The sequence below is a fragment of the Puccinia triticina genome, chromosome 1A (assembly GCF_026914185.1).
Source record: "Puccinia triticina chromosome 1A, complete sequence".
NCBI lineage: Eukaryota > Fungi > Basidiomycota > Pucciniomycetes > Pucciniales > Pucciniaceae > Puccinia > Puccinia triticina.
Window position 1 is genome coordinate 1,761,303 of NC_070558.1, and position 117,856 is coordinate 1,879,158.

At 47.3% G+C, this 117,856-nt stretch overlaps 17 protein-coding genes across 17 annotated transcripts; 7 read left to right on the forward strand and 10 right to left on the reverse strand.

The window, feature by feature from the left end:
• Positions 1 to 4,013: 4,013 nt before the first annotated feature.
• On the forward strand, positions 4,014 to 5,330 carry PtA15_1A233 (uncharacterized protein; the record flags this gene model as incomplete). Its single annotated transcript, XM_053165239.1, has 3 exons — positions 4,014 to 4,761; positions 4,846 to 4,987; positions 5,075 to 5,330. The coding sequence occupies 3 exons, from the start codon at positions 4,014 to 4,016 to the stop codon at positions 5,328 to 5,330; spliced, it is 1,146 nt and encodes a 381-aa protein (XP_053016450.1).
• A 2,133-nt stretch (positions 5,331 to 7,463) lies between these two features.
• On the reverse strand, positions 7,464 to 13,029 carry PtA15_1A234 (uncharacterized protein; the record flags this gene model as incomplete). Its single annotated transcript, XM_053165240.1, has 9 exons — positions 7,464 to 7,502; positions 7,613 to 7,920; positions 8,006 to 8,059; positions 8,131 to 8,407; positions 8,542 to 8,714; positions 8,783 to 9,550; positions 12,149 to 12,475; positions 12,534 to 12,676; positions 12,755 to 13,029. The coding sequence occupies 9 exons, from the start codon at positions 13,027 to 13,029 to the stop codon at positions 7,464 to 7,466; spliced, it is 2,364 nt and encodes a 787-aa protein (XP_053016451.1).
• A 1,493-nt stretch (positions 13,030 to 14,522) lies between these two features.
• On the reverse strand, positions 14,523 to 15,269 carry PtA15_1A235 (uncharacterized protein; the record flags this gene model as incomplete). Its single annotated transcript, XM_053165241.1, has 1 exon — positions 14,523 to 15,269. One exon carries the CDS (start codon positions 15,267 to 15,269, stop codon positions 14,523 to 14,525), a length of 747 nt encoding a protein of 248 aa, XP_053016452.1.
• Positions 15,270 to 23,214: 7,945 nt separating this feature from the next.
• On the reverse strand, positions 23,215 to 24,583 carry PtA15_1A236 (uncharacterized protein; the record flags this gene model as incomplete). The annotated part of the gene is made up of 4 exons (XM_053165242.1): positions 23,215 to 23,859; positions 23,950 to 24,081; positions 24,166 to 24,346; positions 24,420 to 24,583. 4 exons carry the CDS (start codon positions 24,581 to 24,583, stop codon positions 23,215 to 23,217), a joined length of 1,122 nt encoding a protein of 373 aa, XP_053016453.1.
• Positions 24,584 to 24,671: 88 nt separating this feature from the next.
• On the forward strand, positions 24,672 to 25,030 carry PtA15_1A237 (uncharacterized protein; the record flags this gene model as incomplete). Its single annotated transcript, XM_053165243.1, has 2 exons — positions 24,672 to 24,868; positions 24,973 to 25,030. The coding sequence occupies 2 exons, from the start codon at positions 24,672 to 24,674 to the stop codon at positions 25,028 to 25,030; spliced, it is 255 nt and encodes an 84-aa protein (XP_053016454.1).
• Positions 25,031 to 25,716: 686 nt separating this feature from the next.
• Positions 25,717 to 27,325, reverse strand: PtA15_1A238 (uncharacterized protein; the record flags this gene model as incomplete). The annotated part of the gene is made up of 6 exons (XM_053165244.1): positions 25,717 to 25,975; positions 26,046 to 26,406; positions 26,506 to 26,728; positions 26,806 to 26,909; positions 26,974 to 27,026; positions 27,099 to 27,325. The coding sequence occupies 6 exons, from the start codon at positions 27,323 to 27,325 to the stop codon at positions 25,717 to 25,719; spliced, it is 1,227 nt and encodes a 408-aa protein (XP_053016455.1).
• Positions 27,326 to 48,741: 21,416 nt separating this feature from the next.
• Positions 48,742 to 52,253, reverse strand: PtA15_1A239 (uncharacterized protein; the record flags this gene model as incomplete). Its single annotated transcript, XM_053165245.1, has 13 exons — positions 48,742 to 48,806; positions 48,907 to 49,071; positions 49,192 to 49,319; positions 49,412 to 49,630; positions 49,728 to 49,864; positions 49,949 to 50,144; positions 50,255 to 50,543; positions 50,615 to 50,823; positions 50,896 to 50,942; positions 51,017 to 51,070; positions 51,189 to 51,268; positions 51,372 to 51,885; positions 51,948 to 52,253. The coding sequence occupies 13 exons, from the start codon at positions 52,251 to 52,253 to the stop codon at positions 48,742 to 48,744; spliced, it is 2,409 nt and encodes an 802-aa protein (XP_053016456.1).
• A 2,652-nt stretch (positions 52,254 to 54,905) lies between these two features.
• PtA15_1A240 (uncharacterized protein) lies at positions 54,906 to 55,186 on the forward strand (the record flags this gene model as incomplete). Its single annotated transcript, XM_053165247.1, has 2 exons — positions 54,906 to 55,010; positions 55,085 to 55,186. The coding sequence occupies 2 exons, from the start codon at positions 54,906 to 54,908 to the stop codon at positions 55,184 to 55,186; spliced, it is 207 nt and encodes a 68-aa protein (XP_053016457.1).
• A 19,760-nt stretch (positions 55,187 to 74,946) lies between these two features.
• On the forward strand, positions 74,947 to 77,540 carry PtA15_1A241 (uncharacterized protein; the record flags this gene model as incomplete). Its single annotated transcript, XM_053165248.1, has 5 exons — positions 74,947 to 75,097; positions 75,441 to 76,459; positions 76,754 to 77,020; positions 77,145 to 77,259; positions 77,392 to 77,540. 5 exons carry the CDS (start codon positions 74,947 to 74,949, stop codon positions 77,538 to 77,540), a joined length of 1,701 nt encoding a protein of 566 aa, XP_053016458.1.
• A 1,021-nt stretch (positions 77,541 to 78,561) lies between these two features.
• PtA15_1A242 (uncharacterized protein) lies at positions 78,562 to 79,212 on the forward strand (the record flags this gene model as incomplete). The annotated part of the gene is made up of 1 exon (XM_053165249.1): positions 78,562 to 79,212. The coding sequence occupies one exon, from the start codon at positions 78,562 to 78,564 to the stop codon at positions 79,210 to 79,212; it is 651 nt and encodes a 216-aa protein (XP_053016459.1).
• Positions 79,213 to 79,660: 448 nt separating this feature from the next.
• PtA15_1A243 (uncharacterized protein) lies at positions 79,661 to 81,991 on the forward strand (the record flags this gene model as incomplete). Its single annotated transcript, XM_053165250.1, has 8 exons — positions 79,661 to 79,849; positions 79,922 to 79,991; positions 80,074 to 80,253; positions 80,348 to 80,433; positions 80,510 to 80,980; positions 81,096 to 81,203; positions 81,357 to 81,509; positions 81,674 to 81,991. 8 exons carry the CDS (start codon positions 79,661 to 79,663, stop codon positions 81,989 to 81,991), a joined length of 1,575 nt encoding a protein of 524 aa, XP_053016460.1.
• A 1,428-nt stretch (positions 81,992 to 83,419) lies between these two features.
• Positions 83,420 to 84,430, reverse strand: PtA15_1A244 (uncharacterized protein; the record flags this gene model as incomplete). Its single annotated transcript, XM_053165251.1, has 5 exons — positions 83,420 to 83,484; positions 83,642 to 83,681; positions 83,770 to 83,801; positions 83,881 to 83,971; positions 84,059 to 84,430. The coding sequence occupies 5 exons, from the start codon at positions 84,428 to 84,430 to the stop codon at positions 83,420 to 83,422; spliced, it is 600 nt and encodes a 199-aa protein (XP_053016461.1).
• Positions 84,431 to 85,095: 665 nt separating this feature from the next.
• PtA15_1A245 (uncharacterized protein) lies at positions 85,096 to 86,084 on the forward strand (the record flags this gene model as incomplete). The annotated part of the gene is made up of 6 exons (XM_053165252.1): positions 85,096 to 85,362; positions 85,465 to 85,530; positions 85,649 to 85,739; positions 85,834 to 85,865; positions 85,931 to 85,970; positions 86,053 to 86,084. The coding sequence occupies 6 exons, from the start codon at positions 85,096 to 85,098 to the stop codon at positions 86,082 to 86,084; spliced, it is 528 nt and encodes a 175-aa protein (XP_053016462.1).
• Positions 86,085 to 89,029: 2,945 nt separating this feature from the next.
• PtA15_1A246 (uncharacterized protein) lies at positions 89,030 to 91,420 on the reverse strand (the record flags this gene model as incomplete). Its single annotated transcript, XM_053165253.1, has 10 exons — positions 89,030 to 89,065; positions 89,162 to 89,904; positions 89,969 to 90,350; positions 90,414 to 90,516; positions 90,588 to 90,803; positions 90,883 to 90,912; positions 91,001 to 91,120; positions 91,194 to 91,229; positions 91,291 to 91,344; positions 91,413 to 91,420. 10 exons carry the CDS (start codon positions 91,418 to 91,420, stop codon positions 89,030 to 89,032), a joined length of 1,728 nt encoding a protein of 575 aa, XP_053016463.1.
• A 3,117-nt stretch (positions 91,421 to 94,537) lies between these two features.
• Positions 94,538 to 97,969, reverse strand: PtA15_1A247 (uncharacterized protein; the record flags this gene model as incomplete). The annotated part of the gene is made up of 3 exons (XM_053165254.1): positions 94,538 to 96,947; positions 97,040 to 97,725; positions 97,811 to 97,969. 3 exons carry the CDS (start codon positions 97,967 to 97,969, stop codon positions 94,538 to 94,540), a joined length of 3,255 nt encoding a protein of 1,084 aa, XP_053016464.1.
• Positions 97,970 to 98,896: 927 nt separating this feature from the next.
• PtA15_1A248 (uncharacterized protein) lies at positions 98,897 to 99,910 on the reverse strand (the record flags this gene model as incomplete). The annotated part of the gene is made up of 1 exon (XM_053165255.1): positions 98,897 to 99,910. One exon carries the CDS (start codon positions 99,908 to 99,910, stop codon positions 98,897 to 98,899), a length of 1,014 nt encoding a protein of 337 aa, XP_053016465.1.
• Positions 99,911 to 100,500: 590 nt separating this feature from the next.
• On the reverse strand, positions 100,501 to 101,217 carry PtA15_1A249 (uncharacterized protein; the record flags this gene model as incomplete). The annotated part of the gene is made up of 3 exons (XM_053165256.1): positions 100,501 to 100,654; positions 100,775 to 100,858; positions 101,021 to 101,217. The coding sequence occupies 3 exons, from the start codon at positions 101,215 to 101,217 to the stop codon at positions 100,501 to 100,503; spliced, it is 435 nt and encodes a 144-aa protein (XP_053016466.1).
• Positions 101,218 to 117,856: the final 16,639 nt, after the last annotated feature.

Here is a 117,856-nt window from a genome sequence, read left to right on the forward strand (position 1 = left end):
CATGAACTGACAGGCGGAAAGGACCACACAACCTGTATGCTTCTCATGACCCCAATTTGCCCAGGGTGAGTGGTGTTCCCGCTGCGCTATTGCTTTTTGGTCTGGCCATTTAGCAGTCAACCACTGCACTACATCAAAAGGCCTCTTTTTTTAGTGTAGCACAGTGGATACAGTGTTGCAAAATCTAACAAATGTGGGAGCAGAACATCCATCCATTCTGCCAATCATCCTCAGCCTTCAAAGAGGCAAAATACCGGGCTTGGTCCCCTTGGACTTCTAGTTAGCATGTTCACTCCTCCTTTTTCCATGCCCCAATTTCTCTCCATGTGTCACATCCTGTTGAAATACCAACCAGTCCAGGACATGATCTCAAACCACAATATCTTTCATTGGATGGCATTTGAAGGTAAAACCAACAGGAGTCTAGTGTGCTAGACTTGAGTGTCTTGAGCTTCACAAATGTCAGAGGCTATCTTTACACCTCTCAAGATTGCCTGCGCTGCACCCCACTTCAAGTCAAGCTTGCACAGCTCCCTGTTTATTGTACCTTTAAATGCCTTCCAATGTCTAGTGAAAGATAGTGTGTTTTGAGATCATTTCCTGGACTGGTATTCCAACAGGATTTGACATATGGAGAGAAATTGGGGCATGGAGAAAGGAGGAGTGAACATGCTAAATAGAAGTCCAATGGGGGGAGTTTGCCTCTTTGGAGGCAGAGGATGATTGGTAGGCTGGTTGAGTGTTGCGCTTGCAGGTTTTTTAGATTAAAGTTGAATGAGAGTGCGGCGCTGCCAGCAGGCTCGCGGTGTGGTGAGCAAAAGAGGTCACTGTGTAGAAATGTCAGGACCTCCGCTGCTCCAAGATGATTCCCCGGTAAAGTCGGGTAATCTGGGGAAACTCTGCTCCGCTCTGCAAGTAAGTGTATGGGTATAATAATCAAAGAAGCATGTAAAATAACATATAAATAACCACAAAACACATAGAAAAGCCACAGTAAACACTGTGAAATCTGTTGTAAAGTACACACAAGACAACTCTGCACGTCAAAACAACTCCGCCACAAGTAGTAACATCTCTGCCGTAAGGAATCCGTACCAGAGTAACAAGAATGAAGTAAAATCCGTAAAGAAAAACCATGATGAGATGATGGATGGGGGGGAGGAAAACCCCCATTCCCTTTGTACAAAAAGGAAAACACAATCCTGAGAGAAAGAAACCATCCTCCTCTGCATGCCTCTCACGCACACCATCCACCAAGCCACGCTCCCACAACCACACACATCATCCGCCCATACCACTCTCACACGGATCTTCTGTAAACATCGCCGCCCATCATCGCCCGCCGTTGGACTCCTCTTGCCTCAGCTTCCTCGCCCCTGTCTAGCCTAGCCTTCAATGCCGGGATCCCACACGCCGCCTCAGCCCCAGCTACGCCTGCTGGTGTAGCCCGCTTTGGCTGCCTGGCTTCCCCCAGTCACAGCCTATACTATCCAGTCGGCGCCAGCCTGCTTAAGTCAAGTCCAGCTTTTCCAATGAGCTCCGCCACCGCTGCGCTGTGTACAGAAGCCCGCGCACCGCCTCATAGACATATTCTGCACTGTGCCACTCCGTGCCAGTCTTGCGGAATCCGCAGCCTGCAACCTCCGCGAACCTGTGCGGACATTTTGGGTCTCCCACCCATATTTACCATCACAGTGGGGTGAATCCTCTGCGGAAAATACACAGAAGTATGTACACAATCAGCAGACACAACATGGCAAAACTAATGGGTATCTGACGTACACTAACTTCCACAGTCCCAAGGGCAAGATTGTCCTTTGCCAGCATCTCAAGATGACTTGTGCACAGCATCAACAAACCAATAAAACAAGCCATTGTTGTCTGCCAAGGTAGATGTGCCCTGTGCGAACCCGTCAAGCTCTAGTATTGCGTAAGCCCACTCGAGCGCAGATGTGAAGTCCGCTTGTGCAGCAACTATCCAAATTGGATAAATGGGTGACTTAACGTCTCCCAGGTGCTGGATTGATATCTTTCCATTGGCCAATCTGGCCGGAGCAATGGTGGTGATGGTGCCCGGGTCTGCAGGCTGGCTCATGATAGGTGAGTTAGAGAATGGCAACTGATGTGTTGGACTTAAGAGGGACTCAGAACAAACGTGACGGTGTGTGTTCCCATTGGCTCCACCAGCAACGGCCGTGGATTCCTTGTCTGTGGGAACCACAAGGACTCTTTGTGGAACACAGTTGTTGGCTCCCCTGTGAGTCTATCACAAGTTGACCCCAGGAGGGTGGAGACGACTTGAACTTAGCACAAGTTGCTCGCCTGCCGGGGGGCGCGGCGCGTTGAAGCGCCTTGCACAGAGTGCAACCTCCGGGAGGTTGCGAGAAAGAGGAGACCCTGGGGGCTCCCTCATTGGGAGGCTTTGTTAAGCTCGGAGACGACTGGGTATGCCATTGTCTCCCCGGATCTTCGACGGGGTGGTGATACAGGGTGATACCGACGGGGGCACAGTGAATTCCACATGGGTTTCAGTGTCACCCGCCGCATCCACAATGTTGCTTGCCAGGAAGTACCTGACTTATCACAAGTCCCTTGCTTCAGAGGGCCCTGGTACAGCCTGGGCTGGCGCGAAGCGCCCTCCAAAGGAGGGACTTGCAGGTAAAGCCAAGAATTTGGCTTGAGAGCTTTCAGTGTTTTGGTGGGAGTTTTTTCCTGCTCCCCTTTCAGGGGTCTTCTTCTTGTGTATTTCTATTGCCTGTGGTGCCAGATTAAAGGCCTGATTTTTCTCTTTCTTTTGGTGTCAATCACCACTTTTTCCCCCTTCACAAACTCCTTCCATCCCCCTTTGAAGTTTGTGATTTTTTTGTGTTTGGCCAGAAGTGTGTATGCAAATTCTGAGAAGATCCATTTGGACTCAATTTAAGGCCCTGTTTGGCTGCCGCGTTATACAACATAAATGGTCAAATTTATGACGCGCTACCCCCGGGGGTCTCAAAGTTTTGGTGGAAAGGGGGGCAAACTTTGGGTCGCGGCGTCATAAATTTGACCATTTATGTCGTATAACGCGGCAGCCAAACAGGGCCTTGAATTGAGTCCAAATGGATCTTCTCAGAATTTGCATACACACTTCTGGCCGAACACAAAAATCACAAACTTTAAAGGGGGATGGAAGGAGTTTGTGAAGGGGGAAAAAGTGGTGATTGACACCAAAAGAAAGAGAAAAATCAGGCCTTTAATCTGGCACCACAGGCAATAGGAAATACAGAACTCCATCATCCATCCAGCTTGACTGCTGAGCAAGGGCAACACTCTCCTTCAAGTGTAGATATCACAAAAGTGACACTACATTGAAGCTGAGATGCTCAGCTATCCCACGAACTTCAGCTTGCTGACTCACAATGAGTGTGCACTGTGTAATGTCAATTTGATTCAAAAAGTTGGCCAAAAGCCACAAATTTCCTGAAGCTCTCACGCGGAAAAAAGCCAATAACTCATAAGCCTCCCATTGGGAAATATGGGAGATGCTTCGCATCGGGGTGCTCCGCACCCCCAGTCCCGGGAGGCTAAGTTAAGTCAGGGAAGTACCCCCGGCGTAGCTGTTTGACATGATGAAGTGGCATGAAATGTCCACAAACGCCGACGCCGTCGGGGAGCAGCTGAAGTTGATGAAGATTGGGAGTTGGATGTATATCCTGCCATCTGTTTTGAACGGCTCGGAAATGAAATCAATAATAACATGAAAAAATGACGAATATTACCTTCACTTGACCATAACCTTTTCGGGGTCGAGTGATGAGCGACATCTCCCACTGCAAAGAAGCAAGAGGAGATGCAGCTGATGCGATTTAGCTGTGAGGTGATATAAGCCTTCAAAGAGTGCCGCGGAGTGGCCGATTGAACCCTCGCAGTCTGAAATCTGCGATTCAGCACTCATCTTATCCACACATCCACACATCCACACACACGCACACATCTTTTTCAAATCTCACAGTACTCGGCCGCAAGGAGATAGGATGATTCAGCTGCCAAAAACACAGAAATCTGTCCAAATTATACAGCAATCATCTGTCGCTGAGAGTACTGCCGGCAAAGGTTCGGCGGTCTGGCACGAAATACAGATCAAAGAAAGCCCGTTCGAGATTCCAGAACGAAATATCGAAAACGAGAAGAACCAGCAATCAGACGACCCGATCCTAACGATCAAGATCAAGTCTTTTGCTTTTAACCATCGGGACGTGTGGATCCGCAAAGGTCTCTATCGGAAGATCAAGTTCGGTTCGACTCTGGGCTCGGATTGTTTCGGCACAGTGATTTCTCCAAGCGATCATCACCTGTCGGGGAAAGATGTGTTAGTCTACCCGGCCGTAAATTGGTTAAACGATCCTCGCGGCGGTCCGGATGTGCCCGGAAAGGAATTTGGAATCCTCGGGGGGACCCACGAAACCGATGGCCTTGGCACGTTCACCGATCACATCAACATCCCCGCGAGCCATTGTGTGACGGCCCCCAGCCATTTGGATCTCATGTCCGCCTCGGCTGTCCCTCTGGCCGGCCTCACCGCCTTCAGAGCGGTGTTCAATAAGGGACAGGTCAAGCCGTCCTCAAATATCTTGATCACTGGCATCGGCGGCGGCGTCGCAATCTGGGCTTTGCAGTTCTGCGTTGCTATCGGCGCAAACGTTTGGGTCACGAGTAGCAGCGAGCAAAAAATAGAGCAGGCTTGTCGATTGGGTGCCAAGGCTGGTGTAAACTACACCGAAGGTTTGTGAACGTTTTATTTTCTTGTTGTCCCGATCAATACCCAGACTGGAGGGCTAATCTATTGATTGTATATTACTTCGTCAGATTCCTGGCCTCAGCGTTTGGCGTCTTTACTTCCATCCGAAACCCAATACCTTGACGTGGTGATAGACTCAGGGGGAGGCGATATCGCTCAGAAATGCAGCAAAATCTTACGTCCCGGTGGAATTATTGTGAACTTTGGCTGGTATGTCTCAAGCTTACTTGAATAGATGGCTCGCAAGTTGATCAACCACTCACTCTGGATGCTCTCAACAACCTCTCAATGGCCTAGCACCTCTGGCCGTCCCCTTTCGTTTACAATGGCAGAAGTGTTGAAGAACTTGGAACTGCGAGGATGCACGATGGGGTCATTGAAAGAGTTCAAAGAGATGGTCGCATTCGTCGATAAGCACACTATCCAGCCTGTCGTCTACAAGACTCTACGCGGCTTTGAGCAGGTCGAAGACGGCTTTCAAATCGTGAAGGCCGGTCAACAGTTTGGAAAAGTCGTGGTAGTCATAGACCCGGAAAACTACCATAAACTTTGAAACTTTGCTCTTGTTCAAATGGCTGATTAACATTGGCAAAAAAGGATGCTACAATGCATCCAAATCCAACCCAACAATTTTCCCAGTAATATTAAATGGCATGCCAAGTGGATTGTCCAGATAATTATGGTGTTCAGAGTTGGTTTGCATAATTTTATGCATGCATAAATCATAAAATCATAAAAATATTTTGATGAGGAAATTTTGTATCACATAATCAGACAGTTATATCCCCTACAAAAAAGATTTTATGATTTTATGATTTATGCATGCATAAAATTATGCAAACCAACTTTGAACACCATAAATATAGATTATTGTTTGTAAATCATACACCTGTGTCACCCTGCATACCCCATACTATAGACATGCATACAAGGAGCCACGAGCACCCCCATACCAACCCTACCCCGCCAAAAATAAAATTCTTGGAATTCTCATGATTCCTAGAAACCAATGACTTGATTTGGCTGCAAAGCGGCCAAAAATTTTTTCAAGTCATTCCTCAGGAGTACCCCCCTTTAGTTCCCCCCGGAAGCCCCTGTAAAACTGAATACGCCGCGACATCACTACTTCACTCGGAGCCATATCACCCAGCTCTCCCTCCCGTCATAACAATCATCACCCGATCCAACCATTGGTAGCATCACAACATCCTGAATCATCACCACTGGCACTTGGTTATCCACTGTAAGTTCAATTTGAGCCAATTGATCCACTCCACTTTCATTGCACTCTTGCTCTGACAACTAACTCACCATCACTCACCAACCTCTTCTTGTTCCTGCACCTCTCCAAATCAACCTTTCTCCCCCGGCGTACACACACCCCAGCCTATCCTTCCTGCTCAGTCTGAATAGTGAGTAGCAATATCCACATTTTCTGCCTCATAACCCCCCCGCCCCCCCCAAACCCCCCCCCCCCCCCCTCCTGCTAGGTGTACGGCCCTGCTCAGACCACCCCTCCTGCTAGGCGTACGGCCCTGCTCAGACCACCCCTCCTGCTAGGCGTACGGCCCTGCTCAGACCACCCCTCCTGCTAGGCGTACGGCCCTGCCCCATGCCCCTTACCAACACTTCAACTAACACTGCCTGCAAGACTTGCTGAATGATCACTGATCAAGATTCTCTTTTTTGATTTGTATTTGCTGAACCCTGCACTAGATCCCTCCCCCCACAACCAACCCCAAGTGCACCTCCTCTCTCGGTGCAATTTCTTGTTTCAAATTCCTTTGTCTTGTGTGGCATGTTGTAGTCAGCAGGGCTCATTTCTAAAATCTTGTAACATATAAATTTAGTACGCATTGGGCCCCTTGAAGTTTGAAGAGCATCACTAACACCCAGTCTCCAAAACAACTCTCTCAAAGTCTGACAAACAAAGGTTGGCTCAATTGACTTTTTTTAGATTCTTAAATAGCAAAGGCTTGAAGATAGAATCCGTGTAAGTGACACATTTCATTTTTCTACTGGTTGATTGGACAACATGTACTCAAAGGAGGCTGGAGCAACGGTGGGCCGCTACGCTACGCCAAAAAATGAGCTAACAGCGAATTACGCGGGCCTTTCCGCAGCATTGAACCACTTAAACTGGTGAGAATATTCTAGGAGCCTCCCTGATCAAAATGGTCCAGCAGGACCGTTGCATCAGGGAGTCAGGACATCCTGGTTACCAGATGCAGAGCCAAAATTCCATTTTGAGAACAGTTCAGCTAACATGTTCTGTTTTGCAGCATTCAACTGCTTGCCTTGCGTGGATTGAACTATAAGTCTCCAAGAGGGATCAGTCAATTAGGACTGCCCAATTCAGGGATTTTGGAAAATCCTGATGCCAGCTGCGCCACTGTAATTGTCAGTTAGCTGATTTCTAGCGCAGCGTAGCGGCCCACCGTTAGCTGGAGGGACGCAATTTTGTGCAAAAACACGGGTAATATCCAAGTAGAAATTAAATAATTAAGTAGGAGTCATCACCTTAAAAGAATGACAGATTAAAGTTCAAATAAGAGCAGCTACATCAGACTCGGGTGAAGAAAGCCTGCTAGTGCTAGATGACAGAGAAGCCCTGCAAGTGGATTTTGAACAGAAACGACCAGACTCCAAAGAATTTGAAGAGGAACGGCGAGTGGATTGTGAAGTATCAGAGTCTGAGGACGAGTGCTCTATGGTGACACGCCTCCTAGTAGCAGAGCGTTTTTTCTTTGTCACCTCTTCTTCTGACGAGTTACCAAAGCATAGGTTTGCACGCCTCTTGAAACGCACACGACGAGGTTTTCTGATCACACCTACCTTTGGGTAAATGGCCTTCTTGGGCGGAGGGGCAAGGTTATCATCACTGTTCTCTGCGTTCGGACAAAGGCCAATTGGACCTGGATTGGGAGCAGGTGGACCGGTGATCTTAACCCAACCCTTTGCAAACACCGTGAGAATTCGCCGTGTTGTGCCGATGCGCATCTTTGTTGGTGCCTTGCAAAATTCAGCTGGTGCAATAAGCAGATTGTTTGGTTGCACAAATAATGTGACACCCAATTCTTGCAAAGTTGCGGCAGTATTCTCACCCGGCCAACCTGTCACGCAAACACCATGAGTGGCCTTGGCTGCCATAGGAAAATGATAAATGAATACTAATCCGTAACCGGTGGGATGAGGGGGGGAAGGGAGATCTGTCTGACTGCTACGTACTCAAAGCCTCTTGGAGCAACCTTTGAACCTCATCAGAGTTAGCAACCTTGCTTCCTGCAATTGGAAAATAGAAATTTGAATTTTTGTGAGGCAAGTTTGGTAGATGCAGGAGAATTGGGAGCTACCTAAATCGTATGGACAGTCCGGATCATCGCTTTCAATAGCACGTCTTCTCTTCCTTGGATTAATCGGAGGAGGTAAGCGGCCGGAGACATCTTTAATTGCCTGTTTTCCACTAACAAACTTGAAGAAGGAATTGCATTGATTTTTTTCGGGCTCCAAGATGTCGAGGAACTCTTCTGCCATATGACTTCCGCTGGTGAGAAGAACTGGTCGAACGGGGTCGCGCAAGGCAAGCACAACATATCCCTCCACCTGGTGAGCAGTGCTGAGGTTTTGGAGCTGTTGATTATGGAAGGACCAGTCAGCTTTGAAAGATGCAGATCTGTCAGAAGAATGCCTACATCGCGTGTGACCTTGTGCGTCCATGATTTAAGGCTAAATCAATTGCTTCTAAGGGTCCTTGTTGGAGGGACAGATGTCTCATCTTCGGGGAGATGGTCCGTTTTGGCGGGGATGCTGGTCACAGAATTTACACGAGCAAGTGAATCAATGTAGTCTTGATCCTTCCACTGCTCCCGAGCTTCCTGGGTAAGCCCACGCCAAAGGGCCCCACATTTGATAGCCCGCTCGTTGGAGGTGATGGTTTCTGGAAACAAGGAGCGTAATGGTATGAGCCTTTGAGCAATTGAAGCGGTTTCAAGAGACCAGGCTTACCATTGTGTTTAATGGCAACAGCCTCCGGATCATATTTGCAAAAGTCATTGTAGCAATTTCCACCGCGGATGCGCACTTTGTTTCCGAGATAGTGCAACACCGGTTTGATTTCAAGCTTATTCTTAATAGCAATGAGATGGACAGCGGACTGGTAATCAAGGTATGCCTGATCCAGTTCTAGCTTATCGGCGATGGTGAGGCGCTTATACTCCGGGTCTTTAACAACGATACAGCGGAGTGTATCAAGTGGCTGATGCCGGATCTTCTCCATCGTTTCGGCTGATAGCTTGGATCTCTTGTTGCGACCTTGAAACTGACTAAGGTCAGGCTTGGGGGTAGGGTCGCGCGGAGGGGGGTGGGACACCTGTGACGTCGATGGAGACACAGGAATTGTAGTGTTTCTGGCTCGAGGGGCACGTTTTTTGCGGGCCGGCTTAGTATTTGGAGCGGGGGTATTAGGGGGATTAACGTCTAGTTGGAGTGGGGGTGGAAGAGCAGGAGGTGACAAATCATTGTTGTTGGCCAAACTGTTGGAGGGGGATCGATCTAAGACTCGGCGAAAGAATCCGCCACCGCTTTGGCCGGATAGGGTGGGAGTGAAGTTGGGGCCCTGAGGCAATATCTCAGTGGAGAGGGACGAGGGAGGGGCACTCCGGCAAGCCAAAAATTCAGAACCAGAGCCAGGTGTAGAATAATTCGGAGGTGCTCCTGGGTTGGGATTGTCTCGAGGGCCAACACGTTGATTTTCAAACAAGTCCATACTCAGAACTAAAACAAGGATTGGAAGTCAGAAATAGAAGATTTAACGCGCTTAACTGAGCTTTACACTCACAGGTACAGAAGGTGCCAGACTACCGCGCCAAATTGCAATATAGCTGAAAATCAGACTTGGAATTTGATTGATCTGGCACAAGTGGCAGAGAAAAGATCAAACTACAGAAGATAAAAAACTTGAGCAACAGTTTAGTATCTTGGTTGAGGGAAGTGCTGCTTACAGGTGTGAGAGGTGTGGCAAGAAGACCTGATCCAATAAGGAGCTGAAGTGTGAATATGAGGATTGTTTTCAAGAGAGACGTGCACGCAGTTGGATAGCAATTGTTCAAGCTAGCATAGGTGCCGGTTTGTGAGCGCGGGCGGGTCTTGATGAGGTGGTTGATTAAAGGTGGAGCGGCCGATTCACGTCTAGTAAGTTCTTGTAGATAGTGTGGGAAGGTGAGTTGGACAGAACGAGTTTACATAAATAGAAGTTTCAATGACGAGGTTGAGACAGTGGTGGCCGTGGATGCTCTAAATGTGGGTGGAAGGTTGCGGAATTACCTGCTGCGGTTGACCGGTTGTTGGTTGCTTGTGTAAGCTTGTGGCACCTGCACAGAGGGTTTACTTGTGTTTACCGGTGATGGGTGACCTTATTGAAACTTGGGGAATGTAGCTGCAACCAAAATAGGCAATGTGCCAGCATGTACCCCAGTGGTAGCCATTCATTGAAAAGTGTGGAGCATGTCCACAGCTAATTTTGAGTCAGGAAATATAGGTTAGGTGGGGGATGCTTATTCCATGGATGCTTCTGGGTTGAGACAATCAAGATATCATAAATAGATGATCCCAGTCAAGGTAGTACTGGAATGATGCTGCTTTTAAAATTTTTGGGTCTGTAATAGCTATTCTGCAACACCTCTTTATATATATGTTGCTTTTACAAATTTGGTTGGGGCTTTGCTATTTTCCATTTTCCAACTCCTCTTCATATATATGAGATTGGTTGCACAATGCAGACTCATTGAGGTTATGACTGGAAAACCTTTGGCAGAGTGAAAAACATAATTTAGACACATTTGCAGGTGCTTAGAATTCATTTTGAAGTAAAAGGCAGACTATTGCACTACACTTTACTTATGATGTGTTTTGATTTTTAATTTCAGCTTGTCAGACCTCAAATTTATGTTCATTAAATTCAACCTCTTCAGTTGATAAAAGATCTGAATAAGTGTATGAACACCAGAAATTGAATGCTTGGATAATGTTAATTTCATATGAAAGCATCAATTTTTGTCATTCACATATGTATAGCAAAGGTTGATGTGGGTTTTTATGGAAGTTGATTCAAGTTTGTTGACAAGAGATCAGAATTCAGGTTTTCTTTTTGCATCAACAATAGTACTTCTTTCTAAAATTAATTCTTGAAACTTCCAGGATAATTGGCTTGGTTGAGGGCATCACAATTCTGGGATCAACTCATCCAATTTAACATTACTTGATCTCTTGACCAAATTTACCTTGGAGTTATTTTTCCTCAATTAATATCAACCAACGCTGAATTTTTTGAGTCAGTTGGATCTATCTTTCCTTATTTGAGATGAACAAATATTGATAAATCTATTGAGATGCTCAAACCTTACAACTGTAAAATGTAATATAAGAAAATCTGTCCACAATTCTATACTTGGAGAAGTATGCCCCATAAGAACAAATACCTTGGTGACTCAAGTTTTCTCAACGCACCTGCACTGTTACTACAACACTCAGCCTTCAGCAATTCTCAATCGGTGTCGAATGGTCTATTTGTGAAATTCTCAAACCAACGTAATAAAATTTGCGCACTTTAAATGTAGTTGAGAAAAACAATGAAGCCAATCAAAATAAATCAATTATCCAAAATGCAGAATAAATGAACAAAAATTTCTGGACTAATACTGAAGGAGCAGTGAATTTCTTTGGCAAGTTTGCTACACATCTGTCATCAACTCTTCCTGAACATCTTCTCCATCATCTTGAAGAACATCTAATACAGCCTCTTCAAGATCATCGTCCACATCATTTGAAGCCAGATCATTTGATAAGATATTGGGAAAAAAAGTGTGCCGGTCTCGTTTAACCTGATCAATTAATCTAGTCCACTCTTGAAATTGAGAATTGTTAGAATCAGGTTGGCATCGCTGCCACAGCCATGAAATGTCATTGGACCACAATTTGATCAACTCGCCATGATCAATTAAGTTCAACTTCAACTCTTCCCGGATCAATTCCAATTTTCCCAGTCTTGTTAACAATCCTAATGATAATTCATCGAATTGATCGGGAGCCACATTTGGATTGCTTTTCATGACTTCAATTCCTGTAGCTGAAATGTATTCAGTATCCAATATTAAGGAGCAATGAATTGAAAAACAAGGAGCTTACGTCTGGTTATGTAATCTATGGTTTCTTTGATTTTTGAGTACTTCCGCCTTGCCCAACCAATTGTCCGAGAAAGCTCTTGCGCAAGCATTTCAAACTCCTCTTGAATACGTCCAAGTACTAGAATACAGTTGATCCCTTCACAAACATCTGTGTCAATTGACCAAGGGGCATTAGTATGATAGTACAGACCATCATTCCAGAAAGCGTGGTCCATTTCCCATTGGATGAAGACCTTGTACGTCAGAGGATGATTGTGTACATCTGGTTGTTGGTGATTGGGGTATTTCTCGCGGAATTCTTGATAAAGCTCGTTGAATGAATCAATGATTTTTTTGACAGCTGGGCGTCGGTTCTGAAGCGCTTTGACTATAGTTTCTTTTCCATGTGTTCCAAGATGAGATCCCATGATGTGTGAATCTAGTAGTGGTCGACGCTCGGCATGTATTTGGACCACTTGAGCAAAGAGATCTGATTTCGCATCCCAGAGAAGGAGTCGTAGTTTCTCCTCTTCGTAATCTGTTGGATGTGTATTTTTAGTGTGCATTCATGTGATTCATCAGAATGGGCTACTTGCCTCGGTCTGCGGCTGCCCCACTCCGGCCGGTAAGTTGCGCAATCTGGATACTCAAAGAATCTGATTCGGTAACAATTGAGTCCATAAGGGCCCGAACCTCGGCAACAGTGACTAAGAAGATCTCAGGGCTCTGTAAACCTTGCCTAACAAGTCGTAAAAAATAAACAAATCAAGTTTATTTGAAAGGAATTAAAATTCATCTGGAATGCTTAAAAGCATACCTCATGTGCTCGACTGTTGCCTTGCGTTTGTAAAGTGCAACTAGCTTTTTTCGGCGATCTGTCTCGGTTTCACTATGACTAACGTGAAATTCTCGTTGCGCCCTCCACTGCCTCTTGAAGAACACAACTGTAAAATTTTGCCCACCTGGTTGATGAGGATTTGGCTTGCCCAGGAGGTTCCTCAGGATTCCTTGGGTTTCGTAACGGCGTTGAGTGGCCTTTTGGAACTTTTTGCGGAGCCAGAATGCTACATTGAAAATAATATTTTCAATCATGTCATTTTTGGTTAATCTTTTCAATATTTTGACATCTTTAGGAGACTTACAGAGCTGTTTGATCCCCCGGGTGTTGTGGTGTTTTGTTTTATGTGAGAGAGAACCAAAACGGCAATTGCGGGTGGCATACCTCAAGGGACTGACCAGACCATAACCGTTCAAGCCCTTCCCCGTCCGAGAAACCCCATCCTTTGTTAAAACGAGGATGGAACTCCAACTGACAAAGCCAGTTATGTGCGTAGGCATGAAAGACTGAGGTGCCAAAACGTAGCTGGCTTCGATACTGAGGTATGAGTTGTCTCTGTGAATACAACAAAGTGAATTCAAAGTCATTCAACAGTTTCATACAACATAGCAGAGAGGAAGAAGCAACAAACACAATCAATGTACTTATCCATTGTACATCCAATGTTGTACAAAACACCAACTTGACGGCCAGGCTCAATTTCCGATAGAACTTTTTTGATGATTGTCATGGGATAGTGCCGCTGCTCGCCTGATTTGTAGATGTTTGCAAGGTAGACGGCTGCATTGTGTCGACAGCAGCATCCCATCAGGCCGGTGTCGTCGCAGCCCTTCCAAGTTGATTTGTTTTGTTTGTCATCAGCTGCCTTGTGGGATTCGGCACAACGGTCGGCCTGTGAATTGAATTCTTCTCAGTAAATTTGGTAAAATTCACAAATCTTACAACAAATTAGAAGAATCAGATTGGACTAAGACCTGTGCAGGAGCCATTCCTTGCGCTTCGTGATCACGGATTTCTTGTGATACTGCATCAACCTTGGCTTGTTTGATAAATATTGGAGGTGTTTGCAGTGGTACATGATCTTGGCTAGCCTTAATTTGATGACGGTGCTGGAAGTTGCCATCAAGGCAGACTATGAGGCAATTGCGTGTGTCTACCGAATAATCCAAGGAGTTGGGTGGCTGCGGCCCAAAGCAGGCTGGGCATGACTGTGAAGCTAGAAATTCCTGGCTAGAAAGCTTCAGAGAAGAAACAACAATTTTGTTTTGTCTTTCTTCTAATTGACAAAACAAGTCAACGGCTGCTGAGAAAGGTTTTCGAAGATCCCTGGCCTGAAAATTGGAGCAAAATAAAAATAAAATTGATATTATTATTTAATCGTAATCTTGAAGACACGATTGACAAACTAGGTAAAATAGACTTACATGTTTACCTTTGCGGACACATAATCGCTGTGATCGAGGCTCAAGCCATTCGTTGAGGGCTAGTGTGAATGGCTGTGCACCTGTATGACAGTGGTTCCAGAGGCTGTTGTAGAAAATGAGAAGCGGAACAGAAAACGCTGTCTGAGGCTTGACTGGTGAACCGGCAAGGTATCCTCGCTGGAGAAGGCAAACACCATCCAGAGTGCATTCACAAAAGTTGACTTGTTCGCGCCGCTGACCTAGAGCAAAAAATTAAGTTAGTTCATGTATGTAACTTTTGCTGAATATGATGACCTGCCCTGGATATCAACCAAGTCCACCTTTCAATTATATTTCTTGACGCAACTTGATGGGCACTGAGAGAAGTTGTTGTAAGAGTTGGTTGAGGCCCAGTTCTTGGTGAGGATTCTCAACCTCAGGTATTCAGCAACAAGGTGGTTGAGAAGTACGTCCCAATTGAAGTCACGCGCTTGTTGCCGGTGCTTCTCCTTATCTGCGGCAATAAGAAGATCAATCTCATCGGGTTCCTCTTCAGACAAGCCAGCCCACCCAGGAAGATTTTCATCATGATCACCGCCAAGACCATCTTCGGTGTTCTGTTCTCCATGTTCTTCATCATCATGAAAGCTAGCATATGTGAATGTGTTGTTGTCCATTAAATTCTGAATTGGCGGGTTTGGGTTGGCGGGATTTCTTGCATGGTGTTGATCAAGATTTTCTACGTGACGCAATCTTGCCAAGGTTGCAGCATTATGGTTGGAATGTACACGGCGTCGGGTTGCTTGCATGCGGTTTGCGCCGGGAACGTTGAGGCGGTAGATGGCCATGGTGGGCTGGGTGAAAAGACGAAGAGCTGATTTGTTGTGGGTGTACTGTGAACGCGCTGATTTGTTGTGGGTGTACTGTGAACGCGCTGATTTGTTGTGGGTGTACTGTGAACGCGCTGATTTGTTGTGGGTGTACTGTAAAAGCTTGAGATGAGGAAGTTGTGTACGCCGGTGATAGGTTGTATTAAAACTGCCGGGCGGGAAAATCAGAGCTAAGCACCCGGGCGGGGTGATGTTGGGCATGCCGCCGGTGGGTTGGTGTGATATGTACACCCGGGAAGTCCATCCACGGGGAAATCACGCGGATTCCACGAGGACTCCACGTGGTAGCCGCGCGCAAGGTCGGACCAGCGGCTGTTGGTCCACACGTTCACGGAGTCACCACTGGGAGGATCACCCGTGGATTCCACGGCAGCTTTTGGCTCCGTGTGGAATCCCCATGGATTCCCTGTGATCCCAACGTGAAGGTCGGGCCCACGGGTGGATCATGGGTCCTTCAACCGTGGACTCCCCGTGGATTCGCCGTGATACCCACGGGCGGGTCGAGCCCCTCAGCTTTCCGTGGGGACCACCAAGGGTGGTCCTGTAGTTTGGTTAGCCAGCCCCGGAGTGGATCAAATCCGCAGGTAATGCTGTAGCAGAATGTGGTACCGCCAGGGTACCACACACTACATTGCAACTGCAATGGCCGTTGTAAAAGCATTGAAAAATTACATTGCAAAAGAGATACAAAATCACAGATAAAAAAAATATCTTGTTGATATCTGACCTGATCACTTTGGCAGATTGTCTTGGATCTTTGAATAGATATTCAAGAGGATTCAAGAATATAAGAAATCCTATCCAAATCAGATCAATCTGTTTCTGTATTTAAGTCTCAAAGATCCCCAAGGAAACTTAAACCAACCGTTGACTGATAATCGTTTCAAGGCTCAGATCAATCGGATTTCTTCTCTGGTTCGTGAGATCAGAAAATTGAGGAAGGGGATCTTTGCTAGCGGGAGGAGAGATTCATTTGCGATCGTAGGTAAGCTTACTGGACATCACCTGTCTCCTATTTGACGCGTACTATTATTTGCCAACATTGCGAACGTGTGTTTCTGTCTCACAATTTACAAATTGAGCGCACAATTAGCTCTGGAATTGTTGGATTTGGAACAGTTGAATACATTGCTGAATCACTTGATCATGGATCTATACCAAAACGTGCCGATTTCTGAACATTGGGTTCGGGCTGAATCAATAACGATTGCGAACGAAGTCGAAGAACATGATTTTGGGAAGATTATAAACCATCAGAGACAAACGGAAGAAGAAGTTCTGGACAGACGATTTGGATAGCGGAGTTGGGTTGCTTGGCTTCAACACCAACCTGATGATTGGCAAAGTGATCATGTTGGTTTGGGTGGTATCCTATAAAAAGATAGGAGCAACTGAAAGATATGATTCCTTGTCAGATGCGCTAAATACATGATTTGTAATCAACAAAACATTCTAATTAAGTGAGCTCGCAATACCTGAAAGCAGACAGAGATCTGCCTAAGTTGTTTTAGAGAGAAGAGGGATCGAGTGAGACTAAAGATGTCGGTCTAGGGTTTGGATTGATAATGTCAGAATCTGCAGCGACATCTACATCAGTGTCTGTCTCGTTTCTTTTCTCTTCTTTTTCTGTTGCGGCTCACCGAGATAAAGCACGGCTATTGTAGTAGCTTTGTTTTATCTTGCCTAAATGGGCCTGCGGTTTCCTGTGCTACAGTTCAACCGGGTCTCTTAGCTTATCTGTCGCATGGCCTTGTCTGGCCTAATTGCGTGGCTTTGGTGCTTACAGGTTGCGTTGGCTTCCGTGATTCTGGCGAGCAGTTCGTCTCGGGACTTTAGTCCTAGTCTTTCTGCGAGAGTCCTGTGGTTAAACACATCTAGGTCAGCCTTGGTTACAAGCCTTCCATTGTCTGATCTCTTGTACTCACAAGTTTCTTGGAGCTGCTGCTTTAAGTTCTACCGATGGCGTTGCGGCTGATCGTCTGGCTTCTGCAATCGTGGTGATACATTTTAGCTCTGCGTCTGGGTTAGGTCTGGACTGCGAAAGGGGCTTACCTTTCTTTGCAGCTGGGTCTGGGTCTAACCTCGCGAGCTTCCTCGGGGGTTGCTGCGGGTCTGGGTCTGAGTTTGGCTCTGGGCCTGATCCTGAATTCCTACAGCCTCGCATGCTTCGAGTTGCAAGATTCGAAGTAACATCGGAGATTTGGAGCACGCCTATTTGAGTGAGGGAGCGGCGAATGACCGAGCGACCAAGGGCTTTAGTGAGAAAATCAGCCGCGTTAGCGCTGGTCTTGACGTATTGGAGTTGAATCAGGCAAAGTAGAATGAGCTCCCAGACAAAATGGAGTCGAATATCCATGTGCTTGGTCCAGAAGCCATTTTGAGATGTTTCACTGTTAGCGAGGTCGATTGTTCCCTTGTTGTCCACTGCGACCTCAATGGGCTCAACCGTGTCTAGAATTCCGGTTTCCTTGATGAGGCTCGCAAGCCAAGCCAGGTCGCGCCCAAGGTCAGACAGCGCCTTGTATTCCGCCTCGGCGGTTGAGAGAGAAACGGTTGGCTGTTTACTGGATTTCCAGTTGATAAGATGGGTGCCTACGGTGATGACGAAACCGGTGGTTGACCGCCTGGTGTCCAGGCAATTGCCCCAGTCGGCGTCCGAGTAAGCTTTTAGCTTGCAGTTGTTTGAGAGCTTGAAAGTGAGCCCAACATTCTGGGTCCCCGAAAGATACCGGAAAACTTGAACGGCAGCTTGGTACTGCCTGATTCCTGGGTTGTCCAAGTACTGCAAGAGTTGACTCACTGCAAAGGAGATATCCGGTCTCGTGAGAATGCTCAGGTAGTTGAGTGATCCTACTAAGCCGCGGTAGTTGACCCCAAGTTTGTTGAAGGCGTCAATTTCCTGGCCCGTTGCCTTAGACAGGCGTTCTCAAGGGTTAAGAGGACAGGAGGCTGGGTGTTCGTCCGCTAGACCAAATTCGGAGAGTTTTTGCTCCACGTATTGAGTCTGATTTATTTGAAGGCCGTCTTTGAAGCGGTCGATGTTCATTCCTAGGAGGAATTCCGCTTCTCCTGGGTACTTGATCTCAAACTCTTTCTCCATCTCTCGCCTGAAAATTTTGGGTTGCTTGCTGATGATGACGATATCATCGAAATGTGCAAATAGCCAAGTTGCTGGTCGGCCGGTCTCTTCGCGTCTCCAGAAGACGCAGGGATCAGAAGTCGAGATCTGAAAGCCGAGAGTTTTGAGATAGGCCGTAAGTCGTTTATACCAGACCAAAGGTGCTTGGCAAAGGCCATAAATGGCCTTATTGAGGTGGAGAACCAATTTGGGAGGGCAATCGTATCCTTGAGGTGGCAGAAGAGTTACCGTATCCTCGAGGGGGCAAGTCAGGAATGCACTCCTGACGTCCAACTGGTGAATCTCAAGTCCATTATTGACTGCAAACAAGATGAGTAGGCGGAGTGACGCGGCCTTGCCCGTTGGGGCGTAGATGATGTTGAAGTGCCTGCCGTGGATTCGCCGGAAACCCTGCGCGCAGATGCGGGCCTTGAACTCGATGACTTCGTTCGATGGTCCTAGCTTTCTTCTGTATGCCCAAGTGGAGGGGATAGGCTCATCGGAGGAGAGTCTCTGGCGGATAGTCCAGACTTGATGCTTCAGCATGTTAGCAATTTCGTTCTCCTCCGCCTGGCTCCAGCTGAGTCGATCCTTCCCACTCATGGCTTGATTGTGGTTCTTCGGGTCGACCTCGATCTCAATCAGAAACGCTTGCCGAGTTCTCTTTCCGGAGACAATGTTGCGCTGGTCTATCCCGCTTGAGATTTCCTTAGGCGGAGGGGCGGTTGTCCATTCAAACCGTTGCCCTGCAGTAGCGTTTGACGTCTTGGCGGCCGGAGGGTGACCGGTGGCCTCAGGTGCAGGGGCTGTGGAGTCCTGCGGGCTGGCGGACCGGAGGTTGCGGATAATTCGGGACATGTCGTTAGCTTCTTCCTCAAGCTGAGCGGTGGATTCATTTTCAGGTTGATCTTCGAGGAGAGGAATTGTCTCCTCCTCGTCGAATGGTAGTGGGCTGTCTGATTTGAAGTTCGGCATGCACTCTTGGTCGACATGAGAGTGACTCCTGTGTAACGCTGGGCATTCCGGAAAGGTTGTCTCATCGAAGTGGACGTGTTTTACTGTGATGATTGCTTTGTCTTCCGTCCGATAGACTTTATACGACGAGTAGTCCTTCTCATATCCCAACAGGATCCCTTCCCAGGATATAGAACCAAATTTAGAATCGCGCTTTTGCTTCGGCTTGATGATCCACACGCGACAGCCGAAGGGACGGAGGAAGTTGATGTTAGGCTTTAGTTTGAACATCAATTCCAGCGGGCTGGTTTTTGTCTTCCCGAGATATGGCAGACAGTTGGTAGTGGCCGTCGCTGTTTGCACCGCCTCGGCCCACCATTCCGTAACAGGCATCGTGCCATGTCAATGATGGTGCGGTTTGCTCGCTCGGCCATCCCGTTGTTTTGAGGGGTGTATGCTGGAGCCACGTTGTGTTGAATGCCATCGGCCTTCAAGTATTTGCTCAATGTGCCATTGATGAATTCCCTGCCGCCGTCGGAGATTAGTTTCTTTAAGGTGGAACCAGTTTGTTTTTCGAAGAACGTCCGGAAGTCAATGATGGCTTGAGTGGCTTGGCTCTTCTCTTTTAATATGGCCGTGTGTATGTAACCAGAGAACTGATTGACTAGGGTAATGAAGTACCTGGCTCCGCCGTTTGTTGGCGGAGAGATTGGACCAACAAGATCAGCGTGTACGACACTCAGAGGTGCATCAGCGGCCTTGAATGAGCCTTTACATGGGAGGCGTGTCAATTTGCCTTGCATGCAGGCCTGGCAGGCGTGCGTCTTCTCCAGATTTATTTTGTCAGGAATCGCTTGCGCTATACGGCCGGAGCTAGCGTGGCCGAGCCGATTGTGCCACATTTGGAAAGCGGAGAGGTTGGCCGCGGGCGTGGTGGTAAGGCCTGTGGCTTGCTCTGAGGCGGAGGTAACCTCTGGAATTTCCAGAAGATCGTTTGCAACGTTAACTCTGAAGGGCTTTGCGTTGTCAATTTTCACCTCAAAGACTCCGTTCGCTTCATGTATTGATGCTTTATGATGGAGGAGCTGCATCATGGATACTAGGTTCCTCGTTAGCTTTGGGACGTATAGAGCTTCGGTGAGGGTGAGGACTTGTCCTGAGGGAAGATGAAGCTTTGCGGTACCACGAGCGACTGCTGTTAGTTCGGACTTGCCGCTCCCCGTGACAATGGCAATATGTACCGGGGTGGTTGCAACGAAGTAGCTGAGAGAGTTGAGCATGTGGTTGCTCGCTCCGGAATCTAAGATTGTCGTTAATGGCGTACCGGGAGTCGTGGCGTTGTATGTAAACGAGGGCTTGGCTATGTGGGTGTGGTAGGTTTCCTCTTCATCAGCCGTTGTGTGATATGACTCGCGCGGCTTCCTCCGGGGTCTTTCCTGTTCTACGAGGGGCTTGCCTGGTGGCCGAGAGGTTGGATGAATTGTCCAGCAGTCAGCCTCGACATGGGTGGTCGCTTTTGGATTATGCTTTCCGCCGAAGCAGCGAATCTTGGGCGGGTAGGTCTTTTTGGGTCGGTGGTTTGGTCCTGTGGCTAGAGCAGTGGATGATGGCTAAGGATCCTCTACAAACTTGCGCTTCGTTGCGGTTTTGTGACGACCGATATCGCGGAGTTTAGCTATGATTTCTTTGGGCTTGGCCAGTGCTTTCAAGTCGGCGAAGAGCGCTTGCATGAGCATCGGTCGTCGTTTGGTGATCTTGCCGATGATACCGCAACCAACTAGTACATCGGGAACTTTTAGGCCTAGTGAGCTGAATTCAGCCAAACTTTCCTCCATTTCGATTATATAGGAGTTCATGTCTTTGTTGTACTAGATGTCCAGCCACTTGTTCCAGACTTGGAACACGGACAATAAGGAATCTGATGCGTATATCGTTTTGATATCGGTCCAGATGGCGTGAGGGTCCTTTTCATTATCGTCGTTGATGACGCTAGTGAAGATTGCATTCGAGATTGCTTCACTTAAGATGCTACAGGTCCTTAGCGCCCCTTGAAGTTCGATTTTGTCTGGCTCTTTTGACATCGGCTCGTCAAGGTAGGATTCGAGACGTCTAGGGCGGAGATGCATCTTGATTTTCCTTTCCCATAATGGAAAGTTGGAGCCGTCAAACTTCGGAACATTCACATGATCTTTATCGGGACTGTATGCGTCGTTCACTTGGGCTGAGGAAGTTTTGTCTGCGTTATTGCTGGGACCTTGGTTCCTCGTGTTGGCCATCTCTGAATGCTTTCAGTTGCAAAGGTGGAATCGAGTGAATCCAAGACTGTAAATCTAAAAAGATAGGAGCAACTGAAAGATATGATTCCTTGTCAGATGCGCTAAATACATGATTTGTAATCAACAAAACATTCTAATTAAGTGAGCTCGCAATACCTGAAAGCAGACAGAGATCTGCCTAAGTTGTTTTAGAGAGAAGAGGGATTGAGTGAGACTAAAGATGTTGGTCTAGGGTTTGGATTGATAATGTCAGAATCTGCAGCGACATCTACATCAGTGTCTGTCTTGTTTCTTTTCTCTTCTTCGTCTGTTGCGGCTCACCGAGATAAAGCACGGCTATCGTAGTAGCTTCGTTTTATCTTGCCTCAATGGGCCTGCGGTTTCCTGTGCTACAGTTCAACCGGGTCTCTTAGCTTATCTGTCGCATGGCCTTGTCTGGCCTAATTGCGTGGCTTTGGTGCTTACAGGTTGTGTTGTCTTCCGTGATTCTGGCGAGCAGTTCGTCTCGGGACTTTAGTCCTAGTCTTTCTGCGAGAGTCCTGTGGTTAAACACATCTAGGTCAGTCTTGGTTACAAGCCTTCCATTGTCTGATCTCTTGTACTCACAAGTTTCTTGGAGCTGCTGCTTTAAGTTCTACCAATGGCATTGCGGCTGATCGTCTGGCTTCTGCAATCGTGGTGATACATTTTAGCTCTGCGTCTGGGTTAGGTCTGGACTGCGAAAGGGGCTTACCTTTCTTTGCAGCTGGGTCTGGGTCTAACCTCGCGAGCTTCCTCGGGGGTTGCTGCGGGTCTGGGTCTGAGTTTGGCTCTGGGCCTGATCCTGAATTCCTACATCCTAGTGCGCCGACGAACTCGAGCAGGTCACCGGCAATGATCGGACAGGAGTGGATGGGCCGGATGGAGAGTGTGTCTTAGCTTGGCTCGGCGGATGCTGTATGTGTTTAGGGTGTCAGTGTAGTGCGTGTGTGTTGTATCTTTTGTTGCTGACCTCGCTGGAATCCGATCTCGGCCGAGTGGAATGCTGCAAATGAGTCGGTCAAAATCTTTTGAGTGGCATCTCAGAGCTGAAGTCCCTTGTTGCCCTGGGTCATCAGCATCAACAAGGCAGGCCGGAGTTTTGAGCCGCAGCGGCTGTCACCAAAATAGCCCTAATGCTCACCATTCGCTTCGTCATGCCCACCCAAACGTGGATTCCTCGTTAAAGGAAGCGACAAGGAATTCCCGTCAATTTTCTCGTGGGCTCCACCGCGATCCCAAAGGCGGCCATGGAATCCTCGTCATTCTTGACGTGGAAATCCCAGGCGGGTGGAGACGACGGGAAAGCCCGTCGTCTCCACGCATTTTCCACGGGAGGGTGGAGACGACGGGGGGAGCAGTGAAATCCATGTGGATTTCACAGAGCCGGTGATCCCGTCGTCTCCACAAACGCGCGGGCCAGGAAGCACCCCCGCCGTGTAAACTAACAGGTGTCAGGTGTCATGTGAGGCCGGTTAGAGCGTGATGTTACTTTATCAGAGGTAGGGGCGTCCGGGGGGGACTAGGGGGGTACTCCTGAGGAATGACTTGAAAAAATTTCGGCCGCTTCGCGGCCAAATCAAGTCATTGGTTTCTAGGAATCATGAGAATTCCAAGAATTTTATTTTTGGCGGGGTAGGGTCGGTATGGGGGTGCTTGTGGCTCCTTGTATGCATGTCTATAGTATGGGGTATGCAGGGTGACACAGGTGAAATCATACTGTAGATTATCAATGTCCAAGTCTGAATTATGAAGTACATTATAAAGTACAGAATGGCAATCAATGTTCATGTGATATCAATCTTTTGACCTGATGGACAAAGTTATTAAACCCGGGATCCATTACAATTTCGCGGATATACTCCATCAAAGTTTCATCTGATAAGTTATTCAATTCCTCAGGAATTAAGGGATGATGGCTTTCTAATGCAGGTATCGCAGGTGAGCTTGTCGTCTGATTATCTGGATGCAAGGCTTGTGATGGGGCGGGGTGTGATTCAGCTCTGGCTGTCGATTCCAAGAGCTCTGCCTGGCTTCCCAAGCCTTGTAGATTCGTGGTGTTTGGAGCGGCTTCGATTGATTGCTGAGAAGAATGGCCAAGAGCTGGGGGATTTGTGCTGATCGGAAGTTGGTGGACGTTTTTCTTAGAGATCTGCGAGGATTCTGAGAGCTGAGTTTGATTGCAGAAGTCTTGTGAACCGATGTTGTTTGTATTAATCTCGAGTAGTGACGGCTGGGAAGAGGAAAAGTGACCGAAACCGGGAGAGTTCGAGCTGACGGGCAGCTGCGAGCCACTGTTCCTAGAAGATTGCGAGCTCTGGATGCCGCTACTGATTTTGCAAGGACAAATGGCTTCGATCAGTGCAATAAATCTGAGCGAATCAGCGGGTGTTTGAAGTTTAATTTGAAGACGATTGAAGTTGAACTGTAGATACAGGAGAGCGAAAGGGAATCGTCCGCTTCACGGTCAGTCTTTTACTTGGCAAGTGTTACAGATGCCAACTTATGTGCTTACTGAGTTATCCAAAAACCCGGTAGCGTAACGGAGTCCAACCACACAATCCTTACAATTTGCTTTCAGCGGGCTTTCTTCTACTTGTCTCGCGTGGCCAAAGGTTTCTTGTACTTGAGTCAGATTGACTTTTTCCTATGAGCACATGCGCAAAATTTCAGCACAAGTGTTAAGACTGTATATGTAAGGGTTTGAATACTTCAAATACGATTTACTGACCAGTAAGAAAACCCCGGGCCGGTCCGTCGAACCAGCAGCGTCCAAGTTTCCCTTGTGCGATGAGGGATTGTTATCCCATATGATTTTTAGGATGATTTGTTGATGACGCGTTCCGATTCGGTTGTTCTCCTGTGAATCAACATGAACCGTTTCGACGACCAGAGACAATCCGGTCTGTGAGCTTCAAACATGGGTTGAAAAAGTCAGTAGGTTCCATGTGACGGGTGATAGCACATCGGAAAAGAAAAACCTACAAATGACTCCATTCAGCCGGAGTGGTGGTCCGGGAGGCTGGCGACGTAGACGGCTGGCCTTGGCAGGATAGATCGGAGCGGGGAATAGACCTGGAATATTTTGCAAGCCGGAAAACGGCGGTTTCAGACCAATTGCGATGGTCAACTGAGTCTCCAGCGGGCATATTTTGTGAGATAACTACTGTGCGAAAAAGAGGGCCGGGATGAGATGGTCAAGAAGGAAAAAACCGCTGCTCAAGTCCAAGGGTGCTCATGCCGGTGGTCTCCCCGGTGGGCGTGATGGGCTGTCACTTGCAAGTTGCCAGCCATGGGGCGATCGTCGACGTGATCTTACTCAGCCCGGTGCTGACATTCATGATGTCATCGATCAAGGGTGGCGCATTCAGCCGGGACTCGGGCCTGACTCGGGCTGACTCGGGTGCTTGCTTTCACGATGCTCGCACTCGTTTGTAAGTTTCAGGCGCACTGCTTGCAAAATCCACCGATCTCATAGAGTTTTGCAGCTTTTTCCCCTTCGAACTCTGATGGCGCCATTCCGGAACTTGCGGCCGAGGCCATCTGCAACGCCCACTCACTCTCACAAGTCTCCGGACAAGGCGGCCAACGGTTGAGTGTTTTTGTTTCGCTTTCCTTTCCCTCCTGACCACTACTCAAGCCTGTGGGTCATCCGGCTCAATTACCTAAATCCAAAAACCCATTGTTGTAGATAATCACCCTGGATGGGTTGATTTCATTTACTATTAAAACTATAAACATTGGTTTAAATATACAATTAGAATTATGTAAAGTAAAATGAGCAGAAAAACTGGCCGGAGCAGAAGCAGTGCAGAACCAAAAATACAAAGCTCCTGACTCAGAAGGATGGATGCTTGGATATAGATTTTGAGAGGTTTTGAGGCAAGGACAGCCACCTTGAGATGCGTCAAAGAAGATAATATTTGGCCATATGACACCCACCTGGACTTATGGGAACCGTGAAGTTTTTTGAGAACTGCGCAGAAAAGGTCTGGTAGACTGGTGTCCAATGGACGCTTCCTGCACCGCAAGAGCTGAAAGGCATGATGTCCATACAGACGGCCGGCGGGGTTCTAGCTCTTGCTTGACTCTGCTACTGCATGTGTCCCCCTTCCTTTTGTTGGGTTTCTGGGATGCTAGTACTGACTATTTCAAGTACAATCTGCAAGGCTGAAGTGAGACTTGATATCGAATATATAAATCATACAAACAGATCTACTTCAGGTTGAGAGAAAAAACAAAACTATGTATCTACGACAGCTATGAGATGAGATATAAGAATTTAGCAAGGCTTCCATCGGCCACAGTTCCGCCTTTCTCGATCGGTTGAAGTCGTAGGCGCATCGGAACGAGACCTCAGGCTGGTTGTAGGTGAGTTCGTATTTGCTTGACTTGAAGAATCCAGCGCCACAGAGCCAGATACTGAGTCGACTTGCTTAGGAGTAGAATGGCGGGGTTTATATACAAGCACTAGCACTGCAGCAAAAACAAGGAGAACTAGTAAAAATATTATGCGACATTTTCCCGACCGTTTCTGATACCTGGGAAAATTCGAGAACACGAGATTTAGTGCAAATAGACGCAAGGAGGAAGCTATATGGAGTCGCCTACTCTGTAGCTGTTTTGAGCTCCTGAGCTGCACCCCGGATATCGGTGCTCATTTGCTCGACGTTATAATCAATGCGATCAAGTAAGGTGCCCTGATCAAGGACCAGGTTCCCGAGGTCTTTGAACATATCCGCAAGGTCAGAAATCGACTTAGCGATTCCATCAATCTCCTTGGCTCTTTGTTCGACGTCTTGATTTACTCCATGGTGGACGGATTGGCGTGAGTGAAGCTGTTGCTGCTGTTGGCCAGAGTCATTCCCTTGAATGAAGCCGTTTTGGAGAGAAGATGACTGCTCGGTATCATCTTCAATTGCAAAAAGTCCGTTATTCTCATGTTGTGCCGGTTTCTCGTATCCTTTGAGCTCTAATAGCGCAATTACAATTCAGGAAGTGTCGGATAATCATGAGGTCAGTGAAGAAAACGTAATCGCAGACTTGAAGGCAGATGTTATAGGCGACCGACGTTGGAGATAAACTCGCTGCCGCTTTTGAAACAAAGAGCTGAGGGTTTGCACCTTGGTTGCAGCAGCGATTTGAGCGTTTTTGACGACCGTCACGTCTCGGGTGGTGTACTTTGACTGGCCAGTCTGTGACTTCTGAGTTCTGGAACGATTGATAATGTATGCCTCGATGTCTTGGCCACAGTCTGCGATTTTTCTTATGAGTAGTTGGCATTTTCGGAAACCCTTGAGCGATCAAAAAAAGATATGAGTATCCATGCCATCCCGGGCAGTTGGATGTTGCCGACTGCTAGAGACCATACCTGGGTGATTTCAGTAGTCAGCTCTTCGATCTGACGTTCTTCAAATGATCGATCCGTGAAACCCGGAAGGACATGCTTTGCGGTCAACTTGTCGAGCTGGACCACTACGACATTATCAATTACCTCACTCAATCTAGCCGGGAAACGTCAAACATAGCAGCTTCTCACTTTTCGGCCTAATCTGGTCTACAAGCTCCTCAACTTCTTCGACGAAATCAACCCTACATCAGAAACACACGGTGTTGTCAATATTAGTACTAGGAGGCCAGGTAGAATTAACGAGAAGCTTTTACCATCGAGGTGGCAGAGCACTCGAGTCTTCTATATCTATAGCTGTTGTGTCATCTTCGTTATGCAAGAGAGCCTCTTGTTCAACATCATCTGTTTGCCGCTGTTTACCCTTAGATCGAGAAAGTCGTGGTGGATAGACTGAGGAAGACCGAGTATCACGAAAAGATAAGAAGAGAAGGGTCCTCGAGCGAGTCAGAACTTGGGAGTGGGCGAGGTTGACGGTTGCCATCGGGACGATTCAGTCGGGGCTGGTTCACTAGCGTCATCAATCGGAATCGATGGTCTCAAGTGGGTGGACAGGACAGTGGTGGTGTTGTGGAGCGGGGTGGCCAACTGAACCGGCCGCCGGCGGCCGCTTGCCTGATTTCGTCATCACTCGATCGGGGGCAGCGGTTGACAAGCTACAACATCTTGGGTTTTTCGACATCAACATCTCTTTTTCTTTCATTAGGAATCCTCATCACAAATCACCTTTTCTTGTTTACATTGCGTTGTCCACTTTGAGTTGTTCAAAGTGCTTGTTGATCATCATGGATGAAAGGAGGACAACAGCCCTCCCACTACAAGAAAAACTCTGCCAGCAGTTGACATGCAGAAACTCAAAAGAAGCTTGAGGGGATACTCAAGCCTTTTGTGACAGTATAGCAACGTCTACCCATCAGACAGAAGGCAAGCTTAAGACAACCTCTCGGGGGCTCTGGAGGAGAGCCCTGCAGGGTCTCTGTCTCCAGAGAGGCTTGCCCCCCAAGCGGCAAATTCTGGTGTGGAAGCTGACAAGCCTGGGGCCCAGCCAACCCTTATTTTCCCTTAGATTCATTGTTACACATCTTTTTTTGGCCAAAAAGGGACATGGGTGGCACAGCAATGTACATCCATCATCAATCCATCCCTCCATAGCACCACTAGACATCCTTTCAAAAACTCTGCTGAGCTTGCTCCAGCAGATGGAGGTTTTTTTACCACTGTATCCTTTTTGTTTAAATTATGAATACCACCTGTGATACATTCAACTTTTCATTAATTGTACAAAGCCATGTACTTAAGAGTAGCAAATGCAGCTCTCATGCATTGGCCACAGATGCACAATTGTATGATAGATCCTAGAATTAAGGCTGGCACCCAAAAAGTACCACCCGGGTGCAGGTGGTTGGGATGAGGCCAACACCCCGCCCAAACATCCGGGTGGTTTGGCAGTACATGATGGGCGGGCTTGAGCCCTGGGAAGGTCCAATGAACGGGCCTGGGAGGCCAATTGGACGGGCTTGGGAGGCTGCTTGACAGCCTCAGAAGGTTAATTAAGGTTTTATTGATATCATTTCCCTGATGGGGCAAGCACATTCCCACTATGGGTCATCTGGATGGTGTCACAGACAGAAAAAATGAAGATTTCCACAGTAAAAAAAATAATTGTGACCACCCGGGTGGACCCCGTTCCACCTGGGTGGTTTCGGATCTGGGGTTTGGGACAAGGCTGACCCCCCGCCCAAACACCCGGGTGGCAGCCTTACCTAGAATCAGGAATGCATCATTTTACATTGCTTGTAGGTTCAAAACCATGAAAGTTAATTATAATTGGCCTATGTAGGTTTGAAGGCCAGATGCAGGGCTTCAATTCTGGGCTGCCCATTTTGCTCACATGATGCTATGGTGGTGTGGTGTTGAAGTTTGATACCAGCCAAATGAGTTGAGGTAGTCCTCAGTAGAGATGGCCAGTGGGTACCCGGCACCCAGCACCCGCCACTGCCCTTTGAGTACCCGTCCGCAGGTGCCATGTACAGGTCCGGGTATGCAATTTGGGCTGGAAAATCACCAGGTACCCGCCATTGTCAGCCGCAGTTGTGCACTGCCATCAAGTGGGGTACACACCTGCTTGATGTCTGGTCAACAAGCGGAGTACACACCCCGCTTGTTGACTGGACATCAAGCGGGATACACATCTCACTTGGTGGCCGGTGCACTCCATGACCAGCCATCAAGTGGGATGCGCACTTGATGACCATTGCCTGGTCACCAAGTACACACTCCACTTGATGAACGGTCATCAAGTGGGGTGCACACCCTTGATGAACCAAGAGGGGTACACACCCTCGATGAACCGAGAGGGGTACACACCCTTGATCAACCAAGAGGGGTACACACCCTTGATGAACCGAGAGGGGTACACACCCTTGATGAACCAAGAGGGGTACACACCCTTGATGAACCGGGAGGGGTACACACCCTTGATGAACCAAGAGGGGTACACACCCTGGATGACCAGCCATTGTTGAGCAGAGTACACACCCCCACATCCCACGTGATGACCAGAAATTGAGTGGGGTGATCACCATGGCCACTGAGAGGGGTGTGTACTCCGCTTGATGACCGGTGTGGTGGCCCCTCTCGTGGCCAGCTAGTCAGGAGCATCTTCGCCGCCAGCAACATCAAGATCCTCAAGACTCTCAAGGCTCTCAGCTCTCCCCCATCTCTCCTCATCTTCCAACCTCCTTTAAGATCTTTCCCCCTTTTTCCTTCTTTCCACCTTTCCTTCTCCTCTTCCCTTCTCATTCCCCTTCTGTTTCTTGGTCCTAACACAGCACCTGCTGTGGGTTTACTCACTTGTTTGTTTCTGGTTTTTCTCCTTTTCTGTGTGTTTTGCCTATCTCTTCTTTTCTTTCTTCCTTTCCTCTCTGTGGCTCTTTTCTTTCTGTCTCCTCATGCTGTGTTTTCTTTTAGTTGCCTCTGTGTTGTTTCTCTTCTCTGCTTCTTTGTTTGTTTCTTTTCTGCTGTTTTGTGTGTGTGCGCGTGTAGCGCGCGGAGGATATGATGAAATGTATGTGACATGTGGCTCTCCCGGAGTCCAAGTTCGCCGAACTTGGATGATGGGGGAGGCATGGCATTCTGATCCCCAGAAGACGGTCCATCAAGAGTTTATAGATCCCATCTTCAGACTTCCAACCTTCGAGCTCCGCTCGCCGATCCTCCTTCATCCAAAGTTCCGAGATCCCTTTCTTTCCCTTCCCTAAGATCACATATCCTTTCCCCTCAAAACAAAACAACCGCCGCCGAGGATCCAAAACCCCGGCGAACATCTCAAAACCACCCCACAACCACAAAAGCTATCACCGATCCCATCCGCACTCATCTTCACGGACCATCACCCCGAGGGCAGCCTAAACAGCACCCATCCCCTCACACGACTGCCGCCGCTTAGCACGGACAGGAGTCCCTCATTTGGTCCCCCGAGCCGGGATCGAACCAGCGACCTCAAGATTTACAGTCTCGAACTGTGGTTTTGAGGCGCTCCAAGCGGTTACACTTTCTTCTTTTTTTTCTTTTTTTTATATTATCGTCCATCCAAATTTCCGATAATTTCTGCTGAACCTATTTGGTTCTTCTCCTTCCGTAATCCGCTTTTTCGACCGCTTTCATCACTTGCGGCTCTTCAAGACGGACTAGTCCTCGTTTCACTGGATCAAGCCGTTTTAGGATCGTCTGAATCTCTTTTCTCTTTCTGTTTTCTTTCTTAGGGTTCAGCGGCGGGGCACTTGGGTTGTAGAAGTAAGTCCCCACCACATTAGTTGCACCTCCGAAGTTCTACCTCTTCTTGTCGAAAAACATCATCGCCACTCTGTGAGCCGCCCCCACACCATTTGCAATATTTCCCCTAGTTCTTATTCGACATGGCCGACGCGGCTGGAGGCGTGAGACCCGCAAAAATGAAGAAGATCAAGCCTCAAGATGGGCTTAAGTTCGACGGATCCAACATCGAGCGATTTCTAGCCGACTATGAACTGGCGGCTGAGCTGGATGACGCCTCGGATTACGACAAGGCTCGTCAAGTTGTACGTTTCGTCGAGAATGGCGAAGTCCGCGACATCCTCGAGACGTTGGAGGGGAACATCCCGCCGGAGTGGCCGAAGCTGAAGGCGGCTATGCTGAGCTATTGGTCAGACGTCGACACCGCGCAGTTCACGGAGAGGGATATCGTTAGTCTGGTAGAGAAGTGGACTCAGAAGGGCGGGGTTTCGTCGGTTTCCGACTACCACCACTTCCGCAAAGCCTGGGACCCAATCCAGGCTTATCTCGTCGCTAAGGAGCATGTGGAGTCAGAGGAGGAGTTGAAAAAGCAGTTTTACCAGGCATTCTACCCTGGCTTCCAAGGACGGATTCGTGATCAATTGATCAAGGACGATACCCTCGTGATGACAGCTGACAAACGAGCCCGGCTCCCAACTTTCAAGATCCTCCGTAGCGCAGTCGACACGGTTATGAAGAGTCAGGTTTCGCTTTCTTTCAAAGACACCCGTTCCTCCGCGCCCGTAGCATCGCCTTTTCAGGAAGCAAACGAGACTATGAAGAAGATGCACGCCAATCAGCGACCTCCGGCGGCACCCGCAGGTCCTAAAGAAGACCCCTCCATGGAAGAGCTCACCAGGATGTTCAAGGCGTTCGAGCACTTCATGAAGCAAGGAGGCGGGAAAGGCGGGCCGTCGACGGAGAGGGGCCCAATGATCTGCTATTATTGTCACCGAGAAAATCACGGGACGATGCGCTGTGCCGAGCTTCAGAAGGATAAGGAAGCTGGTCTGGTGGAACAGAGGGGCAACAACTACTTTCTGCCCAACGGGGCCCTTATTCCATTTGACCGCAGCCGACCGATCCGCCACGTAGTGGCCTCTTTTCAACCTGGTCAGCCTTCGAATCCAAGGGCGCAGTCTCCTGGACCTCGACCAGCAGCTCAGTCAGCCTCGGTGGAGTTCAAGGCGAGCTGCGGGTCTCTAGAGCAGTGGTACCCTCCAGCCATCTCGTCTCAGTCGTTTGCGGGGTCTTATGAGGCAGATCCGGCGGGAAGGAAGCGGCACGAGGAAGCTAGGCCTTATAAGGCTCCTTTGGCCCCCTCTTCGCAGTCAAAGAGACCACCTCGTAAGCCTGACGCGACTCCGAGCGGTCCTTCGAACGTTGAACCAGTCGACGAGCCCGAATTGTTTGATCGCATCATGAATGATCCCGAGCCCCGGCAGCAAGTGCCGCCCAAGGAAGCCCCATCCCGACCAGTCACCCCTTCAAAGACCCCGGGTACTCAGCCCAAGGTCAGATTCGAGCGCGACGTCTCTCGAGATCATCCAGATGCCGTGGAGGGGTTCGTCAAGAAGATTTTTGACCTACCAATTTCGACTACGGTCGCCGAGATCTGTTCTGTGTCCCCGGCCGTGTCGGATGGAGTCAAGAAGTGGGTTTCGCGAAAGCGCGTGGAGGTGGGACCCGAGGATCTTAAGGTGCATTCAGGGACCTTAGCCGAAGGAGTGGAGTTTAGGGAATCCGTCCCTGATCCATGCCTGTATTCGTGTCCTTTGGGATACCTGGCATGTCTCGTCGGCTCAGAAGAGAGCTCAGCTTCGCCCTTAATCGACTCCGGATCGCAACTGAACATTATATCCGATTCAATGGCCAACAAGTTCAACCTGACCCCACGAGTAAACTTCAGTTCGGCGGTCTACGGTATCAATAATCAAGCCTGTGAACTGATTGGGGTGGCCGAAGACGTTCCAATCCGTGTGGGCCGCAGCATTGTGGGCACCTGCCACTTCTGGATAACACGAGCGGACGGGCCTTTTATCTTAGGGAGGCCGTTCTTGATCGACTTCGAAGCGACTCTGCTATTCTCCCCCACAGCAGGGGAACGGATCATTCTCCCCGACTCTGAGGGCCGAAACATCGAGGTTTCCCTCTGCCCGGTGGAAAAAGGGAGGTGGGAGCGGGAGTTTCCAGCACACGGTCGAAAGGCAGTGCTCACTCACTGCGGTCGTATCATGGAGTTGCCCGAAGGGGCCGATCATCCGTCTTTTTTATGAGAGGAGTTGGTTTACACTCCGGCAGTTCTAGTTCAGGGCCTCGCGCACTGTCCGGTCAACCAACTCGGTTCTCAGAGGCTCATAAAATCAATTCTCCTCCATCATTTCTTCAACCTCATCTATCTCTCAAACTCCCCAAAAACATCAAAACTCAAAAACATTTGCAAAACCAAAAATCCCCCAAAAACACCCAAGTCTCCGGTTTCAAGTCTCCGTTTCCTCTCTTCACTAGATCCTTTTCTTCAGCCGACTCGACCAGGAGGCCCTGTCGGGCCCGCCTTTCCAGTGCGAGCACCGCAATCCATCAAGCTCTCTCTACTCAGACTCCCCTTTCGGACGCACGGCCGTTTCGGGACCAAGTCGACGACTTCCGTAAGCCCTGTCATCAAGAACCGCAGCAGGCAGATTGTTTGCCTGTTTCCCCGGTGCTAGAGGCTCCGGTGGATGAGGAGGAAAAAGGGGTGTCGTGGAGGGATCAGAGACTCAAAGTAAGTTCTCTCCGATTATGCACCTCCGGGCGTGATGCTCCCAATTTTCTCGAAGCTCTACCTCGTGCCACATACGTGAGCGACTCGCCGGACACCTCTTTGCCTTTCAGTTCAAGCGAATTCCTACCTTTAGCGTCTCGTCTCCGCAACGAGACTAAACTACCGTCCGGATCTCGTCTCCGCGAAGAGAATAAACTACTCATCCTCCGTGAAGAGGCTAAACTATTTACGTCTGATGACGGCCTCCGCAATGAGGGTAAACTTCCGAGCCTCCGCGACGAGGGAAAACTAAAGACCCTCCGAAATGAGGCGAAACTACCTTTTCAACTAGCTCAACTGTGGATACAGGCGGAAGGAGGCGCGGTGGGTTTTGGTATTTCGTCGGAGGATTGGAGACTTAAAGTAAGTTCTCTCCAATGTGCACCTCCGAGGGTAGATACTCCTCCTTTTGTCAAAACCCTACGACCTGCCACGCTCGTGAGCCACCCCCTGCCTTTTGGTTTCTCCTACACAGACAAGGCACCGTTTGAGGACTTTTCGGAATCAAGGACGTGGAGTTTGCTCCAGTGCGGTCTCAGTGGCCGATCCCAAGCGGCGCTCTTGGACGCTTGGAGAGCGGGCGAATACGTGTCTTTTGCGTCGAAATACAAGCCGGTTTCCCGCAAGATCAAACCTGTTAATCAGCCGATGCCACAGGGCCTCAATCCTCCCCTCCGCCGTCCGCCGCTCTCGCGGGATCCGTATCAGGGTCTTTCTCGCACCCTGGCAGGGCCCTTTGTGCCAAAAGGGCGCGTCACAGAGGAGCGCCTGGCGGTGGTGAATTTCGGCCCCGAGGGCTGGCTTTGGCCGGACGAACGTAACCTCATCAAGAATATCCTCTCTCAGCGGAATGGGGCTATTGCCTTCAACGAATCTGAGCGGGGCCTGTTGAAAGACTCTTACGGCCTACCCTACATTATCCCTGTAGTCGAGCACGAGCCATGGCAGCAGAGGAAGATTCCTATTCCCGCCGCTAAGATGGACGAATATACACGGATCCTGAGAGAGCGAGTCCGCAACGGGCTCTACGAGCAGTCGACTTCCTCATATACAAGTCCGGTATTCTGTGTCCTCAAGAGCAACGGAAAATTGCGCGTAGTACACGATCTACAGCAGCTCAACAAGGTCACGGTCAAGGACGCCGGGATTCCGCCGGCAACGGAGGATTTTGTGGAGTCATTTTCAGGACGAGCTTGTTACGGTCTCGGAGACATTCTTGGCGGATACGATGAGCGAGCGCTGGACCCAATCTCTCGACCTCTGACGACTTTCGACACGCCTCTTGGGCGTTTCCAGCTTACTCGCCTGCCACAAGGGGCCACCAATTTGGTAGCTGTCTACCAAGCCCAAATGGTGTGGGTGTTGCAAGACGAAATTCCCGAACACGCTGGTGTTTTTATCGACGACGGAGGAATCAAGGGCCCCCCCTCTGATTACAACGACGAGGTTTTGGGCTGGCACTCTGGGATCCGGCGCTTCGTATGGGAGTACGCCGAGACTTTGGAGCGCGTGCTGTTCAGGATCGAGGAAGCCGGACTAACGGTTTCCGCGGCTAAGTTGGCTGCATGTGTTCCCGCCCTCGAGATCGTAGGACACGTTGTCTGTAAGGAAGGCCGGCGGATGGCACGGAGCAAGGTCAATAAGATCCTTTCCTGGCCCACCCCGGCGAACGCGACGGAGGTCAGGGGGTTTTTGGGCGTCGTGGTGTATGTCTGAATTTTCATCCCCGCGCTTTCCCAGATATGTGTCCCACTTCTTCGTCTGACGCGCAAGGACGCGGACTTTGTTTGGTCGCCCGACTGCGAGGACGCATTTGAACGGCTCAAAATCCTGGTGGGAAGGGACATTGTGCTGGCAAAAATCGATTATGGCCCGGAGGCCGGTCTTCTCAAGCTAGCGGTGGATTCTAGCTTCCACGCTGTCGGCGCCGTTCTTACTCAGGCCGACGTTGAAGGAAGGGATCGTCCCGCCTTGTACGAGTCTCTTCTGTTTTCTGAGGTGGAGTCGCGCTACTCGCAGCCCAAACTGGAGCTGTGCGGCGTGGCGAGGATCTTAAAGAAGCTCCAGACCACTCTTTGGGGACAGCACTTCCAGCTACAGGTCGACGCTCAATCGTTAGTGCAGATGATCAATTCCCCCAGTCTGCCCAACGCGCCGATGACGCGGTGGGTCTCCTTCATCCATCTATTCTCCTTTGACATCGTTCACCGCTCAGGGAAAACATTCACCATGCCCGATGGGCTGTCCCGCCGCCCGCAAGGAGACGACGAGTCGGATCCCCCCTTGTCAGACTTCGACAAGGATGCGCCGAGCATCCAGCCCGTGCATTCCTACTCAGCGGGCGAGGATGCGCCTTATCAGGGTTTCCAGGAAGGCTTTTGGCGCCAACTGGAACTCTATCTGACCACGTTGACTCGCCCTCACGGCCTGGGCGCGAAGGAGTTCCGTGCTCTCAAGCGGAAGGCGTCAGATTTCTTTGTTCAATCCAACCGTTTGCTCAAGAGGGGCTCCCCGCTCCCTCGAGTCGTGGTTACAATACCCGCTAAACAGGAGGAGATTCTTGAAGAGCTCCACGAAAACCTTGGACATCGCGGTGTTGTCAAGACGTATCGTCGGATTGCGGACCGTTTCTGGTGGCCTTCTCTGAAGCAGGCCGTTGTCCGGTGGTGTCAGAGCTGCGAGGCTTGCCAAAAGAGGGATTCGAGGCGACCTTCGGAGCCGCGTTATCCTACCGGGGAAGAAACTGTTTTTGGGCGGGTGTCAATGGACGCAGTTCACATTAAAGCCGGAGGCGCCAAGTACCTGATTGTCGCTCGAGACGATTTTTCCGGGTGGGTCGAAGCCAAGTTCCTGAACAATCTCACTTCTGAAGCGGTCGCGGCCTTCCTTCAAGAAAACTGGACTATGCGCTACGGGTTAGCGCGCTCTTACTCGACGGACGGAGGCTCCGAATTTGGCGGGGCTTTAGCGGATATGTTGCGAGCGTTGCCAGGTCAGCATCGAGTCTCTACGCCCTACTACCCCGAAGGGCAGGGTATGGTTGAGCGGGGACACGGACCTCTGAAAGCGGCGTTAGTCAAGCTGGCGGGCGAGTCGGGCAAGAACTGTCGGAAATTCCTGCCCTTGGTTTTGTTTGCTGATCGAATCTCAACTAAGCGCACGACGGGTTATTCCCTGTATGAGCTTGTTTTCGGGCAGCGCGCGGCTCTGCCAATTGATTTGGACATCGAATCCTACCTCGGCGTCGACTGGGAAGAAGTCCGCAACACGGCGGATCTGTTGGTGGCGCGATCTAAGCAGCTAGAGAGAAGTGAAGAAACTCGGGCGGTTGCGTACGAGCGCATGATGAAGGCGCGCGGCGAATCGGTACGCTACTGGGAAGACAAGAACTCAAGTCGATTTCGCGCTCCGCTCTCTGTCGGGGACCTTGTTCTGGTCTACAACCGATCTCTGGAGGTTCAGTGGGGGCAGCTGTTTGCTCACAAGTGGAACGGCCCCTACCGAGTCGTCAAGCAGGTTCAAGGAGGGTCCTATGTTGTGTCTGAGCTCGATGGGACGGAGCTCAAGCGCCGGTTTGCGGCGGATCAGGTCAAGCGGTACTTTCCGCGTGGGGGCATTACTGACCAAAAGTAAGTCCCCCTCCTTAGTATGCACCTTGGGTATTCTACTACCACCATTGTCGTAAGCTCTACTCCAGCCACTGTTGTGAGCCACCCGCGGGGACCCCTCCCCTTTCCGCTTTTCTTTAGGTTTCCCTCTCACTCTTGGCCGCGCATCTGTCGAAGGAGTCTGGGGACAGACTCCAAGTGGTGGGTGGATGTGGTGGCCCCTCTCGTGGCCAGCTAGTCAGGAGCATCTTCGCCGCCAGCAACATCAAGATCCTCAAGACTCTCAAGGCTCTCAGCTCTCCCCCATCTCTCCTCATCTTCCAACCTCCTTTAAGATCTTTCCCCCTTTTTCCTTCTTTCCACCTTTCCTTCTCCTCTTCCCTTCTCATTCCCCTTCTGTTTCTTGGTCCTAACACAGCACCTGCTGTGGGTTTACTCACTTGTTTGTTTCTGGTTTTTCTCCTTTTCTGTGTGTTTTGCCTATCTCTTCTTTTCTTTCTTCCTTTCCTCTCTGTGGCTCTTTTCTTTCTGTCTCCTCATGCTGTGTTTTCTTTTAGTTGCCTCTGTGTTGTTTCTCTTCTCTGCTTCTTTGTTTGTTTCTTTTCTGCTGTTTTGTGTGTGTGCGCGTGTAGCGCGCGGAGGATATGATGAAATGTATGTGACATGTGGCTCTCCCGGAGTCCAAGTTCGCCGAACTTGGATGATGGGGGAGGCATGGTATTCTGATCCCCAGAAGACGGTCCATCAAGAGTTTATAGATCCCATCTTCAGACTTCCAACCTTCGAGCTCCGCTCGCCGATCCTCCTTCATCCAAAGTTCCGAGATCCCTTTCTTTCCCTTCCCTAAGATCACATATCCTTTCCCCTCAAAACAAAACAACCGCCGCCGAGGATCCAAAACCCCGGCGAACATCTCAAAACCACCCCACAACCACAAAAGCTATCACCGATCCCATCCGCACTCATCTTCACGGACCATCACCCCGAGGGCAGCCTAAACAGCACCCATCCCCTCACACGACTGCCGCCGCTTAGCACGGACAGGAGTCCCTCACCGGCCTACACCCCCACTCAGTGGCTGGTCATTGGGTTGAGTGCACATCTCACTTGATGGCTGGTCATCAAGTGGGATCTTTACCCCACTCAATGTGCGTTCATCAAGAGGGGTGCGTACTGTGCTCAATGACCGGCCATTGAGAGGGGTGCATACATACACATACCCCACTCAATCAACACTGGGTCAACGCGATTTGATACAATATTCTGGGTTTTTTCATATTTCATATTGTAACGTCACCGCATTACCTTTTTTGCCATTACTGTTAACGGTAACAGTTTTTTTTGCGCCTTGCGCATATCAAAACGAGTCAATGTTTGTGAGATCATTACCGGTATGGTAACGCAAATAACACAATAACGGTGTTTTTCCAGCTAAAAAAGGCTAAAAAAGCCAAAAAAAAAAAAACACAATACCACCACAACATTGACATTATATCAGCAGCAATATTGTAACGGCGGCAAATAGAATCAATAATCTAAAACTACTATGGGTAACACACTGCCGTTACTGGTAACGGTAACGGTAACACGCCAAAAATTGATATGATATTGTTACATTACCGTTACTGGTATCATATCAACCCAGTCTTGACTCAATCAGTCACTTGCAAAACAGTGGCGGTACCCACGGTACCCGCCTCAAGTACCGCCGGTACCGTGTCCGGGTCCAGGTGTCCAAAATTGGAGAAATTCCTAGCAAGTACCCGCACTTGTCGCGGGTACCCGGACCCGTTTGGCCATCTCTAGTCCTCAGCGCTCACACCAAATATCCCTGCTTACTCCCAAGTCCCTCCTTTGGAGGCTTACGCTTTGCGTAAGAGGCACCAGCCTGCCAACTCACAAGGGATTACTGACTAAGTAATTTGGGCAGAAGGGGTTCACCAACCAACCAATGCAAGGGGGGGACTCAGGAAATTGTGTATACACCAAGCTTAGGGTTTCTTTTTATTGCAGTTAGACAGTCCATACTAGAGCTTTTATTTAACTTTCTATTTTCTTTACCCACTTGTATATTTGCCTCAATCCTCATCTGAATAGGCAATTATAGCTCCTTTTTTTCCCTGACTCCCAAGATCTCCACTTGTGCCCACTGTGGTCCACAGGCATTTCATAGGTAATGAGCCTAGCCTACTAAGAGCATCAAATCAGGTAGTATATTTGTTTAACACAGAATAAGAATTCTTTGAAGATAACATCACCATTGTGGTGGGAAATCAAGATCATAAGCTCCCCTTATTGGCCAATTCCCCTTGACTCACAACCCCAATATTGGATTTAACCCAGCCCTAGAGCATCAAGATCAAGAGAAGTCTTCTGAGTTGCATGCTGAAATAACCATTCAAGCAGCTCACAATCCTACTCTTGTTGAAAATCCTCCCACCCAAATATCCTCCATCTTCTAGTCCATCATGACCAAAACCAACAATCCCAACTCAATTAAGCTGTGTACAATCCTCTCAACAACAGCAGCTTTTCTACCTGGAATCTTAAAATGATTGACTCCCTTGCAGGTTGTTGGATGATTATATATTTGAGGAGTAAAAGGAGTGTCAAAAAACCACAACTGCAAGAAAAATAAGAATTTGGTCACCACATTCATTTGCTTGTGTGAGCCTGTGTCTTTAAAGTGACAACAGGACACAAGGAAAAAATGGGGGGGGGGGGGGGGGGGGGGGCTACCAGCTGTGCTAATGAGAAGTGCAACTGCCTCTCCACACACTAAGGAAACAGTGGAAGTAATCAGAAATAGTAGAACTATTCTGCTCTAGTTTTTAGACTGATTATAGGCTCAACAAGAACTTGATAATCTTTGGATGGTTGAAGCTTGGAGAGAAACAGGGAGATAGCATTCACAAGAAACAGAGTTCACTCTGAGATAAACAAGGTCAGTGAAATGTTGAGCTAGTTCACGTTGTATCTCTTTCTTCTATTCCATTTCCGCTTCCGCGTCCGTATGCCACACACATGTCACACTGTTGTGAGCTAAATTCCACATATTCTCATGTACACCTGAGACAGCAGGTGTGAAAGAGCCTTTTCCTCATCCTTCCACACCCATCACGCACTCAACCCAACTTGTTCCCGCTGTCATCAGGTACTCATTTTCCTTTCTTTGTTTGTTGATTTTTCTCACACTTGCCATCCAAATCCTTCCACACCCATTGCGCACTCGACCCACCTCGTGCCCGCTGTCATCAGCCCCTGTCACGCTCATCATGAAAGAGGGTACTTGCTTTCAATATCCTGCGGTGATACTGGGAGGGTTTGTATTGATTGGCATGATGACTAACCTGTGCAATACAGTCCTGCAGCATTCAGCTCTCCATGGGTTGATCCAATACTCCTATCTTGGTGAGGAAGGAGAGAAGGAGCTTGGCCAAGGAGAGCTGGGATTATACTGGCTTCAGGGTGTAAATGTGTTGGGCCAACCCAAAACCAACCCAAGACCTATTGGGTTTGGGCAAATTCTTAAAGAAAATGACAGGACCCAAACCCAACCCAACCCAACTTTGTAAAATTTTCAGGTTTGGTTTGGGCAGCCTATTTTCTAATCAGGTCAGCCTGCAACCCAACTAAGACACCTCCAACGTCAGTCAAGTTGGGGTTTTTTGGAGCCTAAAAGGTTGGGTTGACCCAACACCCAAACCAACCCAACCAAAAATAGTATGATGTTGGGTTGGGTTCAGGCAGCATATTTTAAAATCTGCCCCAACCCGTGCTGAATGTCTGGTTGGGTTTGGGCGCTTTTTTTTCAACCCAAACCCAACCCGTTTACACCCTGTAACTGGCTCAGAAGGGAAAGGTCTAGGTTTGGAACTGTCACTGACAAGGTTAGAAACTAAGTACATGAGGGATAAGTACATACATGTGTGCCCCATGGTTTAAGTGCATTATCTACTCTGAAAGTCACAACCTGACACTGGTTGCCAACATACAGCCTTGGAGACCGGAAGGAATTCCTGATGGTTGAAGAGGTTGTATGACCTCAGCAACAAGCAGGGTTTTTCCGCCCACAAGGTTGTACAACCTTGGCAACCAAGGTGGGCGGGTGTGGACTTTGTAGGATTATGGACCCAGACCCTCACCTGCAGCTACCCGCAAGGAAGCTCGCGTGGTTAACCCCAGACGCGCAGCATTCTGCAAGGAAGCTCGCAACCATACTAAGCCCAGCTGCTAAGAAAGGTAAGCTGATCAAGCCCCTTTCACAGTTCAAAGACCCAGACCCTAAGCTGACAAACATTGTTGTGACAATCGCAGCCGTGGATCAACCAGCAAGAACCACACAGGGCAAAGCCCAGCCAAACAAACAAGAAAGACCGACCTTAACTCTTGCGGATTGACTTGGACCCAGAAATAAACCAGACCTACTCGTAAGACTATTGGAAGCTCAAGCTCCTGACCCACAACAAGACCACCCGTTCCAACAGGACAAGACCAAGCTGCTACGCTGACGGGTCCCTGTCTTTTCTTGTACCCACAATCAGACAGGCCCAGATCTCATGATTGACGCCATCAGACTCAAACTCAAACAACCGGACAGAAGATCCATAAGCAAGCACCCTCCAGTGTTGCTTTCAGGTAAATTCTTCTGTCCAAAATTTTTCTCTCATTCTTAACTATAAAAAATGTAAATACAAGTAGTTAGGCAGAGAAATTATATCTTTCAGTTGTTCAAAATCTTTTAGATTTAATTAATTGGGTATGTGTACCTGCCAGCCGCTTTTTCCCAAAATCTCAGACATGCGCTGGCGGGCACCCGCCCACCAGATTGGGTACCTGCAAAAGGTTTGCCATGGGCCTAACTTAGCTAATTCCCTCCTCCTTGGGAGAGTGAAGCAACCTCCAAAGGAGCAAATTATGCACTGTAGTGCTCAAAAGTGTCCCTGAGAAACTTTTGCTGAGTGCAGAAAGGTTCCTGGGTCACTAGACACTAAAACAAGCCCCCCAATCTACAATTGGAAGGTTTAATGTAGTGATAGTGGAGGTGTATCAAAAGATAGCCTACTTTGAGCAGATGGCTTAAGGGTATGGTGATGTAGCTGATGTGTAAGTGTTGTGATGAGGTTGTAATTTATATGTAAGGGTGTAAAACCACAATATAGAGTGGGGTTAATACTGTAGAGTGAGAAAGTATTGTACTGTTATGGGGTAAGCTGAGTGCAAGTAGTTTGCTGAGAGAAATTACAAGTGGGGGGAGGAGAGCCTCCTTAAATAGAAAAGAGTGAGACATTTTAGCTCCAGGGGAACAAGAGAATGAGGGGTCTGAGCTGCCCTGAAAGCTAAAATGAGGTATTTTGGCTGGTGATTGACAGGTCACTTGAGGTCATGATGTCATATGAGGGAATTTAGCTAGTGAGAAATAGGAGGTGAGATGTTTTGGCTGGCCTGGCCTGTCAAATGATGTCATCTGCAAGCTGCATGAGGGGTTTTTGCTATCTTGACACCTGCATGATGTCATCTGTCAACTGTCAAACTGCAGCCCCTATTACACTATTCTTCATGCACCTGCATAAGACTGCATAAGCCTGCATCAAGTGTGCATAACACTGCGTGACACTGCATGACATGTGCATAGCACAATGTAATGAGCCCAGCTGATGAGGTAAAGTATATGTAAAGGGTAGACAAGCTGTCAGGGTGGTCCATGTAACGGATTACATGTCCTGGGTAAGTGTGGTTCATGTAATGGATTACATGACCTGAGTATGGTGTTTTGTGTGTATGTAACTGAATGATGGTATCTTGAAGGGGTTGTAACTTGTGATCCAGAGGGGTGTAAGGTGTGTTGTCCATGGTCTCCTGTGTAGTTTTGGCCGTAGAATCCAGTGGTGCCGCCATATTGGTTGATTTGTGAGTGTACATATGAGAAAAAAGGCAATTTTGAAATGGGCTAGATGGGTAATCATAAAGCATACCACAGCGCTATGTGGACCCCACAGCCTGAGAAAATTATGACTTTTGGTGGGGAAATTTTTAGAATCAATCTCCCTCATGAGCCTCTGCATCATTTTTGATATTGTTTACATTTCTGGGACAGCCCAAGCTGTTGCTATCTTTCTACTATTTTTTCCCATCCTCATCTTACACGTTTCCAGTCAAACAGATTTCATCTGGAACAGACCAGACCCATCACTTAATAAAACTTGCCAAGCTGAGCTTGGTGGGTCTTGTTGACTGATAACAGAAGGGCAGAGCTTGCAACTCCATCATACCCTTTGAAATTCAGCAGAAGGGGTTCATTACCCCTTTTGAGTTGTACATTGCAATTCCTACAGAGTGCCACACCGTAATTCCAGCAGAATCAGGTACTGATGTGATGCTAGAGTTGACCATAACTCTTGTGTAAATTTCCACAGTATTGCAAGTGTAACTGTAGCCTAATCTAAGATCAACTGCTCTGCTGATCAAATATTCAATTAGTGATCAGTTGAAGGGGACCCAGCCTTTAAGACATGGGAATGGTTGTTTCTACGCATTGATGATATCAATTCTGGGCCAACTTGTGTAAGAGACACTTCTTCTTGATTTGTGATTGAACCAGCAGATACACACAAACTCCTCAGCCATGTAAAGTAATCCTGGAATGCAGAATTAGGCAAAGTTGTGGATGAATCCAGCTTGTGTTTATTAATCATGTGGCTCTGCTGTTGGTTGGTTCAAATCATCACCAATATTGGAGGGCTTATTCTCAAATCTCACTGAAGCTTTGAAATTTATAGTTAGAAGTCTGCAGATGCTGGCAGCTATTCCACCACAAACTGATTCTTAAAATATTGTGTACGCCTCCAATGTGTGAAAATCTGTGACTCTGTTTTAGGCAGGAAGCCCTGACAAACTTAATGGAAACATTATGTGCCCAAGTCCTTGTGAGAATACCAGTCTTCCTAGCCCAGGTGAACAGCCTCGACCTCACAAAGTGAGGAAGGGGCTGGGATCTAAACCAGCAGCGGAGAAAGGTAAGCAGAGCAAACCCTCCGCAGCCAAAAGCTGTGCGCCGCGGCGGCAAACCAGAACTAATGCAATCTTCACAATGCATACAGTTTCAACCACCACGACACACCAGATCCCAACTCAGGAGATCCCAGGTCGCAAGACTCTAGCGGAACGCATTGAAGGAACCACAGCTGAAGGTGAGCTCTCGACAAAGCCAAAGCAACTAGATAGAAGGAAGCTAACACATACCTTCATCCCACAGACAAAACAGTACAAGCCCAGCCAACTCAAAACCACCAAGTTGATCCTAGCAACAACAAGGAAACCAGTAAGAGAAAAAGCCCCTAGCCTAAGCCAATGTGAGCAGCAAAGCTAATCCAGCTTCTATGAAGCAGATACACCACGATCTACATGATCAACCCTGCTGCTCCGTATAGCCAAATCAAGCCTACCAGCGCCAATCAGGTTTCAAGACCCAAACCCGAGGAAGAGAACTCATAGCTTAGCAAGCCAGCCTGCTGCAGCCTTGACTAAACAAAACTGCACACCCAGGCACTACTCAACTCTAGTCTCACTACAAAGACCCCAATCAGACAGACGACCAGTCCCCAGCCTACTTCTCTTGGCCCAAACTAGAAAGCGGCCTGAAAGCCTGCTCTTAGGTATAATCCACCCCTCAAATCTTACTCTCTATCATTGTACATAGTCAACTATTAGAACATGATTCTAATAAGAAATAAATCTTAGTTCTTCACATTCTTTCAGTCATGAAATGTCACAGGTGACATTTAAGTAAGTTGGTCGGGGGGCTTGCAGCAACCGGCCCCAAAACTCAGTGTGCAGCTGGGTGATGGATGTCCAACCTGACGTTTGCGCAAACGTCAGGGTGGACATCAGACAGCATTCATCAACCATTCAAATCCCCTCCTCCACGCACACTGGATCCACTGTTTGAGAAAAATCCTGTGCAATACAACCCACTCTCCCTGAGCCTGGCAGCCCACCATGGTTTGGTCCCGCGGGCATCAGTTTGGTTTCAGCACACACATACACCATGGGAGTTTGCTTGGCACTTGCATGCAAGTGCCATTGCACAATACTTTTTAAGAGCCCTGTTAGATATATCCTGGAACATTAACCTCCAAAAATGCTCAAGTCATGATGAATTTATGTTGAGATGATGCTCAATTGAGTTTAAGGCATGTTGGAATGGGTTTGGAGTCAACTTGAAAACAACTCTGCCTTGACTCTATGTATTATTGGAACTATTTTAGACCACATTTGAAACTTCCTTGCAAAGCAATATCAAATACTTGGTGGAAACAAGGGATTTTTGACAGGAATGATATATTTCAATTTATCATGTGCTTATCATAAACTGCAAGAAGCTTAATATATGTTAGCGTGTCACAAAATATGCACATGTAAATTTGTGTGACACATTCTCCAGTTGCTGATTTTTTTTGCAACATATTTAAAGTTAAGGGAAATTCCAGGGGGACAAACCTTGGATTAACCAGGAGTTGGGTATGACTTAGAGAATCTGCCGTGTCACCTGGGTGCAAGAGGTACCCGGGTACTGCACCACTTTTTTCAGAAAAATTGGCACCCAGCACCGCCTGGCAGGTGCTGGCGGTACTTTGCCTAGTTTTGCGCGTCAGATCAATCCCTATACTACGGAAACTAAGGCATATGTATTCATATATAATAATTGATGCACTTTAACTAGTTACACATGCTATTACCTATCAGGACAACTCGTCATCATTGCCCAGTTTGATAACTTGCCTTTTGGACTTCACACGGGACTTCTTCTGGTCTTTGAGAGCCTGCTTCCATTTGTTCAAGGCGCCTTCTTTGAGTAGAACGCAAGTGTCATACCTCTACTGATTGACTGAGGCGCTAGTCGGCGCCTATTTGCTGAAACATAATCTCTGTAGAGACTGTAAAATGAAGATGTGTCTGGTGAGAGTTGAACTCACAACCTCAGCTATGCTGAGAAAAATACTAGAGTGCTGCCTTTACCAACTAGCACTACGGGCAAATAGGTGTCTTTGCGGCCCGCGGCGTCACCTGACGCTGCATTTGGGGTCGCGGCCGCAGTAACTGCGCCTACTTGCGCAGTCACGCGGGCTTGCAACAACAGGGTGACGCTGCATGCCGCAGCGACAGCTACATGCCTGTAGTGTAGGCTACAGACGCTTGTGGCTGCCAGCTGGGTGGTTGGTTGGTAGTGCTCATGGGTCAATCTGACAGCCCTCCATACTGTGGTGATACATCATGGTAGCAGACTAACAGACAACTCAACAATCTCAACCAAAGCTAAAAGCTTGTTCAACATTGACAGATGTTGCTACAGAGTTTAATCCAGCAGCAATATCAAGCTGGCCGGTGCGGATTTGGGAGCCCCTATTAGTATGGGATGTGGGGAAGGAGCCCTGGCTCAAACCCCGCCCATCCCATGCAGAGCTGGGGTGGTACTTGGGAAGGTACCCGGGTGCCGCACCGCTTTTTTCCAAAAAACAGGCACCCGGCACCGCATCCAGCACCCTCCGGCAGGTGCGAGGCGGGTGCAGGGGGTACCTCCCAACCAGTGCCAGGTACCTCCCCCGGGTGCGCCGGCAGATTCTCTAGTATGAATTCATAAAATCTCCCTATATTATTTTTGTACATATTGCTTAAAATTACTTACAATTTGTGAAAGGTCTATCTAAGCCCTTGGTGCTGCATGCACACTCAGCTTGGCATCACTTGGCTCAGTGATTAAAATGTGACACACTAGCATGCATGTGTAAATTTATGTTACATATTCTTCAGCTGCTGAAGTTTATCCTAATGGAGTTCAATTTCTGGGACAAGTCCAGGGGAGCCTCAGGTTACACAGGGTTTGTAAATGACTTCAGAAAATCTCCTCAAAGGGATTTGTGTACAGATTACTGAAAATAAGATAAATATTTAAAGGATTCTCCAAAGCCCCTGGTAGGCACTCAGCATGGTGTGCTATGGTTGTTTGTTTATGGTCCTCAAAGTTGGAATTCATGCATGCATAAATGCATAAATCATAAATTCATAAAAATTCTTTGGCTGGGAAAGCCAAAGATTACTTAAGCAGATTGGTGAGATACCCTGCAAACAAAGTTTTATGAATTTATGATTTATGCATTTATACATGCATGAAATTCAACTTTGAGGACCATAGTTGAACAGTGTGTCACACAAACATGCGCGCATACATTTGTGTGACACAATGTGTCACACCAGCCCGCACATGTTACACGTTTGTGTGACAGTTGGCCCCTCAGCCAATGGAAGCCAAAGTAAAACCATAGCACCATAGCAACATCAGACCTCTCAGATTCTCACTCCACTCCATCATGAGTTTTAACCATTTATAATAGAAACAATTTAAGAAAAACTGGCAGCTTTTTGGCGTGCTCCCTGAAAATAAATATATGGAAGATAGTTTTTGAGAAACCAACAGGGTATGAGTTCAACAAAAAGAGGTCAAAAATCATGATCTTCAAAATATGAGGAACTTTGGTAAAGATTGAGGATAAATTAAACCTTATCATTAAATTGGCCTTGTTTTCAGCATAGGTATGCCATAAATTTTACACATACATCACACAATACATCAAGTATTGTCCCAGGTAATTTCAGGATATTTTGTGGCAGACATTAATGTTGCCTTCAAACCAGAATCTAAATGAGATCCACCCAAATCTATGACTGAGTTCAGAGATGGCACTTGCATGCAAGTGCTGAGAAAACTCCCATGGTGATATTACAACATTTTCACTGACAAATGTAGTAATATGTTTGCACAGCAGATCAGCTGCATCAGTTTGGTGATTTCCCAATCTTTCAGAACTTGAGCAAAACAGATTGGAGAGTTGCATTTGTCTTTGAATCTCCTGATCATGACAGACACTGCTCAGATACTCTGCTTATGCCCCACATAACAGATTAGATTTGAAGTAAATGAACAAGTTGATTGGGTGTGCTGTCACTGTGTATGGCAAGGGGATGATCATATTGAAGGAACTGTTGGCTTGGATTGCAAGCGGCTTGGATAATGCAACAAATATTCTCTGGTGTGGATGTACAATGACTTTCTCCTACCTTTCCTCCCCCATCTTCTAGTCCTTTGGTTGGTTCAATCAAAATCAAATCTACCCAATAATGGTTAGATAAAACATCACCATGAGTTCAACAGGAGATGAACTCCCTTCAGGTATCATTGACACATCACAAGCAGTTAAATTCTGGAACAGTTACCATAAAAAATCACAGTATGGCACTCTGTCATGTGGGAAGTGCAACAGATTCCCCCCTGGTGAATGTGATGTGATGAAGCTACACAGGCTTGAAAAAGGCCAAGTTGCTAATTCTATCAGGCCGCGGGGTTCACTTGTGTTTAAGTCAGCGCCCCCCCTCCAATAGAGGGACTTGGTTAGGTTAGGCCGGGGGCCATCTCTAGACTCTAGCTTCAAGTAGCACAGCACATTGCTTTCACTATTACCAGCCCCCAAAATGTTGCCTAAATGTGACATTGTTGTTGTATTGGTGGAGAAAAGCAAATAGAAACCTCCTAATCACATTTTTTTTTTTCAAAATTCAAGATGAGAAAAGTTTCAGTAGAAGTGGAAAAATGGGAGGATGGGTGGCTATATCCATAAAAAATCAAGATGATTTCTTGCCGTGATATTCCTTCCAATCTAAGCCAAGAGCGAGGGCGATGAAGCTGACTACATACTCCCAGAAGAAAAGAAAAACGATTTTAGTCACAGTCCAACAGAGAAGCGAAAAAACGTTGAGTGTGTGTGTGTGATTTAGAAAGGCACGGACATTGGTCGACTACCGAGTTTAGCTCCATCTCGGTTTTCTTCCCGGCTCCATGACCCGCGTTGGTCTCGAACCGCAACAAACAGGGTTGTTTGTTCATCGGAAGAGCGTGTTGGACTGCAGCTGTGTACTTGAAGCTGTCTGAAAGGACGGCCTGATCCTCATTGTCTATACATAGAGGTTCGAAGATCATTGTTAGCATTGGTCCACCAGCCGAATATGAAATCGATCCGATGGCGCGTCCAGTCATGAGACTGATAGAGATGAAAAAAGGGAGCTGTTACTGACCCGCTGTGAGGAGCATAAGAGCCGGATATTGAGCGGCCGGGTTTACGTTCTGCAAGGGGGAATACTTGATCAAGTAGTCGAACGCCTCGGGATTTTCTGGGTCTCCATATTCAGAGATCCAGTACCGTCTTTTAAAGCCAGGCATAGTGGGAGAAGAGTGAGCTTCCAGAGGAAAAAGTACGGAAAGAGGTCGAAGGATTTTGGACGAGGTGAACCTCACCCAGTCGTGGACCGTTGGAACCTCAACATGTCAAATAAGCCCGCCTCGGCAATGGCAGCTCCGTAGAGCTCCGGGGCCTGGTTGACGCAGGCGGCCACCAAGAGACCGCCGGCCCGGTTACCCATGATGGTCACCTTGTTGGGAGCCACGTACCGATTGGCGATCAGATATTTGGTAGCGTACTGGAAGTCGTCAAATACGTTCTGTTTTTTCTCCAAGCTGGGTCCATTCAAAATCCATTGGAATTCAAACTCATTCAATAAGCATTCAAGAAATAATCAAATTTCGCGTCGCCGGGACCACTCAGAGCACTGACCAGCCTGCTAAATGCCACTCTTCTCCGTACTCTCCGCCCCCTCTAATGTTAGGCACGGCCAGTACCCCTCCATAATGCGCGACAAAGCTCAAGTAAGTGGCCGAATAGGAGGGCGTGGAAGTATCACTAAAGGCACCCTGGATAATAGCTCACACCGCCGGATCAGCTGTCCAGTTTTCGGGAGCTAGCTGCATAATGAACAGAAAAAGAAAGGGGCTCACGTATCCGGGCTGAATAGCTGGCGCAGTGCCGTCTTGCTTGAAGTCCTTCTTGTGAACGATGAACATTGGCACTTTGGTCCCATCCTTTGATTCATAGAAGACTTGTTTGGACACAAAATCTTCGGGATTTAATGAAGGAACCAGAGGGTTGCTGAATTGGACCAGTGTCTGATCCTCTTGAGGCTCGAAACGGTAGCTGGACGAGATGATCACATAAAATGAAAAGTGACATTACAGGTAGTGTTGCAAAAAAACAGGTATTCAATCCCAACTCAAAATATGACGTATTTGCGGCTGATCACTTACCGGTAGACCGTGGTGGGACTCGTGAAGCTAGTGATGTAGAGGAAGAATTCACCGTCTTTTCGCCGCGCGGAGAATCCGTCGAAGCTACCGATAAACTCCTCGCCGATTCTTTTGATCCGTTTGCCCGACTTGATCTCATGAAGGTACATCTCATCTTTGGCGTCCCGTAAATAATCCAGAATGACCAGGTTGTTATTGATGGGATATACGCCCCTCAGCAGCGCAGTTGGATCCTCTGGGACCAAGTCTTTGAACCCTTCTTCCGGCTTACTCAGGTCATACGTCACGACTACAAAGTGGGAATTTGTCGGTATGATGGGAAACTTGTGCAGCAAAAATTGGTGATTGTGCACTTCGTACCTTTGTATTTAGGGGCATCCTTGTTGGTCATGAAATACACTCGACTGTCGTCATTGGCAACGTATGCGTACCGGCTGCCAAAATCATTCACAACCTTTTGCCACTTCATCTCGCTCGACAGGGTTTGGGTGGTGAGATCGGCAACCCAGACTCGATTCGCGTCTTCGATGACCGTGGCCCTTTGATTTATCACGATGAGGTACTTGCCGCTGGAAGAACAGAAAGCACATCAGTCCATGTAAATAGAACGAGGGGGTGGTGAGATAATGAAAGCCACCCACTCATCCGAAAGTTGAGCTGCCCACAAGTAGGATGGATTCGCTGGGTCCTGTAAGCCAGAGGAATACAAAACAATCTCAGAATATCACCCCCCATAAGAGAAACAGATTCAAAAACTTTGACCGTGAGTATCAATTGATCTTTACTCTGGGGGTCGCCAAGTTTGTGAAAGTAGAGCTGTAGATACGAACAGGTTGAATGGGTTTTATGGGATGTATTCAAGCCTGTGAGAATTCATGGAAAAGATGCTTACCATGTGATTGAGCTCAGCCTCGGAATCTCTCCCGGCGTCAACCTTGACTTCTCCTTGCGACTTTGCGCCGGGCGCGGTAGCTTTGGGCTGTTGGTCAGGGAATCTTGAATAAAAGAAGCCTGCTTGTCGGGTCGATCACAATGCCGTCATTAAGTAGCTCATGAAGGACTGATCCTCATCTCACAACATAAGTCCTCTGCAAAATCCAAAGTTTTTTGCACTGACCAGAATCGTCTTTCATCCAACTGGTGTAACTGTATTTGACATTCTTGATCGTGTCCTTCATCCGTCCAGCGTCCTCACCTCTCTTGCCGCCATCGGCAGCAGTCTTGGTATGGGGGCGGTCAGTGCGACGGACGTAAATAGTTTGAGAATTGCTCCCGGAGGGGGAGACTTCATAGGCCATGTAGATGCCCGACTCGGAAGGTTCCGCGGAACCAAGTTGGGTGGTGCCGTCGATGGAGAATAGGTTGGGATCAAGGAAGAGCTCCCCCACAGGTTGTCTGGGGTCGGTAGCCTGCTTGAAACCTTCCTCCTCCCCTTTTTTAAACCGATAGATGACGAATTGGGAATCTAAGGCTGGGGTGAAGTAATAGTAGTAGTATCCGTCGGGCTGCAGCAGTGGACAGCCGATTCTGGCATAGTTCCAACTCTTTTTCAGCGTCTCACGGAGTAAGCCTCGATGGGAGTATTTGCTCAGGTATTCCTTTGTGAAGGCTTGTTGCCTGGTGACGAATTGCTGAAAGAAGAAGATCCAGTCAATCAGTGTTTCTTTCCGATCTGCATATTTCTTTTTGTCACTAGGAAGAGCGCACCTGTGTCTTTGCTCTGCTTGGGCGGCTTGTCTAGCCACCTGTAAGGATCGGGGACGGTGATCGGTCCATTCTGTTTACTCTGGAAAACGTCCGACGAGTTTGAATCCCTACGAACGTGGGGATATGGTGTTGTTTTTGGGTCCCAATACTTGGGGGAATGGGTCGTAGGACAGGTATCTGGATGATCCGGAAATAGCGCAGGTGATTCGGGGCAAGTCTGCAGGCTGTCAAAGGTGCGCTGGATTGGTATGTGAAACCTCAAGAAGGCTGCTAATTTCGTGACTAAGAGCATTATGAATGAACAATTGATGGATAACTACGAGAACAAGACCAAGCACTTGACACCCTGCCCCCATGGCTATAAATAGAGAAGAGTAACGCTGCTGCATCAGGCGAGAAAACCCGAGCTGGCCTTGGACAAGCTGAAACAGAAGAGCAATGGGTCTTGGCGCCCAGTACATGGCGAAGTGGTGTTGACCTGTGTTGACCGGTATGTAACAGGAAACCGCAGGGGGCATAAAAGCCCCATACACGCGACTAGGGAGAAGCACCTTCAGCTTTAGCAGCCACCACGGCGCCACAATTACCCCACACTTCCTTGGACCCAACCTCCTGGATATCTACCACCGGAAGCTTTGTGTGTGCTTCGTCGCGGAAGGGATCACTATCGGTTGCAACCATGGGTTACACTAGGGTCTGGGGTGAAAGTTATCAGGTGGCTTGCCACATATAACCCATCGAGTCTGTCGGAGGAGTCGGATTCTTCTTGTGTCTTGTATTTCTTTGCATGTTGTTTCACCCTTGGGGTTCGAAACAGGAACCAAGTCCCTCCTGGGCGCCAAGCGCCCGCCTCCGAAGGAGGAACTCAGGAAAGAACGGAGTTTTTTGGTGTGACAAGTTTTTCAGATTTGGCAGATAAAATCTTAATTCTGCAATAACTTTTTATCTATGTATACCAGTTATGCTGGCATGGGAAAGATTATGAGAAAGGCCTTGGTCTTGCCTTTCTCCTCATCCATTTCGGAGATCAACCTTCACCACCTTCCCCAAAAGTGTTTGTGCGTACCTGTCACACCAAAAAAAGCTCCGGATTTTGGTGAATGCGCTTTGAACTTGCGCTTGTAGTATCCCTCCCTGGGCTTCCGACGTAGCTTCCATACATAGTACAGTGGTTTATCTAATGTTTTTGGTACCACATTTTTCAATGGTTTCAGCAACAATGGGAAGTTATGTTATCCACAACTAAAAGTAACGGATAACAAAACTTAATTGTTGCCGTTATCTTTGAGCTAATGTCAACAATGTTTCAGTTATGTTATTTGTTATTTATTTTTTTCCTGATTTATTAGACCCGTTACATTATCCCCCGCAATGTAGGGGGATAACATGCCGATAACACAGGTTTTTTCCCCATTTTACAGTGTTTTTGCGCCAGATAACGCAGTTAGCGTGTTACTGGCGTTATTTTTTGCGGTATTGAGGGGTAATTGCCCTCTGTTACGTTATCCAAACGTGTGCAAGCACATTTTACCAGATAGCAATAACACGTTATCTGATAACAGTGGGAAGTTACGTTACAAAAATCCCTCTGGATAACATAACCTAAGTAACTTCCCATTGTTGGTTTCAGGATTTTTCATTTTTTATCATTCATGTTGAATGCCATACTGTACTCTCCAATTTTACATCCTAATTGGTTTGAACAGTAATGAACATTCTGAGAAATTTGCAAGAAATTCAATTATTTTCACTTTTTTAATTTTTTAATTCTTAATCCAAGTTTATTGAATTCACAGAAACATAGACTACAAGATCTAAGTTTTGGCATACAATTTAATGAAACAAGTGTTGAATTTAATCCCCAAACACCCCAAAGGGCACCTTGGATTGACCCCCCAGCCCGTGCCGCAGCAGCACGCAAAAAGGGATCGGTCAAAATGGAAATCAAGGAGGGCCTAATCAAATGATTAGGGCAGCTCCAGGGAGGGGGTAGGACAAAACCGGATCCCCTGGGGGGCAAAAACAACCCTCCCCCTCCCTATTTAAATAGCTGCTGGGCAGTCATCCGCCTCAAAGAGATGGATAACTAATACATGACTCCTTGTTGCCAAACACCACCCCCTGACCACGCCATCACAACAGCAATGCGTGTACATAATAAATATATTCCACCCCTCTAGATTCTCACCTTGGCATTCACAACGAGTGGCTGGACCCTTGGCCGGATGTATGTATTGTTGGCCAAGCATTAGGCCAAAACGCCGAACTTGTCCGCGATCAACCCACATACTGGCTCAAAAGCCTCTCGGATTGCGTCACAATCCAAGACTAATGCCCTCGCAACACTCAAGCCACACCCGCTGAGACCCTCCCAGTCCTGAAACCGCATCACCCGCGCATCAAGCCACCACAACAGTGTTTGAATTGCATGTGAGTTGCACCCGTCCACAAGCTCACCTTTGCGTTGACGACGAGTTGCCCGGCTTGACTCAGATAGGATCAGATTGAGCTGGCAAGGATCCATTTCACATTGGGCAACTGTGGTGCTTGTCAAACCCACCATTTAGGTTACCCATCTCTCACCAAACAGCCCAGTAGAAAACAAGGCTGAAATATGTCACCAATGGGACATTGTTACAAGAGATGCTCTCGGAGATGCTCTTGGACAAGCTGCCATCAAACTACAATATTGTGATCCTTGACAAAGCTCATGAGCGTTGCCTAGGGACATACATGCTCCTAGGATTGCTTAAAGGGATTCAGAGAACCTGGCAAACATCTTGTCAAAGAGGCCTCCAATTTCCCGCAGAAGAAATCTGCCCACACCAGGGGACAGCAACACCAGCTCAAGAGCTTAAGGTGATCATCATGAGTGCAACTATTGACACCAAGCACTTCAGTCAGTTTTTTGATGAGTTGAGCTCACAGTCTCTCCCTCCACCTGATGCTCAAAGGCTTCCAATCAATCTTGCTGAGCTGCTTTTTCCTTGCTCAACCACTCAAACAGTTGATGAAGCCGGTCAAGAATTGTCTCTACTCAGACCCAAATGTAAAGGCATTGAGGAAGGTGTTTAGACGCCTCAAGGGGCGCGAAAAAGAACTGAACAGTGTCTGAACCTTCAGCAACTTGAACGGACATTTGTCAGCCATCAAGCTCTTGATTCCAAAGGAAACGAGGCCAAGGGCGTGATTGAGAAGGCTAGGGCCATGTTCAAAGCAGGTTGACTGGCCAATATCAAAGCGGGCAGCAAGAAACCTTTGATCTCTACGTAGGTTGAGGAGGTTGTCTCCAGCAATCCTCTCAATCATTTCTCAATTTGTCTTGTTCATGTTACTTAACTTCAAATAGCCGGCATCCCCCCAGATCTGTTTTACAGATGTACGCCTCGCGCTGCTGCATTACCAACTGTCCATTCCAGCTATCCATGGGTTCAGTGAATGCCAGCTGACTGGCAATTGTAATTTTTTAAACTGCTTGCACTACCAAAGCTTCTGAGCGTGTTGTATTACTCCTCAATGATAAGCATTCCCAAATTAAATCCCCTCCAACAGACGATGTCAGTCACTATTTGTCTTTGGCCCCACACTTCAGTCATTGGGTCCAAAACTGGTGGACCAGACGGAGTTCCCCAATGATGATGTTGGTGAAGTTTGGCCGTCTTTGCCTTGACAAAAGTATCAAGAGAGCAAGCCCCAATGGGACCCAGTAAATCAAAGCCATTATATGGGTCAACCTTACCATTGCTCCGGGTCTTGTTTGGCCATTCTGAACAAGGGTTGTTGCCAATCAGTGCAATCTCATTCCCAGGCTCACCACCTCAGTTTGGGAGCTCCGGGCAGGCCAGACGCACTACCCGGGGGACCAAAATCAGTCTATCACTTGTTGGCTAATCTAACATCAAGTTTTGGTCAATCCAGCCAGGAGAAGACTGTGAGCAAAAATAGGGAAATGGTGGCATCGCTGGTGCCCAGCCTATGCTGAATAAACCATAGCTTCTTTCAGGTTAGCCTTGTTGTCTTTGCTGCTGGAGCCGGTTGAACAAGATTGAGTAAGAGACTGGTACAGCCCAACAGGAAGGAGACTGTGACACGCAGGAAGGTTACAAAGGTGGCAAGTATCTGCCGCACTACAGCAATTCGTACTCTTGCCCAGTTTGCAAGCAACTTCACACCCTCTTTGACCAAATAATACATCAAGGGCCTGGCTCATAACCTATTGGTTTTGAAAGGCATAACATTGATCAGACTGGCAGGCAGCTCAGCCTCATCCACTACCTTATTGTTGAAATTACTCAGGTGAAAAGAATTGTGTGTTGTGGGATTTGAACCCACGACCTTCTACATTCATGAGAGCTGCTCTTATACCACTGAGCTCAACACAAAGTTGGTCTTACTGGTGATTTTTGGATATTAGATCATATAGCTTGGCCACTCAAATGGGGCTTGAAGCATATATTCCAACACACCCCCTTGCTTCATGCACCATGAACAAACTATGAATATTGCATATGCAAATCATGTATGTTTTTCATGCATCATAGATAATGATTAATGCATAACAATTATGAAATTGAATATTGCATATGTATATGGAAGCATGAATATCAAGTATTCACAGGGTTTAGCCAACTTTAATTCAATTCACTGAGAGCATCCGTACTGATAATGTGTTGAAATCACTCAGGTGAAAAGAATTGTGTGTTGTGGGATTTGAACCCACGACCTTCTTCATTCATGAGAGCTGCTCTTATACCACTGAGCTAAACACACAGTTGGTCTTACTGGTGATTTTTGGATATTGAATATATGCTTCAAGCTCCATTTGAGGGGCCAAGCTATATGATCTAATATCCAAATATCACCAGTAAGACCAACTGTGTGTTTAGCTCACACAGCGGGCAATCAGATGTCGCACGCAGCCCGCAGCAACACCTGAGCCAAGGGGACCCCCTTTACGCGGGTGTCGCTGCGGGCTGCGTGCGACACCCGATTGCCCGCTGTGTCAGTGGTATAAGAGCAGCTCTCATGAATTTAGAAGGTCGTGGGTTCAAATCCCACAACACACAATTCTTTTCACCTGAGTAATTTCAACACTTATCACCTGTACCAAGGATGCCAACAGCCAGAATATCATAAAAATCTGAAGTCTGTCTGACACCCTTCTGCCCAGCTTATCCACCAAGAAAAAAAATCATCTTTTTTAGACTTCTGTCAACTTTCTGCTCTTCTCTTGCCTTTTGGATAAAAAATATATTCACACAATAAGCTGGATAATTAGGTTATTAGCTGCTGTTCTTGCTGTCTTGTTTTTGAAGGGGTAGACCTCTGATAAGTTTACAAGGAGATAAATAGCCTATTGAAAATATGCTGCCTGAAAGTCCTCACTGTCTTTTGAGAATGCCAGCCTGTAAATTATAACTCTGGCAAAATTTCAGTTGATCTGTAACTCTCATGCTAATTTTTTCTTTGATTGGGGTGTAATGGGGAACTGTTAGTAAATTAAATGCTTCACTGTGTAAAAATCATCAAATGTGGCCAATTTTATTATAGAGCTATGTATAAACATGTGCAGTTTTTGAACTTTTTCCAATGACAAAATTAATAACACAACCTGTGTGTCGGTTATAGTTTCTGTAAAATATTCTGCATCTCACTAAAGAAATGTTTTTCATGACACTCAATTTTTGCAACAAGTACAATCTTGTGGGTGAATGTGGCAACTTGCTTCAGATTTTCATGGTGTGCAAATCAAGCCATTGTCCACAATTTATTTCAACAGGCTCATTCTGACAGTGGCGGTAATTTGGGAGATGGTGGACTGATGGTGATCCCTGCAGCGGCGCAGCCGCCTTGGCCTCTAGTTTTTTATTATTTCATAATCATTATTGAGAACTTCTTTTCCACCCCTGTAGCCAATCTCATGACTTGAAGTCTGTGTCCTGAGCTCCTGCATTGATAAATTTGGTGCCAAAAACATTAGATAACCCACTGTACACCCTTCTCTTTGTGGAGGGGCAACACCAAACTTAATACAAGTGTACCCTCCTTGGGGAAGCATAGCGACTAGGAGGAAAATTTGCACCGCCTTGGAGAGGTTTTGTTAACCTTGGGGTGTCAACAGGACCCTAGAAACCCCCGAAGTACATAGGTGGGTAACATAAATGTATGAATTTTTGTATTTATTTGTTGCAAAGTGTTGCCAATTGCTACCAAATGTCAATTTTTCATGAGCATCATTTTGGGGGGAAAAAGTTTATTGCTACCAGTGTTCAGCAGAGGCTTGCTGAGGTCCTGTGTTACCCACAAATTTGTATGAATGGGCTTTGAAGCCCAAAACAGTACACACCAAACATGACACAAAACATATGAAATTCCGCTCAAAATGCTTGTTTGCTGATCCTAAATGAAAGTCCCCCTCTGATTGGGGACTTTGTTAAGTTGGGTGCTATATAGCACCAAAAAAGTGGAAATTGGAACGGCCCATTCACCTCTTACATAATAACTCAAAATCCACCTTTTCCCAATCTAATTTGACCCATTAAATACATCTTATCCTCTCATTGAGAGGCTTGGAAAAATGACTCCCAAATCTTGGGAAAAATTTCATTTGAGTGCAAATTCAAGGGAGTGGCTTTTCACTGGCCATGGTTGAAGTGTGATGGGTACCTGCTGCACTCTCTGGACTATTTAAGGTACCACCTTCCCCATCCAACCTGATGACACTTTGTTGTCTTGGTGAGTCTAGAATGTTTTCTTGGCCAACTTTTTTTGTTTGTTTTAGCTGTAGCAATTGTTCTAAGAGGATTGGAAAAACAACTCCTGATTTTTGTGTAAATGACTCCCATGTGTCACTGCAACCAACTTTGGGAGTTGCTCTCCAAAATTTATATCAGTCACCACCCCAAAAAGGATGGCAATGTGCACACATTGCCATGATCAATACATTGCTATTACATAGGTCTTACCAGGTCTTACCACCAAGTATAAACTTGTGATACAATCATGTAACTGAGATTTAAACTTGTTTTTACTTGGTTATATAAACTGAGTCCCATCCCTCCCCACTCATATTGCACATACATCCTGGAAGTGATTTTGGATGATTGTCCAAAATCACTACTGAGCACCCTGGCTCTACACTGGAATTATCCTTAACCGGGAAAATTTTGGTAGTCAGAAGTCAAAAATGAAAATGCCAAAAGGTAGTTGGAAATATAACTTTCCAAAAAAATACATATTTAATTACTCAAAAATTTATTACTCCGCATTGGAATTTGGGGAACCCAAAGCCCCCCAAACTTTTACAGTGGCCAGAGAACCATCTAAAAAGCCCATGGTTATCTGCATGGCATTATCTGGCCTCGAAAATGCCATGTGCAACTGTGGGTCCATTAGGCAGACAGATTTCCTACTAATGAACACCACCAAAGCCTTAGCCATGGCACCTCAAAGGGTCCCAAAATCTTACAGTGCAAAGATTAAGCTATGAGGTCAATATGATGAGCTTCATTGAATTAGCAATGCCAAACCCCAGGAATGGGGTTTGCAACTGTGCACCCATTTTGGTGTGTATCCTACTAATTAACACCACCAAAACCTTAGCCACGGTGTCACAAAGGGTCCCAAAATTGTACAGTGCAAAGATTAAGCTCTGAAAAAAATATGATGAGCTGCATGGCATTAGCACACACCAGGAATGGGGTGTGCTACTGTGCACCAATTTTGGTTGGTGTCCTACTAATGAACACCACCAAAAACTTAGCCACGGTGCCCCAAAGGATCCCAAAATTTGGAAGTTCACAGATTAAGCTCTGAAAACAATATTATGAGCTGCATGAAATTATAAAACCCCAGGAATGGGTTTGGCTAAGGTTTTGGTGGTGTTCATTGGTAGGACACTGGCCAAACTGGTAGCACAGTAGCACACCCCATTCCTCAGTGTCAGAATTTGAGCTTCATAGTCCACTCACCTTCTCTTCTTTCCTTCCTTTCCAGCCTAGTGGCCTCTTTACCTGTCTGACCAAGTGGTTGAATCCTGTCCTGTCCTGTTTGTCCAAGTGGCCCTTATGTCCTGTCCCCTGTTCCTGTCACCTTTCCTGATTTGTATAGTTGAGTGACCATGACTTGTCTCCTGTTCCCTGTCACCATTTCCTGTCACCTTTCCTGTCCCCTGTTATTGTTGTTAGGCCCCCCTTTGGATCTTGCTTGGGGGCTCTCTAGTTGTTTGGTTAAAGTCCGCTGTGGTGCTCCATCCTAAGCCACAAGTAGTATTTTTAGTATCTTCTCTTTACATATTTTCATCATTACATTGCCCATTACCCCATAACCTTTCACAAATACTTCATTATTATGGCATATTCAGACTCTATGCCTCATTTCACCTATAGTCACTCACACACAGGAGCCCTTTATCTTCAATGGTTCAATAGTTATAAAGGATATAAGATTTACAGAAAAAACCTACATTCTTCATTAGTTACAGCACTCATTTCATTATTAACTTACTTGAATCATTATAGTGAATTCCTTTTACAGATATCTTATCACATATTAAACCCCTTACATACATTGCTCATCATGTACTATGCCTATTGTACACATTACATCATTGGATCTGTGCTTACCTCTTTCAGTAGTGCTCATCATTACAAGTTGCTACTATGTTCACATCACCTTCCCCATTTGTACAGTCTTTCTTCCCATAGCCAGAATTTCTCTTGACTGCTCATCTTTCATCTGAACATAAGACAAACTGTTTCCCCCCCACTTGTAGAGTATGCAGAAATTATAGTAGAAATTCCTCATCACCCATTTGCTTGTTGAAATCATTGCTATTGCTCCTCAACCCATTCACCAGGGGAGACTTTGATGCACTCTCCAGAGAGTGCCAGATTCTAATTTTATGTTGTTCTGGGTCTGATGTGAGTCAGATGTGGATTAGGAAATGATTGATAAATTCTTCAGAAGTCAATGGGAAGTGTGTCAGAAGTGATGTGGAATTGTCACAGTACCTTGTGTAATGTTGTATAGAACCATTTAATTTTCAAAGCATAACTTAATTACAACCTGTAATTAAATCATAGTTAATCAATGTCCAATTATTACTCATTTATGGAAAATTTCTGCTGATCAATTTCTCTATGTCAAAGGGGTTCCACACTTGGTAAAGGCAACTTGTGGGTGCTTCCATGGCTTTCTGACAAGTTTTTACTTGTAATGGAGCTGTGAAAGGCCCCTCCAGTGATCTGTCACCCTAATGTACGCGCGTACACAAAGGTGAAATTGGCAAAGTGGAAAAAAACTCACATGCATATGCATGGAGACATTGGAAAACAAACAAACACAAAAACAACTCACAAGCTTATATATGTTAAGAAGCCAGGATTTCTAGCTGAAATCTGGGACCATACACCTCAAAGCTTGACTTGACTCATATTCTCACCCTACTTTCATCCTTTCTTGGCTCAATTCCAGCTGATACCGGCCTTCTTTAGGAAAATATGCCAATTCAGATGGGCCTTTCACATCATTCAAACATGGGTGTATATGTTGTTGATCTGTGGGAGGCCCAAACTGTGATTTTTAACCAACTTACACATGTGCACATGGCAGTAGCATTAGCAAAGTGAAAACAATGACCACCTTCATATGCATGTAAATAATATGAATTGAACCCCAAGAATTCATCTCAATTAACAAACAGTTCAAATTGAATTATGATTTGATTGTGGCCATTGTGTCTTAGTGGTTTCAACTGTGTTCCAGTTATGTTACAGTTGACTTCTGCATGACTTCTGAATGGTTTATGCATGAATCCAGGATCAGTTTCAGATCATTTGTGGATTAGTTCCAGAATTTTTGATTAATTCTTACACTACTTTCATCAAAGGCATCCAGCACAGTTATGGAAAAAGGGTACAGTATGGCACTCTCTGGAGAGTGTGTCAAAATCTCCCCTGGTGATTGCTATTGAACATTGCCCATTGCACCTCTGAACTCACCATTGCTATTGAACCATTGCCATTGATTCCCCCTCATCAATTATTAACCCAACCCTCTCATCAACGCTGCAACCAATCTGATCCAATCCTTGTATTGGCCAATCCAGGTTATCGGATCATTTTTTCGATACAGAGTATTGAAAACTGTGGATCGTATCGACTTCTCGATATGATCCCACGGGATTGTATCAAGAACCCGATAAAAAGTATCGGATGTATTGGTATCACATCACGATACCGATCCAATATAGATACAGGCTTGAAGGGATCCACTTTTAGGCACGTAAAAATTTAGATTTTATTTTTACTATACATAGAGTTGGTTACAGATTGCTGCCGGATACAATAATGAGGAATGCACTTTAAAAAACAATGTGTTGAAGTCTGAGAATCAGCGCTTCTCAAGGGCCTTCTGTGTGGTGGCCTGGGTGATGATGCTCTGAGCAGCTTCAAAATTTTTGTCCGGTTGAACTCCTTGGACGACCAATTGATGTGAACTGACGCAGCGTTCAATAGTTCTTGCGGCTAGACTCCCTCGATCGCCGCTGCAGTTATCGGCTGCAGCTGAGAAGCACCTCTCAACGCTTGCAGAGGTTGCCGAGCAAGCCAGATAGTCGCGGGCAAGGAGGGCCAAGGTCGGGAATTCTCGGCCATGGTCCTATCACATAAGTGAAGCTCAGAACCAATCGATCCTTTTAGTTCAAAGATAAAAAAGGCTTACTTTCCACCAATTCAAGCATTTGCTTGCTTCAGCCGTAGGTAACTTATGCTTACCCTTGAGATAGATAGTCAGCTCATCTGAGCAAGGAACATTGACCGATTGAGGAAAGTAGTCGATTTCTTCGCGAACTGTTTTGCTTGAGTTGGCTTTATAAAGACCTGGCGGGGCTGGGCTTGCACTAGACGCTGCATCAACTTGAGCTTTCCGAGTGTTGAAGAGATTGCTCAGTAAATCAAAGACATATCCATGCTTGGCAGGGAAATACAACTTAAAAATTGACATTCGGAAGCTGGGATTGAGAACGGTTGCAATGAGGATCGCATCACATCTCATTGCCTCGTTAAGATATGTAGTCGTTTTTGTGAGCATCCTTGCAAACATTGTGTTGAGTTCGGGTTCGGAGCAAGATTCCATCTTCATCTTGATGAAGGTTTTGATGTGTTGATACTCCGAAATGATTAAGCACGCCGAGGAGTAGTCACCCTCCATTTTTTTGGTCAGATAATAAAATTCCTAACAAATGAGATGTTCCATGGTCTATTAGTGTTTTGTGCAATTGAAGCAAATAAATCGAAGATTGACTCACACTGAGAGTTTCATTCAATCTATTTACAATCTTCCACTCATATGGGAGTATTTCAATATTGTTGAAGTAGTGATTTCCACCCTCTCGTTCCACCCGATCGTTTTTGTTTTCCAGTAATTTTGCAATGATCTTTTGAGCTTTATAACCTTGATCCCGGCTTTGGAACTTAATGTTCCAGCGAATACCGTACCCGGCGATGAGGCTGGGCCCGTCGAAGTCAAGTTTTTTGCACCACGTGTCGTACTCAGATCGTTTGGCTGCTGAGGATGTGATCCTCTGGATAATAAAGTCGACCTAAGCGGAAAAACCAACTGTTAGCTTTGGAAAACAGCCAACATGCAGAAAAAGCGTGCCTTTTTTAAGCTTTTGTCAATTTGATTCTTTCCTCCATCAGGTATATCCCAGGAATCAGGCTCGTCTTCACTCTTGTATTCATCAGACTCCTCGTCATTGTTCTCCCTGAATTCGTTGTTGTTCGATGATCCCAGAATGGTGTCCTCAGTCACATATAGATCGGCTTCATCGACTTCTTCAGATTCTTCCGCAATGGGGTCCAAGGTTGGGGTGATTCCGAGTGGGCCGTTTTTCGATGTGACCAACCCTTTTGTTGGTAGCTCAATCGCCCGAAGCCCCGCGTTGAGTATCAGTGCAATTTTGTGGCAAAAACACCTAATGTGATTTCCTGAAAGGTCGGGATCGACACCGGTCTTGGTGAAAATGAGCCTATCAACCTCTGAAGCCATTGTGAAGTTATTCGAGCCTGAATCGGTTGTTTGAGCTAAAATGTGTTAACAACAATAATCACCGATATGTTAGTTCAAAAAATCATCCATGAATCAAATTAGCAAGAGGAAATAAAAGCCTTATCTTGTCTCCGAGTTTGAATTTTGTTAAAATATTAGCAAATGGGATTGCCAAATACTTTCCCTTGTGACTCGATGCAATGAACTTCATGCCGAGATGAGAGATTTTAAATTCCCAATCTACCGTAACATAAGCAACTGAGATTCCAAGGAACGTGTGATGGTTACCTTTTGTCGTCCAGACATCATGTATTAATGTGAATTTGGAGTTCAGTTTCTGGAAGCAGACAAGTTCAGGATTCAGCCACCTTTGCATTTGAGAAACCAAGCAAAACAACATACCTGTAGGCCGGAAATGACATTGTTCTGTAGGTTGAGATAGAGCCGATGGGCCTCGGTTGCAGCCCAAGTCCGGGAAAAGAGGATGATACCTCTTTGGGCGTAATCAAATGCGACACCTAATAGAAAGTCTTTGATGCGGCTCCAGGGTAGCAAAAATCGCACAAGCCACATCACTAGAAGCTGGTTAAACACCCTTGGGTCAAAGATGGTGTGTTTTGCGTAGGCCTTTATCATCCCGTGTTGTCCTTCTTGCATTTCGTTTTCAACATCCTTTGCGGTGGGTGGTAGGTTTGCCCCCGCAGATATTGCGTCCATTTGTGCCGAGCAGGGTATACGGTCCTGATTACCATCACAATGTTTCATAAGGTTCGATTTCGTACCGACTCCCTTCTTGTAAACTGTTGAGCACCACTTGCACTTATACATCATTTTCTCCCCCTAAAACAGGAAGATATTAGTGTTTTAAAGATTCCCTCTGGATAACTTGGTGTTGAAAATGAAGTAAAAACGTACAGTATCTCCTTCATTTGCATGAAATGGTGTTTCAAAGTAATCAGTGATATCATCAAATAAGCCATTTCGTTTCCCCCTCAGCTTCTTAACCTTCAAGTTATCTTCATCCGAGTCCTGTTCACGGTCAATCCCATCTTCTACTTGATCGGACTCGTTATCAGCAGCAGTACCAGTTTGTTTTTGATTTGCGAGTAGAAGACAAAGTTTGATTTGTTTTTGGAGTTTGTTGGGAGCTCGGGTTAGGACTTGCTGGCGGCACTAGCGATCTCCGAGAATCTTGGTTAGTCCGAAGAGAGTTTGAATTGGTGCAGGCAGGCGTTCTGATACGAGTGGACTGGCGGGATGGTGGTCGAGATGGAGGTTGGTGGGGTGATGCAGATGGTTGGGTCATTTTTGGAGTGAGGTGGGATGATAGCCAGTGTTGAGGTTTGGTCGTTGGATGTTGGTTGCCGTCTGATGGTTGATGTGAATTTTCTTAACATACCGCCAACTATTGTGACAGCACACAACTTGGGGGGCTTGCGGCTATCTTGTCTATACAGCCCAATACGTATTGGGTTTAGGCTGGATAGTATCGGTCTGCCAGATACACACAGGTAAAATACTGTGGATCGGATTGGATGACCAATATGCAAGGCTGCCAATACCATGTATTGTATTGGGAACAAATACAATACCAATACCAAGTATTGGACAGTATCACAATACGATCCGTCCCGATCCCAATCCATGTCCCGGATTGGTTGCAGCGTTGCTCTCATCCTCAGTATTCAAACAGTAGTTAAGCTGATAGTACTAGCCCGTAGGATCAAGTAGAAATCAGCCACACCTTTTCTTCTTTTTCTTAGTGTTACTCTCATACCCTCAGCATTAGTCAGGAAGGCAGCCTCACCAGCACCCTTGCATAGCTTACATTGGTATTAGCAACAGTGGGTCAGCTACGCTAACATAGCTGTTGGCGTAGCGTAGCGCAGCGCAAATGCGCTATTTTTTAGCGTAGCGTTAGCGCAATTGCGCGCATCTGCACTAACGCTACGCGCAAAGGATGCAAAGCTATTTTAGCTTTTAGCGTAGCGTTAGCGCAGATGCGCTGAATTGCGCTAACGCTAAGCACGAAAGGCGCAAAAGAGCGTGCGCTATGCTGCGCTAAAGCGTTTTTGCGGCAAAAAAGTGCCTTTTTTCCGCTAAAAGCGCCTTAGCGCAACGTAGCATAGCGTAGCGGCTGTAGCGCAGCGCTAACGCTAAACAAAAATTGGTATGCTGTTAGCGCCGCTGAAAATTAACAAAGCGGAGCGGCGTTAAAAGCGCGCTAACGCTATTCAAAAAAGGTTGGCGCTTTTTGCCGCTACGCTAAACTTTAGGGCTAAAATAGCGTAGTTTAGCGTAGCGGCCCACTGTTGGTATTAGTGTTGCTATCCATCTCCCTTCCAAGCTCTATTCCTACCTTTGAGTAGTTCCACACCGCTCCTCAGACATGAAATAAAAATGATCAAGTTTGAGAACAACAATCTTCTTTATTGCTCCTTGGCCCTATCAGTTCAAGTTCACCCCAGATAGTCCCTCCCTCCTTGTTGCCTCTTTTTGTTGAGCTGAAATCTTAACACTGAGGTGTGCTCATGCCATGAAGCTCTTAATGTTGTTTTCAGATCTTAATCTGTGCACTGTAAACTTTTGGGACCCTTTGGGGCGCCGTGGCTAAGGTTTTTGTGGTGTTCATTAGTAGGAAATCCGTCTGCCTAATGGACCCACAGTTGCACATGCCATTTTTGAGGCCAGATAATGCCATGCAGCTAACCATGGGCTTGTTAGATGGTTCTCTGGCCACTGTAAAAGTTGGGGGGGGCTTTGGGTGCCCCAATGGGGAGTTATAAATTTTTGAGTATTTATGTCTTTTTTTGGAAAATTATATTTCTGACTACTAGTACCTTTTGGCATTTTCATTTTTGAATTATGACTACAAAAATGTGCTGGGGTCAATTTTTGGTCTGCGCAACCCAGGCGCAACGTCAAGGAGTGGGTCTCCTGACATACACTGTGGGAGACGGCAAAGTGGAAAAAAAAAAAAAAAAAAAAAAAAAAAAAATTCTAGGCCACATAATTACTCATACTAGGACTCAAGATACCACAAAATGGACCCCAGAAATGGATTTTACGGCCAATTTCACCCCTAGTCACCACTGGAAGCACCCCTGGGCCCCCTCTAGTGTGGAAGTTACACCTCATGGACACCTATCACACGGCCAGCCCCAGTAACCCAGCTGTCCCTGCCTCAACCCAAGTTCCACAGTAGTACACTTATACATATCACAGGATACAAATATACATCTCCCTGTCAGGCTGCACTCATTACATATTAGCTAAATACATTCCTTTATGTACATAGTATGACATCATTTACACTGTTTCTGCAGCCTCAGACTTTGAATACACTAATTACCCTTGTATGACAGCTCAGGCAGTCTACTGTCACCTTATGCATGTGTTAGAATGTTCTGTTGTATATTCTGACATCATTTATGCACCCCTGGCATGCTTAGAATGTTTTGCTGTATATTCTGACACCATTCATGCACCCCTGAGGGGTCATGAAATCATTTTTATCCACTCCCACCAGCTAAAATCCCTCACCCTGTTGTCTAGATTAGCTGAAACCTAACCCACAAGCCCATCTGGGGCTCCACTTCTGTCTATAAAAGGAGCTCTCTCCCCCCCCCAGTGGTCTGCTCCCCAGTTCCTCACCCAGAACTCACAAGTCACGCAACACTCATCCACACTCAAATCCTAAAACACTTATAACAGAAATTCAACCCTTATAATAAAGAAATTCAACCTTTACAACAAATTAATTCAAACACTTACATGTTGCCAGTCAAACAGATTTCATCTGGAACAGACCAGACACAACACAATTCATAAAACCTGCCAAGCAGAGCTTGGTGGGTCTTGTTGACTGATAACAGAAGGGCAGAGCTGTCAACTCCATCATACCCTTCAAAATTCAGCAAAAGGGTTTCATTACCACTTTTGAGTCTTACAACACGCAGTTTGGTAGTTGGAAATCAAAATTTAGGTAGTCAATTAATCAAGATTCTCAAAATAATATCAAATATTAGTAGTAACAAATCCCCCCAAAAAACTGTTTTAGGAAAACAACTCCCAAAAAAGGGGCTAGGTTGATGTCCAGAGCTGGTTGAGATTTGGTCCTGGCAACATATGAGAGTTGTTTTCTAAATGTATGCAAGGTTTTTATGAATAAAGGTTGTTTTTTTGTATGTTGGGTGTACTGTAATGGTTGAGTGATGAGCTCTGGGAAAGACAGCTAAGTGGGAGAGAGCTCCTTATATAGACAAATGTGAGGGAATTTGGCTACAAGGAGGCCCCTGGATGAGGGGATTTAGCTACAATGAGACCCCTGGTTGGGGAATTTCAGCTGCAGGAGAAGTTGAATGAGTGAATGTGGTTGGTCAGATATGTACATGACATGCAGAAGGTACAAACATCTGAATGAGTGACTATGATTGGTCAGAATATGAGGGATTTAATGTAGTACTTCTATGATGTCACCTGCAGCTGTCAGTTTTGAAAATCCACTGATTTAGACTGTATGTACATGCTATGTAATGTAAATAAGAGTGTGTAGCTGTCCTGCAGCAGGGTTGTGTATGTAAATGTGGGGGTTATATATGTAAATCTTGAGGTTTTAATAGGGGGTTGGATATATTTGTAGCTTGGAATTGTAAATTCTAGTCCTGTAGAGTCACATCCTTGTGTCTATGGTATTCAAAATTGCATAAGATTTTTTCACATAAAATCATAAACTGCAATTTTGGCTGGGAGATCTCACTTTAAGTTTTATGCACGCTGACATCTCCCAGCCAAAATTGGTTTTATGATTTTATGTAAATAGTGATATATGCAATTTTGAATACCATAGTCATACTCTGTGATTCCTGAGGAATACTCTGTAAAAGAAAAGAAAAGAAATACAAGCAATTTTCATTTTCCCTTGCTGTGGCACATTTTAGATTGCCACATTGGATCAATTTTGAAGGACTGTTTTGAATGATCCTAATCTATACTAGCTGGAGAACTTTCTGTCAACTTTGGATCCCCTACAGATGTTGATTTTAGAGCCCAAAGTACTCATTTATTGGGGGGAAGGTATTCCCATAGCCTGAGGCCGTGGATGTCTTCTTCTGAAGGTTCAGTAGATCTCAACAGCGTCAGTCCTCTGCTGTTCTGATTTCTGTGCATAATGGCTTCTGTTACTCAGATAAAGGCTTCTTCTCAGATGAGAGCTGGTTTGAGCAGAATATTTCTGGCTGCTTTGCTTGTCTCAACACTTTTTTTTTATATAGTGCTATTGATTTCACATACCACACTATTTACCTAATATGTGTTATGTATATACATCAAGTATCTTGTGTAATGGAATGAGACACCAGGAAAATGAATGTTGAAGCGGTCTGTAATATGTGAAGCGGTTGAGTATAGTAGCAGAAAGGAGAAAAAGGAGAGAAAGGTATAATAATGGAAGAAAAGGAGGAGAAAAATTTAAGAAGCCTGGAAGTTAGGGAAATTGAAACTGAGAAGGAGCAGATCCGAAAAACATAAAGGGTAGGGAGGGGATATAGATTCTTTGGATTTCGAAAAACCTAACCCATTGTCCCATCCCACCAGAAAATTTTAAGTTCAGAGTGCGTTGAGGCCCCCACAACCTGTCGCATGCTTCTGAAGAGAAGGGGATCCTTGGATCATCCCCCAATAATCCAAGGCCTGTTGGTCTTCAAGGAGTCTGGGCTAGGTTCCCTAGTCCATTGCTAGTACATACAAACTTCTGAAATGTGGAGACCAAAAAAAAAAAGAAGAAGAGGATTGATATAACAAAGGAAGAGACGGATATAAAAAACAAAAATACTGAGTGGAAACAAAACCAAGAGAGAGGAGTGGAAAGATTGGGTGGTTTTTGTTGCTGAGATGTATTTTTGGATGTTAGGGAACCGGTTCGTTGCCAGGATGAAGTTGGCAACTTTGTCCATTGATTTGGGGTTGTCCATGATTGACCTGAAAGAGTCCTGATTTGCTCCACATTTTAGGCGCCGCAGGTTCCGCTTGAGAGCCGCCCAAGCCTTTTTATACCTGGTGCAAAACATAATAAGGAAGTGTGCCGCGTTCTCTTGGGCAAAGCAATTAGTACACCTTGGATCCAAAATGTTTTTTGTTTTATAAAAGGAAATTGTTCAAGGGGGCATGATCTTCCCTGAGCTGAAAGATTGTTGCTGCCAACCCTTGTTCTTGTTGGTCTAGAGTTTGCAACAGTTGTTTGCAGTCTTTGGAGAATGGAAAGCGTCAGTATTCATCTCTTGACCAGTCTTTGGCAACCTGTGTTTGGGTTTGGCTGAACTGTTTGATCTTTGCCAGACCCATTGGCACTGTTATTGAAAGGAGAGCTGTACCAGGTGGGGGAGATTCCCCTACTGCTGCCGCTTTGGCAAGGGTGTCTGCCTGTTTTTCACTGTTATGCCTTCGTGACTGGGGCACCAGTACATTCTGATTGGAAATCATACAAAAGAAATTATCAGTGTATAAATATTGTCCTGGGGATAAGGACCTTGGGTCTGCAGAGAGCATCAGGGCCCCTGGTTATCACAGAAGATGGCTACCGCCGTGAAATCCTATGAGTGGTCGGCCTCAAGGATTTCCTGTGCCAAGTCAATGGCAAGCTTAATTCCAATTAAATCAGCCTCAAAATTTGATATGTGGTCCTTTGGGTTGATAGAAGCCACTTTACTTTTTCCCACAGGGTGGGTGACTGCTGCCGCTCCTGCTCCTTTTTTGGGTATCCAAGATCCATCTGTGAAGATGACCAAAGAATGGTCCTATATTTCTTGGTGCAACTGCTGTGGTATACGTTGGAGCGCGTCTGCCCTTTTGTCCGTTGAGTTGCAAATTTTTGTGACCGGCTCAATCCAAGGGGGGACTGGCATTGGAAAAATGGTCTCTGTCTGATTAACTGGGAAGCTATATGTACTGTTCAGTGTTAGGATCAGGTGAATTGGGCTTGGGAAATAAGCTTGCTTTTTGGTCAGTTCTTTTTGTAGGATATGGAGTACGGGGTGAGGGGAAGGATGTGTCAGTGCCCAAAGGATGTAGGATTGGGAGTTGCAAAGATGGATTTCTAGCGGAGTTGTCAACCTGCTGCTTTTCCTGACAAAAGCCAGGGGTGTTTGTCTGAACAAGCCTGTTATCAGCCAACATGCTCGGTGATACAGGCCCTCTAGGGTCTGTGCCGCAGATTTGGCATTCTTCTTTTTGTACCAGATGATACTCGCAAACATTATCCTCAAGTACAAAACTGAAATGATCAGTCTTCTTGCCAATCCTGTGTTTAGTCCGTATGTTGATTTGATGATTCTGTCAAGTTGCAGAATGGTAAGGTCACCGGTTGATTTGACTTTCTTCAAATGCTCCGAGAAGGTGAGTTGCTGGTCAAGTATGATGCCTAGCCATCTGGTTGTTTTTTTGAAGGTGTGATTGTGGCCGTCAAAGTCAAAGGCTGGGGGCGACAAGGGTTTGCAAGAGAAAAACATCAGTACGGCTTTTTTGGGATCAAAGATGGCCCCAAACTTCCGGCCCCATTCCAGGGAGCAGGGCCAGGAGGCATCCTCCTGTAGCATGGTTATTGCTTGCTCCATTGAGTCAGCAGCTGCTAAATGGACAATGTCGTCAACATATCCAATGGAGATTCTGGATTCCTCCAGGTAGCATATGCGGTGGAACAGTAGCCCACTGTTGTACAATATGTAGAGGTTTACAGATAGGGGGGAGCCTTGCAGAAGGCCTTCCTTCACTGGGAAAGGTGATGAAATATAGTCACCCATCCGAATGGAGGTGGATCTTTTGGTCAGGAAGGAGGAGATGATCTGTATCAGGTAATCAGGGCAAGAGAGTTGCTGTAGTCGGTCTATTAGATGTGTTGCATAGACCAATGGGTATGCCAATTTTACATCCAGGAAAAAGCCAGCAACTAGTTTGCCTCTCCTCCATTGGTGTTTCACCCAAGAGGTGAAGACCACTAGAGCATTGATGAGGTTTTGGCCTTGTCAACCGCCCATATGGCCCTGCGGAAGGATCTCTTTGGAATTGATACAGTGGATCAGGCGCTCATTGAGGATCTTTTCAGTTTACCCAGGGTGCACAAGAGTGCAATGGGGCGGTATGCATTGAGTTTGCTGTAGTCCAACTTCCCTGCTTTTCAAATGATAACTGTCACGCAGACCTCCATCCCTTTGGGAAATGGCCTTGTTGTAAGCAGACATTGAATAGTGGCATGAGGAATGGGGATAATTGGGCTTCTCCCATCTGAAGCAGCTTGTTGGGGATGGTGTCTGGTCCCACTGCTTTCTTTGTGGGGAGAGAGTCTATGGAGCAATCAACCTCTGCTAGTGTGATGAATGGGAAGCTCCTCTACTTCTCTGGAAGGAATGTCTGCAAGGTCGCAGACTGTTAAGATGACCAATGTACCTTTGAACAGTAGTTCAGCTTGTTCAGCGAAATCAGTGGTTGAAGTTTTATTGGGTCGGTAAAGCGGTTCAACCATGGCGGATTGTTGCGCCTTAGTGAATTTATATGCCTGAAATGCTGAGGCGTCTCCTGTTCTGGCCAAGAATTTGCGCCAGTGGAGTACAGTGACCCCGCCATGTAAGCATAAGGATGGTGGACACAAATCCTATGCTTACATTGAGGTATGCTTCTTAGCGAAGTAAGCATAAATCAATTATTGCTTATATAGGACTGGCCTTTATAAGCATTGTAAATTCCCAGGGCAGATTATGCTTACAGCAAGACCGCACATGTTATGCTAATTACATTAGCGCCGCTAAAAATTAAATATAGCTGAGAGCCGCTAAACTTCCAGGCTGTTAGCTTTAGCTGTAATATCAACCCGCTAAGCTCCGCTAACGCTAAATTACAGCTAAATTACAGCTGATTAGCGGGCCGCTACAGCTAATTAGCTGTAATTTGTAGCTAAACATGCACTTTTTCCCAAACATTTTGTAGCTGATTATAAGCTACATTGTAATACTAATGTAGCGGCCACAAGAAACCGCTAATTACAAAACCGCTACGCTAAGTGCAGCGTAATATGTGCAGTCTTGCTTACAGTGTGTGGCTTGAGATATTTGGGAAGCAGATGATTGGGATATTGCAAGGATTCTGGGGAAAGGAGCTTTTACCTGCTCACTGGCCAACATTATTGAGGTTTCTGAGCTGTAGTTTGGAGATTCTTGTGGTTTCCAAGATGGAGATCAGTAGTATCTATGGCCCCTTGGCCTCTTTTCCCTGTTTTATATCAGCATATTTCTGTTTTCTCCCCCCAATTTTTAATGCATTATGCATTATGCATAAAAAGCATCAAATTTGCGGTAACCAAAAATGGTGGACAGAAATCCTATGCTTACAGCGAATTATGCTTACAACGTGTATGCTTACATGGCGGGGTCACTGTAGATTCAACTGCTCCACCTTCTTTTTGAAGGCTTGTTGCCAGGCGTAGTAGCATTGCTGCGCCTCAGCAGAGTTGGACAAAATCATCCATCTGCAAGCTTTATTTTGGTTGGCGACCATGAGCGGTCCCAGAATGTGGGGCACCCACCACGAGTTTGCTCTGGCTGTCCCTCTCCAAGGGGTTTTGCCTTGTTTCAAGTGGCAGTTCTGGATTCCCAATGTTAAATGGGAAACCGCTTCATCTATGAATGGGACAGGGTTGGAAGAATGAGGGGGGGGGATGCAATCAACAGCTTGTTTCAAATCAGCTCTAAATTGAGCTTTGTCAAGTTTCTCTGGCGGGATGCCCCTTTTAGCTTGGGTTTGATGGATTTTCCCATCAAGCAAGATAGAAAGGAGGATTGGTTGGTGATCAGAGGCATGCTTGTCAAGAGCAACTCTACATTGCCTCACGCGCTGCCGGCATTGGGTGTTGATCCAACACAAATCTATAGTGGTTTGAGCCCCTCTTGGGCTCAGGAAAGTAGGTATGCCAGCTGGCGAGGCAAGGAAGAAGCCCTTTGCCCTGCAGAGCTTGATCAAATCCTTGGAGGTTGAGTGTGTATGATGGTAGTTGGGAGGATTCCAACAAGGGTGATGGAGGTTTGAGTCCATCATAATGATGGAGGGGGTATGGTGGCAGTTGTTCTTGTTTAGCCAATCTCTTAGTGTGGGAATTGCAGAGAAAGATGATGGAGGGTTATAGAGTGAGAGGAGGTGAAATTGGAGAGGGGTGTTGGTGTGGACCTTTATGGACACCGCCGTGAGAAGTTTGGAATTGTCCGGTAAGTGGTAGAAATGATGGCTGGGTAGTGATTTACTGATTTATATGCAGCACCTAGGTCTGTTTTCACTGGAGATAGGTGGGTCAATTGGTGAGATACGGTACCAATTTGGATGAGTGGGTGGGAGAAATTCAATGGGGTTTGTCCAAGGTTCTTGGAGTAAAAGAGCAAGGGAAGATGTTTTGCGGCTTGCCTTGAAGGACACTGAGCGTGGAATCTTTTCTGTTACTGCATTTAAGTTGAAGTAGAGAGAAAGAATGGGGGGAATGCTTGGCAGAATGTGGGTTAAAAGACCTGGTAAAATTTGAAGGTAGGGAGTGATCTGTGGTGAACACTTTCAAGCTGTGCATTTGATGTTGCTCGTCCGCGGCCCCCGTAGTGATTCGGGGTGTCCGGGGGGTGGGTCTGAGTTCCGCCAGCTCAAGTCGCCGAGGCAACAGGCCGCCGACCGTCGAGCATCGGAAAAGCCGAGCATCAGCCCACCCCACCCTCCAGCAAGACTCGCATCCCGCCACCTGGGATCTACTCGCCGTCTATCGCTCGTTGCGCTCGCTTAGCCGCTGCCAGCTGTCCCAAATCTAATCCATCCTCAGCTCGCCTCGATCCGAGCGCGCTTAACACGGTCGCAATCATCCAAGCTGCCAATCCGACCCACCACCCTGCCCATCGGCCCTCCTGTTCCAAACCATGAATCCTTCCTTCCCCATCCAACGTCCTGGCGTCGTCAACAGTCCTGCAGCCCCACTCATCACCGATCCCCACCTCGTCAACCCTCCCCAGCCAGCCCCAAACCAATGGGCGGCACTCAACACCAACCCCGATCTACAGCGCACACTCTGTAAGGCTGCCGCCCAGGGCCAACTCACCCCGGAGCAGATGAACTCATTCACTAACTACATGAAGGGCAACCCCAATACTTTCAAGATGTTCCAACTCGAACTTGCAGCTAATCAACAACAGCAAATTGCGCAGCAACAACAACAGAAACGACTACAACAACAACAACAGCAGCAGCAGCAGCAACAGCAACAGCAGCAGCAGCAGCATTCATCTCCTCCACCTCAGCATCCTGATCAAGACAAAACCTTCCAGTCGGCCCATCAGATTGGTAAGCTTCGAGGCCTACCCTCACCCGCTCATTTAGTGTTCACTGATAAGTGATCTTTCGACGAGTGTTCCAGCTAATGGAAGTAATGGGTACATCTCTAACCCTCTTCCCACATCTCAAGCGCCACTTCCGATTGCTCACTACCAGCAACTGTCAACCACCTCCCCTCAACCCATCCATCAAAGGTCCACGTCTACAGAGTTCAACCTCCTCAACTCGACTGATCCTCAAATCACTCAAGCCTTACTCCAGATCAAACAGGCTCAAGATGTTGTCAAGAACCCCAGTCTCTCCACGGCTGAGCGTGAGGCGGCTATTCAACGTGTCTACGAAATCCGTGAGGTGGTGGCCGCTCGTTTCCGTCGTGAAAATAATAGCAACAGTCCAAGCCCCCAAAACGCCCAACCTCAACATCCCAGCGAAGCCCAGCGAGCTCCAATGCCAGCAGCCTTCCAGAGACAACCGCAAATTTTCTCTGGTATGCAGTATTCTGCTCAAGCTAATAATCCTACCATCGCCCGGCCGCTCAACAGTAACCTCTCTGCTGCTACCTCGAGTCCTCGTCAAAACTTGAACCTCTCTGGTCGGAATAGTCCTGCACCCCACCCCAACAACACTAATCAACCCATGGGACATCCGATCTCCCGACCGGGATCCTCTCACCAATCAATCATCGGCGGGCCCGCCTCCTCGCCCCCACCCATGTCTAACGCCGCCAGTCCACCGAACAGCTCTGTCATCGATCTCACAAAGCGACGTGTAGCCCCCAGGCCAGCCCCTAAGAAAGTCGGCCAATCCATGGGCACACCCGGTTCCAACGCAGGCTCGCCCATGAGTCAGTCCATCAATCTGGCCACCTCCCCTCATCCTGTACATGCCTCCCTCGCTCCGCTTTCACTCGGCACTCCCCACTCAACTCCTCAAGCCAATGGCCTTCCATCACACCCAAACGGCTCCAACAACAATACGCATGGCTCACCTCCAGCCGCACAACCTCATGGCTCTCCTGCTCCTCATAAAGACTCGTCTCTCTCTCCCGCCCCTCCTTCGATAGCCGCCCCAACAACGACTACCACCAAAATTTCGCCCGCAGTACAAGCCAACCAGCCCACTTCCCTCTCTAAACCTGTACCTGCTGCCGTTCCTAGTCTCGCGTCACAGCAGCACACTGCAATAGCCGCTCAACAACAGCAGCAGCAGCAACAACAACAACAACAACAACAACAACAACAGCATCATCATCATCACCAACAGCACCACCAGCAACAGCAGCAGCAACATCATCATCATCAACAGTCAACCACACAAGCTGCAGCTTCGTCCGCCCCCGGCCCCAGCACTTCGTCCAATCAGACCCCCCATTCCGCTCCCCGTGAGCCGCCTCAGCCGATCACGCCAGCACCAGTCCCATTTCCCCCACCTAGACCCACGATGACCGGTGGTCACGCGGCTTCGTCTACCTTGGCAGGCGCGTTGATGCATCGGCCGCCGACCAACGGAATCAGTGAGGCCCTCGGACAGGGTAGTGGAACTCATGAGGCAACGAGAGGCCAAGAAGCTACTAGCGCTAATCGGATCATCTCTAAACGTAAAATCCAAGAGCTCGTCGAAAGTATCGATCCGTCGGAACGACTAGAATCTGAGGTCGAGGACGTTCGTCCCCCCTTTTTCTAAACCGCTTTCTCTATGTATCCCCTTCGTTGTTCATCACTCAGCTGATTCCTCATCACGTTTCTCTCCCCACTCTCTCACCCGATCGGGCGCTGGATGTTTGCAGTTGTTGCTGGAATTAGCGGACGAGTTTATCGACTCCGTCACCCGCTTCTCTTGCCAGTTGGCCAAACATCGCAAATCAGACCGGCTGGAAACGAAAGATATTCAGTTACATCTTGGTACGATCTATTCATTTATCCATAACAATCTAACTACGACCCTCTTGGAGATTTGAGTCATGCGGCTTCCATCCCGAGCTTTTCCCCTGCCACGTCAATGAAACTGACTTCTTGTTTGTACGGGGAGCACAGAACGGTCGTGGAACATCAGGATTCCAGGGTTCGCAAACGACGAGATCCGGCAGAGTCAATCTCGCCGCATCAACGCGTTGCCAAGCTACCAATCCCGCGTGGCGATCGTCCGAGAAGCGATCCGCAAACGTCGGTCCACCAACACTTGAAAGAAGAAAAAAAAAAACGCGCGCACACTAGATCTTGTCCACACTCCTCTACCTCCTCAGACAGACACAAACAGATATATGCACTGCCGATGATCCCTTTCGAAACTATATTAAGCAGTCTTGATAGTGTTGTGTCTGCCTTGGACATTCCTAGATACGTACCGGCCTCCCGCCGCCACATTACAATCTCCATACATAAATGAAAAAAAAACTTCCGCCCTCACTGATGATTGCTATTGTGCACATCACATCGTGATCGCCGGGGTCCTTCTCGGACCTCCACACAAAGCTTGTCTGGCTGCGAGCTTTTACTATTTTTGTCGACGGGAGTATTTTTAACACTTAGTTGTTGTGCCCGTGTCCCTCGTCCCTCGTCGCTCAGTCGTGTCTTTTCTCCTCACCTTAGCCACTTTTGCCCACACAGCTCTTTGGCTGATTCATGATACATACAGCCTTTTTTGTGATATATATTGTACTCTTTGGTGTTCTTTTTTGTGTTAAGGAACTCTTTTTTGATTCAGATGTGTTTGTGGGTGTTTGGCCACAAGTTTTACCAGGTTTTACCTCTGTGGCTTTCTTCTCTTCTTGTGGCGGTTTCCCTTGCGTGTTTCTGTGGGTGAGCCGGCATATCACGAGAAAGAGTACCAAAACCCTACAGCTAATCTAGCCACGGATGCGGATGCTCTTAAGACAGTAGATAGATCAGAAATGTATTTACAAAACAAAACAAGAAATATGATAAATTTACACCAACACCAGAAATGGCTTTCACTGTTTTTACTCTGCCTGAAGCCTCTCCGTGGTGACGCGGGGTCCCCCGGACCCACCGGTCGAGGGGCTTTGTGCCTATGTACCGCCCTAGCGGAAGTTCGAAACCCTACAGACAACGAAACGAGACTTAACGATTGGGAGGCGAAGGGAAGACACCACAGAACTTTAGGAAGTGAGTCTTCTATTGCGAAGCTTCATCAAGAAAAGCGCTTGCTTAGCATGGGCGATAACTATACATAACAGGACGACGATGAATGCCGTGGGCACGATGCTCCAAATCCGACGATTCACGAGTGGACTGAATCTAGGGATGCCTCTACAACCAGCCAAGCAGCGGAAAACGGTCCCGATCCGGAACCCACGACGGCCGCATCTTCCGGACCCGATAGACAGCGATCCTACGGCCCAGCGATTCAAGCTGGCCGAGCATCCCCGGGTGATGTTCGTGATCCGGGAGCCCGGTGGGATGGCCAACTTGGCGGACGATCTAATCAGCAAGTCTCCATCTCCTCCAATCGAGCCCAAAAACACTGCCGATGATCCAGTTTCCTCGACTCTCTCACACCCGATCCTCTCCGTACCTTCGTCGAACGACGCCTCGACACCGCCGGTCTTCCAGCTCCCTCCGCCTCTCCGGGCGCCCAAGACCTACTCCACCTCGCTCACCCCCGCCCAAGCGCGCGAGATCCAGAGCCTCAGAGCCTCCCATTCGCTCTCCCAACTCAGCCGCAAATTCAACGTCCCCCGCCTCCTCGTCTCGATCCTCGGCCCCACCAATACTGCCGACCGCAACCAGATCTATCTCAAGAATCATATGCGTCAGATCCGGAAAGAGGCTCGTTGGAGCGTCGCTAAGGCCGTCAGAAGACAGGAAAAAATCATCCGTAGAAGTTGCTGGTGATCATCCCCCGCACTACCTCATCAATTACTCCTATTTTTTTATGCATAAACCTCGTCCTCTTTCTCTCTCTCCCCTCCCTTTTTCAAAACCATTCTTCCCTCTCGTTATACACTCGCCTGCCTATACAAATTTGTGCATTGTTTTCACCCCCCCAAAAAAAAGAGCTGGCAAGCTCCAAACGTTAGAAGATACCTTTCCGAGCCAAAATTTATGCCTAGAAGAGAATCAACATGGAGACCACCAAAAAAAGACGACAAAGACAAGAAAAAACTCAAAGATAGGCTGCCACAGCACTGAGGTGCACCAGGAGCAGTCATGCCCTTCGGTGCATACCTCGGGGCATACGGGGTTTGGGGTTCGGCTCCACATATGTACCCCCGGGCCTCATACCCCGGCCCGAGCCCCCGAAGTCTGGACGACCCTCCTATGTAACACGCAAGGATAGGAGATGGTCATCATCATCAGGAAGCCGGTCGATCTTACCTCGATGCCCATCGGAATGGCAAGGATCATTCAGACGGCACTCAGGATACAAGCCAGCCCAGGGTCTCGCCGCCTCTTCAGCGCATCTACCAAGCCTGATGATAAGTCGAACTCAAGTACTGAGCCTGATGAGAAATCCAAATCAAGTACTGAGGTTGGCGTTTTGTATGATGTGTGTCCTCTGTTCAGCAGCTTAATGGCTACTTCCTCATTCATTCCGTAACAGGATCGGATAAGTCCTCTTCGAGCCTCTCGCGTCCCTTCTTCCCGTCTGGGCAGATTATTTCACTACGGAGGTCGGTTTTTTTGGAAGTTTATATACCCGTATCCATTCCTAATGTCGCACGGCATTGTCTAACTCTCGAGATTCTTCCACAGGACTGGCCGCAGGAATCGGTTGGGGGACGGCATCGGAAGCTCTGAGACGGACGGCCACTGGCCACCAGAATGATTCGCATCCGCTGGCTCTGTCGGAAGCTAACGTCCGGCGCCTCGTCGACAAACTAACCAAGATGCGAGGCGCTGCTCTCAAGCTCGGCCAGTTCTTGGCCATCCAAGGTTGTTCTTCGAAATCCCTTCTCTCCGTCATGGTACTTGTCCATACTCTCTCAATTTGTTACTTACTTGTTCCACCTTGTTGCCAAGTATACAGACGCCAAGATCTTGCCGCCCCAGATCGAGGAAGTCCTTGTGAAGGTCCAGTGTACCGCAGACTACATGCCGTTTGACCAAGCAGGGGTGAGCAGTGATCCAGCATTTCAGCTTCAACGGATACGTGTTAAACTCTTTTGAGGTACTAATTCCGAAAACACAGACTGTTCTGACCCAAGCTCTAGGAAATGACTGGCTGCAAAAGTTCGATAGCTTTAATGAAGTTCCATTCGCCGCAGCTTCGATCGGTCAAGTACACGCCGCCCGCGTTGCCGATGGTGAGAAAGGGTTTATCAAAGCTGCGGTGAAAGTGCAATTTCCGGGAGTTTACGAGTCGATCCAGAGTGATTTGTCCTATCTCAGCGTGCTTGCTAGCACCACTTCGATCCTACCCAAAGGGCTATTCTTGTCCAAGTCGATCGAGGTGCTCGGTCAGGAGCTCAAAGATGAGTGTGATTATACCCGGGAGGCTCGTTATGGGAAACGGATGGGCGAATACTTGAAGGACGATCCCAGGTTCACGGTGCCTAGAGTCTTCGATCACTTGAGTACTAAAATGGTCTTGACGACTGAGTTCATGTCAGGCACCTCCTTGAGACAAGCCGCTAAATGGTCACAAGCTTTGCGAAATAAAGTAATCTCACCTCGACTGCTGTGGCTCTCTAAACGCTCTTTCATCCACATTTTACATTCGCCGGCTAACCTACCAGGAGCGCGTCTTACTCTTTCATCGCGGGATCCCCTTCTAGATCGGTCACGATGTCCTCGAACTCTGTTTTAGGGAAATCTTACACTTCCGTCTCATGCAAACCGATCCTAACTGGAGCAACTTCCTCTGGAATGAAGACACACAGCAAGTCAGTTGATCACTTTTGCTTTCTATTCTCGGGTTGGAAGAACAAACTAAAAATCGTCATAGAAAACGTCGGGAGGATGAGAGGTGACCGGCTGACTGACTTGTCTTTGTTTGATTGGACGCGACGCCACTCCCTTGCGTGTCGTCAAAACAGATCGAATTGATCGACTTTGGAGCCACACGAGAATATAGTGAAAAGTTCATAGATGCGTATCTAAAGCTGCTCAAAGCTGGAATCGATGGTAGTCGTGCGGACTGCATAGAGGCCTCTATTGAGCTGGGATATCTGACTGGCAATGAATGCGAGGTGGGTACTTTTGCCCATAAACGGTCAATCCAAGCATTGGACATTGCTCCCGTGGATGTTGGATTGAGTAACCCCACAATTGTTTCGTCAAGTTCGAGTTTAAGACCAACTAGCTGACTTGCCCTGTGATTAAAATCACGTGGATGACATGAACGCGCTCGCAGACAATGCTAGATGCACAGTACAAGTCCGTGAAAGCCCTTGGAGAACCGTTTCGGGCGACAAGCCAACAGCCGTACGATTTCGCCCAACAAACGGTCACCGACCGAGTCCGGGCCGAAATCCCGACGATCGTCCGGTTGCGATTGACGCCACCCCCGATCGAGACGTACAGCTTGAATCGCAAGCTTAGTGGGATGTTCTTGCTTTGTAATCGTCTAGGCTCCAAGATTGACTGCCATACGATTCTCGACAACCTGATGCGTGAAAAATCGGCCGGCTCCTGGGGCCGTCATCTTTCCGATGCTCCCACCGCATCTTGAGTTTCTTTTTCCTCTTTTCTTGATCCATAGTTTGCTATAACCTTTTACCCTTGATAATCAGAACTGCATGCGTTTCTGGCTATTGTGGAACGTGTTCCTTGTATCACTTGGATATATAATGTCTATAAGCTGCTAAAGCATTCGATAGCATCATGCCTCTAATTAGCCTTTTTTTGTCTTGCATATTCACAAAACGATAACATGTACTAAATAGTGTTGAGCATGTGAAAAGAAAGGTTGTGTAGTGCAGGACTTGCCTCAGCATTCATGAGTGGGTGCAGAGCAAAGATAGCCCGACTAACGTGGTTTAACTTTATGCCTATCCCATCAGCCATACACAATGGTATTGTGTTTTGCTTATTGGTTGGACAACAAGAGGACTTCCTATGACTTCCCGTAGCCTAATTGGCTAGGTTTAGTATGAGGCACTAAACCTTGTTTGCTGGTGAAAACTCAATCTCAGTCAATTTTCACCAGCCAGTAAGGTTTAACCTTGCCCCCTAGATCTAGCTTTTCAACCCACGGGAAGTCATCCAGTTATGTGGTTGTTGGACGCAGCCCCAGTTTAATCTCCCCCATTCTGCCATACACAGGCCGGTGGCAACAGCCTTCCTGGCTGCCTGAGTCAGCCTGTGCCTCAGTGAAAATGATCATGATGATCTTAATTTCACAATGCAAGGCAAAAAACAATCAGGGAATGCCACAATTTGTGCACAACAACAGGACCAAAACACAATAAGTAGGTACACATTATGGCCTCCAGATATGGCTTGGAGGGCCAAGTCCGGATTTAGAAGGCAAAAAACTGTAGAACTGTGAGCCCTTATATACCATAGGTCTGAAATATCGGAAAATGTGGTCGCCTTGTAGTTTGGCACAGGGCCGGAGATCATTAGGCCTACATGGCCGCTTATCTTAGCGTACCAAATACTACTTGTATTATTTCTATCGTTTCTTTTCACATTTCTTTTCCTTTTTTTCATGTTGGCCTCCGGTCGTACCTCCGGTGGTAGTGTTTTTCCCGCGGGGTTTTCCTCAAGAAAAACGGTTTACTTGCCGCCCCTACCGCTAAAATGTAGCGGTTTGGCACTACATACATGGCGGCTTAGACGCTTGACAGCCTTTTTTCATCAGGAATACCAAAGATCTGCAGCATCTGTGCGATCTGGCCGCTACTGTGCAGTGCAGCGCAGCGAGCCCAAAAACAGCTGCGCTAAACGCTACGTTTTTTGCAGCGTAGCTGTTACGCCCTTGTTTGTGCCTACAAAAAGAAAGCTGTAGCAATTTTATCAAAATTTATGTATGTAAACTACTTGTTTAATTGAACACAGGGTGCCAGAGCACTTCTACCATTGTGAGATGAACAGTTACATGTTGATGGTTTGTTCAATTTTGAGTAAAATTAGACAGCTTCCCCCAACGCGTGTTTCAAAGCTCGGACATAGAACTTGGGGGGTAGACCTTTGGGGCAACCATGTTGGCGCACTCGAAATCTGGAATACCAAACCACCGGTGTTTTTCACGGTTGATGTAATCAAAGCAGGAGTTTGTCTCAGTCAAGTGGCCAATGAATCTGATAAATACCTATCTTGAAGCCTTATGCGTGTAGTAGGTATTGGAAAAGAAAAAAAAAAAGAAAATCTACTCAACGAATTATTGGAGCGGCGGATTGGAAATGAATCACGGTGTCCTTTGGTTGAGCCAAATCCAAAAGTAGGAGTGTTAGATGTTCTGCTTCGTCTATCATGGAAAGAAACAATCCATAAAATAACGCGCACCTTGTAGAGTTGCCTTTCATAAACGACCAGGTCTAAAGTGTTGGACCAAATGTTTTTTATATCAGTCTCCCAACGAGCACCATACTATATAGAGTGTAATTATATACTAACGGAAATCGCCACATGCTCCAGGAGGAGGGACAAAATTGGCCCAAATAGGTTGGCTACTGCCACTGTCATGGGGTCTCAAACCGTAGGAGAGCTTTGTGTAAGATAGAAACATCAAAAGTCCATTATTAGAAAAAAGATAGATCATACATCCAAAAGTTCAAGAAAATCGACCACTCACATGAATCACCGAAGGGCTGCTGAGGTTGATAGATTTTGTTTGGATTTGATTAGAAGCTGGTACTAAATGAAGATCGATCGTACAAGTTCTGGCGCCAACATCATTCGTCCCATCCGAAACGCCCTTATAAATCACTTCTACGTTCCCCACGTTCCCCACATGATTCTTGAAAACGGCGCCACCTTTCGGTTGAATTAGAATGCCGCTAGGCCCTGCTGTATTGGCGATCGAAGCAAAAGTCTGTACTGGTGAGCTTGGTTCCTGATAACCGTCTGGGCTTGAGTGGTTCGCCATCGAGGGCGTGTCATTCTCAAGGCAAGATGCAGAAAGCACATGCGATAGACTGAGTAAGAATATTATAACGGTGCGCATGGCGTGATTCAATTTTTGGTCGAGGTGGAAGCGTGGGGTCGGGTTTGGTATCTTTTTCTCAAGCAGTTATTTAAGGCCGAGAGAGTCGAAACTGTTGAAAAGGACCGCTCGAAGCAAAAAAAACTGCTAGATGTTATTGAGCAGCGGGTGTTTGTGGGTGACCAGACAAATCATTCGCCATTCGCTGCTTCGATTGTGAGGAGAGCAAATCTTTCGGAATGTTTGGATCGCCTATTTGTTTTTGAAAGTAGGAAATCCAACTCACTTGTTTTGTTTGCTTTGCCCAAACCAGAGGGGTTAGACAGCATCAATCTGTATGTAAATACGTTGCAGAGACTCGGATGACGGAAACTTGCGATGAATGTTTCCGTTTAGGGGGCTGGGGCCATTCATGAAGAGGTAGTATTTATCCGGTGGATGAACTTGTGATTTATCGGGCTGAAAGTCCATGAAATCTACGCTCCTTGGCCAGCAGGTTATCGACCAGTGTTGACAGAAGTTCCCGTGAACCAAAAGAAGTTCGCAGAATACAAACAGCGACCTCTGAACAAATTGACAGCTGACCATAAGTGGCTCCACGAGTTGTGTCTTGCTACTGCCATTGTCAACCAAACTCGCATTCTTAATATTCAGAACGCATTAGACTCCGCCATATCATCATAAAGATGTATTTTTGGTCACTCCCCTGTTTCCTATCAGCCTTGCTTTTCAGTGCGCTTCCGTCTAGAGGACAGCCAACCGAATTAGTACAGAGAAACATCAATGCAAATGCCTCTCACCATCGATTTAGTCAATTGAACCTGGCAGGAACGCTGCTCATGCCCTCTGAGGGAGCCCAATACGTCAATCAAGGTGGTGCGATGGGCGATATTCAACTTGTTTACAACTGTCCAACAACTTTTCCTCAAAGCAATATCGGCGAGAGAACCCTGGTCAGTCTCAACGAACTTGAGGGGTATCAATGGCGATCTAGAGAGCTAGCACATGCCTAACCTTATTTCACTTTTTGCAATGAACGACATGGCCCCCGGAAGGCCATCGATGTAGTTTTAGTACCAAGGAGAGAGGAGGGATTCAACCCTGGACCTTCGCGAGTAATTGTAAGTCGACCCGAGATACATTCTAGTCGGCTGGCGGTATCTTCGCACCTGAAGGAATCTTTGATTAGCTGATGTATTGGTCTTGCCCCCACGATTTGAACGTTTATAAAATGTTCAGCTAGCACGGGGTCTCAGAGCGAGAAATGGCCTCAGCGGTGAAAAAATTCAAGTCAATTTCGTACCACCCATCTCCACTTGTGGTGATTATCGTAAGTCAATTGAAACTGATACAAGTCTCTCCGGGATTCTTCTCGACCATGAAGCTATCAAGTTCGAAGCTGATTGAGCTATCTTCCTTCACAGGCATGATAGTCACAGAAAGCCAAATCTTTCAGGTATGAATCTACACGAATCACCTTATTTATGTCTCAATGTGCTCATTTCTTCTGGATCATGGCAGAATGCGGTCGTCCAATTTTCAGCCGGGGCTCCAGCCGTTTGTAAGCCTTCAATTTTGATCCATTGAGTTCCGATTTTGCGAAGCATAACTGATATCCAGGCCATTTTGTCAAATATCCGCAGCGGTTGCGTGTAGCCCTATGGACGACTTTTAAAAAAGAAGACTGGGGATAGAGCAAGGATAAGACCTGGTTGTAACTGACCACAGTTTGATTCCTGAACTACCATTCTACATTTTCCATTTCAGTATTATTTGGAGGAGATGATAGAGGAGGTCACTTGATGTAAAACTTACAGGGCTGATGCCTGATTAAAATCTGGCATATAATTCTTCCACTTCAATCAAATGGTTCATAGCTAGCACAAAAAAGAGCCACAAAAACCAAATTTAATTCTATTCAGTTTATACCCCTCTTCCCATGTGATTCATTAAACTTATTTTTAGGCTTGCAATAACAACATTTGGGCCTTGTTTGAACTTCCCTCTACACATAACAAATTTTCATTTTTATAATATGTGGCTTTCTATACATTTAGTGGAGCCTCTTCATAATTGGGGCCCATTCATAAAGATGTATGAATGGTTTAACATTACTTGTAAGAAAGAAAGTGAAGAGACAAGAAACTAAGGGTGTGGTGTATTCCCAACTCCCCCCATATTGAGTCTGAAACTTGGGAGCTAAACTTTTTAACAGCCAGGAAAGAATCTCCATTTATACCCTACATATTTCAGTCTGATACCCTGGACCCAACCACAGGAACAAACCTCCATTTATACCCTACATATTTCAGTCTGATCCCCAGGAGCTCACCAAAATCTGAGTTTCACACTCCACTTTTGTTCCAATCACTCAAATATTTTCCATATCCAACTGCCTTATTACCCTTAGAACCAGTTGTTTTTTGTTCCGCCTCCACAAGTCCTTTGATACATTCTCTCCGTTATTTCCCACCAACTCTTGCCTTTTTCTAATCCTGGCTATGTATATTCATTTTAGATTCCTTTACTTCCCAGTTTACGTATCTCCACTATTCCTGGTTCTCATTCTGGCTCTTGGCTAAGCACAGATAAAACTTGAGTTCTGCCACTTCCAGCAGGACTGCAGCAGCTCTGCAAGAAGAGGCTTACAACCAAATATCTTTTGTTTCATCTCTGCAAGTCTCCAATACATTCCCTCCATTCTTTCCCTTCTGTAGCATGGGCTCCGCAGTGCAGGCTCTCATATGTACATAGCTTACACAAAAATTTCATGGACCAAACTCTCAAGGTTTGAGAGGCTGGAGATCCAGACTGCCTCATCCTGCAATCTACCATCTTAGGATCCAGAATCCCAGAACCCCAGAAACCAGACCATCTCTTTCTCTCCACAGACTAGACCTTAACAAATCACAGCTATGTATCTCCATTTTATATTCCCTCAATTCCCAGTTAACATTCTGGCTTCTTTCCTGGTGGAATGAAATTTCCTTCAATCTTATGCATGAATCTTGTACCTGGCAGTGCATAGAGATGGCTGGAATTTCCTTGTGTGCCTGTCCCCCTGGACCAAGGCAAATTACTGTCTGATCTCAGTAGCTGTTGTATCCACCCATAGATGCAATTGGAGCTCCCAAAAGCTCTGGAATTCAGCATGGGTTGATACAGGTAAATGTCCATCTATGTTGATTTCTATTTTGATTTGTCTGTTTAATGTCTGGCTTGGTTATGCAAGTTGCTGGGCCCAACATTGTGGAGATCTCTTGGCCATGTTGGGAGACTTGCACTACATTCACCAATGTTTCCAAGACTCATCGATCTTTACCCAGTCAAAAGCCTGTCTTTTTGTTAACAATGCCAGTCATCTTTGTGATCACACTTATGCACCCATAGTTTTTTTATTTACATTCAGCTAATCTTTATCTCATTTCCTTGGTTGCTTTGTCAACCATTCCAAGGCTACAGTGCTGAGATGGCCTGTACCACAGCAACAAATTTCAATTTTGGATTTCAATTTCAATGTCACTTTCTTCAAAGTATGAAATTCATACACCCAGTATTGCTGAAACCACATAATGAGCAACACTTGGTACACCATTTTTGGGAAAAGTATATCCCATGTTGATTTGCAAAAATTGGTGTCTATGGTACAGGCACCGGGTACAAAAGTGTGACATGAATGTGGATCAGGTTAACCTGTCCTGCAGGTGTTACATGACAGGCAGCACCTGTGAAATTACAGGTCAATTGGTCAGACCAGGCACAGGCACCGGGTGCAAAAGTGTAACATGAATGTGGATCAGGTTAACCTGTCCTGCAGGTGTTACATGACAGACAGCACCTGTGAAATTACAGGTCAATCGGTCAGACCAGGCACCTGTACAAAAGCTGCATGACCTGTCACATGCCCAGTGACTGTGCACTGGGTTTCACAGAGCTGTCATTCTCATGACAGCTCCATAACTTGAAGTCATGCATTCCTGACAGGTCATGGCACATGCAGGTCTGTCATGACTTGTGACAGGACTGTGTAACCTGGTTACGACATATTTTTGCACGCGGCGAGGGCTCCCCGATGATTCTGAAGCAGTAAGTTGGATGAAATTTTTTTGATAAACGGCATACAAAGTGTTAAAGAAACCGACATGAACTAGCTTACTTCCAGAGCTCACAACCACACAATAATTTCAAGCTTGAGTTTTCCAGCTCACAATACCCAATTGATTAAGCACGATTGCATTGCTTGTGAAGTATAGCGCTTCAAGTGCTTGCAGCTCGAAGCCGAGCGGGCAAAACAGACTTGAGTTTGAAGGAGCTACGAAGATTGTTTACTCATATGGGGTAGCTTAGAAGGAACAAAAAATTGCAGCATGTATGATGGACTAAAAACTGGTCCTTTTGATAATGAAATGGGATAGAAGAATGCGAGATGATAATATGAAATGAAGTGTGCGGGAAAATTCGACCCAAATGGAAATGCGAGACTATTGTACGTGGGGGCGATTTATGGCAGTTCACTCAGAAGAAGCATGAAATGCGCGACTGTTTTGATAATGATTTTGTAGCTGAAGATTCTGAACATATAAGAGAATAAAAGCTCGAAGCATATTACCTGGTTTGTGTTTAACGCCAATAAGGATTGTTCGGATGGCTTGCCGTCTGTGGTGCGAAGATCGGTCAGCTTCTGACTCAAAGATATGTTCTTGGATGAGCAGGCGATGGGGCAAGAGAGTGTGTACTGGCCCGATAACTTACGTTTCCATTAGTTTGCTGCTGGGGAGCTTGTTGCCCGTTAGCGGCCGCGGGTTTGTTCGGTAGCATGAAGGAACGGGCCGAGGTAGCATAGTTTGGAACGAGGCGAGGTGCGTTCTGGGCTAGGGTGGCATGTCGAAGAGATGCAGGGTCGTGCGCATGATGAGCGCCGGGCTGACTTGGGAAAGAGTTGGTGGCTGCTGGCTGGCCGTTACTCAGCGGGTTTGCGCTGTGAGGTGCCATATTTATTGACGCTTGAGCTCGTTGAGCCAGCGCTCGAATCGCAAGGTTGTCGAGGGGAGGGAGTCCGTCCGTGCTAGATCGAGTTTGAGCCACAGGGCGGGTCGAGGATGGATTTTCGTTTGCCATCGAAGTGCGCTGGGGCTGAAACGGTGTGGTGGGTGACTTGGAAGCACCTTGGCTTAAAGGCACAGGCGCAGAGCGACGCGGTCTTTTAGGTAGTGACGCTGTCGACGTACTGGGACTCGAGGCAAGGGTTGGGTCAGGGGTAGGCGCGTCCCTTTTGGCGGCGGTTTGAACGGACAGGTTACGCCTGGCCATGTCGCGCAAACCCGAGCCTTCAGGTTTGGGGTCCTCTGCAAGCGCCGGCTGGGGGGTTGGGTGAGGTACAAACCACCCCTGGTATTTGCCTTTCAGCCTGGTCAAGTCGAAGTTGTGGATCCAGTTCGCGGACCAGGTCGTGATGGTGGTGTTACTTTTCACTTCATTGGGATACTTTTTTCGGACTATGCAGCGGAGCACATTGCGGTCAGTTCAATCCGGTCAGTTAAGTAGACGACTGCAGCCTACCGTCAATTTTGTACAATTCCACCATCTCCAGCACCTTGCCCTTCGTTAGGTTTTTAGCGTGTACCGAGATTAAATACGGGATCCATACCATCTCGACGGGAGCGATCATTGTTCTCTTGCCCCTTTGGATGGGGTGAAATAATGCGTCGGGGGTTGCTAATGCGACCGTGTACGGTGTCATGGGAGGCGCAAGCGTTGAGAGGTCCATGAAGTAGTCAAGAATTTCCTTGACTTCTTTTTTGAGATCCGCGGGGACCGGGGATGTGGAAAGGGAATCGAGTTCCTTCTGAATTTTGACGGTTCCAAAATATCGCGGGGGATCGGGCGAATTGTAAGTTCTGTCCCGTATTGTAAGGACGATCTCCGCCATGGTTTTGAAATCCTAGGATACACCGACACAGCGTCAGTGCAGGACATGAGGGAGAAAACCTATCTTGTTACTCACAGTGCCCCGCTTCAGGTTGGCTATCCTTCCGCACCAACCGTTAGGATTTTCGTCGTTTCTCACCATATATTGCTCGGTCAACTCGCCGACGTAGCATCCCCAACTGAGAAATATGTCAGAACGCTGGTCAGCAAATCAACAGACTTGAAGAGGCAGTGATGTTTGAGTACTTACGGGCCGGAAGAGGCGTGCATTTTCTCTCCCGCAGTCAGAGGTTTGCCCTCCTGGACGAGTCTGAATATATCCCGCTCTTGAAGCTCGGTTAGCTGGTTGTACATCGCAGCAGTCAGCCCACGAGCAAGGAATATCTCTTGCTGCTCCTCCGTAAGGAGCTTTCTTGACGGCTGCGGCGGATCGGATTGCTTGAAAAACAGCGGCTGCTTCGGCTTGCTGAAGATTGTGCCAGGATAACGAGCAGTCAGACATCTAGTAACGAAGGGCACGGGGGGCCGAATAAGCCAGTACGTACATGTACCAAGGGATTACCCCATCGAGGAACCTAAGCAGGTGAGGAGAAGGATCAAAAACAAGGATGGGGCAGTCAGTGACCGAAGCATAGAAACCACAGGAATAAATATAGCTCTCACAGTTTGATACTTGTGAGGCGTTGCTTGCCGTCCATGCAAACCCATCGGGCTTTGCGTTTTCTCCCGAAACGATCGACAGTAGCTGGTCGTTCGCTGAAGAGCAAAGTTGGGACCCACTTACTACGAATTGAAAAACGCGCGTTAACTGCATGTTCTGTTTTTATCTGAAATTGGTAGAGCAACCAGAACTGACTTTTTTAATATCGAATCGATAAGTGCCGATTGGGCACTGTCCACACAAAACAAGGGTTAGCTGAGATCGTCTCAAAAAACCAACCTGCCAAGCTTACGGCTTGGTCCATACGACATCACGCTGGTAGGGGGGTGCGACGTCTATGCCCTTGCTAGCAAAAAGTAACAAGCGTACGTTGTAAGTCCACAATCACCGCGTCGAACGTCGAAAGAGGCCTACTTATTCATTCTGCTGTACAATTCCTGTTTGATATGAAAAAAAGGTGGATGAGTATGACTGTTCGAAAAAAAAAAAAAAAAAAACGGCAAAAAACCAGTGATCCGAGTCAAACGGAAGAGCTTCTCACCCTAGTTGACCATACACGACAGTTAGCGCTTTGGAGGGCGCCAGGAATGATGTTCTGATCGACATCCGCTTCGCTTCCTTCGCCCTCCAGTTGATCTGACTCATGGTCGGAGTCGGTGACGTATCCGATAGGCATGGTGTGCGCTGGAGTGGCCAACACATAAAGTCATGGGTTAGTCAGTCAAGGAATGGATGTGATGTGTTGGGAAGGAAGCGTCGAGGAGGAAGTCGAGGATTGGCTGGCCCCGGCATCCCGGGGCGAAGCGTCGAGACAGGCACAAGGCGAACGCGGAAAGATGTGTTTCCGTAAGGAACGAGCCTCATGGAGTCGGGACCCGCAAGCCGGTTGCTGTATACATGATGCAGCGGCGCGACCGGGTGACCAGTTGCGGCCGGCTCGGAGGGGGTTTCTCGGAGTGTTCCCGAGCGGGGTTGAAGAGCGGAGAAGAGGATGGGCTTACAAGCTGTGTAGGTGTCCTATGTAGCAAGGGGCACGGGTTGGAGGGCGCAGACCGACAGGAGAGCCGACCGAGAGAGGAGTCGAGGCCGTCTCAAGTGAGGTGAAGAGCTGGGATGGGATGTATGGGAGTGAAAAGGACAGCTGGTGTGTCTGGTTATGTATTTAAGTAACTGGCTGGTGAGCTATGTAAGATCTCTGTTCAGCAGCAAGATGGAAGATCTAATGAAGTGTGTTTGTTTGAGGCCGGAGATGTATCTGGAGGGAGCAGATTGACTGGAGAACAAAGAGAACAAAGAGTATGTATTTGTGTGGTGCGGTCAAGTCTGCGTGTTTCAAGAGGGATAATTGGATGGATGGGGGACAAAGGGTCAGAGATCTGGTTATTTGGGATGGAGGAAGGAAAGGATGGGGTGGAAATGTACATGTACATACTCATATTGCAGATTGGGATAAATACATGTAGGAGAACAGCTGTCCAATTTACTTGCAACTTCCACAACAAGGCACAATCAGATAAACCCATGAATCCATGTGGATTTCATTCAGCAAGCACTGCCCAGCCCAACCACAAACTAATCCAGTTCAATTTTTTCCCTCCTAAGTGCATATGTAGCGTGCCTGTTGCTCTTTATGTGAAAAAAATAGCTCTGTTTCAGGGTTTTTTTTACTTGGCCCAAACTGGTCCAATGTGAAAGGGGCATTTTATAGGGTTTGAGCCATGGGGCAGTGAAGGGTTCATCTTTCAGGGGACCCTGCATGGACCTCCTGATCTGTGGGAGGTCAGCTGGCACCAGCGCTGTGTAGTGGATGAAAATGGAAACTTACACATCCAAACACTCCCATGTAACACAACTAAACACAAAACAGCAAAAAAAAGGCTGGAACTTGATTCTTTTGTTGACTGTGTTTGGATATGTGGGAGATTCAAAACCCATCCATATTTTGTCCGCAGGGAGTGAAATCTTCATGCGGACTGACAAACTCATGATGGGTGACGCCATGTATGAGCGAAGCAGTTCACGCAAGTTTGGGCAAGTTTGAAGTATTTTTGTGAGCTGTGTTTCTTCCTCCGTTCAATCGGCGGCCGGTTACCATTCTCACATAAACACTGTTGACCAAAACCCTAGGCCTAATGAGGTAGAAGTGGGCAACGAAGCATCTCGATTCTCCATCGCGCCTTCAGTTGCGAAAGCCAAATGAGTTGCCGATTGATACCAGATGGCAAGCAATCAAGTGCTTATACTGACCCCTGCAGAACAAAATAAGCTCAACGGAACAGAGAAACCAGACAGATTGGATCAGTGCAACCAACTCCTAGTTTCCATGGACTCGAGCCAAGTTCCTCGGCTGTGTTGGGCAACACGGACAGCCAAGCAATCTAATTGGAATCAAGGTCTGGACTCTGTCTCCAACAAAACAAAACAAAAACATGGAGACTGAAGGGGGTTTGTCAAATATTCATAGAAAAATTGGAGGGCTCCTGTTTTCCTTTGCAATCTTGGTTCAAGTCTGTTCAAATGAGTTTGGAGAGAAATGCCAGGCTTTATAGTCTTACCCTAAGGAAAAAGATGTTTATGTACATGGATATTACACAAAAGACCTTCAGTGGCCAATATTCAAAATTGGGCCACATGAGATTCATGAAATGTCTTGAGGAATACATAAACAATCATAGCAAACTTCACAGTTAAGACAAGGAGTGCATACACCAAGCAATCCTAAGAAACATCATGCAATTCACACAGGCTAAAACATGTTTGAGCCAAGCCTTTCATTGAATATGTGGCCATATATCACCATCCTTTTTGAATTGAATTCCACATGGATATTTTGCTGTCACAACTATATGGCCAGATCTGACATATGCTGGTATCATTCTGTTTTCAGTTGGGGGTTTGCCCCACAGATGTTTTTTCTTTGTTGCAAGACCTACCTATGTACTTACTGCATAGAGGTCTAGACCCAAAATCAAACTGTGACATGTTTCAGTGACAGATATGGGCTTACAGGTCCTATGTACAGGGAGTCATTCAACATCTGATACATACTGCAATGCTGCGACATAAAATCTCAAATGAGTTGTAAACAGTGCCTCCAGGAGGCATTTAATACCATTGAACTCTTTGTAACCCCACCTCCAGCTTGGGATTCAAGTGGTTGGGTAAGCTGTATGTACAATCCCAGCTAAAAACCAACATCCCAAGAAATGAACTTGATCAGTCCAAAAACCTACCCAGGGTGAAACAATTGCTTCCGACAATAGGCTCGTAGTGTTGCTGACCCATGGCCAGCCCCACTTAGTACAATAGTAAGGCACGCTTGAGGATGGAAGTGTGGACCTGCGGAACGATGAGATTACATTGCAATAATTGGAATTAGAATAGACAGTAGACAGTGGACAATATATTATGATTCATGATAAATATTCAAAACAAGCATTCTGAAAACAAGAGAGCTGGGTCGATGGTGGAGGAGAAAACGACCGAGAGGATGAACTGATGGAGAGGAATTTGAGAGCCCAAACCGACGGAACCCGGCTTCACGAACGAGGCGTACTTTGATTATGAGCATGAATCCCATCAAGGAAGTTGGTATTGAAAGACATTCCCTCGTTAACGGTCACGTCCTCGGCCAAGAAGGGGGGCTCTTCTTTTAGACAGGAGATCGTTTTCTCCCCCGAGTCGTCGCCATCAAGCTCCAAGTCGGGCTGGTCCCAGTGAAACATAGAAGGATCCCTGCGGGACGGATGCTGACGAGGTTTGGACAGTTCGGGAGGGACGCAGAGAGGCTCGACAGCACGCTGAGTGATTGACAATGTCGACTCGTTAGATGAGGCGGAGTTTTCCGCCTCGATTCGCTGGCGCTTCTCTTGCGGCCCATCTTCCCCATCACTTTCTTCGTTGATAGTCGGGGTCATGCCAAGGTCATTATCCAGCTGGAGTATATCCTGGTGCAACGCGGGTGGACGCGGAATCCATATCGTGTCTTCGTGATCAAAGTCTACTAAGAGCCCTTCTGGAATGACAAGTTGCTTGGATCCTCCAACGCCATCATCCTGGATGGGTGAAGATAGAGTCGTTACGTCCCCAATCTCATTGTTAGCTTCAATTTTCCCATTCTTCGCGGCCGGAGTGGAGTTGAGGCGGGTCCGGTGAGGAGTTGCACGTGAACGCGGAGGTTGCTGCGTTTTGGTGGATTTTCTTGCGGTCCCTCTGGCATCGACGTTCCGCGCGACTCTGGCCCGATTACTCAGTCCTATAAAAGGCGAGTTAGGTGAAGGTGGCAATGGGACGCTCATCGGAACAATCAAATCATCAGGCAGCCGTGTACAAATCTTGGGGCCCGGAGTGCCGAAGGTAGATAGAAAAAATGGGTGAGGTTTTGCGAGAACATTTGTCGATTGGCTAGGAAGGGATTGGTGGAATATCGTCCGATGGGTGATTGCGACAGGTTCGGAAGGGCCAGATTGGATAGCGTCATGTGTGGATGTCGTATCTGTAGGAGTCGACGAAGCAACCTGTGCCACTGTAGAGGGCGCTAAGACTCCGGGGGGCAGTACACTATCTGAGACTGGTGGAGGATCTACTTGTGGTCGAGATTCTGAAGAAATCATGGGAGTTGACAATACTGGTGGGAGCTCTGAGGATGGTGGTGTTTGTGAAGGTAATAGATTTGTTGAAGGTGGTACAGGTTGCGATGATGACAGAGGTCCTGGGGTTGACGGTGAGTCCGGTTGTGATACAGGCTGGGATGCGGGAACTGAAGGAGGCATTGAAGATAATGGATGTGCTGAAGATGGTGTTGGTGAAATGGGTAAAGGAGTCAAGGCAGGTAGTCGAAGGGCTTCCGGCAACTGCTCCACTTCTATAGGCACTTTTGAGCGTTGTGTAGTGAGTTTGTCTGAGACGGAAGTTGTAGATGGTCCCGATTTCGAATTGATATTGGGGTTTGCGGACAATGGATTTGAAGTAGTGGTAGCATTGGAGGATCCTTTTGAAAAAGACTTAGTGGGCTTGAATACTTTTATTGTCTGCTTGATAATTGGTACTGGCTCTTCAGCTTGATTCTTCCTCGCGCGCGAACGAACGGATACATTGAGTGTGTTGGTCACTAAAGGTACGGTAGTCGGCTTATCATTGGAAGGTTCCGGCACCGCCCGCCTGGGTAGGGGCCGCGTTTGCATTGCAGGCGGCAGCGGCTGGGGTGGATGCGAGGGTTTGGAATCCGCTTGAGCTGTACCAGAAGTCGATCGTGTGGGTTTGAAGCTAGCCTTCGGAGGTTCATTCGAGACATTAGACGCGACTGCCTTAGTCGAAGGTTGATGCTGGGGCACTGAGGTGGAAGGAGGCTTGATGGCGACATCTTTGCCGGGCTGGGTACCAGTGGATTGAATAGGCTGAAGAGGCACTCGAGTCGCTGTCCGAGGCTTTCCGATCGCATTGCCAGCGGGCAGATCAACTTGAGGGGGCAGGGGGACACGCTGAGCTCTCATCGTAGAATTGGATCGCTTCACTGCTAGCCCCGATGATTGGGCTTGATGAATCGAACCTTCCGGTGGGGTCTTGGTCCGAGTAGACATAACCCTAGCGCGTGCCGGCCCGCGGGTAACAGAAGGCTCGCGGTGCTCTGGATCATCTGGCGGTAGCGGAATCTTGATGGCTTTTTGAAGGGTGGCCAAATCACCAGACTTTGGAAGCGCTGAGTGAGAATTATGAGACTTGATCGATTTGGAAGTATGTGCATTGGCGGTCTTGGCAGTAGGAATCTCAGCAACATGCTTTTCTCCTGTTCGGTGATGTCCACTCAGCGGAGGCTTGTCGCGGCTAGTGTTTATTTCTCGATTAGTCAAACCGTTGCTCGAAGCCTGAGATGTATGTGATGAGTTGAGAGTAGAGCCATTTCCAATTCCCAAATACCGTTTGATGGTTGGTGTTAACGGCTGGGCAAGGCTGAAACAATTTTCTAATCAGTAAAGATCATTACCAATTTGATAAACAGAAACGAAGGGGAATGTAGCCAATGGACTAGAAGTGTGATTTACCTCGCGGCGCGGCTTGGCCATTGTTGTTCATACAGCTCCCATATTCGCTTGAAAATTGCCCTGACTTTTGGATCTCGATCTCTTCCACCAATCTTGATCGCGTTTTCTATGTCATTTAAACGCTTGTTCAAGTCATCTTTGATCGTCGATCTCGGTTTTCTGGATTCGGAGCCATTAGGATCATCCACGGCCTCGGACAGACAACATAGAAGCGCGTCGGCACATCCGATTCTTATTGTGACTGATTTCTCTGAGATGCCATCGAGCAGATAAGGTATGAACCCGAGTGACTTGGTACCCTTGATTAGCGAAGTTAGGGTGATGGTAGCGCGAGTGACGTAAATCTTGGATGCTCTTCCAAGCAGCTTGACGACTGTCGGTACGTAGAACGGAACCGCGCTATCCCAATAGCTCCCTAGGCGGGAAGTCGCGGCAACGAGGTCGAGAGCCGAACCACTCAAGCGGGTTCGCTCAGTCGACATGGCGCTCACCAGGCCTCGAACGATTTCGGTCTCTTTCCACCGTTTGAGGAAATCGTCCGGATGTTCACATGCACCACCCCGAATGGCGGCTGTGAAACGCTTAAGGCTAGCATCAATGTTTTGCCAGGTGTCTTCTGTTTCCTCGATCGACAGGGCCTCCTTGAGTAGATCGAACTCGTGGTGACATTGGCTCGCCGATGTTATCTGTTGATGGTTCGTGAAGTTTGATTTCTCAATCAGATCAGCTAACTTGGGAAGATACAAATTGCTTACGGAGGAATCGACTTACTCGAACCGGTTCTTCAAGCATTTTTTTGACCATCTTTGAAATACAATCTGTGCGTTGGTGTGGAGCCGAGGGAACATAAATTAGCTGTTGGCAAGGACTGTAGGCTGGCTCGGGGGCGGTAAAGCGTGGCACCCGAAGCTCTGACGGGGTGGGAGACATGTCGGAGACCCGTCAGGCCCCGGGTCCCCTCGGAGAGCAGGTCTACCGTCTAATGTGGCCAACTTGCATAAAAAGACCTCATCAAGTGGGTCCTTTGTACTTTCCTACAATCCAAGCATAAAGGCTCATTCCATAGCCACACGGCTTGCCTCAAACAAAAGAGGACCTCTCTCAGACATCTCAACAGAAGCTGGTGAAATCGTCTGAAGGACTTGGGAACAATGGGCAAGAAAGGCTGCTATTTTAACACATGTGCAATGAGATTAGTAAAAAATTAGACACGGATAGAAGAACAAGAAGCGTTCGTTTCATGGGCTCTGATAACAGAGGAAAATCGAAGCCAGAAGAAAAGCGCTTGGCTATTGGTTTCAAGGCGATTATGTAGTACTAGCAGGTCACAGGTGGATCTGGAAGGTCCATTTGGATTCAGAGACAATTGTAGAGGAATATTAAAATCTGAGTGAATAGATGAAGCGACTGCGAAGGGTCTCTCGCCAACTGATGGCAAAATTTACCTTGTTGGAGTGTCGTGAAGTGCTGATTTACCTCGAGGTATTCCTGAGATGCAAGGGATTGATATCCTCTGGTACATAATTGGTCACTCACACAACACCCTTCGAGTCGACTGTTATCCAATCGCACATTTTCGGGTAATGTTTACATGAAACAGTTGGAGCAGATGTGCAAGAGTATTTAAATTATTATGCAAGAAAAAGTGGATTAGATTCCTACATCCAACAAGAATCGATGATAGATAAAAGAATTACATGGTGAAAAGTCTAAAATGCTAATATTTGTTATAAAAAACGATATCAAATTCGCCGGGAGCTTCGGTAGAGATGCTGTTAGGTCGACCAACAGTAGAATGATTGTGTGCCAGCCCTCATAAACCAAGCCGCGTTTTTCTCGTCTCCATTCCTGTACTGTTTACAATCTACGTAACGGCTGGGTTGAATGAGATGGCATGGGTTTAGGGATTTTAAATGGTACGGCTTGAAGCCTTCGAGAAGCTTGGTTATAGCTGGACGAGGAAGGGGAGGATTTGACTCTTATATCGTCGCCTTCAGTCGGTGTAGTCGGATATGCATCCTGTACGTTCTGAATCCTGGGGACTTGAGCAGGGGAAGGTCTGAAGACTGGGTACTCAAAATCAACTTCAGCGGCGTAAGTACTCGGATAGCTTGTTTCAGAGCCATATGAATCCAATATGTCGGTGGTCTCATACGTATAGAAATCACGCGTCTTTCGAGCGTCACCTTTCTGATCCCGAGTTCTCGTGGCTCGATGTCCTTTCTCCTGCAGGGGGGAGAGTGGGGGCGGAGGACCCTTGGACCGATTGCCAAAGCTTTCTCTTGAGCGCCGGAAGCTTGAGTGACTAGTCGGTAGAAGAGGTCTTTCGGGAGTAGCCAAGATGGGTCGAGATATAGACTGGGCAGTAACCAGCGGACGTAGCTTGACTGACTCGCCCTTTGTCCTTAGCTTTTTTCGCAGGTGAAATCGATAGACTGCGTACCCAATCAGCCCAATGACGATCGCGACGATTATGGAGACAACGACGGCCACCGTTGTAGTTGAGCTACTGTGAGGCTGGGATGAGTCAGGCGTCTGGGAGGGAGAAGGAGAAGGGAGGGCGCTTCCTGAAGCGGTCGGCTGAGGGATGTGAGCGGTGCCGACGCTAGCGAATGTTGTCGGTACGGCACTTGGGGGAGCAACTTGACTGGGAGGACGTGGTGAGGGAAGCGGGGTGCCGACGGCCGAAGGCGGAAGTGTAGTAAAGGGAGCACCTTTCAAGTCGGCCGGATTTTCTCCAGGATAAAGCACAAAGGGAGCTGGGTCGTTGGGAGGTGCCGGTGCAGCAGCGCCAGCTGGACGAGCGGTAACCGGGGTGGGGGAGGCGACGGCCCTTCTTGCCAGGGCACGGGTTGAAGCGCAATACGGCATCTCGATTGGTAGACGAACGGCAGGGGGGAGGGTAGTAAGTTGACACGAAGACTGGGTGGATGCAGATTTTATTTTGTTTAGGGGCTAGTGGGTATAGCTTGACGGAGTCAGCCTGCGATACAGGCGCAAGGCCGGGGAGAAAGGGTGTGAGGGCTTTATAATGTGCAACAAATGAGCGGAAAGCTCAATTTCCATAAGCTTAGATCGCGGTGCATACTCAGTAGAAATATGTGCTCGAGTTGGATTCAGATGACAATGGGAGATGTCCAACATGAAAAGTAACCCTAAGGAAAGTAGCAGAAAAGTAGGGGACATAGATTTCGCGTACTTGGTGGATGGAGAAGCAACAGTGGAAATGGATTGGCAAATGTTTTTTAACAAGCTGCCGAAGCTATTGAGGCTATGTATCATGTATGCATAAGTACCCGCAGACTTGGACCAAACAAGAAGAAACGCACACACACAAGGACTTTGGGGCAGAGGAGAGGACCGCGACTTGAAATGTACGCGACATTACATTGGTGTGTAGGTTTTGACAAAGGAAAAAGAATTTCGATGCATTTCATCGAAAAGCAAAAGCATCTCATCCTCTATTGGCTGGTAGCATGATCGTGGTCAAGAGCCCGCTGGTGTGTGTCCACTTTTTCATCGTCATTCGGTAGTCGCAGTGAAGGTCGAAGAGTGGTGTTCCACTGAGGTGCTACAACCTCTCTCAACTTACTGCCGACCAACAAAGTAGTGTGCCTGAACAAGAAGGGGTTGGGCGACAGGTTAGCCTTCTCTTTGTTTGTGACTCGGAGCGCACCCCGGATTGGGGGATTTTTTTTCTCCCGAGCCACTCGGGAACAAGAGAGAAATACTGACCTGAGGACTCGCGGATCAACTCTCAACCGGTTTGTTAGTTCTCTGACGGTGGGTGGGTTGGCATCAAATTGCATCGTCCAGTAACTGTTTGAGGGTAGAGAGGGAGCAATGGGATTTAGGAAACCACCATGATCCATGAACGATGAATCGTTAATTCTCAAATCTTCAAACTCGCTGACAAGCAAGTAACATTGATCGAGGCCGAATTCAAGAAAGACAGTTCCAAGAGTTCCGAGAAATGCTCACTCGGCTTCTCCAACACCTCCTGGTACGAGACCGGGTGCTCGGATACGTTGAGGGGTGTTTCTTCGACCCAAGTAATCAATCTGGCGAACGAGGCCGCCATTTGATTCAACCAAGGTAACTGCAGTGTGAACCAGAGACCTGAGGGGAGTGTACGTAGAATAATGAAGGGCAAGACAACTGAGCGAATAGAGTGGCATCGTGGACACAGGTGGGCGGCTGAACGATGCCTGGGCTCCCTGTCTCGATGGCTGGAGGCCGCTGAGTCCAAGGGTGTTCCCCGGGGTACGGAACGGGGCAGGAGAGGTAAGGCTGGCACCCGGGTGTTCGGGGGGGGGGGGTCAGCCTTGTCCCAAACCACCCAGGTGGTCACAATTATTGAAATCTTCAATTTATTGGTCCTTGACACCATCCAAATGACCCATAGTGGGGATGTGCTTGTCCCATCAGAGAAATGGGGTCAAAAAAACCCTAATTAACCTCCCAAGCCCATCAAGCAGCCTCCCAAGCCCGTCCAATTGGCCTCCCGGGCCCAATCATTGGACCTTCCCAAGTGAAAGCCCGCCCATCATGTACTGCCAAACCACCCCGGTGTTTGGGCAGGGTGTTGGCCTCATTGCGACCACCTGCACCCAGGTGGTACTTTTTGGGTGCCAGCCTTACATGAGGGTCTTCCCAAACCCCAGACCACAACTGTACCTGGGGGCACCCTGAAGCCCTGGGTCATGGCCATTTTTTCTTGCCTCTGAAATATACATTGTATTGGGCTGTGTTGGAATGAATGGCAAAAAACTCTACTATGTATTCTATTTGCAAGAAAGCTTGGACTGGCTCCTTGTTGAAAAACCAGCATCCCATAAGCTTTCCAAGCTGGGTTTGTGTTATGAGCCGTAGCGCGGGCTCCACAGTGCAGACTCACATGTACATAGACTACACCACGGCTGCAACCAAACGTTTCAAAGCGGTTGCGAAGTGGTATTTGAAACGTTCACAATACAATTGGAAGGATACGTTGGGGCGAAGCCCCCACGGAAACCAGTTTGAGAAGTTCAGCCGAACGTTCAAAATAATGTTGGCATTCCCCTGTGGGAACGGAATGAAAACTAAATAGGTTGTGAGGTGGTTCTAAAAACTTATTCCGTTAACAGAAATGTTTTTGAGAACCACCAAAACGTTTGCAAAAACCGCCATACGTTATGGAAAACGTTTGCAAATACCACTGAGGAGCAGTGCCAACCGACTCTCCAGTGGCTGTCGGAGCAGCAAAAGATGTACTCAGGCACGGATCAAACTGACGATCAACTCAATCCCACTGCCCTCCGGTGGCTGCTTACAGCACAAGCCACCAGCCAATATCTGAGGAGAGCTGTTAATGCTATATATGCTCTGTACCATTGGATTTTGGAGCTTTTTTTTCCCAAAGTCAATTTTTTTTTTTTTTTTTTTTTTTTTTTTGGAGGATTGGGTTTTCTCAACCTTTCAGGTGGAAAAACAACCCTCCAGATTGGTTTTGCAAACTGACTCTGGCTTGCAAAAAGTTATGATAAACGTTTTGAAAAACGTTATCAGGATGTGAAAACGTTCACGGTTGTTGATTTCTTCCTTGAAACCTTCTTGGTTGTTGATTTCTTCCTTGAAACCTTCTTGGTTGTCATTTTTGTTTTTCAAACTGCTTGAAGTGGTAATTCAAACTATCTTGGTTGCACATAACGTTTGCCTGAACTAATTTGATTAAAAAAACCACATCTTAACTTTCACCCCAAGATAACGTTGGAAAAAACAAAAAGTAACTCATAACGTTTGCAAAAACCATCCTCAAACCTTGAATGTTTGCGCGAACCAATTCAAAACCACAAACGTTATTGGGAACTGAATCTAAACCTGAAACGTTTCTGGGAACCAGTTGCCAACCGGAAACGTTTCACAAGACCGTACTCTAACCTGAAACGTTTATGGAAGCCATATCTTAACCGGAAACGTTCCCAGGAACCGTTTTCAAACCTGAAACGTTTGGGAACGGTAGCAAGAAACTTTTCTTGCAGCCGTGGTGTACATGTACATGTCACAGACCATACTCAAAGTTCAAGATGCTGGAGATCCAAGCCTCTTCCTCATCCTGCAATCTACCATCTTGGATCCAGAACCTAGACTCCATCTTCCTCTCCCCAGAACAGACCATAACATATTGCAGGATCTACTTCACAGAGACAAAGATTAAGAACCCAACAGACCAACAGAAACCAGATTGCTCTGCCTCTGACACCTTGAAAACCCCGATTCCAAAACCTTGAATATCCTGACTCCGCTCTTACAGAAACCAGATCGCTCCACCTCCAAAACCTTGAATATCCCGCTCTGACATCACACCCAACTGTGGTCCCATACAATGGATGCCTCCAAAGCCACCAAACTCCAACAACAACTGCCAAAATTACTAAGAAGGCCAAAAAAGAGGAGAAAAAACGCTGCCAGGCCAAGGCCGACTTAGCAGACACACTCCAAACTCAGAACCCACCCCCCAAACGCAAGTACCAACCGCCGGAGCAGGGGTAACCACGACCAAGGCCCCCAAAGTCGCCCAGCCGGACAAGTATAATGGTGAACGTGGAGCGGTGGTGGAGATGTTTGCCCGCCAGGTTGGTATCACACCCACTCCTTTGTCCAGCACGCTTCCCCAGCGGGATGGGAAATCCCCACCCTGATCAGCCAGTACCGCCAGGGTAGAGATGGCGTTTGGGGACCCGGTACGGCCTGGTGGGTGCCTGTGGGGTACCTGCCAAGCGGTGCCGGGTGTGGTACCAGGTATGTGGTTCTGGCTGGAGAAGCGGTGCGGTACCCGGGTACTGCCTGCCCGCACCCGCCCTAAGCCACCTATTACCAGATTGCCACACTGCATCAACTATCCGCGCGGACAAAGTTGTCTGACAAGTAGTTGGACAAACTTTGTCCAACAAGCCCGGCGGCCCAGGCTCAAACATTGTGCAACTCATCGGACAAAGTCTGTCCAAAAACTGCTTGGACATTCTCGTCCAAGCGGTCAATTGCTGCAGTGCCGAGACGCGCTGGGCTTGTACCAGCTCTCCAAGAGGAATACATCCCTTGGTGAGCTGGGCCATGACCAGCTCCCTGGGAAGCTTACCCTTGGCGAGCTGGTGTAAAAATTCAGCTCACCAAGAGGCAAGTATTCCTTTTGGTGAACTGGTCAAAATTCAGCTTGCCGCAAGGAATACTTACCTCTTTATTGAGGCTCAGGTCAGCAGGACATCCTCTCATTGCACGCGCTGCGGACGCGGGATGATCTAGGTTTGAATAACAAGGACAAGACTCACCAAACATAACATAGATATTATATTCCAACTTTCATTCACTCAGTTGTCTTCATTCATCTTTGTTATCATTTCCATCTCATCATTTGTTCAATTCAAACTCATCCATACCCTCGATCCGCTTGACCTCAGGTATGCCGTATATTCCCCATTCCCTTTGATCACTCATCACTCACCAGTTGTTCTCTCAATCTCCTTTACATTCGTTCTTGTCCGAGGTGTGCTTCATCTCTCTCAAAGTCTCGTAGACTGCTCGTGTCACTCACAGCTCCGCGCTGCTCCAAGGTTTGTTCATGTTTTCATTCATCTTTGTCATCATTTTCCATCTCATCATTTGTTCAATTCAAACTCATCCACACCCTCGATCCGCTTGACCTCAGGTGTGCTTCATCTCTCTCACAGTCTCGTAGACTGCTCGTGTCACTCACAGCTCCGCGCTGCTCCAAGGTGTGCTTCATCTCTCTCACAGTCTCGTAGACTGCTCGTGTCACTCACAGCTCCGCGCTGCTCCAAGTTGCACTCCCCTTTGTCGCGCATTACTCTTGGCGAGCTGGTCAAAGTCCAGCTTGCCGAGAGGTATGTATTCCTCTTGGCGAGCTTTTCAAAGTCCAGCTTGCCAAAAGGAATACTTACCTCTCGGCGAGCTGGTCAAAGTCCAGCTTGCCAAAAGGAATACTTACCTCTCGGCGAGCTGGTCAAAGTCCAGCTTGCCAAGAGGTATGTATTCCTCTCGGCACACTGGGCTTGAGGATGTTTTGGAGAGCAAGTATCACGGGTATACCGCCTCTGGTACCGCGGGTACCCGCCCAGGCGGTGCCAGGTGCCATCTTTTGGTCAAAAATTCACCCGGTACCCGGACCCGCAACGGGTACCTGGGTCCCAAACGCCATCCTTACGCCAGGGCCTGAAGCAGGACATCCAGATGAGGCTCATTGTTTCCTGCACCGCATTTGCAACTATTAACAAGGTTGCTAGCTTAGCACTAGAGCTTGACACGGCAATGAGCGAAGCGGAAACCGGAAAAGCACCAACCAAACAGAAGATCAACCCCAACACCATGGACCTATTGGTGTTAAACGGACGACTCTCCGACTCCGAGAAGGCCTATTTTTCCAATGCGGAGTACAGGGCCACATATCCTGCGACTGTCCGACCAAGAAGGGAAAAGGCTGCGGGAATGCCAGGATTGCGGCAATGGAGGATCAGATCTGCCAACTAGTGGAAGGGATGGCGGTGATGGGCGGAGGCGGACCAGCGGATAAAGGCGGAAAAGTCCGGGCCAAATCGTCAAAAATGAATCCTACGCCGCCACGGCGGGATTACTCCACAACACCACCACCTCAAAGCGGACCGTCTTGGGCTTTGATGGATCCACATCCCAAGCGGCGTATGAGATTGACCTGACCCTGAATGAAGAACCCCGCCCATCAAAATTCATCATCACCCAACTGAAAGACACATACAAAGGCATCCTTGGGATGCCATGGATCCACAAAAACGGACACTGAATTGACTGGACCACCCGCACCTTCCACTCCAACCACTCCAACATTGAATATGTTGTTTGGTTGTGTGGGCAGCTTGGTTGGGATGCCAGTAGCATGGATTGGGTGGTTGCGTTGGGTCGGCGAACCCTTGTAGAATAGCTTACAGGCAGCCGCCTGTGAGTCCGCTGGCTGGGAGGGCCCAAGGTAGGACTCCTGTGTCTCACCTGGGATGTTGTGGTGATTTATATAGGCATGCGTGGTAGAATGTCCACTCGGGGATAGCGCGGGAGGCGCAGGCAGAGTGCATTCTGGTGACATAAGCACTGAGGATGATGTCAGAAAAGCACGGTAAGAAAGCTTGCGGAAAGTTGCGTGCGGATGGAATGCACAGATTGCGGATTGGGAATTCAGACCGGAGCAGAAAGACAGGGATGGACTGCAGTGGACTACACATGTGGACTGGTAGCAGTGGCGCGTCAGCTGAAGCGGGTTCCACCAGCGGGTGGAACCGGGGCAGAGGCGGAGGCGGTGGTGAGAGACTGACTGGCGGGGGCTAGACAGAGGAGGGTGGGAGGGCAAGCGTTGGAGAGGAGCGGAGTCTGGGACAACAACGTGCGGTGTGGTGATTTATATAGGTGAGCATGGTAGAATGTCCACTTGGGGATAGCGCGGGCGGGAATGCACAGAGCGGCGCAGGCAGAGTGCTTTCCGGTGACATAGGCACTGAGGCTGATATCAGAAAAGCACGCTAGAAAAGCTTATAGAAAGTCACGTGCAGACCAGAATGCACGGATTGTGGATTGGAGCAGAAAAGACAGGGCTGGACTGCGGCGGACTACACACGTGGACTGGTAGCAGCGGCGCGTCAGCGGGTGAGCCATGACAGCCAAGGTGGAGGCGGTGGCAAGAGACCGACTGGCGGGGGCTAGACAGAGGACGGTGGGAGGTCAAGCGTTGGAGATGAGCGGAGTCTGGGAGAGTGACGTGCGGAAGAGCAGGTGGAGCTGGAGGACTAGTGCAGGAAAGTGTCAGATGTGCAGGATCGGGTGGGAACGGAGATGTGCGTGGAGGGAAGGACGGGAAAAGGGCTCATGGATCTCTCTTCTCTTTTCTTTATCCTATTATCCTATCATCTTACGGACTACACATTATTTTACTTACAACTTACGGATGTACCAGAGTATTAGGAGATATATTCATGAACTTATCTTTACTTTCAGAAGTTACTTGCAGATTCTGTGCTTACAGAGTGCGGAGCTTTATTCACTTGCGGATTATTACACTATAGATCAGGCTCAGAGAGGAGCGCTGAAGGCTAGCGGATAGTAGCAGTGCGGAGCCAAGTCACCAACAATCACACAGCCTGGACACTAATATTCTTGAAGAAGGCGGTTAGCGGACATTTCCACCAACTTACCAGCTCTGATTCTCACAACGGAAAGTGGGCGGAGCTGAAGGACTAGTGCGGGAAAGTGTCTGATCTGCGGGATCAGGTGGGAACGGTGACGTGCGTGGAGGGAAGGAAGGGGGAAGGCTCACGGTTTCTCTTTTTTTTCCCTTATCCTATTATCCTATCATCTTACGGATTACTCATTATTGTACTTACACTTACGGTGTAAGGCTCAGAAGTGGTTGTAAAACCCTTTTGCTGAATGGAGAAGGGGATGATGGAGGTGCAAACTCTGCCCTTCTATACTTTCAGATAACAAGACCCACCAAGCTAAGCTTGGCAAGTTTTAATCAAGTGATAGGTCTGGTCTAGTTCCAGATGAAGTTGTTCAATGACAGGTATGTGAGAGTTGAGAGAGTTCATGATGATGAAAAGGGTGAAAGTTGACTTGATGTTTCCGGTGGGGGTTGAACGCAGGTCCTTGAGAGGGTGATATAAGAAGCTGAGAAGAGTGTCTGGACCAAGAAGGGTATATGTCTCAGTCGGGAGTTGAACCAGGAACCGGGTAACTCGTGACAGGTGCGTGATATGCAACCAGGAGATATGAGAGTATGAGAATATGAGAGTGAGCTCAGTGGTTATTGCAGATAAGAGGGATGATATGGTATGTTATAAAAGTGTAAGGGTGATGATAAAGGCTGATGGGTGATATCTGTATAACTGGTGGGTACTGAACTGAGGGAAAAACAACTGGGGGGAGAGAGCTCCTTATATAGACAAATGTGAGGTATTTTAGCTACAAGGGGGACCCTGGATGAGGGATTTTAGCTGGTGGGCTGGGTACAAGTGGTGTCAGAAGATACTAAATACAGGCAAACAGTGGGGTGAAAAATGAAAGATGATGTCATACTAATGCAAGGAGTGCATAAACAAAGCGGGGAAATGTCAAATACAGGGGTACTTCATGCAAGGGGTGCATGAGTGGTGTCAGACTAATGCAAGGAGTGCAGAAATGGGGTCAGAAGACTGCATGCAGCTGCAAGGGGTGCATAAATGAGGCGGGGACATGTCAAATACAGAGGAAATGGGGTTGGTCCCCTGCATATGCAGTGGATTTAAGAGGGATAGAAAAGAGTATGCTTTGGGCTGTTGCTGAGTATGTGTATACCTGGGAAAGGTGACTTGAGGGGTGTGACAGGTTGATGACTGGGGCTGGCCGTGTCTGTCAGCCACTGAGACAATTGTCCATGTGCCTACAATGATAATTAAATCACATGTAACCCAATGGCTAAAGGCTACCTTAAGGTTGATCTTGATCTTGTGTAAGATCCTGTGTTCAACCCCTCCTGTTGTCTTATAATATTACTTTTGTTGCAATCATCACTTTATATGTACTAAACTGTATGATTTCACACTTATTATGTATTTACCTTGATTGAGAATAATAATGTACTAATGGAGTATATCTCTCTATGGATTTACCATACATAGAGATATTACATAATTATTCATGTAATTCCTCCTCTGAATTCCGTGGACCTCTTCCCCCTCCTTGGAGTTAAGGATCCCTCTGGGGCCTTGACTCGAAGGAGGATCAGGTCCCTGTAATATAAAAGGGGGGGATCTTTCCTCTGGAGAGACCTTTCCCCCCAGATTATTACCATACAAACCCGTGCACCTTACTAGAATTATAGTGAGTGGGGTTTTCCAATAGTCTACTAACCTTTTCCTTTACAGCTTCAATCTCTCTTTGTGTATCTCCTCCTAGGTACAGGTGTTTGTTATCACACCTGTAACCTAGAAGATAAGTGGTTTATCCCTTATAAGCAACGGCGCTTGGCTGAGTTTTTGCCGCGTCCCCTTACTCACGTAAGGGTGCTAGTCCCTCTGCCTTCCGGCGTTGAGTTGGACTTTTTTCCACTGGCCATCAGGCTATAGTGTGACCCTTAAGACCTCTGGCCGCTATTTAGCCGCTACAGATAGTCGAAAACCCTATCAGCCCCGTGTCACACAAGAGACCGGCGCTGACAGTGTCCATGAGGGTCCAAGAGGGTGTAACTTCCAATCCAGCGGGGTTCCAGTGACGCTTCCAGTGGTGACTAGGGGTAAATTTGGCCGTAGAATCCATTTCTGAAGTCCATTTGGTGGTATCTTGAGGCCTAGGGTGAGTAAATATATGTATGAGAAAAAACTTTTGATTTTTCACTTTTCCGTCTACCACAAGGACGTACTAGAGTATCAGGAGAGATATACGTGACCTTATCTTTACTTACGGATTCTGTGCTTGCGGAGCGTGGAGCTTTAGTCACTTGCAGATTATTACACTATAGATCAGGCTCAGAGAGGAGCGCTGAAGACTAGCGGATAGTAGTACTGCGGAGCCAAGTCACCAATAATCACACAGCCCAGACATATATATTCTTGACAAGGGCGGTTAGCGGAAATTTTGACCAACATACCAGCCTTTATTCTCACAACGTTTGTGAACGGCAGCGGCTCCAAGGTGCCGCGGGTGAGCGTAAAACGGGTGGTTGCAAGAGTTTTGTTCTGCATGGTCTGATTTCATGTGAGAATGGTCAGCCAGAATCGGAACCATGCGGGGCGCAGTAGGGGAAACAACACACCAGATTCTCAAATGACGGGTGTACAAGGGCCAATATTTTGGTGGTGGAGTTGAGGGGCTTGTGCTGGTCTGGGACATGGGCCGGGAAAAGTACGGAGTGGGTAGGGTGGTCAGCTGAGGAAATGAGGGGGGGGGGCAGGGGAAGGAACTGCCTGCTTGCTGGCAGAAATGGCGCTCGGCGGGATAGTCTTGTGACGGTCTGGATGACAGGAGGTCAGTTGTGTGCTCCTGACCAAAAAACCGGATGGATTGGAGCTGCTCACCAATTGTGAAAAAAAAAATGTGTTTGGCGGTGTGGTATGCTTTATGGTATCCCATATACCAAAATCAAAATTTTCTGCTTTTCTTTCTTATTTCTATTAGTTTTACTCTTAATCTGCCTTTTCCTCTTATCAATCACTTAATACTCCACAAGATTCAGTTTCTAGGGACAAATTCACCCCTAGTCTTGCCTTACAGAACACTCATAAGGGCACTCACCCAGAAGTTACATACTCTTACACACTCACAATACCCCTTACAACCTCAAACAGTTACACAATCCACATTGACAACACTTATTTACACAAACAGTTACATAAATAGCTACATACATATTTACACATAGCTGCATCATCACCTATATACATACAGTGTACACATGCATGCACACATGCAGGTGCTAGCTGCATGCACTAGCTGCATGCACTAGTGGATTTTTGTTGCATAAAGACAGCAGGTGACCTGGTTACAGAATGACTACACTAACATCCTGTCCTGACCAATCACACCTCCTGATTCAGCCTGCATGTGATAACCCATAATCACCTGTACAGTCCTGACCAATCACATTCACCCATTCAACATATGTACTAGCCAAAAACCCTCATGTACCTAGCTAAAATCTCTCATGTGGAGCTCCTCTGGAGCTAAAATCCCTCACTGTTGTCTATAAAAGGAGGCTCTCCTCCCCTGTTGTAACTCCCCCCCCCCCCCCCCCCCCCAGTAGACTACCTGCACTCAGTTTCCCCTATAACAAAGTACACAACTGCTCACTCCACAATATATCAGTCACACTGCCAGCATATCTGACTGGGATGAAGACATCCCAGTTTAGCTGGGATGCACTCAACCAATGTAAAATGGGTTGATCTCATCCAATGAAATATGAACCCAAGGACCTTGGATTTATATTTCATCAGTTGAGATCAACCAAGTTTAAATTGGTTGAGGTCATCCCAGTTTAACTGGGATAAAATCAACCTAGCCAATTATGCTGGCAGTGTCACCCTATATTTTGGTTTTACACACATTACAAAACACTTACACATGAAATATCAACTCTACACAACACTTAAATTACATAACACAAACCCCTGAGGGGTCCTATTTGACCAACTATCACCTGGTTGAAGTCCAGACTCCTCATTCATAACACATTTTAGCAACTTCATCACACCCACTTTATAACAACAGTTATCTTTTGATAACACCCTCCTATCACTACATTAAACCTGCCAATCTGAGATTGATGGGCTTGTTTTAGTGTCTAGTGAACCAGGAAAGGCAGAGGTTTCCTCATACATCCCTTTCCACACTCAGCAAAAGGTTCTCAGGAACACTTTTGAGATTTACAGCGGGGGGGGTGGCTGGCTGGCTGGCTGGGTTGTGGGTGGGTGGGTCCTGTGGGGCGGGGAGGGGGGGGGGGATGGGACGGATGAAGGTGGAAGAAGGGGGAAGATTTGGAAGATTTGGAAGGTCCGGTGGAGGAAGTCAACTGGCATGTTTGGTGGATATTCTGACTGCCAGACCCGCAAGTTTTCCTGGCCTTGCTGTACGCGTCCGGTTTAACGGTCAGCTTCTTCCCAAAGGTGCTGGGGCAGCCCCTGGCTAGCGGGGGGGGGGGGGGGGGGGGCGGTGGTTGTAGCAGTGCTACAAGGGTTGAGTGACAGGCATCCACGCTATGGACGTGCTGTACACACTAGAGACTTCCTACTCTGGCCTAGTGCGTCCAGGAGTTAAGGAAGCCAAAGCCTCATGCACGTCACATACAAGAGGCACATCTTTCTTACAAGTCTAGTTCTTGGTTTCTCTACATACGTTAAAACATTTGCACACATCTTTACGCCTGTACTGTTGAGTTACTTACTGAACAGATTCTTTCATCTGATATTCTTTTTCTCTCATTTTTTGGCCCTCATAAGAAGGCCTCCTTCTTGTTATTTCTTTCCACCGTCCATCTTGTCAGATGGAATATCAGACTACCTTCTCAGTTGCATATTTTCCACATGTGGTGTTTGCTCCGCCGCAGACCCATAACATAGACCTGTAGCATGCCCATCTACAGGAGGACCCTTTGGGCCCCCTTCTAGGGACTTTGATAAGTTCATTGGAGATGCTTAGGTAAGCTCAAGACGAACGCATCAACCCTGATGAGCTTGTCTGTGGCCAAGCCTCACAAGCTGATGAAAGGGTCAGGTTGATCAGGTGAAGATTGTGCTCAATATCAACCTCATCTTCTGAATTTTTACACTGCTGGTATTCTTTGACCAAGAATTATGAGGACTTACATGGCGGTTGTGGGAGGCCGGAAAAAAGGGTGGAAGTTTGGTGGTCAAATTGACCAACCCCCCTGAGCGCGCTTTGACTGTTCAAAAAGGGACCTCCAGGAAGCTGGCACAAAGGCCGTCAACATCGCGACCCCCCCCCCCCCCCCGCCCATGTGTATCCAGTCAAACCCCGGGCAAAATTAAGGGTCAATTTACGGCAAGGACAAATTGCCTTCCAGCCCGCTCCCCCCAAGATTGGTGGTCTTGGTCAGTTTGACCCCTCACGCTGGCAAACCACCGGTCAGTTTGACCCCTCACGCCGGCAAACCACTGGCATTTCACCAACCAAACACCCCTCCCGGAACTCAGATTTGGGCTGGCTCAACCCATATTGGCCCGCTCAGCACTCTCACCATCCGATTGTTCTCAGGCCACATTCTTCCAGACAGCTCACAGGGCACCCTGACCGAAGTCAGGCAGGCAGATTCAGGCCACCAGGGCCATTTTTTTTATGTTTTTATTGCATTTTTATACTTTTTTTAGGTTGTAATACTTAGTACTATTTTGTGGTGGTTTTTATTTTTTGTTTTGTTCTACTTTTTTTGTTTATTTTTTGCTTTTGTTTTGAAACATAACTAACTAATAATAAATCCGGAAGTTAGAGGATGAGAGCTCAAAATGGTTCCTTTGAAGCAGAAAAGGCAAGGCTGCATTAATTGTCAAGGGTGATCTCCCTTGTGAGAATTGCATTGACCTGTGCATTGGTCTGATTTGGGCCCAGTTCAGACTCCATGGCCCACGCCTCCATATTGGTTTTGAGAGCGCTGGGGATCTGGACCAACTGTTGGGTTCTCATTTTCCTTCTGCCTCACTTTCCGTGACTGTCTCTATATCACTTCTTATGTCCGCTCTTCACTTGTAGTTTCTCTGGTCATACTATCCTGTCTTCTCAGCCAAGTGACATTGATCCTGCCTGTATTTGCCTGCTAGTTTTCCATATGTCTCACTCGTGTGCGCGCTCTGTTTGTGATAGCTTGTATGTCACCTTTCTCTCCTCCTGAGATTCCAGCAGGTTCCATTCCTTTCTATTCACTTTCTTATCATATTCATTGTGTCTCAACCACATGTCAGCCCTGTGTATCTAGTCTATTTTAGCCTAACCTAGCACAGAGCAATAACATCATCGGCTCTTCTCCTCTTCAATCCGCGCCGTATCTTGAGCCGCATCCGGTGAACTCCACATCCTCACTGCCCTCCTTCTCGAGCTTCCCAGCTCTTCTTTGTGCCTCGGCTTTGAGTCTTTGTGTCCTGAATCTAAATTCTATCACCAACTCTATCGGAACATCAGCAAACATGATGTTGCCAGGAAATAGCTGGTGGTCTCTGCGGATAATAAGCACCGCATGCCTGACAGTCAGTCCACAGCCTTTTCAAACATGTCAGCTTGTGAGAGGTCCCTCTGCAATGGAAAGATATCAAACCAGAGACTTACGCTTGAATTTCAAGATATGATTTTTCCCGCACTGCCTCAAGGTGATTGTTGATGATCCCATTGTGACCTCTTATCTCCAGGCGCCTGGTGCACAAGATGGTGGATTGTAATGATGCACGGCATCACAATCTTGGCACCGGACCCAGCTCACGTACCCAAGTCTCCTGCCGGATGTTGAAGAGAAGCTGGGTCAGGGCGCAGATTCAGCTCAGTCCCAAATCGAAGTGACCGGAGTGAAGACGGGAAGTGGTTGGAGGGTATCATCGACAGGCTTACCAAGCTATGCATGTGCGTTCCTTTGTGCTTCACCATGGCACACAAAAAAGTCACCAGGCTCGCCATTGATTCGAGGTTGTTGGGGAGACCCGGCAGGAGGTGACAAACTGGTTGATGTGTGCATCAAGGAGCAAGAGCGGGTCACAGCTGTGCCAGCCTTGGTAAAGCCCGTCAAAGTTGGTCGAGGTGAGATGTCCAAGGACTGAAGTCACCGTGAAAATTTCTGCAGAAAGCTGTGAGGGTGATGGAGGTGAGTGGGACTTGGTTGAAAGTAACATGTCCCTCTGGAGTCAGGAGGGGAATTGGTTGAAGATGAAATGTCCCTCTGGAGGGGTGAAGTGGAGGTGACAAGGGACTTGGTTGGGGTGTTGAGGGTGATGTGTCCCTCCAACGCACTGACTTTTGCAATCTGTGTAGCCCCCCCTTCCACTGGCCGCTGGTGGTTGTTGGCTTGCTGGCCGTCAAAGCTTCTTGACAGCAAATGGCCGCTATGCCTGCCAGCGGATGTTTGGTTGGGGCATTGTGGAACTCCGTCCGGTGCGGGCCGGCGGCAGTTAGCTGGAGGGGAATTGGGGGAGAAGAAGTTTTATGCCCTCCGGGGATGGTCGGTATGAGCAATGAGGATCGGACAAGCAATGAAGTTATGAGGGGGGGGGGGGGGAAGATTTTACAACAGCGTTGAGGGCGCGTCGGCGGTTTGTTGTTTTTCAGGGAAGAAGAGAACCTCGATCAGGGTGGAGACTCTTGAGATCAATAAGATTCAGTATGGCGCTCTGGAGGGCGCCGGATAATGAGCGATAAGATTCTGATGGATTCCTCATTGGGATCAGCTAGGTTCCATGCCCCCCCTCATCTGAGTTCGGGGTTGAACTCAGACTCCGGGAGGCGCAGCGTACTGCAGACCTATCATCACGCCCCGCACGCGCACACGCTACAAAACACACAACACAACCAGACAAAACAAACAAGAAACAAAAGAAATAAAGCCAAAACCCTCCCCACTGTCACCATCCAACGCGCGCAGTAAAAAAAAGGAAAAAAAAAAAGTTTTTAAGAAACAAAACACCGCGAGAAAAAGGAAAAGAAATAAAAAGAAAAAATAACAGAAGATTGGGAAGCTCCTGAGACGTCTTGAGGGAGATGCCCGATGCCCGCCGCGCCTCCAGAGATCTTGATGCCTTGAGGATTTGATCTTGCCGTCCTTCCGCTGTGGAACTACTCAAATGGGAGAATAGAGCTGGGAAGGGAAATGTATAACTACACTAGTACTAATGTAAGCTATGCCAAGGATGCTGATATAAGAGCTGCCTTCCTGACTAATACTGCTGGGGATGAGTGTAACACTAAGAAAAAAGAAGAAAGGTGTGGCTTTTCTACTATGATCTTAGACTGACTAATACTATGAGCTGACTACTTGTACCTGTAGGGTATGAGGAGGAGAGGAGGAGTAGTGGGAAAAAAGATGAAAGGTGGTGTGCAAATGTGAATGATATATGCAGGGGGATATATTTCTGGTATGTGTGAAAGTGTATAAGATGTGTGAAATGGCAATTTTATCTAATGGTGTGGTGAAATGTGTACTGATGAAGGTGTATCTAATGGTGTGGTGAAAAGGTCATACAGGGTGTATGGGGTAGAAAGTGCATGTGCATCTCTGGGGATACAACATCTAGAGGGGAGTATATATGTGAGGAAATACAACAAGGGGAAATCATGATGAGCACAATGTGACAAGGTCTGAAGATGAGCAATGATGAAATGTAATGATGAAGTGAAGTAATGATGAGCACTATGTAATGTAATGATGAAGTGAAGTAATGATGAGCACTATGAAATGTAATGATGAAGTGAAGTAATGATGAGCACTATGTAATGTGTAATATATGTAGCTATGGTGATGATGACTGGAATATGTAATGTAGATGAAATGTAAGAAGCAGGAAAATATCAATGAAACTGTATATGCTAATAACTTCTGATCCAAAGGGAATTTCAGGGTGGTATGAGTGAGTGACTAGGGGTAAAATGAGGTGTAGAATCTGAATCTGGAATAATAATGATGGATATGTGAAGGATATGTATGATATGAGAATGGTGATATGAGTGGGAACAGGGTTACCACACCGCACGCCACGTCGCAAAATGAGAGTTGTCCCTGCGTGTACTAAATGGCGCACCACAGCATATTTGCCGGCAACTCGACCGGGCAAGTTAACATAACTTGCCTGAAGTTAAGTCAACTTCACCTGAGCTTGAGTGTTGGCGGGAGTTGGTCAGATTGGCGGCAATTTGATAGAGCGGGGGTCAATTTGCCGGGGGCTTCCACCCCCCGTCAATCTGACGGGCAAAACTTTAAAAAGCCAAACCGCCGTGTACTGCCTGTTGAAGCTTTTAGTGTAGAAATTCTGGTTAAGAATTTTCTTATGTCTCTCTAGAAGGCAATACTTCTTGCCGGGAATTCCATAGCAGAACATTGTAATCTGATACTTATGGGATTCAAAATTGCATATGTCACTATTTACATAAAATCATAAAACCAATTTTGGCTGGGAGATGTCAGCGTGCATAAAACTTAAAGTGACATCTGTAAGGACCCCAGTTGGGAGTCCTTTGCTGATCGTCAAGAGGGGCACAAAGGGGAACACAAGAGCCTCAAGAGGCAGATTCTAGATCACGGGTCTGTATTACCGGGGCATCAAGTGAGGGCTAGCCGGGAGAGATGTGAAGGGCAAGATCTCTACCGGCTAGAACGTGGAAGGGAGTGTAGACTAAGTATCAGGCAGATTATCTAATCTAGTGATAGCTATGTGACATCTTTGTGAGACCCCAAAGGAGGGGGCTTACAACATCTCCCAGCCAAAATTGCAGTTTATGATTTTATGTAAAAAAATCTTATGCAATTTTGAATACCATAACTGAAGGCCCTCCTTTAAAGGGTTGCAACCTGCTGGAGAAGTGCACTCAGCGTCGTGTTGGGAGCCAAGTAGCCAAAGCTGATGTTCATTTTTGAGCGGCTCATGAGCGCTTATGCAACCAGATACATATTTATGTAGACTTGAATGAACCACCATGAACCCCCCCCTTCAAAAGCAGCTACCATGTGAATCAGTCTGCAATCTACTTTCAGCCATTAACACAACTGGGTTAACTGCTTGGTCAGACCGGCCCGTCCGGCTTTTGGACAAAGAAAGAAAGGCCTTAATGATGTTGAGAAGGCGGTCTATGTGGACACGTAGCATGTATTCTCTTCAGTTGCCCTCGCACAATCCCAGCTCCTGCTTCCTATGATAAATATGTAGCACGCGCGTACAGCTCTGTTCTTGCATTGGCTGTGAACCTTTCAGGAGAAGGCTCAGGCCGGTTTGTTGAGCATTTCACCAGTGCCCTTCCGGTTTGGACTCATTCCAATTCCAGTACGCCCTCATCACAAATTCCATGTTTTGGATGGACATTGTACATATGTACCGTTGCTGAAACGACTGACGCCACCAATCAGACACTGCCTTCAGAAAACAAAGACCTAAGCGTACTGCATGCTCCACATCCAAATCGGCTTCGGAGGTCTTCCATTTTGCCAGTATTTGCACCCTTTTTGCTTGCCTGTTCTTTGCTCCAATATCATCTTGCAGGTCCTGTCTCACTCAGTTTCCTTTGAATTCCATTTTCAACGCTCCTACTTTCTACCTCCCTGGTTCACAATGGTTCCTCCTTAGCCTC